Source organism: Zootoca vivipara, chromosome 2, assembly GCF_963506605.1.
Source record: "Zootoca vivipara chromosome 2, rZooViv1.1, whole genome shotgun sequence".
Classification (NCBI taxonomy): domain Eukaryota; kingdom Metazoa; phylum Chordata; class Lepidosauria; order Squamata; family Lacertidae; genus Zootoca; species Zootoca vivipara.
Window position 1 is genome coordinate 90684331 of NC_083277.1, and position 136679 is coordinate 90821009.

The 136679-nt window shown below is 44.7% G+C and overlaps 3 protein-coding genes across 5 annotated transcripts in view; 2 read left to right on the forward strand and 1 right to left on the reverse strand.

Moving 5' to 3' along the window:
- Positions 1-17468, forward strand: part of PRPSAP1 (phosphoribosyl pyrophosphate synthetase associated protein 1) — a 24146-nt gene extending 6678 nt beyond the window's left edge. For all 3 annotated transcript variants that reach the window (XM_035104542.2, XM_035104541.2, XM_035104543.2), the window contains 7 exons: positions 2583-2755; positions 5458-5573; positions 6627-6682; positions 8268-8413; positions 10894-10964; positions 11921-12067; positions 13927-17468. In XM_035104542.2, the coding sequence (XP_034960433.1) occupies positions 2583-2755; positions 5458-5573; positions 6627-6682; positions 8268-8413; positions 10894-10964; positions 11921-12067; positions 13927-14085 (868 nt within the window). In that variant the 3' untranslated portion in view covers positions 14086-17468. The remainder of the gene's footprint in view (positions 1-2582; positions 2756-5457; positions 5574-6626; positions 6683-8267; positions 8414-10893; positions 10965-11920; positions 12068-13926) is intronic.
- Positions 17469-27417: 9949 nt separating this feature from the next.
- QRICH2 (glutamine rich 2) lies at positions 27418-69178 on the forward strand. Its single transcript, XM_035099114.2, has 20 exons — positions 27418-27798; positions 32934-33038; positions 34034-34105; positions 34733-34837; positions 39866-41309; positions 42220-42314; positions 43967-44064; positions 46217-46331; positions 47787-48035; positions 48854-48976; positions 50465-50539; positions 50887-51051; positions 52917-53038; positions 56803-56868; positions 57229-57330; positions 58383-58586; positions 61783-61951; positions 65387-65474; positions 66055-66180; positions 68819-69178. The coding sequence occupies exons 1-20, from the start codon at positions 27457-27459 to the stop codon at positions 68944-68946; spliced, it is 3993 nt and encodes a 1330-aa protein (XP_034955005.2). The 5' UTR covers positions 27418-27456; the 3' UTR covers positions 68947-69178.
- Positions 69179-91044: 21866 nt separating this feature from the next.
- On the reverse strand, positions 91045-120728 carry UBALD2 (UBA like domain containing 2). The gene is made up of 3 exons (XM_035104539.2): positions 120174-120728; positions 118482-118544; positions 91045-92961 (listed from the first exon to the last, which is right to left on the reverse strand). The coding sequence occupies exons 1-3, from the start codon at positions 120291-120293 to the stop codon at positions 92641-92643; spliced, it is 504 nt and encodes a 167-aa protein (XP_034960430.1). The 5' UTR covers positions 120294-120728; the 3' UTR covers positions 91045-92640.
- Between the last annotated feature and the right edge of the window lie 15951 nt (positions 120729-136679).

The following is a 136679-nucleotide window of genomic DNA, read 5'->3' on the forward strand; positions in this document are numbered from 1 at the left end:
CTTTTTCTTAACTGCCATAGCTTCTGTCGGCGAGGTCCACAGAGGTATTTTTGGTTCCAATATTTCTTTATATTTTATCCAGATCTTATATAATGATTTCTTTATTAGATGATTCAGGAAACCCCTGTGGACCTTCAACTTCTAACGAATTAGATAGCATGCCACCCATATCGATTATCATATCCCTTTAGTGCTGTTTAGTTACAACGTATCTGCCCAGGAGCTCCCTGCCTTTCTGGCTGTGTGCTTTAGCTTCAAAAAATGATTCCTATGTTGCCTGGGATTTAGTTTTATCCTTTCCCCATGTGGAGTGCATCAGCTGCCACTCTTTATCTGCCGTGCAGACAACCTGCCCTGGTCAACTTTGGGAGAAAGGGCAGGATAGAAATTTAATCAATAATAATATCCAAGGAGCAGCAAGGGCAGTTCATCGGTGCTGTTTAAGTTTGTGGTGTTGGGAAGGTCTGAATTGCAGCAAAGCTGCGACTCAACAGTTCTGATGTATATGTATAAGGCACCCTTTCAAATCAGTTTATAAAAGCAGTTTTCCTTCTTCCTGCCTCCCAAATATGGTGTAGCTTGCTTGCCTGCACATATCTAGGTTAGTAGCTTGGGGTGCAGAAATAGCCTTAAAGAATTAAAAAAAGAACCATTCTGTTCTAGTTCGCACAAACTTCTCTGTCTGGTAAGAGCTTAATGCCCCAGATGATGAGGCGAGTTATGGGGCTGGGATGATGGCTCTTGAACCAGCACTGCAGTAGATGTGAATGGTGAGAAAGAATAGATAGGAGTAACATAGTTGGTATCCTACCATGTACCATATTTACTCAAACATAATGGGCACCTTTTTTTGGCCAAATTACATCACAAAAATTAGGGTGCTCATTAGATTTGATGGCAGATTTACATTCCCCAGCAAATACTGTTTTTATTTCAAAGTTTTGAAAATCGAGTCACGCTTTAGATTCAGTGGTGCATTAGATTCGTGTAAGTACAGTATATCTATGATGCAGGAAAGACCTTGTGTTCTTTCTCTCTCCCGCTCCCCATTTTTTCTGCCTTGAGACTTCTGAACAATTTTAACCTAGACCTATTTCCTTAACATGTAAATGTGCCTGAAGCATTGGGGCTGTTGTTTTCATACTTGGTCATTATGAATCTTAGTTCAAAATCATAAGCATAGGTTGATAGCTTGTGAAATGCATAGTCCTAGTAAACAATGACTGTCCTTCCTTAGCCTCTGCCACCTTAAGCCACAGAAGGGGGAAATTGTGCACTGTTAACTTTTTGTCTTAATTGCTTGGGGGATGGAGTGGTTTTATGTAATTCTTGGCTACTTCCTTGATGGTGAACAAAGCTTTTTTTGTGTATATAAACAGTGCAGTTTGGTGGAGATAGGAGGCAGAACAAACCAATTTGGAGAACGTTGGCAAATGTGTGAAGATAAATGGGGGTTTAATTTTCCAAGGGAAAGCTTACAGTGGAAGAAATGAGAGCAGCTGGCTAAAACACAGACTTAATCACTCACATGTCTTGGAGAGCCAAAAGACTCCTAAGGGTATCATCACAGATGATCAGGAAAGACTGTGGTCCAAATCTGGTGGAACGCCAAGTGCAGATGAAAGAAGGGTTGCAGTTTGAATGTTCACTGTGCTTCACAGCGTGTGCTTCTAGAGTGCTTCCAGGTCCAGGTCCCTAATACCTTCAGCAAGTGATTAGGCATGTTTAGGCCTTTTCACCTTCTGCCAATACTGTTTAGCTCCCTGTTGCAAAAGGCTATTGCTAACACCCCCACACCCCCACACACAAACACATTCTTTTTGAAATTGGTGATCAATGGGTCTGTCAGGCACTATGTATAAAGGAAAAAGGTATAGCTCGTGCAAAAGAACTTTTGATACATGTTGACATGGGTGAACATTAACACTGCCACAGATGCCACAATACCCTGTATTTGGAAGGAACTGATCTTTTAGTGCAGTGGTTTTCAACCAGTGTGCCGTGACACCCTGGGGTGCCTTGAATGATGGTCAGCTCCCTCCTCTGATGCCCTCTCACACCTTTGCCTTACAAAGGCTTCCACAGCTGTTTGTTGCAGCAACCCTGGCTACAGGCTCTGCAGGAGACATGCATTTTAATCTGACTTTCAGTTTATCATTGATTTTAATTATTTGGTTAAATGTTAAAATAGTTGCGTTTAACTGAGTTTTTATGGATCATGTCATTTTTGTAAACTGCTCTGAGGTTGTTTGCAAAGAAATTCAAGCTGTATTTTATGGAATAAAGAAATAAGATTAGTAACGGTGCACAAGCTGTTGACTGGGCAGTGTCTCCGCCATTTCTGATATTTGCATTCAGAAACCCCTGGCAAGTTTCTGCAAAACCCCAGAGATTCTGTGAATACTACTTTGAAAACTTTTAGGTTAGGTTAAAAAAATGAATTTGTTTGCTGTGGTCTAAGAAATGATTTTTAAAAATCTGGTCACATTATTTTGGCTGACACGGTTTTCTTCTTAGAAGAAGCTGTTTCTAGAATTTGATTGGCAGATGGATTACTAATTAATATTTTTGAACAATTTCAGAGATGTGAACACTGCGGTGATGGAACTATTAATCATGGCTTATGCACTGAGGACATCCTGTGCCAAAAATATCATTGGGGTAATTCCCTACTTCCCCTACAGCAAACAAAGCAAGATGAGGAAGAGAGGCTCTATAGTCTGCAAACTCCTTGCTTCCATGTTGGCCAAAGCAGGTGAGTGAGCTGACCAGAAGCAGCAAGATTTTACCTCCCACAGTAGATCTGATCCTGAAGAAGTGAGTGGCTGTTTTTGCAGAGAGACCTTCCTGCTATAAGAATACATTTCTTTTTTGCAGAAAGAACAGCCAAAAATAATCCTAAAACAAGCCACATATTTGGGATAGCATTTGTAATACAGTGGTACCTCGGTTTACGAACACCTCGGTTTACGAACTTTCGGTTTACGAACTATCCTAACCCGGAAGTTAGTAAACCGAGGTGCCGGAGGTCTACTGAGCGTCCGATGCCTTCGGGGAGGCCGGGCCTTCGCTCCGATGCCTCCTGGAGGCCCGCAGCGAAGGCCCGGCCTCCCCGAAGGCATCGGAGCGAAGGCCAAACCTCCCCAAAGGCATCGGAGCGTCGGATACCTTCGGGGAGGCTGGGCTTCGCTCCGATGCCTCTGCGGAGGCCGGAGAGCGTTTCCGCGACTGGGCTGCAGCCGCGAAAGCGGTCCCCGGCCTCCGCAAAGGCATCAGAGCAAAGCCCCAGCCTCCGGAAGGCATTGGAGCCGGGACTTCGCTCCGATGCCTTTGCAGAGGCCGGTGACCGCTTTCGTGGCTCCCCGGCCTCCGGAAGGCATCGGAGCGGCTTCGCTACGATGCCTCTGCGGAGGCCGGGGAGCACTTTCGCGACTCTCCCCGGCCTCCGCAAAGGCATCGGAGCGAAGTCCCGGCTCCGATGCCTTCCGGAGGCCGGGGAGCGTTTCCGCGACTGGGCTGTACAGCCGCGAAAGCGGTCCCCGGCAACCGGAAGCCAGGGACCGCTTTCGCAGCTGCACAGCCCAGTCGCGAAAGTGCTCCCCGGCCTCCGCAAAGGCATCGGAGCGACTTCGCTCCGATGTCTTTGCGGAGGCCGGGGAGCACTTTCGCGACGCTCCCCAGCCTCCGGAAGGCATCTGAGCCGGGACTTCGCTCCGATGCCTTCCAGAGGCCGGGGAGCGTTTCCGCGACTGGGCTGTGCAGCCGCGAAAGCGGCCCCGGCTTCCGGTAGCTGGGGACTGCTTTCGCGGCTGCACAGCCCAGTCGCAGAAACGCTCCCCGGCCTCCGGAAGGCATCGGAGCCGGGACTTCGCTCCGATGCCTTTGCGGAGGCCGGGGACCGCCTCCGCAAAGGCATCGGAGCGAAGTCCCAGCTCCGATGCCTTCCGGAGGCTGGGGCTTTGCTCCGATATCTTTGCGGAGGCCGGGGACCGCTTTCGCGGCTGCAGCCCAGTCGCGGAAACGCTCCCCAGCCTCCGCGAAGGCATCGGAGCAAAGCGGTTAATCCGTTCTAGGGGGTGTTTTTCCTCGTCTAGAACGGATTAATCAACTTCCCATTACTTTCAATGGGAAAGTTCACTTCGGTTTACGAACACTTCGGTTTATGAACAGACTTCTGGAACCAATTGTGTTCGTAAACCGAGGTTCCACTGTACTAAGAGTGATTTCTATTCAGAAGAAAGTAGAAATAGCTACCCTCAAACTAGTAGTTTGATTTTATATAATAGAACTATATAATAGAACAAGAAACTCATTTGGTGCCCTTGAAACAGTGGTTGAATTTCACCACACCTTTCTCACAGGGTATTTGTTAGGATAAAATAGAGGGTAAAAACATATATGTGTGTGTTTTTTCTTAGACGAAGGGTGAAATAGAAATGGTATCCTTAAAATTCCTGGCTTTGCTCACTGTGGATAGGAAACCAGACCTCTGAGAGACATAAGTTTGCAAAGGCTGGAGCAGCAAAGGTGACTACTAAAGTAACAAAGTTCACAGGAGGACTCTTGTCTGGGGCCTACTGAACCTTGGATGAAACCCTGTCTGGCTCTCTTTTTTTAATGCCTTGTTCTAAATATTGCACAAAAACGTTGGCATAAAGCTGTGGTTTTTTAGTCTTGTATTTGCTCTACGTGTTACTACTGTTCCAGTGCCAAAGTCTATTGTGAGTCAACATCCGGTACATCTAAGGTTCAATGGTCGCTGTAACCTATAATGCAGAAACGTGTGCAGCAATCATCATGATGGGTTACCCAAACCCAAGAGATCAGTTACCTGTTAGGAGTAAAATTTGTGAATGAGATTCTTTAAACCAGTGTTTGTCAAATTATGTGATGTGGTGGACTGGCAAGCCCTGTCCTCCTCACCATGTGCCAGGGACTGGTGCCATATTTAGTTCCTGAAGCATCCTGCCCAACCTTGGCTGTGATGGAGCCACCATGGACTGGCAGCCAATGACTAGTGAGGCAGCACTGGTCTGCAGACTACCTCCATGCTACCTGGTACTTCAATGTGACTGATACCTTACCACATTTCTTCAGTGAGTTTAATGGACTAACCTTTTTTGTGTGTGCCTGTGGGTCACATTCAACCTTTGCTAAACCCCAGGGTGGAAGTGGCCAAAAGGGAGCTGGTTACCTCGCATACACACAGACATTGCACATGTTCCCTCTCTTCAGCTGATCCATTCATCTGCATTAGGCCACTGGGCAGTGGGGTGGGGAAGGAAAGAAGTTTACACCATTTCACCCACCTCAGCACCATGTCCGCTTTATTTTCTTTCCCCCATCAGCTATTGCTATCAGATTTAGTGAGGTCTTGCTAGGGTGGGTGGGTGTGCATCAGGCCCCTAGGCTGGCAGTTAGCACACTGGTGTAATATATGTTCTTTCTTTTTTCTAGGCTTAACACACATCATCACTATGGATCTTCATCAAAAAGAAATCCAGGGATTTTTTAGCTTTCCTGTTGATAACCTGAGGGCTTCCCCTTTCTTGCTTCAGTATATACAAGAAGAGGTGAAGTTATTTTGATCCATCAATAGTTATAATCTCAGCTTGATTAGAACTCTGTTTAGTATTGGTCATTTTTAGACTTGTATATTGCTTATGCTTGCTATAGGCAACTAATCGTACCTACGGGACCGCCTCTCCCGGTATGACCCACAGAGGACATTACGGTCCACAAATAATAACATATTGGAGATCCCGAGTCACAAGGTGGCTAGGCTGGCCTCGACCAGGACCAGGGCCTTCTCAGTACTGGCCCCGACCTGGTGGAACGCTCTGTCCCAGGAGACTAGGGCCCTGCGGGATTTGTCATCTTTTCGTAGGGCCTGCAAGACAGAGCTGTTTCGTTTGGCCTTCGGACTGACGCAGTCTGACCCCACGGTTACCCTCCCCTAAGGTTTTATTTATAATGGTTTTATCTTATTCGTAGATTTTTAATTTTAAAATTGAATTTTAACATTGTATTATTCTGTTGTTTTAACTGAATTGTTTCTTTTATATTTGTGTTGATATTATTTGTTGTTAGCCGCCCTGAGCCCGGTCTTGACTGGGAAGGGCGGGGTATAAATAAAAATTATTATTATTTATTATTATATAATCTTTGCTGTTAAAGGGGATCCCACTAATGTATCTTAGCAGCCTCCTTGCTAAAAGTGCAAGTTGCTTGGCATGTTGGGAAGCGTTTGCTGATAGCTTGGTTAATGCTGGAGGTAATTTTCTTCATAGATTTTCTTCTGACTTTGCCTCTGCTTGTGGTGGTTGTTAATGAATCCATGGCTTCATGTTTTAGTGTGCCTCTGAGCTAAGGCTAGTCAAAAATATATATGGATGGGGTCTAGTTACTTAAACATCCTGCAGCAATGAAAGTAAAAACTGTGTAGAACTATTTAAAAGCCAATTTTAGTTGAATGTCTCCCAGTGTTTTGAGAATGATGATAGCATTGCTCTCAGCTGTCACCCTATGTAACAAAAGAGCAATTTTATTTATTTTAAAAAACCTAATTCATTCTGTGTCAGAGCTTAACTGCTTTAAAGTCTCACCATGGTTTCAATGTGCTCCAGATTCCTGATTACAGAAATGCAGTAATTGTAGCAAAGAGTCCTGATGCTGCTAAGAGGTAAATACAGTTTAATTTTGACGTGAATAAACCCTACAAAATCAGCTTGTACAGGCAATGTTTCAGGATGCCTTAGTGCTAGAGATTAAGTGGTTGATATGTGAGGAATTGGGAAAAGAGAATCAAAAGGTGATTGGTTTTTGTTTTCTCTCTTGCTGGAGAAAGTGACAGGCTCTGCTAAGAAACAGTTTCTTTTTATCAGAAGTATAGCAAGGAGATGCACCAAGAACTTTTGGGAGATGCTGAAATGCTCATCTTCATATTCTTCTACTGCACACCTTAAAACACCAGCAAGAAACCCTAAAATAGATTTTAAATATATATGATAAATTCATCCACCTCTGTGCTGTGAAACGTTCATCTGTGGAAGGGTGGTGTGGGAAGAGATCTTCTGAATACAATTTAATAGGCATGAACCTGGGACAATTTTTTAATAATAGGATGGCCACTGGAAAACTGCATCAATGTGGCAGATACAGTGTTTAAAAGATGCATAGCCCAATGCATTTCTGGTCCACCACCTATATATGGAGAGCTTTATTCAGTGTCTAGCTCAAGAGCAACTGACATGTCTCCCTTGGTTTTCCTGAATTGAAGTGGTAATTCTCTCTTTATAAAAATCCGAAAGGAGTGACAGTTGATGCAACTGCAGCATCTTCAACCTGTTTGGACCTGGTCCATGCACAGTCTTCACCCCTTCCCATATTTGTTTACCATTTGATAACTTAGCTGTATTACTCTATCAGAATCAGAATTCTGGTGTGGCCCTATAGACCATCTGAAGGAAATCAAGAATGTATGCGAACTGCTTAGGGGTTTTTCTTAACTTTTTTTTTAAGGCTTCGGATCAGTCCATCCATGCCAATAGAAAAAACAGTTTGTGTGTACTGATTCTTGTTCAATTACATCAGCTTCCAGTGAATACCAATACAAATATTTTTGAACCTTTGGAGACACTGTTTTTGAAATTCTTTTGAACAGTTAATCACTTTGAGACATTTTCCTCTTTTCCCTTTTGAGTGGAATGCAAAGTAATGCTAAGGAGATCACTCCCATCACCACAAGAATTTCTGCTTTCCAGATGGAATGGTCTCCCCTCTCCTCCTGCATGCTGTTCTGGAGGGATTTTCCAACCTTCCAGGGCTGATCGGGGGGGGGGGGGCGACCCTCATTATGTTAGCGGTACTGTACTTGTTGCCCTGGCTTCCGCCAGCACAACTATTTAGATTAATCCAGACCTAGGTTATATCTTCAGTTCAACATTTGAAGTTATTACAGAGACAGAGGAGAGGAGCATCATGTTTTGGAAGTGTTTGACACACTTCCAAAATAAATAGCATCTGCTTTTCATATTAAAGTGGCAGAAGATGGTTGTGCATGAAGTCTATTTTGTTAAAAGGAAATTGAAAAACAATAGTGAAAAGCAACATTCTTAAGCATAAACTACGTATAGTTAGTTGAAAAAGCAAACTCCTTTTCCAGGCTGAATCCTGTTTAAATGAAGCACATGGAAGTGAGCTAAAGCAGGGGACTTTTCAAAGGTTAATGTATTTCACCCCACTAAAATCTTGTTGCTTTTATGTAGGGCCCAGTCTTATGCGGAGCGACTACGGCTAGGACTAGCGGTCATCCATGGGGAGGCTCAGTGCACAGAGCAAGACATGGATGATGGACGCCACTCTCCTCCAACAGTAAAAAATACTACTCTGCACACTGGTCTGGAGCTACCCTGTATGTTGTTGCATTTTTCTTTACTTTTATTTTTCTTTGTTTTGATGTGCAAGGCATTTCAATGTAAGAGCCATCTGAGTTCTCTGCTGAGGAAACAAACTCTGCACACATAATAAATTGTAGCTATCTAAAGGGAGATAAGGAACCAAGCAAAATTAAGTTGTTTTTAAATCAGAGGTCATGCACACATTCAGGAATAATCTGCAATCAGATTTTTAACGGCAACACCAGAAGTCTCCCCCCTTAAAAAAAAAAAGCATTCTAAAATGAAAACTGGGTGATTTGTGATTTGTGTGTGAAAGGACTGGTCCTGAAAACCTGGGCTGAGCATGTGCTCAAATAGGGTTGCCATATTTCAAAAAGTGAAACCCTTAATAAGTTTCACCACCACCCCTCCTCCTCCCCTCTTCTTCCCCAACCTTATACTGAATACAAGACTAATGTCTCATATAACATGTAACTGATCTGTAGAAAAGACTTTACAACCTGAAAAAAGAGACAATGCACCTACTTTTGTAAACCAAGAAAATCTTAAATAAAAATTATTTTTTTAAAAAGTAGATATGTAAATGTATGGGCATCTGGGACAGAGCCCATGGGCTGTGTATTGTTAGGTACAACCTTGCCTCTCGCCTCTATTGGATGTATGCATGGAGGGGGGCATTTGAACAACCCTCTTGCAGCCTGCGCTCAGTCACCTGCAACACTTTCTGGCCAAGCAAAGTTCTGAATCCTTGTGCCCAACGTTCATACTAGATGCTTCTCCCACCTACAATTATGCCCCCCCAATACTTCATCAAGGCAGCCCCTATCAAGCTTTTCCTGACTTTTCTTTAATAACTAGCACATTGTTGCTTGATCAAAGAAAAATGGCAACACCTTGGCAATAGAGGCAGAATTTCATTGGTTGCATCACATGATGTATTTGAATGAGCTCTTACTACTGTAGACCTGCTGTTTGCATTTTGAAAAAGCTACAAAGAGCTTTCTTTATACCAGTGGTTGCAATCTTTTCACTCGGAACCCTGGCATTTTTAAAAAACAGCAATGTTGAGTTCACTCCATTCATATGAAGCCAGCATGGCTGGGCTTTTAAACTAAAGTCAGTCGATTTCTACATTCAACAAAAATATTTACTTACTATTTTGAGACAAGCCAGGGGAAAGGAAAGTAGCCATGTTGATTCTGGGATTTATCCTACCTCCTATTAGAGCAATGTGAGCCCCACCACCGCCTTAAACATTAGGTGAACAAAGGCCTGTTTTTTCTCCTTCAGAGATAATTGTCAAGTAAAAGAGAATATTTCTCAAAACTGTCTGCACGCTTGACTACTGTTCCATTAATTTAAAACAAAGTGCACAGTTTAATACTTCAGAAGAAATGGGTGAACTGCTACCATTACTGGTCTCATGACTTCCATTACAATAAAGAGCTGAAATAAATTGCAAATGCTTCTTTCTGTTCACCTGATAATCTGATACTGTTGTGAAATGGCATTTATCAGTAAATAGTGCTGAATTTCTATTTAGCTTAGCTCAGTGTCCTCCTGAGTGGCAATATCTGCCTGGTTCCCTTCATGTAACCAAATCTCTATTCTTAGATGTCGATTTAAGCTGGAAGCCACAAATAACCCTTTGAGTATTAGCATAGTTTTTCTACCAAGAGACTTTTATTATTACCTGAACAAAATTAATTCTAAATTTGCACTAAAATTAAAATGCTTAATTCTTAAACAGAGTTAGTTTTTGAAAAAATAAAAACACTGAGTAAGTCCCAGTGAACACTTACTGTACTTGACACAGCAAATACGATTATTCTTTTCCTCCTGCCTTCAACATAGGAAAGCCATTTCCTTAACACCTCAGTGTAATGTTAAGGACTGCCATTGAAGGACTACCATCAAGATTACATTACTGCAAAAATACAGGGTATGATAGTATGCAATGCTGAATTGTTGGACATTACAAAATCGGTTCATTTACCAAATGCCAGGATTACTTTGGTCAACTTCTTCATACTATTTGGCACCTACTCCTAAATGCCTTAGTCTATGTATTTTATTCCCCTCCCTGAATTTCCCCCCTATCATTACAATAGTTTCTCTTCATTTTTAGACAACCAGGTTAGCTTGTGTTGAACACATTTTAGATTTTAAATACAAAGATACCTACTGACATATATGCTGACACTTGCAAATAATTTGAGGGGTATCTAAAGATGATCCTTTAAAGGGTGGCTGAAATCAGTGCTGTGAGACATAATTTTTGTGCATCAACACAGTTCATTCAGAATTGCTTAAATGTGACAAGGTATGTTTGTGTTCAATAATAATAACAGCTGCTATTTGAACTGTCTTTCATTTAAGTGAAACAAAATGTCCAGTATGAGGTCTCTGCAGTATCAGATTTACAAAGCATGAAAGAGGAATATGCATATTACAATGAAGCTGTGATTCTGATGTTGGGTTTTTTATTCCTTAGTTATGATGGCCAAAGAGAAACCACCAATAACAGTAGTTGGAGATGTTGGAGGTAGAATCGCCATCATTGTGGTAAGGAACTAAAAGGCCATGAAGACGAATGGGATTTTTTCCTAGGTTTCATTACATCTCAAATATTTATGCATGGATGCAGGAACACTAAACAGTCACATTGTATTGTCTAGTTTCACTTTTTTCTACCTAATTAAATGAGGATGCTGTCCTCCAATATTAAATGCCCTTATGAGGCTGTGGTATAGATTCCTGTTAGTTTTCTATCTGGAAAGAAAATCCAACTCTGATAGACAGTGACATCTCGCTGCGCGAAGCTTTCGGGTTCATTGCTAACCTCCTGGACAAAAGTCTGGGTACAGTAGCCTTTCCATTTGGAGGGATGATTGTTTTAAGATGCAAGACTAGACATCCTGAATATCCAAGCTTGCATAGTGTGCATGTTGCCACTGTGTCATAGAACCCCATATGAACAAGCTTTTCGGAACCTCCTACCCAAAGGTCCCTATTCTGATTTCTCAAACAGTCAACAAATTGTGCCAAACCAGTACATTTTGTGTAGTCTGTGTGACTAGCTTCCTAGTGCCTGCCTTTTCACAAGACACTTCTTGAGTTTGTAACGAGCAGCATGGACAGCTGCATTCTGAGAGAGAGCTAACTAAAGCCATTTTTATATTTTCAAATATATCTTTGCCAAAAGAAGCATTTTTCATGTATATTTTCAAAACAGCACTCCTTCATAAATCTTTGGAAAGTTTGTGCCTGGCATGTGCTCATCATAGGAACTCAGCCCTGTCCAGGAAGCAGACTCATTCCATGCTGGTATAAATACCTGCTACTGAAATACTTATTGACAATGTACCAAAAGTTCATATGTAACTTTAGGTTAGACACTGAAGCATCTTCAAATTATTCCAGATTTGCCAAAGTGGTTATGTACGGCTTGTGGGACTGTGGAGCAGTGTGTGCTTGCTAATAACCTCCAGATTTTAACTGGGATTTGTTTTGCTTCTCAGGATGACATCATTGATGATGTGGAAAGCTTCGTGGCAGCTGCAGAAATCCTGAAAGAGCGTGGTGCTTATAAGATCTTCATCATGGCAACTCATGGGCTTTTGTCTGCTGATGCTCCACGTCTAATTGAAGAGTCATCAATTGATGAGGCAAGTCTTGGTATATTGCTCTATGGGCAAGATCCCCTCTTATTTGTGTATTAGTGTTGTTTTAAATAGCAAATGATGGATTTAGCTTGATCAATAAGTTGACAGATTTGTATACAGAGTAGAAGAGTGTTGCACACATTGAATATATAAACACACAACATTAGTTGGCTTCTGCTTGAATCTAGCTGTTGCTGGACTAGGATTCCCATCAGCCCCACGCAGAATGATCCATTTTCAGGAATGACAGGAATTGTAGTACAACAACATCTTGAGGACCACAGGTTACCCCACTGCCCTGCTGCAGCATATTTTTTTTAGCAGATGGTATGGTAAACTAACTTGAGTTAGAGTTTTGCTGAGATTGAGACCAAATGCTACTGGTTCATTACTCCAGGAAAAAGAATGGCTGGCTTAAACAAGAACCTCATAAACAGGGATTCCCATTCTCCCACTGCTATAGTTCAGCACTTAAAAGTTTTCTGACTACGGAAACACAGAGCTGTGCTGCCTGTCTCAGTAATCTCATACTTCAGACCGAAACATTTTTCCCACCATGAGGAATGCTGTGCTGTAGTGCCTCCTTGTCTTATCGCTTAAGAAAGGATGAAGCATTGTGGAAACTTGAAGCTGCAACGATGTGGCTGCATTTTTCCAAGCAGCAAAATGCAGCAGATTGCTACAGTGGCAATGCTTGTGCATTTTGTCTTCTGGCCTAGAGGTTTACAGTCGAGAGCCATTAACACAGTGCCCATCTATGCAAAACATAGTTAAGTTGTACTCAGATTACACCTACTGAAATTAATGGACCTAACTTAGCCACTCATTTCAGTGGGTCTACTCTGAGTAAAACTTAGTTGAACACCACTCAAGATGCTTTCCCCATGATCAGATATCATGGGAAATTGTAGGTCTAAGTGTCTTTATAGGATTTTAGCACTATTTAAATAAAACTGCAGCTGTACTGCTAGATTTGTCTTAAATCCTAAGTCCATGGGTAGGCAAACTAAGGCCCAGGGGCCGGATCCGGCCCAATCGCCTTCTAAATCTGGCCCGCAGATGGTCCAGGAATCAGTGTGTTTTTACATGAGAAGAATGTGTCCTTGTAAAATGCATCTCTGGGTTATTTGTGGGGCCTGTTTGGTGTTTTTACATGAGTAGAATATGTGATTTTATTTAAAATGCATCTCTGGGTTATTTGTGAGGCATAGGAATTTGTTCATTTCCCCCAAAAAAATCTAGTCTGGGCCCCCCACAAGGTCTGAGGGGCAGTGGACCGACCCCCTGCTGAAAAAGTTTGCTGACCCCTTAGGCAGACAAGCATTGAATGCCCCAGCCACCTTTGGTCCAGGTGAAGTGTTGCTTTTTCAGTGAGTGGGTGCTGCTGAGCTTATTACTTGACACTTCATACTAGGACTAGTGGTTCAGCTTGCTTGCTCAGTCACAACTCACTCCTTTCTCCGGCCCATCTGTTTATCTCAAGCATTTCAGGCAGCAGCAGCTGCTTCTGAGGAGCAGAGGTGCCAGGTGTTGCTTTCAGCCGCCTCTCCTGTGCTCCTTACTACCAGCTGCCCTCTTTCTCTTGCAGCTTTATAGTTTTCTTTGTGGTTCTTGCAATAATTATATTAATGGCACCTCCAACTATTGTGGGACATCAAATGCAAATACCTTACACAATCTCAAAACTTTGGCTGCAACCTCTATTTCCATTAAGGAATCTAAATGCAAATGCACACTGTGTGTGTTTGGTGACCCATCAAGGAACTTCTGGTTTGATTTTATTTTTTAAAAGTTAGATTCTGTGAATTATGTTTCAGACACATTTCTAAATTTAATCTTTTTACTTCCCTGTGCACTGCTAGGTGGTGGTAACCAATACAGTTCCTCATGAAGTGCAGAAACTGCAGTGTCCCAAGATAAAGACTGTGGATATCAGTTTGATCCTCTCTGAAGCCATCCGCCGAATCCACAATGGGGAATCCATGGCTTACCTCTTCCGCAACATTACCATGGATGATTAGATTTCTCTTTATCATTCCCACATCTTCATTCCTTAAATAGAAGGGAGAAAAGGAAATATGCATGAAACGGCAGTGCCATAAAGTTGATGCTATTTGGGGGGGGGCATTATTATGGGTCTGGGTGTCAAGGGACTGGTGCCATGTGACCCAGGTATTTGAATTTCACTGGCCAACAGTCCTCAGAGCCAGCTAGATCAGGGTGCAAATAGGCATTGCAGTCTGTTTAAAAAACTGATACTAGTGGTGGCCTTCTGTTCTTGTTCAGCAAATCTTGTGTATTCAAAGAGGGCAATTGCTTACAGAGATTTGACTTCATAAATTCTCTAGTCATGCATGTCTTCAAGCTGTTTGGAAGGAGGTATGATTCTTCTTGCACTGCTGGAATGTGCAATGCCCTCTTACTGCCTTTGGAGTCATTCTTAATATCATGGATGCAGCAGAGCTTCCTCTTGTGAAATCATCTACACATAGATACATTTTATTGCAGTCTAGGTAATTTGATCAGCAATAACATAGCTATCTATTAACATATAGGATGATTCTGCCTGCTGCCCAGTGCAGTGTTTCTTAAAACATTTTACTGAGAAGGTATGCAAATTCAAATCTGTTTGAGACAGTCCCATTATATGGCAGCCTCCAGCTAACAGTGAAATTGCCTACCCCTTGTGCTGTGTTGTTCTAGGGCGCTAGTGTTTGATCTGTAAGACTCCTGCAACTGTCTAGCATAACCTTTTCTAACTTTGTACCTTTCAGTTGTTGAGGTCCAATGACTCCCAGCCTCCCTGATCATTGAGCCATGCTGGTTGGGGCTGATGAAGCTGTAGTCCAGAAACATCTGGAGGGCCATAAGTTCCCCATTCCTGATCTAAGCAATAAAACTCTTGGTCATTAGTAAGAATGAATAGCATACTTATATGACAAATTAACAACCTCTTTAAGGTCTGCCAAGTAACAAAACTCTCCCTTCAAGACAGTTCACAAAATCAGCTAGTGTTAATGGTATTTACTCCGATAACTGATTAAAAGCAGGAATGTTGCATTTGCCAACTACTGGAGGCTGTCGTTCCACTCTGACTGGGCAATTGGGGTGAGAGATGACTAGGTGCAAGCCGGAGTCACTGCTTGCCTGCCTGGTGGTTGCTACTCAAAAGCCCACTCAGTGTTACTAGCTATCATAGAGATGGAGAAAAGGGAAGCAAGCCTGATGCTGTACTGATCTGGCAGTTCCCTTTGAGGGAGCCCCTGGAACATGACCCAGACCTTTGCAGTGGCTCTGACTGATCCAATCCATCTAGCCCTACTTCCCTGCTTTGGGCCCAGTTGTTCCCTTACATTTTCTAGGACCAGACCCAAATTTTTTTAACAGCTCAGCTGAAGGAAGATTTAGATCAAGGTAGCTTTTTCCTTATCACGGGTGGTAATGTAACAGGAGAAAAACTGCACCTGGTGAAATATTTATTCCTGAGAGTGGACTTAAAGGGATTGAAGGTCTAAGAAACTACACCTCTGGCCATTGTTCTTCTCAGCTTCCAACCCTCCCACCCTCCCCAGCCACCTTGTTATTTTAACAACTCAAATCACCATGTGAGGGGTTTTCCCCAAGTCCCACTTTATCAACTCCACCAGCTCTTTGCTTTATTCTACGATTGAACCTGTAGTAAACCTTCCTCTCGGCTCACTGCCCCTCAGCTTCCTACTGAGAGTGGCTCTAACCATTACAGGCTCCTTCTACAGTGTAATGACTAAAGCAGTGGAGGTGTGTGAATTCCAGATACTCACTGCCACTGTGGACATGAGGCACCAGAAGCTTAGAAAGAGGATGTGCGACTCATCCTTTTAGTACGCTTTGTAGCAGCCAAACCACCTAGGTCCTTGGCTCATAACAGCTCTTCTTATCTCAGCCTCTTGCATAGGACCTTTTCCCAGTCAAACCGAAGACAGATACTATATACTATGTTCTGTTCTGGAAATTTCATGTCTCAAGCTGTTGCCTGGCCTGCGCATTGGGCTTGCTTTCAATAAGTCAGCTTTCATTACCTCAGCAGTTAGAACACAAATTAACACTCCATGGTGTCATAGCAGCTCAGCCAATTGCTGTCAGAGGTTTTACTACCATGGAGTATGTTTTTATTTGTTTACTGCATTACAATATAGATTATACAGGAGCAGCCAACAGATGTTGCTAGAATAGCTGCAATGGGTGGGGGTTGGTGTCCAGCAACTTATTGAGTGTATCCCGTTGGCTACACCTGGATTATAATATCTTGAGAGTGTGGTCAAATACTTGCATTGAAAGATGAGAAAACAAAAACCTGCTATGGACTAAACAATCCATTTGTTAACTAATTATCAACAGCTACATTCTAAGAGTTACAATTCTAAGAGTTGTTGCGCCAAACCATAAACGGTCCCAATAGCCATGGCAGCAGGATGCTAAAACAGAAACATTTCACCAAACATACAAGCAGATATTCTGGCACACCCAGGCACGGTTTAAGTGCCTTAAGGGTGAAATGGCAATTCTAATCCACACTAGAGGTTGTAAGAACAGAGCCCAAGCATACAGTATCTTCCAGACTGATAAAAATGGAAACAACTTGTAATGTTGAAACTCTCCCTTAATAGCCTGAGTTATCAAAAACACAGGCGAGGCTTTCAAAAGTACCATGCAGAGTGTCTTCTCTACTTATCTTTGGGGGGGGGGTGTTGTCCTTCACCTTTCCCCGACATATTTTCCCTCCAACTCAAGCACATTTTAAAATGTATATCATCCCATATTAAATTACAGACAAGAAGACTGCAAGTCCAAGACAGGCTTTTAACTGTTCAGCAAGTAATGTTTCCTCCACTTATGTATGCAAAAATGCACACAACTACCTTACTACCTAGGTATGTACATCTTGTTGAGATGCTGTCTTTTAAAAGCCCTCCCAGATGGCTTTAAACATAAGCAATACCTTGGGATAGGCTTACTATGAATGCTGAGCATTAGAGCAAAGTTACTATCGTCCATTGCTGTGATTTTTATGAACTTGGATTCAAAATTGTCTGAGAAACTTCTAATGTTAACAGAACATAGTTTTAAAGTATTAGCAGCATTGTGTAAAGTTGTGGGTAAAGTCCCAAACATCATGAGGTCTCCTTTGCTCTCAAGCGGTTCAAATATTCATGATGGATTTCTGTTACCAGTTTTACAACGATGAAAACCACCTATATTCATGTTGGAGGGTTAAAATGTTCATCTGTGCATTATCATACTGCTTTGTTTGAACACTATATTGGTCCTTAATGTTCTAAGCAATTTGGCAGAGACAATCGATATGTCAAGACCCTGGACTGCAACAAGAGGGATGGTGGATGAGGATTAAAGTGATGTAAAAGTGTTACACGTGGCATTTGAATTTTGTTTCTGTCCACACTAATCCTAGAGGTTTTTCTTTACATATTCCAGTTGTTGTAGCATTTTCCTTTTAGTCTTGTAGGTTTTAGAAAGAAAGCCCATAACCTCTCCTGTTCCATCACCTCCAGCTCCTGGGGAAGACTTGAAGAGGTTATTTTTGCTAATTAAGTTAGAGCTTTTGGAGGGAGCCGGCTTTTGGTTTTTAATGGGAAATCACTTCTTTTTCAGATATTTAGAATATTTTTTCCATATGCATTACTTAGGTTTTTTAACTGCTTTGACATTTCAACATTTATCCCCCTCATTCTCATTTTGCTCTGTTTTGCTTTTTTTCATGCTTCTTTTTAATTAGGGTGACAGGGTGATGCAACAAACCCACTTACTAGTGAAGACAGTTGCAACCTCCATCTCAAGTGAATTGCCCGCCTCCTCAAGCTGAAGCTATTGGAGAAGGGGGTATAATTTATACCTCAGCTTTCTGAAATTCTAAGACAAAAGAAGTTCTGTCATGCCATACCATGCAATTGGTCACAAAACAGCACACAGAACATGATCCAAATTTCACAGAGGAGGCAAACCATGGGGCCACACACAACTGAGAAATGGGCAAATGTCTGGTAGCCTTCTTGCGTGATCAGAAAAAACATGCTTCCATTGCATTTTATCTATTTCAAATTTGATTATGTTTACAACCATGAAGAGTCTTATCTTAACCTGTTTAGAGGATAAATATGCTGTGATTGTCGCTCTGTTTCCCTTGAAACAACAACCACACAACAGAATCGGTGTATAGTTTAGCACATAGTCTCCAACACAGGGAAGATGTGTCAATTATACAAAGCAAGTCAGTGCAAGTTATTTTAAGTGCGGTTCAGAGCTGTCAAAATAAGAGTAGAATTTTGCCACTTGCTGTGGACTGCATCTCTGATGCAAAACAAAAAGAAACCCTAGATACTTCAGAAAGAACCTTGGTGTACTTCGGTCCAGTATACCTGAAGGAGCACCTCCACCCCCATCATTCTGCCTGGACACTGAGGTCCAGTGCCGAGGGCCTTCTGGCGGTTCCCTCGCTTCAAGAAGCCAAGTTACAGGGAACCAGACAGAGGGCCTTCTTGGTAGTGGCACCTGCCCTGTGGAACGCCCTCCCACCAGATGTCAAAGAGAAAAACAACCACCAGACTCTTAGGAGACATCTGAAGGGAAGTGTTTAATGTTTAATAGATTATTGTATTTTAATGTTCTGTTGGAAGCCGCCCAGAGTGGCTGGGGAAACCCAGCCAGATGGGCGGGGTATAAAAAGAAGAAGAAGAAGAAGAAGAAGAAGAAGAAGAAGAAGAAGAAGAAGAAGAAGAAGAAGAAGAAGAAGAAGAAGAAGAAGAAGAAGAAGAAGAAGAAGAAGAAGAAGAAGAAGAAGAAGAAGAAGAAGAAGAAGAAGAAAGAAGAAACAGGGCTGAAACTGGTTCTGATCTGATGCACTGCCTAATAGATCCTGGTCTCTTCCTTGTTTGATCAAGGCTTATATGCAAAAAAGAAACACCTTAGCCTGCACACCATGGTAGCATCTCTGGCCTCTGTTTTGAACATTCTAGGTGTACTATTCCTTTGTGCAAGCTGTGAAGATTGCATTCTTAAGCAGAAATTTTATAATGTGTCCAAAGAAGAGGTGATTTATTCAGAATATTCCTGTAGTGTTTAACATCTATGAAGCTATGAAGCCTTCGTGCATTTCTCAGAGCTACTGATGGTGCATTGGGTAGTATGAAAAGCCTGTTGTCATGCACATGCAGTCAGTTGTTTTTAGTCTTCCAATTCAGGGTGAAAGGGGGTGTGTCTAAGCATCTACTTTTTGTCAAGCCTGCTTGCTAGAGCCTGTTCTCAACTGCTATGATTGCTGCTAGGAATCCCAAACAAAAATCCTTTTCAACCATTGGAATGGGAACTTTGTTATCTTTAAACCTCTATTTCTTGACTTCCATACTAACCTGAGAAAGGAACTTACCATGATGGAGCTTTGTGGGTTGGCAGCCACAGTAACACCTTAAATTAATCTTGCAGTGACTGTCACTTCTTGACAACAGTGTGCTTTGCACCTTGTTTTTCTTTTCTGTTTTCCTTTCTGTTTGGGAACCCACAATTGATTTTTAATCTTTTTTGCTTTGTCATGAGCAAAACCGCAGGCAAAGCCTAGAGGAAAATATACGTACATGCCCTTGCCTTTGGGTATCTCACAGGACACAGCCTTCCACTTGCATGTATTTTTATGATAACCTGGAAAGCTCTTCCACACCAAGGGCTCATCCAGACTGCCTTTTGTGCTGTGTTTCTAGACCCGGGTCGGGGCTTTAAAGCTCTGTGTCCAAGTGTTGTTTTTTTGCCAAAGCATTTTCCCCAGGGAAATCCGTGTTTTACTGCTGAATCGGAGAAAATGGCAATTGGATTCTCTGCAGATTTGCTCAGATTCAGCAATAAAACATGCGTTTCCCTGAGGAAAGTGCTGGGACCAAAAACAAAACAAAACAAAGCCCACAATACTCAGACACAGAGCTTTAAAGTGTGTGCCCGTGTCTGGAAAGCATAGCTCAAAAGGAAATCTAGATGAGCCTTAAGAGACCAAGGTTCCTTTTCAGTGTATGAACAATGCCAATCAAATGATAAACATGCCCTGGGAATAATTTCCCATAACAGAAGGCTTAAAGGGGGTTAAAGGCCTAAAAGGCCTAAAAGGTGCAATATTACACATTTCCCTGCATAAATTTCTCCTGGGACATGAGATGTTTTTGAATATGTCATATGATCAGCAGGACTCGTGAGATTTTAATTTTGCTCCTGAAATGTAGATGTAGAAATGCCTGAGGTTTTATAGAATATAAATGGTTACAGGTAGGTAGCCGTGTTGGTCTGGGTCGAAGTAAAATAAAAAAATTCCTTCAGTAGCACCTTAAAGACCAACTAAGTTTTTATTTTGGTATGAGCTTTCGTGTGCATGCACACTTCTTCAGATACCTGAAGAAGTATCTGAAGAAGTGTGCATGCACACGAAAGCTCATACCAAAATAAAAACTTAGTTGGTCTTTAAGGTGCTACTGAAGGAATTTTTTTATTTTAGAATATAAATATAAGGTTTAGAAGGGATACCTGCGTTTTGTAGTGATAGAAAATAACTGAACTAGGCTTGAACATCAGTAACAGCTTCAACAAGACATGGAGAATTCCACATGATCCACTATTTTACAGGCAGAAAATCTGTTGCGGAGTTTCAGATCCATGCTTATGATAGAATTGATGCTGCTACCTTGTGAAGGATGCAGTGGGTTAATCATTCTGATAAAACCAAAAGCAAATCAAAATATCATTCCAGAGAATCTTTAATTCTTGTAATTTGAAGGTCCTTGTTTAATAACTCAGTATTTGGATTTAGCAATGCCAGGGCTTAATAGAGCTTTGAATGCCAGCAACTGAAAGAGAATGTGACATTTCTTCCCCTACATACCTGGAATTGTTTATACAACCAATGGGGCAAACTGTGATTGGAGTTATGAATGAAGGCTTGTTGTAACAATGAGATCAGAAAAAATGTTCACAGATTCCCTGTCCAGCTGTTGTCTTCAAAATATCCAAAGAGCTGCTGGTACTTATCTCTAAACTGGAAACAGCAATTAAGTTGTGCCAGCAATTATGAGGAGTCAATTGCAGATTATGTATAAACAGTGCACACACATCAGCTGCGGCCCTCTGACTTGTTATATACATCATTAGTGAGCAGAGATCTCCAGTGTAAGCAAAGCTGACCACCCGCTTTCCTGATAAGAGTTAAGGAACACAAAAAGGATGCCATGGCTGAATTAAACACAGGATGCTGTACTGTAACCCACAGCTTTGAAGCTGTTATCAGGTGGCTCCACTTACAACAGTAAAGTGCATGCACACTTCACATGAAACCTCATACCAATGACAAACTTAGTTGGTCTCTAAGGTGCTACTGGAATGAATTCTTTTATTTTGTTTTCACTACGGCAGACCAACATGGCTACCTACCTGTAACTAGTAAGTAAGACAGTTGTGCTTCTTCCAAATATATGCCAAGAATTGTCTGCATCCGAGTAAGTGCTCGTGGAAGCTTATAAGCACATTATTTTAAATCCACAGCTATATCTCTTAAGAGTTTCTAGTGTGAGTATTTATGCACTGACTAAAATGAAAACTGCGAGAATTGCTTTTCTGAATGAGGCCAAGGTGCATCTAGTCTAGCATTCTGACTTGCAGCCAACCAGGAGCCTCTAGAACAGGCATCCCAAAACTTTGGCCCTCCAGATGTTTTGGACTACAGTTCCCATCTTCCCCGACCACTGGTCCTGTTAGCTAGGGATCATGGGAGTTGTAGGCCAAAACATCTGGAGGGCCGCAGTTTGGGGATGCCTGCTCTAGAAGCTTATGAGCAGAGCAAGTCATGCTGGGAATGGTCACCTCCCTGTTTGTCCCCAGCATCTGGTCACCAAAGGCAAGTGGGAATGCCTCTGAACGTACTGGTTCCAATTAGCTGTGCTTGCTCAACACTCAATAGCCTCACTTCCCTGAGGCTGGTATTTTGATCACAGGACATCTGATAAGCAGGTACCTTCCACCTTTGCAGACTTTTTTGCAATGCCCCTTTTGTGCAAGGCATCAAGACTGGCACAGTTGGGGAGTGGATATTGAACAGCTGAAATGCGAAGAGAACTTCTCTCATAGGCGGAGGGTGCAAGGGTGAGGCATAACCTATCAAGGAGTTAAATCACCCCTGGGATGCATTGAAGTGAAGGGTGGGTTATAAATATTATTCTTAACAAAATAGAATAAAATATGAGGGGAAAATGTGAAGGATGTTTCTGGACAAAACTCAAATTTAATTTGTGATTCTTTAGTTAGACCAGATTTGCTTGTGGTCAAAAGAAAAGCAAAAGAGTCATGTGTACTGCTTTCTGGTGCTTATCTGATCTGGGTGATATAGGCGTACTTGAAGACTGTGATATGGGTCACATCCACAACACAGCAAGTGTGCAGTGTGTAAACGGAATCCTTTCTCAATACAGTACAAGGCTTTGTCAATAGCTGCCTATGTCCTATTTCATGTGATATGCTGCCACCTGCAGGATGCTTGCACACATCTGTCTTATTATTGGTTGTATACTGTATTTAAGGGTCAGGGTACGGCCAGAGACTCGTGCGGCTTGGTAGTTGCTTCATGGAATGTCAACATTAGCTTGCAGGTGAAGCCAGTGCATGTCAGAAGGGTAGAGAAATCTTATTGAACTCTGTGGAACTTACATCAGAGTAGACACATATAGGATCCTCCTGCTGTTCTTGCTAGGCTGCCTATTGTCCCCCCCCCTCCTTCGTTCTTTCACTATTCCCAGCCTATGGGAAACTGGGGATGCACTAGAATGGATCGATAGCTATGAATTCCATGTGAAAATGCCAAGAACAGCTTGGAGACGTAAGACGGTAAGATGCTGCCTTATACTGCAGTGGTGCTCCAGGGTTTAAGGCAGGGGACATTCCCAGCTCTACCTAGAGACATTGGCCATTGAACCTGGGACCTTCTGCATGTAAAACACCACTGAGCTGTGGCCCATAAACTAGATGGACTGGAGGAGGTTTAGGCAGGGAGATGCAGACTAGGATTTGAGGATAAATTACTGTTTAAATGATCGTACATTATAAGTAGTTGCATTGGCTTGTCAATTACACGGAACAGCTTGTATAGTTCAAGGAACTAAGTATTTGTGCAGTTATTTGGACTTACAACATTTACTGCTATTATTGTTCAACAAACCAGTTAGTTTGTTTCATTTACAGTCGTGAGTCTGTGATTCTTGTCCTGGATTTGGTTTTACCTACTGGGGTTCACATATGGACCAAAATTAATCCTGATTTTTCTGTCTTGCTTCACTCACATATACAAAACAATATAGCTGCAGCATCCTACCATATCTAATGTACCCTGGTTTCATTGCACAGTAGGTTGGTCTTGAAATTTTCTACTTTGTTTAGAGAAGGGGACAAACCACTTGGGCACTATCCAGAACACCTCCCTCCCTCCCTCCTCTCTCTCACTCACACACACACACACAACCAACATGGACACACACTCCCTTAACCATATGTTTCATGTTCTGTTTGCATCTCAGATCTGAGAGTATTACAGTGCCCATCTGTGCAGTGCACCTTTAAAAGTGGTCCCTGAGTATATTACAAACTATATATAGAATATCATTTCACCTCCACTGCAATGCAGTCAGGCCAGAAGTAGAACACTGCTATCTAGCCCAACACTTAGGAGAAGCAGAAAATACTGCAAAGATATATTCTTGATCATGGTTTTAGAGAAGCTGTCTTTGTCATAGCTGCCAAGTTTTCCCTTTTCTCGTGAGGAAGCCTATTGAGCATAAGGGAATTCCCTTTAAAAAGGGAGAACTTGGCAGCTATGGTCTTTGTTGCTGTTGCTGCTACATATTTCTTACTTGGCCTTCAACAGCCAGTCTTAGGATGGGTTGCAATTTGTAAAGACACAATTAAAACAGCGATAAAAAAAACAACCCCATGCAAAACCTTAAAACAGTAATTCCATGGTTATCTGTATTAGAATTCAGCCAGGATTCCTTACACTTATGAATCAAATGTTGAGCATTAATTTCATATGCTTAAGACCTGCGGGAACTGCTGCCCTTAATGTGCATTTGCTGTGCAGACGGTAAAGCAGGGGTAGCCAATGTGGGTGCCTTTCCGATGTTTTGTTGTGCCCATCACCCCCAGCCATCAGGTCCAAAGCTAGAACTGGAGCTGTGGTCACTAATGTGTTGGCGACCCCTGCTCTACAGTAGGTCCTTAAGGGCATTTTCTCATCTGTAAATACAATTGGCTTGGATGAGAGGAACTGAGCACAGCCACCAGCTCTCATCACATGATCAGGGCATCTAATCATAGATAAGAGACTCTGCAAAGAATCTGCTATTTGTTTCCCAGATTCAAGGTGCTAGTCCTCATGGTAATATAGACTGCACTCTATAAATGGAGAAGTTGTCTTTTCAGTACACACAGAAAGCTGTTCTGAAGTGATTTTACACACACACATACATACATCATTTTATTTGTATGCCACCTTTCCATAGCTAAATCCATGCTCAAGTGGCTTACACATGAAAAAAAAATGCATAGTTACAAATATAACCATAGTCAAAAACTACTGTATGAAGGTATTTGTTCACTAGTCAGCATACTGTGAAAACATGATTAGGTCCTGCAAAGTCAATTCACATTGTTCTAGAGTAGCTGGCATGAGTAGGCTGATCCTATGCATTTCACTCAGAGATACATCCAACTACCTTCTGTGGTGGTTTACTCCCAAGGGTCTGCCACAGAAATTTTGGCTCTATTGAGAGGGAAATTGCTAACACTGTTAAGAATATAGAAATTCATCATTTCTGGCCCTCAGCCAAGCTGCCTGGGACTAATGAGAGCCAGAGTTCCCCATCCCGGCCCTACATCTGTTTCACTTTTGCCCCTTTTTTCACTCCATCCCAGTTATGGGAAAGCAAGGACCAGTTGCTCTTTTGTGCTACTGTGAGAAGACAGGAGCAAAGGAACTCAAACTGCAATTACCGTAAACTGAGAGAGAGGCAAAGCATTGGGATATTTCAGTTGAGCAGACAGCTGCTGCTTGTTGGAAGTCAATGTGTAGGTGAAAGTTTGAGATTTGGGAGAGAGCAAAAGAGAGAGCAGGGCGGGCTCACATCTGTCTGTAAATAAAACCTTCCAATATGGAAATCCTACCTCTGCTCCAGGGATGAGGACCCTGTGGTCTTCCCGATGGTGTTGGACTGCAACTCTCTTCCTGTGCTGGCTTGGCACTGATGGGAGTCCAACTGCACTTGGAAGGCCACAAAGTCCTCCTGCCTGCTGTACTCGCTGTCGCATAGGAACTTTGTAGTTGTTGGAGGAAACATGCTTTGGAGTAGAGAGCATCCCTACATATTTAAAAGACCTGGGCCACAAGCCCATTGGACATAAATCTGCATGAAATGTGCAAAGGTTTTCATATCTGTATCTATAGATTTTTTTAAAAAATAGAATGACTATAGAAATTTAATTAATAATAATAATAATTCGATTTCACAAATCAATGCAAAACTAACCGTTAAATAGAGTGCATGGAGTATAGCAAGATGAACCTCGGGATCCCTTCCAACTCTACGATTCTATGATACGCAGAGCCTGTTTTTCTCACCACTGAGCAATTTCCCCTACTTGCCGCTGTCCACAGTTCATCTGTTCCCAGTATCTTGAACACTGAAAGCAACGCTGGTACAAACTAAGCCGTGCCTGAGACAGGTCGCTTTCCACCATCCAAGGCCTTAGGTTGCAAGGAGAGCTTTTTCAGGAGTCTTGCTTCTGGCAAACGGTTGGACCAGATGACCTTAGGGCTAAATCACACTTACGTGGTTCTGGGCAGTATTTCAGCACTTTTCCCTTTTTTCCTGGAAAACCTACGGGGCAATTTAAATGTTTAATGTAAACAGATCTACGAATGCCACCAACAGATATAGGGGGGCAGCCCCCTCTTTAAAAATGTGTGTGTGTGGCGTCTAAATTTTATTTTATACTTTTGGAATCTGCTGCTCGGAAACTCTTGGGAAAGAAATAGAGCAATTAAACTGGAAATATATTAAACTGGCTAACAAACCTCCCCTATTCCTTTGGTTCCCGCCCATTCCTCTCTGTTTAGCAAGGGCGGGGGGAGCGCGCGGAGTCATAATTCGCGCGGCGCCGCGAGTCCCGGAACGGCGGAGGGCGGTCACCCCCGTCGCGTAGCAACCACAAACGCCGGCTCGCAATCAGCCGGCAGCCGGCGAAGTAAACAAAAGCACATGAGCAGCTCTCGAAGCCAATCCCGGAACGAGAAGGTTTGTGAGGCAACCAATGGAACGCAAGGATTCGAACGGGGCCGGATTGTCCGCGGCAGAGGCGGCTTCTGTTCCGAGCTTCGGCGGGGAGCTGCTCGTCAGTCGGTCGCTCGCCCGAGCTGCGAGCTGCGCTGGGGGCGGGTGCTGCTTAGCCCTTTAAATAGGGGTGGTCGTTTGGGGGGTGGGGGTGGGGTGGAGAGAAGGATAGGCAAATAGAGCAAAAAGATAAAGCGAGATAGAGGCGCTGCTCGCCCGTTTATGGCGCGAGCCTGCTCACTTTTAGGAATGGGTTTACAATAAATTGGGCTTAAAACAACAACAACCCCAAACAGATATTCCTTGTAAAAAAGGGGGGGGGGAAAGAGCTTTTATTTATTGAACTGCCTTCCATCCCAGCGTTATATTTTCCTAGGGGTTAATAAAAGATTAGGACAGGTGGTTTTTTTGTTATTTCGTAAAAGAAGATTTTATTTTATTTTTTCTAAATAAGGCAGCTGGCAGTTGTCGCAAAGCGAAGGGTGGGTCGAAAGGGGTGCAGACATGTCTCTGAAAGTCACATTGTACGAGTTGGCGGACATCTCCATAGGGACTCCGGAGGTTGGCCATGTCAATTTCAATGCCCTCCACACCCTCCTCCATGCCATCCTCAGGTACCTCAAAATTCAGGATACCATGACGGAGGTCAAGATGGATCGGGGGCCGCCACCAAAGCCAGACATGGCGGAGGCTATTGAGAAGGGGGTTGGGGAAATACTGTCCGATGAAGAGTTACTGAAGGATGGTAGGGCAGGCAAGGATGGTAGGACAGGCAAGGCAGGCCGGGAAGGTAGGGAAGGGAAGGAAGGAAAGGAAGGCCTGGAAGGTCTGGAGGGTCTGGAGGGCCTGGAAGGTCTGGAGGGCAAGGAAGGCAAGGAAGGCATTGAAGGCAAGGGAGGCAAAGAAGGGAAGGGAGGCAAGGATGGCAAGGGAGGCAAGGAAGGCAAAGAAGGCAAGGAAGGCAAGGAAGGCAAAGAAGGCAAGGAAGGCAGGCCCATGAAGGAAAAGGAGGTTTCAGACAAAGACATAGAATCTCGCCTTAACAACTTGGAAAGGAAAATGTCCGTGCTGCAGGCTAACCTCCAAGGGATGGCAAATCAGGTGCAAGGGGTGGAAGATCAGGTCCAAGGAATGCAAGATCAAGTACAGGGAGTCCAGGGGAAAGTGCAGGGGATGGGAAAGCGGCTCAAAGGGTTTGAAAATCAAATGTCTGGCCTAGAGAAGCTGCCTTCTGGTACCGACTTGATGGATAAAACCAGGAGTGGCTCTGTGGCCGATCTATGGCAAGCGATGCAGTTGCAGAAGAAAGTTGAAGGCAACGAAGAGGGCATCAACAAGGTATGTGAACAGTAATAAAAAAACCACCTGGATTGTTGGAATTTCAGGGGCATGCAAAGGTTACAGCGAAAATGAGTTAAGAGTGCCCTTTATAGTGATTGCGAACAATATTAATTTTAGACTAGTTTTTGAAGGAGGCATGATGGGCATGTGGACTGTTTTGTTTCCTTTAAAGGCCTAGCTCGCTGCAGGGATACAGTACATTCCTTTCTGAAAGTTCCATCCCTGCCCCCAAAGATGTTTAACTGTCAACTTGTGTTGGAGTGAAGAGACAAAGAGAACTATTATGAATTGTTATGTTGTGTTGGCAAACACCATAATCTGCTGCACCGTAATTCTAGATCTGTTGTGTAGATCTCGGCAGTACCTGAAGCTTCACTCGTATTCCTCCTTGGAGGTGATACCTCCTGGAATAATGAACAGAAGCATAAATAAATGTTTCCCCATGGAATCACTTAGTAGCCCTTAAGAAAATGCATCAGATATGCACTTTGGTATTTACATCTAGGTACGTTGTCAATACAAGCTTCACCTCCAAATTTCCAGAATTAGTATTAATTCCTGTTTTACGTTTTTGACTTAGGAGTTTGAATACTCTTTCAATCACCTGATTATTCAAATGTTGCTTCACACATTTCAAAAACAGTGCATGCCAAAGCTTTCATTACTTGTAGTGCTTCGTAAAGTCATTGGCAACAGAGAAATCATTGTTTTGCTAAAGTTCTGAGAAATACAGAGGATTTGCTAAGTTAGACCAGACAGGCATTGATTTACCTGTTAAAGGATCCCTTGGACTGGCTAAAGTGGAAAGCTGGATGGATGCCAATAACACTGTGTGCCGCCACCCTCTGCCCTTAACATCTTTCCCTGCATTAGAATTGGTGAACCAAAGGCAGCTCAGTTTGTAAACTGTGAGGTATGCTATGCCAAGAATGGCTCCCAGCAGAGCTAAGCTTTGCAACAGGCAACTGCAGGAGCAGTTGAAATATCTTGCATTCCTTAAGTTTCCATTATTTCTAGATGCTCCAGTGAGCTGGACATGTAGAGACTCATCTCTTGCTATTTAGAAGTTGGCTTATTCTGGCTTGTGCTGAGACCCCAGCTGGGTGGGCAGGAGAACGTTCCCTGCATTCCGTATATAGGAATAACATTAAATACAGCAGAGACATGGAATGTTTTTCAGCCCGAGGGCCACATTCCTATCTAGGCATTCCAGGCAGGGGCCACATGCCACTAGTGGGCGGGGCCAGTCCAGAACAAAATGTTGGTGGAGCAATAAATGTAAATCTTACCTTTGTACAGTAGACTAGTTTCTACACATGCTCCCACACTCTTCTCTATCCTCGCTATCCAGACAAGCAAGAGGCATTATCAGAGTTCAAGGACACAGACCAGCAAGGCAAAAACAGTCAAGGAAGGAGCACAGCAGGGACAGGGAGGGTTGTGGCCTAGGGTGTGGCATGGAGAGAGTCCTGAGGACCAGACAGTGAATTCTAGAAGGCCACATTTGGTCCCTGAGCCTGAGCTTTTCCACCTCTGTGGCAGAGTGAGGGAGCTGTTGGAGGCAGTAACAGCACCCCCCCCCAGTCCTGCCATGCAGTCTGCCCAGTGCCCCCTAAGCTAACCTGCTGCTCTCAGGATGCTGCCGCTGTCTCTGTCAACCAGCACTGGAGTAAGTTTCAGCTGCCAGTTGAATGGCCTTTTGTATGTGAAAAAGGGGAGCACCATCTTCTCCTTCACGTCAGGCAACAAAATGACTTGGCCTGGCTTTGGCCTGTTAGTTCTAGCCATTTCTTGATGCACACCAGAATGTCTTAAATCAGGCAGCCTTCCAGTTAGTTAGGTCTGGTTATCGTCTTTATAGTGTTGATAACAAATTAATATGAATGCCGTTTTGGTAGGAGAGGTGGTGTGTGTGTGTGTGTGAGAGAGAGAGAGAGAGCACTGAAGGCTCCACTTTCTGTTTTTGCCATTTGGGACTGAATTCCAGTCCTTCGAGACACAGACATACACTCACATACAGACATTTGAGAGTGAGTGAAGTGGTTTCCATCTCTACCATCCACCACTATGGGGCCTTCTGAGGACCATCTTGCCCTGAAGGGAGGAGAGACTAAAGACAAACTGGCATGGAGAGCTGCCTACAACCTCGTTCCCAGTACAGTATTGGAGTTGAGGTGACCTCTCCCTCCCTCAACCGCCACCCCAGGGCTACTCAAATAACCTCTTGACCTGTGGGAAGGGGAGATGTAGCTTTAAAAAAATACCCCTCTTGTAGATTATCTTGGCTGGCTTATTCTATAGATTTATTTGCTGCCTCTTTTAAGATTTTGATGTAAACTGCTTTGTGGGAGTCACCTGAAAAGTGGTATATTAAATTGAATTAATCAGTGTATATAATATTTATCAGGTGTCTATGTGTCATTAGATAAGAGGAACAGGAACATTTTTGCAGTATAGAGTCCCCCCAGACAACATGCCCCTACTAGTCTATGAGGGGAGCTATAGCAATAAGTACATGCTCATAAGTATTCCAGATTTGGAGTGGATAGTGATGACAGAGCAAGCTCTTTGTGAAACTGCCTATGAGTTAATGAGCAGCAAATTGTTATGTCCAGTCCCATCTGGCAAAGGCCTGGGACAAGTCTATACTTGAATTCTTAGTGAGATAGCTGCTGTTCTGATTTTCAACTAGCCTCCTGGTGTCTAGTGCATTGAAGAGGGTGATAGGAAATGTAATCATTTAGTGAATTTGAACTTCTATTTCCTGGTTTCCTATTTGGGGAGGCTTCCACAACAGAGCAAGACAGAGACTTGATTATTTCCTTTAGTAAATGATTCATTGCCTAGGCTTTATCAAGACAACCAATACCAAGACATAAAAGTACCTCGCCATGGACATGTGTGTGAATGAACTTGAGGGACATTAATGACAGCACATATTGCAGGCATATTTTATGGTTGGTTTGTTTTCGTAGCCAACAGGAGAACTAGAAACTTACTTGGCTCCCAGTATGTTTCCGAGCACAGTTCAAAGTGTTGGTGCTGACCTTTAAAGCCCTAAATGGCCTCGGTCCAGTCTCCACCCCCATCATTCTGCCCGGACACTGAGGTCCAGTACCGAGGGCCTTCTGGCGGTTCCCTTGTTGCGAGAAGTCAAGTTGCAGGGAACCAGGCAGAGGGCCTTCTCGGTGGTGGCACCCGTCCAGTGGAACGCCCTCCCATCAGATGTCAAAGAGAAAAACAGCTACCAGATTTTTAGAAGACATCTGAAGGCAGCCCTGTTTAGGGAGGCTTTTAATGTTTAATAGATTTTTTTATTTCATTTTTCTGTTGGAAGCTGCCCAGAGTGGCTGGGGAAACCCAGCCAGATGGGCGGGGTATAAATAATATATTATTATTTTTATTATTATTATTACTTTGATAATGTTGCCTTTATTCTGTTCATGTCCTGGTGAGCAAGCTAGCTGACTAATTCCCCCCCCCCACCATTCACATAATCCTACTGGAATCTTAAAACTGCTCTGTTGGGTTTTCTTCTGGCTCCAAATCAACTTTCTAAGAATCACCATGCATCTCCTGTGGTGCAACTGAAAGCTATGCTGTTTTCCTTATGCATGGCTTTAAGGCTTACATGGAAGTGCATAGGAAATAGCTAAATGTGACTCTTCATAACACCAGAATCAAGAGGCACATACAATTGGAGGCAGGTAAACTATTTAGGGTTGAAGAAAACCAGTATCTTTATTCCCCAACCACCACTTCATCTCCATGAGGCTAATAAGCTGTTTAGGGGAAAGTGTAGCAGTCCTGCTGGAAAGCTGTCCTGGTTCTAGGTTTTATTTCTGGAAGGGCTTGAGCAAGATCTCTGACGGCACCCACTTCCTGCTTACCGCTGCCCATTCACTTGTCTCTTCCTCTGGACCTAATCTGCACCACAAGAGAAAGCTTGTGGAAGTTACTGCTCCTTCTCCTTGCTTTACTCACTTGGAGAGCAAGGCTGAATGGGCAGTAGTAGTCAGGACCAGAAGGCTCCTGAGTATAGTCAGATGTCTGATGCTAATCCTCTGTGTTAATCCTGGAGTACAGATCTAGTCGGGGTGTTTGTGTGCAAATCTGAAGGTTCTGGGATAGGATAAGTGTTATAGATAGGGTTGCCATATTTCAAAAAGTGAGAATCAGGTCCCTCTGAAAGTTGTTTTTCTACAAAAACGCCAAAGTAACACAATCTTCTGGCGGTTCCCTTGTTGCGAGAAGCCAAGTTGCAGGGAACCAGGCAGAGGGTCTTCTCGGTAGTGGCGCCCGCCCTGTGGAACGCCCTCCCATCAGATGTCAAAGAAAAAAAACAGCTACCAGATTTTTAGAAGACATCTGAAGGCAGCCCTGTTTAGGGAGGCTTTTAATCTTTAATCGATGATTTTATTCTTCTGTTAGAAGCCGCCCAGAGTGCCTGGGGAAACCCAGCCAGATGGGCGGGGTATAAATAATAAATTATTATTATCTTTTTTTAATGACTTGCCAGAGCAAAGCGCCGCCTTTCAGAAATCCCCCTGGACGTCAATTCCGCCTTTTAAATCCCAGATGTATGGCAGCCCTATTTTAGATGCCTAAGGTGCTCCTGTGCATCAGCACTCTTTCAAAGGCAATAATATCTAAATTTTAAGATAAAGAGTTGATATCTGCTTGAAGATACTGTAGTTGATTTTCTTATACTGAAGTTTAGAAAAGATTGTTGCCTCTGCAGAAAAGCGAATGGTTAAAACATATTGGGCATCAAAAATTGTTGGAGGTTCCCCCTTGCCCTTGCTCAATATATTCTATCCTACCACCTTGCAGTAGGTGGTGCGCTTTTGGGGGGGGCTATATTGATGCTGATCCCTCTTTTCCTCTTTTGGAAGTAGTTTATCCAGGGAAACAGCTCCTCTTCAGCATAGGCTGCTTAGAGTAAAGTGGGAGGGGGCTCTGTAAGACCTGAAAATAGGTTTCCTACGGCATGTCTTCTGTCTTTGGCAGTCAGAGACATTAGGAAACACATGGTAGCTTCTTGTCATTTGGAAATTATATTTAGGCTGATATTTAGAGGAGTCCATACATTCATTCCCGTCACTGATATTGTATCTCTTTTTGTATTCTAGGCCATGTCTTTGTTGCAGGATGTAATAGATGAGGCTGGCAAAATGAAGGAAGCCACAGCCAATTTAGAGGATGAAGTACAAAAAATCAAGGATCACTTAGCATTGGTAAACTAGTCCATGCCTCATTTCCTTCTATTTAACTACTTTTCCTGTTGGGTCCACCTAACCCCTCAGAGTTCATACTGATATGAAAGAAAGAAAGCTTGAATCACACACACATTATACCTATTTGTTTCTATAAGAGAAGAATGAATTGTATTTTCTTGTATATTTTTGACCAAGTGTTCAATAACTGCGGGTCTGCCACATATAAAGAAGGATGTGATTATGTCTAATTTAAAATGAGAAGGGTGTGAATGGATGCCATGACTCTTGATTTTTCTCCCAGTGAGTCTTACTTCCAGTATCAGAATTTAGCTGGTAGGAAAATTACCTCTGGGGAGAGAGGGCAGGAGGAAAGCAACACTGAGAGGATGAGAGGTTCAGCAGTCTGACCCACATGTTCAATGTGTTTGTCAAAGTGGAGCTTCCCTCCCATTTTTATATATGATTGGGGAGACCGACTGTTAAAGAAATGGGCTGATTGTCATTGTGTATTATTTGCCCCAGGCCTAGCCATAGGTCTGGAAATGTTGGAAGAAGCTGTTCTCAGCCTTGGCAATCCAAAACTCAACCTGGCATGTTCACAACAGGCACTGGGATGCTTTACTTACTATTGTGTATTTTTGAGCAATATTGAATATCCAAATGCATCCCTAGAGGCTATCCCATGAGAGCAATTCAGGTTTCTGGGCTGTGCTGTTGTTTCTTTGCTCTCTTGGAAACGTGATGTTTGCTCCTGTCCCCAAAGGCTTGTTGGGAGGAAAAATTGCCCCCTGAGCTATGCATTTGATGTGTACTGGGCAAGCATAAAGGTGCTTGTGTTTTATTTCCCCTGCAAGGCTTTTCCCCAGGTGCTCACCTCGTGTATTCTAAAAGTGTGGGGGAAACAAGTTCGCTTTTGCAGTGCTTCTTTTACAATATTAGAATGTGTTTGCACTCATACATTATTCCTGAGCAGCCTGGGGAAATCCTAAATTATCTTTTCCTTCATTTCACAGTTGGACCCCCGTGTATTTGACGATCGGCTAAATAGTTGCTTAAGCGATCAGATGAGTTTGGATCACGAAGTGGTATGTTCCCACACAGCTCCTCTACAGAACACCAGTCTCTATGCAGATAGCAATCTCTTCCTGCTGTGTGCTAGTTTTGCAGGGGATCAGATGTAAATTCAGTGTCCTATCTGATTCCCATGGTCAATATGCATCGGCAAATTCCGCCCACACTGGTCCCAAGCCCACTTCCCCACCCTGCCTGTTCCAGCACATCTGCAGTGTCAAACCAGCATACAGTATTCAATTTGTCCATAGAGGGGGGACCCAGCCACTCACTGGCATATGATTTGTTCATTTTCTGTACTCCCAGCTTTGTGCTAATGCATCAGATTCATAGCATCAGAAGCTGCCTTGAAGATGTGTCCTCACTGGTTAGTTCAAGCAGCACCTGCTAATCCCCATGTGTGTGTGTCTTGCAACATTCAGTACCTTCCCATCCTCGCCCTGTTGACACTTCTCCAAAAAGGGTTGTCCCATAGTTTGATGTACCCACTAGCTCTTCGCTGGTATGTATCCTAGTCATCTGATACCTCTCCACAGCCAGGGTTCCTAATGAAGAATAAATGAAGGTGGGTGCAATGGCCTCTTCCATGCTATTCATGGGGAATAAAGTGTGACCTCTTTAATGTTTTTGTTTGTCTGTAGAAAGACTTAGAGAAGAGGCTGAGCCTGTATCCTTCCCCAGAGGAGATGGTGCGGTGGGATGTTCTAGAGGACGTCCTTGTGAAAGGGAAGAGGAGCCCATCTCCCGTGAGTATGATTTGTCAGGCAAAATGGAGATTGGAGGATAAAAGGTTTGCACATGAATGTTTTCTTCATGAAAAATACCAAGACAATGCTTTATATGTTGAATCTCGTGTCCTATTAATCCCCTTCACTAAGACCTATATTATTGTGTTTTCTACGTACAATTTGTGCACCACAAAGCACATTTCTTCATCATCTTATGGCCAGTTCCAGGGGTGGGGGTAACATTTGCTGTTGTTTAGTCGTGTCCAACTCTTCGTGACCCCATGGACCATAGCACGCCAGGCACTCCTGTCTTGCACTGCCTCCCGCAGTTTGGTCAGACTCATGTTGGTAGCTTCGAGAACACTGTCCAACCATCTCGTCCTCTGTCGTCCCCTTCTCCTTGTGCCCTCCATCTTTCCCAACATCAGGGTCTTTTCCAGGAAGTCTTCTCTTCTCATGAGGTAGCCAAAATATTGGAGCCTCAGCTTCACAATCTGTCCTTCCAGTGAGCACTCAGGGCTGATTTCCTTAAGAATGGATAGGTTGATCTTCTTGCAGTCCATGGGACTCTTGAGTCTCCTCCAGCACCATAATTCAAAAGCATCAATTCTTCGGCGATCAGCCTTCTTTATGGTCCAGCTCTCACTTCCATACATCACTACTGGGAAAACCATAGCTTTAACTATATGGACCTTTGTTGGCAAGGTGATGGCCTCTGCTTTTTAAGATGTTGTCTAGGTTTGTCATTGCTTTTCTCTCAAGAAGCAGGCGTCTTTTAATTTCGTGACTGCTGTCACCATCGGCTGTGATCATGGAACCCAAGAAAGTAAAATCTCTCACTGCCTCCATTTCTTCCCCTTCTATTTGCCTGGAGGTGATGGGAGCAGTGGCCATGATCTTAGTTTTTTTGATGTTGAGCTTCAGACCGTATTTTGCGCTCTCCTCTTTCACCCTCATTAAAAGGTTCTTTAATTCCTCCTCACTTTCTGCCATCAAGGTTGTGTCATCAGCATATCTGAGGTTGTTGATATTTCTTCCGGCAATCTTAATTCCGGCTTGGGATTCATCCAGTCCAGCCTTTCACATGATTAATTCTGCATATAAGTTAAATAAGCAGGGAGACAATATACAGCCTTGTCGTACTCCTTTCCCAATTTTGAACCAATCAGTTATTCCATATCCAGTTCTAACTGTAGCTTCTTGTCCCACATAGAGATTTCTCAGGAGACCGGTGAGGTGATCAGGCACTCCCATTTCTTTAAGAGCCTGCCATAGTTTGCTGTGGTCGACACAGTCAAATGCTTTTGCATAGTCAATGAACGAGAAGTAGATGTTTTCTGGAACTCTCTAGCTTTCTCCATAATCCAGCGCATGTTTGCAATTTGGTCTCTAGTTCCTCTGCCCCTTCGAAATCCAGCTTGCACTTCTGGGGGTAACATTTATTTTGTGCTAATTTTCAGTTGCTTCTGATCAGCCCAATATGGGACTTCGTTTTCTGCCTTTTGTATTTAATAAGCATGCAACAAAGTTGATGACAAGCTAGTGTATGGCTCACATAGATTGTTCTGGACCGTTCCATTGACCTCCAGTGCTTGCCATCTGTCTGGTCACTATCTTGGCAGATGCTGGATGAAGATACTACAGGGCTTTATTTGTACTGCCAGGACTCAGCCACAGCATCTGCCAGCAGCTCAGCTGCAGTTTCAAGCCCGGAATACAAAAAGTAAAGCTAAATGAAAGTGCCCTTAAGCCAGATGCAGAATGCATTTCCCTTGCTACTGAATAACTGCAGAGTATTTTCACACATCAGGAATATTGTTGGGCAGGGTGCAAGGAAAGCTTTCAGAACAGAAAGTGATGTTTCCAAACAGACTTGAGCCCCAACTTGAGCCTCTTTTAAAAAAAGAAACGAAGCACTAAATGCATGACATAAAAATGCCACTTTTTAAGCATAAAAATGGGCAGATACAGAGTGCTCTCATGAGGATGGAAATCACAAGGTAATCTAGCTACAAATGTTCAAAGTTTGGTCTTTCTGGACATTACCTGTTTTCCTGACAGGCATCACTAATCCATCCTGGTGACATCATCTCAGCCAGGCAGCCTGTTTGTCCATACATTTGCCCAGCATTCAGAAAGCTAATCGCACTTGCTGAAAAAATGGCAGATATTATACCCCAATATGGGTATTTTCTGTGAAGTTGGTAATTGCCTATTGGAAGGTGGCCATGTCATCGTTTTCTGGTGCATCATGATGAAGCCTGTATGCACATGGTTTTAAATTGCCTCTCAGTTTTTACTTACTTTGGGGGGGACAGTGTGGGAGGTGGAGGGTATCTCTGTTCTGTTTTCTTCGTAGGAGGTTGACTTTGCTTGTACTCTCCAGTGCTTGAGCACATGCCTCCTATACTTCTAAAACCTCAGAAACCAAATCATCTCCTTGAACAATGCTAGTTCTATCCCCTCCCCTTTGACTGCATCCCATGGCTGACATGAATGTGTGACTAAGAGGAGTGCTTTATTCTCCCACTGTCACCAAAGGAAGGGTAAGTGTTTAGAAAGGGTCCTATGTTAGAAGCACAAAGCTGTTTGCACAAGTTCATCTCCAGACATTTTTCTGCCTGAGGCAGAACAACAAACAATGCTTTCCCCCACTAGTCAAGGTCAGTATTTGTCTTTTGTATGTTTTTAGCCTGTAACCTGGAGCAAACAGTGATGGTACCAGGTGTGGGGAGAGCTTTTCTCAAATGGGGAGCCACCATTCTCATGAGGCCCATTCTCATGTTGCCGCCTGACCCTCTGCACCTCTCTTGTTGAAGGCACACAACAAAGTTTTTCTGATGATTGCTGTGTCCGGGTAGGTTCATGTGCAAAGAGGCAGTTCAGGAAGTATTGGAGTCCTTAGCTGCATAAGGCTTCATAGGCCAAAATCAACACTCGGCAAAATCAGAGTTGAGCCCAGAAACTAATTGGTAGCTAGTGTAGTCATGCACTAATTGGTGTTAAATGCTTAGGTCGTCTTGCCCCATGAAGAGTCTGATGAAGCGAACTCTAGTCCGTAAAAGCTTGTGCCATAATATATTTGTTAGTTATTAAGGTGTCACAAGGCTCTTTGTTGTTTTGATTTGCACTTGATTCTCCTGTGCATACTGCATTTCCTGGATGGGTATCTTGAAGAAAAATCTGTGTCCTGAGCATAATCGTGTTGCAGTGTTATAAAGACTATGCGAGTTTGTATTTCTTTCACTTGAGAGCAAAGGCATGCAGGAGTTTGAGAGAAGAAAAAGCAATTTAGCCCCTAAACAATAATGTGAGAACACATCAGGGCAATTGTATAGGCCACTGAAGAACATTTAAAACAGTGCAGCTCCAAAGCACCCATTTAGAATTGTCATAAGCATCATTAATTTCACATTTCCATAGAGTCACAGAGCAGCTAGTGTCCCATAAGGCTAGTTAGGGCAAAACTTGCATACATGTTAAATGCCTTCATTTGGATATATAGCCAGTTTCCACAAAATAATGAACTGTTGTAAAGTGGTATGATAGATTCATCACTGTAGATTATCTGTGCATGTGCAAAGTACAGATCTAAAAAAGATACCACTTCACTGTAGCATCTTTCCATGGCTTAATGATTGGTTTGAGGCCAGGCTTTGGGCTCTGGACTCAGCCGTTTCTGACCTCCAGACTTAAAAGAATTCAGTGAACAGCAAAATGAAATATTTAGGATTCCTGGCAAAGGTGCAATGGCAGTAATTCTAGAAAATCTACTGAGCTACTTGCTATCTTACCATTTGGGAAACTCAGCACTTGTTGGTCTATTCTGAAATGTGCAAAGAAATTGTTTCTGGCCAGTGTAATTCTTTGTTCTACATCAGAATCTCAATAGAAGGAAATCACTGCAGTGAAATATTCCCTCTTGGTTTCTATGTACTCTGATTCCATGAGTGAGTCTTTCCAGTCTCTCAGTCAACTTGGTATAATTGAGTGAAGCAGAGTGTTACTTTTCAGGCTGTTTCTATGTCTAAAAGCAAGCTGGTCTTCATGATGGAGAATTAGCTGTAAACCATGGGCTCCTGTTTTTTCCCCCTTTTTCTTATTAAGTGCAGGATCAGGTGTCAGTTTCTGCTTTTTGATCTGAACAGCAATAATATTTCAGGAACAAAAAGTAGTTCTGACTGAGTGTACGATGGTTATTATGCATTCCTGCATAATTTCCCTGTAAATATTGGACATAGGTAGCATAAGCTAAAGACTACAGAACCAGAGGATACAGGCCAGAGATTCAAGTATTTGAGGGAAAAGGAGTATTTTACTGGTTTATGCCACTCAATTCTGGTCCTTATTTTCAATACCAGCCTAGACCCCTTGGACATGGCAAGTAATAGTAATGAAAGGTTGCCTCTGAGCACATGCAGATTGTCTTCCTCTCATCACTGAGTTAACCACAAATAACTCCCATTGTGGGCAAAAGAGAAGCACTGAAGCTTATGAATGAAATTGCCCAGCTGCTGCTCCTGAACAAAGGAGGGTTTATGAGCTTTCCAGTAGTGACACCAGGGGCGGACTTGGATCATTCGAATTTCAGCAGTGCCTTGTGACACTTAGAATGTCATTTCATATCAAAGGCCTCCTAGATCTAAATCCAGTAATCTTACCTGTTGCACCACACTGTCCTTGGACATTTAGGAAACTTCAAAAGCCGTACCATTTCTTGTGGCCTTACCCAACCAAGGGCAATCCAGTCAACACCTCAAATTGTGCAGCATGTATTGTTAGTTTGAATTAAGGATGATCCAAAACCAGTTGACCTGCTTCCAAAGTGCCAACACCCTTAGATTTGCTGAGGGGTTGTGGCATGAGTGCTGGCCGCCATTTTGGATTTGCTCTGGCGCAGCCCTGAAGTTGAAGGTGGTGGTAGTGTTCCTGATGCACAGTGGGGATGAGTTATTGTGAAGTCAACTGCAAGATGTGAGATGCCTGCAATAATGCCCCGAGCTGAAGCCACCCCTGCTTTTGTCACTCCTCCCTATCTGTTTCTAGGTGACAAGTCCAGTCCAACACTCTCCAACTGATTCTACCACCTCTCCAGAAAGCAGAGTCACTCCTGGATCTCCAGGAACTTTGCCTGGCTCTCACAGAAGAGATGGAACACCGGCTGGTGCACCAGGGGCTCCAAGAAGTGCTCAAGCAGGCATTCCTGGGGCTCAGCCAGGGCAGCCTGGTGTTGCTGGCGCTCCAGGGGCCCAGCCAGGAGCTCCTGGGGCCCAGGGACCCTATCCCGGGGCACCCGGGGCTTATCCCGGAGCACCTGGAGCCCAAGTACCCTACCCTGGGGCACCCGGAGCCTATCCCGGAGCCCCTGGAGCCCAAGCACCCTACCCTGGGGCACCCGGGGCCTATCCCGGAGCACCTGGAGCCCAAGCACCCTACCCTGGGGCACCCGGGGCCTATCCTGGAGCCCCTGGAGCCCAAGCACCCTACCCTGGGGCACCCGGGGCCTATCCTGGAGCCCCTGGAGCCCAAGCACCCTACCCTGGGGCACCCGGGGCCTATCCCGGAGCCCCTGGAGCCCAAGCACCCTATCCCGGAGCACCTGGGGCCTATCCTGGAGCACCTGGGGCTTATCCTGGAGGCCTAGCTCCCTATCCTGGAGCACCCGGGGCCTATCCCGGAGCACCTGGGGCCTATCCTGGTGCACCTGGAGCCCAAGCACCCTATCCTGGAGCTCCTGGGGCTTATCCTGGGGCTCCTGGGGCTTATCCTGGGGCACCTGGAGCCCAGCCTGGGGCACCTGGAGCCCAGCCTGGGGCACCTGGAGCCCAGCCTGGGGCTCCTGGAGCCCAGCCTGGGGCACCTGGGGCCCAGCCTGGGGCACCTGGGGCCCAGCCAGGCGCACCTGGAGGCCAAGCAGCCTATCCTGGGGCACCTGGGGCTCAACCTGGAGCACCTGGGGCCCAGCCTGGCGCGCCTGGAGATGAAACGGCCTATCCTGGAGGCCTGGCGCCCTATGCTGGAGCCTATCCTGGAGTCCTTGGCGCCCAGCCTGGTGTTCCTGGAGTTCAAGAAGCCTTCACTGGAGGCCCCGTCATTCCATGGATACAAGCTGGATACCCCCCTCCATTCTATCCTGGTTCTCCTGATGCCCAAGGTGGATACCCTGGTCAGCCTGGGATTCTCTGGCCCAGTCCTCTTGGTGAGGCGGCTGGTGTGCAGCCTGGAATGCAGCTTGTATTGCCCCCGGGGCCTGTCCTTGGAGCTACACCTCCTGCATCTCCGCTGCTCTCTGCCCCAACCCCGATGCCACTGTCCGAGTCTGGCTCTACTTTGGCCCCAGCCCGCTACTCCGATACTGTGGATGCCCTCCGCTCTCTCGCTCAACTGACGGACATGTACTATGCTCTGCGAGACCAGATCGGTCTCCTAGATCAATTCAAGTGTGGCTACGCCGATCTCCGCAGGCTGCAAGACTTCCTCACAGATGCACGTATGTATCACGTGTGTACCGGTTTTCTGGGTTTCTGTTTTAAATGGCAAATCTCTGGAACCTGCTTCTGCAAATTTCCAACAGGTTGGGCTACTATTTTTTTCTGGGAAGGGAAATCTAAAAATGTAAGCCCACCCGAATGTTTGGAGGGTTGATTTGGGGGGGTAAAAGCTAACCAGGAGCATGCAACCTGTTGGACGTTTCCTGGCAGCATTTCTTGGGCAGTATGGCCAGTGATGATGGGCATAATGTCTGGAGGAATGAGCATGCTCAGTGGGCATACTGCAGGGGAAGCTAAATGGAGAAGCATTGAGTATCCTGGAAGGTAGCTTGGCTGGAATAGGAGCCTTCCATGTTTTAATTCCTACTTGTATACAGTCATACCTTGGTTCTCGAATGTAATCCATTCCAGAAGTCCATTCAACTTCCAAAAATGTTAGAAAACCAAGATGTTCGGCTTCCAAAAAACGTTCGCAAACTGGAACACTTCTGGGTTTGCAGTGTTTGGGAGCCAAAACGGATGAGTACCAAGGCATTCGAGAACCAAGCTACAACTGTATGTACTAACAGCGAACTTTCATTCTGTGAGTGCTGAATCTTATTTAACTAAACTGGCATCATCCACCCAGAAGAGGGAGCTGTAGGCTTGTTTGTGGGGAGAGGGGTGCCCTCCAAAGTTTGCAAAAAACAACAACAAAGAAAACCCACCAAAACACCAAAACAGTGTGCACTCATAATGTTCAGTGCACTTGGAATGGACCATCCCTAAAGAAGCGGGGGGAATGGGATGGACTATCCCTACAGAGGGCATGGCTGGTTGGCTGGAGCCCTGATTTGGGCACTACAGTGTTTTGTCACTTGATGGCTCACTTGTACATATTTATAATTCTACTGTGTTTTTGCTGGATAGTTTATCGGAACCTTGCTCTCATCCCACCTGATCTTCCTGAAAAGCTTGCTGCACTCCAGTCCATGGAAGAAGACATGAAAACCGAGAAAGAGAAGGTAGGGGAGTGTCAGGAAGAGAATATGCTGCCTTATTTGCAGCAATAATGTTTTCAATCAGGTTTTTCATATAAGAGGTAATTTGCCCAGTCCCAAGAAGCATCCTGTTCTTAGAAGCTATCAAAACATATTCAAAACATAAAGTTCATTGTATCAGCACTCAACCTTTAAAACGTTATGAATGGAATATATTTTGACCACCTTCTTAAACACCAAGGTGGGGGCTGGGGGACTTTCTTGAAGTTGCACAGTCAATTGGCCACCATTGACAAGACCCTACTACAGGCATCCCCAAACTCGGCCCTCCAGATGTTTTGGGACTACAACTCCTATCATCCCTAGCTAACAGGACCAGTGGTCAGAGTTGATGGGAATTGTAGTCCCAAAACATCTGGAGGGCCAAGTTTGGGGATGCCTGCCCTCCTACTTGAAACAAACTTCTCAGAAATCCAAGCCACTTAAATTGAAAGCTGAGATTTTGAGAACTGTAAGCTGGTCCGCATGCTATTTTAATGGCAGAACTTGTAGAAATGATTTTATATTTCTGATTTCCTGCAATTCATCATTTCTGAATTACAGTGATATTTGTTAGCTACAGGAGGTATCTGGTGCTCACAATTCCTACCATGGATGAGATCAGTGAGACTCACTTTAGTTGTTATTTTTCTGTGCTTCTGCAAACTGTGCAATTTAAAATAGAATGTGCACTAGCTGCTTGAAGCTCAGTGGAGTATTTGGGTGGTCCAAGTGTAGTTCCCCTGTCTGTCTGGGTCACAGTGACCACCTAACTTCACCAGGCTTAGTTTGATCCTGCATCCTGCTGTTGTCATTTCCTTGAGTCTCCTGCTGACCCTTGGTTAATTGCTCAGGGTCTAGTTTTGTTTGGCTGTAGCAGTAAACATGTGCTGAAAATAAATCTGTCTTCAGGATCGTTAAAGGGGATTGTTATTTAATTATAATTGCTCCCCTCCTTTTTTTCTGAATATGATGACAGTACTCCCAATGTCAAGCTCAAGCTTTCTATCTTTTTTTGTAATTCTTAGTTCCTTTAACAGGGGCATTCATCGCTCTACTATTTTCCCTTTACGTTAATATTGCTCATGATTTCCATTTAACAAACGTATAACCTTTTCAGTATCTTCACAATGTAGTCATATAGTTTACTTTTTGTTGCTGTTGTTGAGGTGTCTTTAAGGATCTTTAAAAGACGTGCTTGCTGTTTTATTTGAGATGCTATGGGTGGTGGTTAATCTTCAGCCTGATTTTGTGACTCTAAACTTGAAACTCAGCCAGTAGAACCCCCAACCATAGCTGCCAAGTTTTCCCTTTTCTCGCGAGGAAGCCTATTCAGCATAAGGGAAAATCCCTTAAAAAAAGGGATAACTTGGCAGCTATGCCCCCAACATGGTGAATCATGATGATGCTCCAGTTACCAATGAATCAGTTTAACATTCCTCATAGGAAGCACTTTCTTAATCTCTAGACTTGAACCTTAGCTCTGGTATATGTGGATGTAAACTATCTATTGTTTACAACATGGGGAGGTGAGGATGTGCCCCTTTATCCTAGGGACTTTCCATAAAAGAAAATTAGTGTTTCATGACCAAAGTTCTTCAAGGCTTTTGATCCCCCTACCCCAATTGTGATTCTAGTTAAACAAGATCCAGAATGTACTTGAAGGAGAGCTGGCAGAAACAGATGACAAACTGGAAGGAGCTGGTCAGATCAACATGCAGATAGGTTTTCTGAGGTAAATAAGTAGCCACTAGACTGCAGGAAGCCACCTAGTACGGTAGGCGAGTCCAGTCTCAGTCTTATCAGCTAAAACATTGGCATGTCAGGTTTGGTCACAACCAACTTAATTGTGGAGTTACGTAATTGTTTGCTGTACAGTGGAAAGCCAAAATGGGATCTTTACCAGTTAATAGTTCCATGGAAGTTGAGGGCTCTTTCTCAAGAGTGCAGCTGAGATAAGATGCCACAAAGAATTGTCCAGTGAAAAGAATTGCTCAGTGAAAATACGCTTTCTAGCATATACCCACTTTTTTTAAAAAAAAGAATTCAATTGACTTTTTTTCAATCATATTTTGGAATGTCATCGGTACTCCTTTCCCCCAGGCAGATTAAATAGAAAACTCTCTCTGTGGAGCAGCTTTCTCTGACCTGGTGCCCTCCAGATGTTTTGGACTATAACTTCCACTAGCCCCAGCTAAAATGGCCAATGATCAACTCCCAACAATGGGAGTCGTAGTCCAGCAACATCTGGAAAGCAGAAGGTTGGCAAAGTGGCTCCTTCGCTTTATAGCACCAATGTACACACAGAATAGATTTCAAACACAACCACCCAAACCCGTTAATTTGTAACATAGTTAGAAATTACTTAAAACATTTTTATGCTGCCATTATATATCAGTATTCTCAAAGCAGCATAGGCAACAGCAAAACAACTATAAAATGTGAGTGTGCAGAAATGAGTTTTGAGAGGTATTGTGACAAAGCCAAACTCTTAAAAGGTGTCAGTACACCATAGAAAGGTCTTGTATCCCCCAAATAAATCATGTGTGGGGAGATAGGGAGGTCTAAGCAGCTGATTAAGACTGGACCCAGTGGATGGAGCGGAGGCTTGGCAGAGGTCAGCATGGGAGCCCCTTTTCCAGTTCTGGCATTCCTCCTGTAAAAGCCGCACCATACATTTAAAGCACCAGTATACCACTTTAACCATCGTGGCAGGCTTCTCCCAAGGTATCATGGGAGTTGTAGTTTGCAAAGAGTGCTGTGAGTTTTGAGCATACCGGTACCCCTCACACAGCCACAGTTCCAGCACTCTCTTAATAAACGCCAGAGACCAGTATATGAGTGCTTGTGAGAAGATCACGGATGCTACTGGCATGCAGTCCCTCCAGTAATATGTCTCTGGGTGTGAGGAAGTGTGATATGATTTCATTGTTTTCGGGGCTTCCTTTGCTTTATTGACTGGCACCTTCTGAGGGCAGGAAGAATGATCACCTCACTTCACTCTGCCCCCACATGTAACTAGGATGACTCAGTTATGGTTTGGCAGTGTCTGCATCTATCCCTTGGGTGCCAGATAGGAAGGACTCAAATGATGGACTTGGTCCATATTGTTCCTCTGGCCAGGGGCTTAATTACAATTGTGTGGGAAATGGCTCCCATGCCTCTAGTTGTAAGTGTGAATGTGCTGAGGAGCCCAGCACTCATGGATCAGAATCTCTGAAAGAAGGAACACTGTGTAGATATATTGTGAGTCTTATAAATGGTGGATTCGCCGCGTTCTGAAATATGGAACATCCTTTATGTTTTATTGTACTCACAGTTTTTTCATGTTAATTTTAAAAAATATTAAAAGTTTTTCACTGCAATAAGATAGCAACTACGAAAACTACAAACAGAACAAGTAGAATATGGAGAGTGAACTCGCAGTTTTCTAAGGGACAATTGCCATAAGAAACACCTGGCATTCCTAGGAGACAGTTGTCATTTGTAAACCTTAGATAGAGATATTTTAAGCTCCACACCCCCAAACTTAAAGTTCTCTAATTCACAGCCGTGAAGGCCCCTGCAAGTGGTCTGTCTTCCTCAAATTGATTCTACATTTCTGGGAAAACGTAGCTATAAGTTGAATTGCCAGGATGATTTCACACATTGCTGGAGCATTTTGCAGTGCAATGTGACTTGTTTACAAATAAATATGCCAAAGCAAACCCCTACCCTGGAAAGCTGGCCAAGGAGGAGCATTTAGCGAGTTGATCTTGGTCTAGTTTCAGTTTACCCCAGAACTGTGTTGTGAGTGTTTCTGATTTCCTAGAGACACACACTCCAAGACTTACTTTTTCCTGTTTGGTGAGTAACTCCTCTTTATTGTTGTTGGCTTTGCGGTACAGAGCAACAGTGCAGGATATAGAGAAAGAGCTAAAGGAGCTCAGAGACAAGCAGGATACGGGGAAAGCCAAGCTGGAGCAGTCAGTGACCGACACTGCCATCTACCTGCAAGAACAGGTCAGCGAGTGAAATGTGAGGTCTTTCTTCCTGGCTGCCAAGAATCAGTCACATGGTTTCCCCTGGCCATTAGTTTGGTTTCAGGTCCCTTGCCTGTCAGATCTCCTCTTGAAACCTCTGCGCTTTGCAAGGGCTCTGTAGAGGTGGCTTTTTCACAGTGAGAAGAAAAGCACAAGACTTAGCTTTCTAAGGCAGGAGTCGGACAGGGCTTGGAAATTCTAGGAAAGAAGATTGGTCCAAGTTCTTCTGCTGACGCCTTAAGCTGACAGCCACCTTGTAGTTAGCCAGGAGGAGTAACAGTAAAGAGGGAGTAAGAATCCCTGCCCAGTGATCAGTTTGCCAGACAGGCTTCTTCAGGTTGCCCTGAAGAAGTACACTCCTAAAATTGTAACTTTCTTGTACCATCGGGTTCAGCTGTGTCATTGGGTTTGCTAATCAGGAGTTTGCAATGATGCTGTCCTTGATTTAATAAGCATGCCCTGCTGTGATGTTGGGAAGCCCACAACCCTAGGAACAGTTTTGATCTGATTTGGGAGGACTAATTCCACTTTTACAAGTAGATAGGTAGCTGAGAGTTCTCTGTGCTGGTTTAGGATATATGTCCCTGCAGGACCCCCACAGTTGGTACATGGACAGCTGCCTGTTTTTATTTTTAATGAAAAGCTCCCTTCCTAATCCTCCAGATAAGGGAGGCTGACTCAAGCTTTGGCCGCTTCTGCTCAATGAAACCTCCATCCCCGCCCCCCTTGGCAACCTGAGAGCTAAACCAGAGATTGCGCTAATTCAGGCATCCCCAAACTGCGGCCCTCCAGATGTTTTGGCCTACAACTCCCATGATCCCTAGCTAACAAGACCAGTGGTCGGGGAAGATGGGAATTGTAGTCCAAAACATCTGGAGGGCCGAAGTTTGGGGGTGCCTGCGCTAAATGCATTGGTTCAAATTGCAAGGGGGCCAGGACCAATTTTCATTGGACTGCAGACCGTGCAGAAGACTGGTTTAACTCTTACAAACTCCCATAGTCCTAACAAAAATCATTTTCACAAATCTTGCTTTAGCTCTGTGTGTGGAGGAGCTCCCACTGGCACCAATGAAAGCTTCCCTTCCGGAGTGAATGGAAACTTTGAGAATTTAGCAGACCATGCTTTCTAAAACTTCCACTCCATCTCTAGTCAGGAGCTCTAGAAACTTTATCTCTTAAGTAGCCACTGGAATTCTTGGCATTATGGTTGTGTTGCCAGACCCTGCTTGCTCCTCTTGCCTCTGCCTGAAAATAATGTAATAAATTGTTGTTGGTGTCCATCTGTCTTGAGAGACAATGGATTGTGCCAATTAGGGCAGCATGATATAGCAGCCGCCACTTGCACTTGACTCCAGTTCTGTGGAAGATAAGAAACATTTTGTCGTCTGACTCCCTTGTCTAAAGCTGGACTCCTCCTTCTCTCCCTTGCCCACAGTTAGACAAGCTTAGAGGTGTCATAGAGAACATGATGGCTTCCTCGTCCACTCTGCTGTCCATGAGCATGCCACCTACCCCGGAGCCTGGGGGGGCTCAGGTCCAGAGCACATGTGCAGCTTGCAGCTTAGATGTCAGTGAGAAGGTTAGCCAGCTGTTCAAGCGCTATGAGCAGCTGCAGGACTTGATTAACAACTTCATGTTAAGGCAGGCAGATGGCAAACTAGCCAAGAAACCCAAGCACCGCCAGGTAAGGCCAGCGCAACAACGTGACCTCAAGTTTCTAGGAGGAGGGCAGAGGGAGGACTTCAGGGGGCTCTGTGTGGATGCTGAGGCCTGATCTGAGACTTCGTGGCAAGGCCTGAAGAAGGCTCATTTTAGGAGTTACATGGTGGGAAGCTGCGGGACACTGAGGCTTAGAAGCAGAAGCTATGGGATCATAGAAGAGCTCTCCAAATTCATGATTCAACCTGCTGTCCTCAGATAGCATTATGTGTGCATCATTTATTATCCTGCCCATCCCTAGAGACCGGATCACTGAATCCCTCTCCCATCCTCCAAAGGGGGATAGATTCTTGTCCTAGGTAACATAAGCAAGGAATTAAGAAAGATTGAACAGGCCACCCTACCATAGATAATGGTTATGTACATGGCTTTTTGTGATTCTGTTTTCCTCATATGGCATCTTTTTGTTCTTTGTGCTCTATAACAAAGTGCCAGGATTTGTGCTTCCTTTTGTATGCTAAAAGTGCATTAATATCAGCACCTAGGGGCAGACTGGAAGTATAGTGCAACATCAATGATAACTAGGGACAGGGGTGAGAACAACACACATGTTTCCATCCAGAGAGGAGACACATGCAAAGGCAGAATCCTCAGGCGTCTGCTCCTAAATACAAAGTTATTGCTTGATGATGTACGGTCATCTTCAGGCTGTAGTTCTGATTCAATGTAGATAAAATATGCATTGCACCAAAACAAAAGGGAATTAACACACTTGGGGAGGGATTTAACTAAGGAGACCCATGTCAATGTTGGCTTTCATTACTTTGTTGCCTTTGCAACCAGGATGAAGAGATGCTCAACCAGATCCAAAGCACCATCCTGCAAGTTCAGGATGACTGTGAGAAGCTGAACGCCACCGCAGGCACTCTTGTAGAAGATCATCGCCAGAAGCAGAAGGAGATCAGTGTAGGTGATCTTGACGCCAGGTTAGAGGGTCAAATGACATGGGACATTCCCAATGTTGTTGCTGAGGCCATGAGACTATAGCGGTGGCAGCAGTACTGGATATCCAGCTGGGTTTGTTGGCATTTTGTCCAAGCAGCTACAAATCAATCATTACCAGCAAATCACCATTTACAGCAAATGTGCCAACATTTGGTACTGGGGGGGGGGCAGCCTGTTCTCCAGGGACCATCATGTTCCCTGCCACCCAGACCCCTCATGGGAGAACAAGCTGTATAATAAACCACCAAGTAGCTGCCAGCCAGATTGTCCAAAGGAGAACTGTGATGCTAAGAAGTGCATTATATTGGCTCCTTGCTGCTGTTGAAAACAACTTCGTTTGTTCATACAAGTGGGTAAAAGTTCTTACCCACTTGTAAGAAAAAACTGGAGAGCCAGTGTGGTGTAGTGGTTAAGAGCGGTAGACTCATAATCTGGGGAACTGGGTTCACGTCTCCGCTCCTCCACATGCAGCTGCTGGGTGACCTTGGGCTAGTCACACTTCTCTGAAGTCTCTCAGCCCCACTCACCTCACAGAGTGTTTGTTGTAGGGGAGGAAGGGAAAGGAGAATGTTAGCCACTTTGAGATTCGTTCGGGTAGTGATAAAGCGGGATATCAAATCCAACCACCACCACCTCCTCCTCTTCTTCTTCTTCTTCTTCTTCTTCTTCTTCTTCTTCTTCTTCTTCTTCTTCTTCTTCTTCTTCTTCTTCCTCTTCTTCCTCTTCTTCTTCTTCTTCTTCTTCTTCTTCTTCTTCTTCTTCTTCTTCTTCTTCTTCTTCTTCTTCTTCTTCTTCTTCTTCTTCTTCTTCTTCTTCTTCTTCTTCTTCTTCCTGATCTTCACTAAACTTTGGTAGGGTTGCCAGGGGCCCCATAAAATCACCCTGTTGCCCTCCTTAGCAAGTTGGCATCCTCCCACCCCCGCTCTGCCCCCAGTATCGATTCCCAAAATGTTGAGCTAGTTGACCTAAAGCATGCTTTGTCAATACACTAGCTTACAGTCTGTTATCAAAACAAAATAAAAAAATTCCTTCCAGTAGCACCTTAGAGACCAACTAAGTTTGTCATTGGTATGAACTTTCATGTGCATGCACACTTCTGTTATCAGTATCACTCATGAGGTAGAAGCACAAGATGCCTCACTCTGGAATGAGAGTTGGGTGATTTGCAGTATTTGGACGCAATGAGATCTTGCAGAACATGTGCTAGTAAATGAATATATATAAAAAATTTTAAATAAAAGTGTAGTGGGAATGAAGAACTCTCTAGCTTTCCAGATGATGTTGGACAAACAACTCCCTTCATCCCTGATCATAGGCGAAGCTGCCTGGGACTGATGGGAGATGAAGTTGGAAACATCTGAAGGGCACCAGATTCCTCTGCCCTGCTGAGTGGGAATGCGAGTCTCTGGGGTAACCACATTTGATTATTTTGCTTTGTGCTCTTTGCAGATGTTGTTCAAGTCCCTGGAGAGACTAGAAAACGTAAAAGCGGACAAAGACAACCTAGCGATGGAAATCGATGTGGTGAGGAGTTGTACTTGATAACACACCACATGGGTTCTCCCATGTGCATCAAGCCATGGTTGGGTGCTCCTACATAAGCTCTGCTTGCAGAGGGAGCTAGGATGTGAAGTAGCTGGGGGCCTGGATTCTGCTCCCAGCTCTGCAGCCAACCTGCAGTGCAGTCATTAGCAGTTTGCATCCTCTTTCTCGAGTTCAACGTGGATTCTGGCGCTTGCCATCCTTATAGATTGGTGGGAGATGCTCTCTGGACATTCACACTCAGAACTACTGACGGGAAGGGCGGGGGTGTTCTTTGCGATACAGATCCGACCAAAGATATGCTCCCATCTTTCCCCCGACTTTTCCAGAAAGCAGATAAGGCTGCCCTTGCTGCGAAGGTCAGCCGTAGCCAGTTCGATGCCACCACGGAGCAGTTGCATAAGATGATGCAGGAGCTGTTGAACAAGATGGCTGGGCAAGAACAAGATTGGCAGAAGATGCTTGACAAACTCTTGATTGAAATGGACTCCAAGGTAAGCAAGGCTCTCACCTTGCCCATGACTCACAGCCAGGCCAATGAGGGCATCCCTAATTGACGAGAGCTTCCCATGTTTGCGGTTCAGTGCTGTGGAATGTGGCTGGGAGTATCCAGTGACTCATGCAGAAGCACATCCCTTTCTGCCCTGTTCCCAACACTTACTGTAAGTGCTCATGCTGGTGAGCCAGCCATGCATGTCTCATTGCTCATGCTAGTCCCTGCCAATCAGGTGAGCCAGGGTAGGCTGAAGGGTAGGAATACACATGATTCCTGCCTTTAAATACTGGCTTCCAGTTTGTTTCTGGACACAATTTGAAATGCCAGCTTCTACCAGTAAATCTCTATGAACAGGATGTCTGAAGTAGGGATGGACAGGCCAGTCTAATTGCCAACCAATGTGTGTTTTACATGTGTTTCCTTGTGGGTCCCATTCTATCCCATTTCTGCATCAATCTTTTTAATGCATATTTTTTAAAATGTTTTCCCCCTGTTTAATGTGTTTGATCAGATAAAATACATATTTGGGTATGAACTTTGTCCTTAAATACACATTTTTAATGCATTTTAGTATTTTTATTCTCTTTTACCTGAGAACTATATTGCAAAAATAATAAGGGTGCAAAAAGTGGAGGATAATTGTGTTCTAATCTGCTGTCCAGGAATGCACATCAGACCAGGTCACTTGAAAATGAAAGGCCAAATGAAATAGTTGGCCATCCCTAGGCCGAAGGCAGGCCTTCTCCTATAGAAACCTGCCTGTTCATACCAATTGTCATCTGAGGCTCTTCTCTGCTAACCTGCCTTCAGAACCTGCACCTTTACCTTCTTTTCCTTTTAAGTTTCTTTTAATTTAAACATACAAAACGTATCAATATTTCCATTTTTTTACACACCATACAATTATCTGAAATGTTCTAACTCACTCCCTCTCTAAAACAATACTGTGTAAGTTAATATGCGTATTTGTATGCTAATATCGCCATCCAGCCATTAATTATTTAATATAGCTTTCATGGTCTTTCATATTGTTTTCAAGGTATCTCATTTCGGCAGGGAGAAAGCATTAAATAGCCCTCAGTTAAATCTTTGCTTCATTTAATTGGTAAAGGGGGAACAAAATATTTCAATTTGTTGTTCTCTCTGTCTCCCCCCCCCCCAATGCCCATCACAGGGTCTACCCTGTGGTGGCACCTCACCTTTTGAAACGCTCCACCGGGGTATCGCCTTCATATCTAAGCCTTTACCACTTAAAGGTAAAGGGACCCCTGACCATTAGGTCCAGTTGTGACCGACTCTGGGATTGCGGCGCTCATCTCACTTTATTGGCCGAGGGAGCCAGCATGCAGCTTCCAGGTCATGTGGCCAGCATGACAAAGCCGCTTCTGGCGAACCAGAGCAGCGCACGGAAACGCTATTTACCTTCCCGCCGGAGCGTTACCTATTTATCTACTTGCACTTTGATGTGCTTTCCAACTGCTAGGTTGGCAGGAGCAGGGACCGAGCAATGGGAGCTCACCCCGTCGCGGGGATTCAAACCGCCGACCTTCGGATCGGCAAGCCCTTGCCTAGGCCCACAGCACCACCCGTGTCCCTCTTTACCACTTAGGCACTGATTAATGGCTGCCATTTTCCCAGCTTGTGCTTAAATGGATGCATGACTTTTCTGCTGTAAGCTGCCTTGAGCACCAGAAAGGTGGGCTGAACAGTATTTTGAATGGCAGTAACTCAATGGGGCGGAGCGTCAGTGCTAGCTTCCCAGCGGTGCCGCTTCCAGGATGGTAGCGTTGCAGCTCTACCCTACCGCGCCAGTGCCTTGAACATGCAGCTCTCTTCAGAACCGCTCTTTCCCTTTCTGTGCAGCTGGACCGCTTGGAACTGGACCCCTTCCGACAGCAGCTGGAGGAGCGCTGGAAGGATATCCGGAAACAGCTGAAGGAGAGGATGCCACAGGAAATAGGAGACGAAGCTGCTGGGATCAGGAGGTAAGAAGGTCTGAAGACAGACAGCTCTTATCTTCCGGTAGATGTATGATAACAGCGGCCAGATGTCAAGCCAAATCTGATGCACGTTGCCACATGTATCTCACGTTTGCGGTGTGGTGTGAAAACGAAAGCCTTCAGCATGCCAATGCACACTGCCTACAACATGCTTCTTGGAACCGTGTGCTGGTTTTATAGTTGGAGGGTCTTAAGTAGGAGGAGCAGAATGCTGAGACACTGTCTGCCAGGATAAGATGTGTTGGGTGGACTATGGCCCTTTGGCCTGGCCTGACCTCAGTGCACTTTGTATATCTAGTATGAGTTCCTGAAAGAAAGGCCTTTGGAGTAGCTTGCACCCTAACCTAGCACTTTGAAGAGAATGGTTATTCTCCAGCAAGCCGGGGTCCATACGTCCTACTTCTCTACTGCACTCTCTGGGCTCCAGGTATTTGTTTTTGACGCTTAGGCTGGGAACAATGAGCCCTGTTCCAACACCAAAAGCCTTGCCGAAGATGCTTTCTCTACTACACCATCCTTGGCTTTTCTTAGTTCTCTCTGCTGAAGCTCTTTTCAGAAGTGTTTGCTGCTTCTAGGCATAGTTAGCAGTTTGTTAAACAATACACTCTTGGCTTGAAGGAGTACACCTTGCCCACCTGCCTATATATCTATTCTCCCATGCCATTAGGTTGCCTAGAAACCTCTGCTTTCAAAGAGTGGAAGTTATGATTGGGGAGAGGGGGGGGGGTGTTGTTAAAAAAAACTGCTTTGGAAGACTGGAAGCCATTTTTCCTTTCACGCTTACTGTTGCAGTATGATTAAAGTAGGCCTGGGGTCAAGTGTAGGCCTCCAAGCCTTTCTGTCTTACTCTCTGTACTCTCCCCAGATTACACTCTCTCTTCTCCCTGGTCCCAGGGAGTGGTGGAATTGATAGCTCAGTTGGTTAGAGTATGGTGCTGATAACACCAAGGTTGCAGGTTCGATCCCCCTATGGGACAGTGGCATATTCCTGCATTGCAGGGGATTGGACTAAATCATGGGGAGGCAAACTAAGGCCCAGGGGCTGGATCCGGCCCAATTGCCTTCTAAATCCGGCCCACGGATGTTCCGGGAATCAGCATGTTTTTACATTAGTAGAATGTGTGCTTTTATTTAAAATGCATCTCTGGGTTATTTGTGGGGCATAGGAATTCGTTCATTCCCCACCCACCCCAAAAAATATAGTCTGGCTCCCCACAAGGTCTGAGGGACAGTGGACTGGCCCCCTGCTGAAAAAGTTTGCTGACCCCTGGACTAAATAATACTCAAGATCCCTTCCTACACTACAGTTCTACGATTCAGCACCCCCCCCCCAAGTCTGCTGATCCTTTTTCTCCATTTAAAAAAATACACACAAAATTGTGTATGTTAAATGCATTGTTATGGAAAATTGCCGGCAGAAATATGTGTGTTAGGTAAAATTACATATAACATGCACAGAGAAATGTACACAAAATTGCAAACAATTTTTTGCCTGGACCTTTACCCCTTCCCCCTTTTTTAATGCAAACTAACGTGGAAAAAGGCCAAACTGAACTTTTAAGACTGGAAAAGTGAGAAACCAAAACTCATTATTTTGTTCATCCCTACTAGATGGGGCTCTGAATCTTGGGTGTTCCCCTGCCTATAGGAATCTCAATCACACTCTGCTGCATAGCTGTGTTTTTTGTTTTAAGTCTTTTGGAAGGAGTGGCCCGGTAGCTGCCACTCTCTCATCCCTCCACGTTGTCGTCAATGGATGTGCTTTCCTTCACTGCTGCAAGCTGCATCACCCATGCGTCACCACCAGAGGGTGGTGGTGCTTGCGACGCGTGGGGACATGGGGCACAGCTCACTCACCTCGAAGGGAGAGCGAATAGCCTCAGTGATGGAAACTGGCAATTAGGAATGCATTCTGCTGGGCGGAGGGTGCTGGCACAGTGAGCAGCCCCCATACGTCATGTTAGAAGATAGAGACTGGGTCCAACAGCCAGGCAGGCCGCCTCCCAGGCCTTGCTCGTTGCTTCCCTCCACATCCTTTGACGGAACGAAACAGTGACTTTACTTCTTTTTCTCTCTTTTTTGAGATTTTAAAAAACTTTATTAGTAAATCGCATAAAATACAATAAAAAAAGAAAACAAATAAGTAGACAAAAGCTAGTAAGCAAAAACAATACAAAAAACATACAAACAATATATCTTGCATTTCAATACTTTACATTAATATTTTAATGCATAGCGCACTTCCGCCGCTTTCCACACAGCATTCATATTATTTTATATCTTTAATCTGTCTCTTAAAAAGTCACTAATTTATGATTTATAAACAGTAAACAATAACCTGGAGAATTTCCACTCTATATATTTCCTGCAGAGTTAGTCCAAACATAACCATGTTTTTGCTCCCAGACCTGATTTCCTTAGGTATTCAGTCAGGCATTCCCATTGTTTTTTGATCTTATCCTTCGGTTTTTGCCGAATTAAATCTGTTAATTTTGCCAATCCTAAATATTTGCAAATCTTATCTAGCCACTCCCCTTTTGTTGGTATATTATTCCCTTTCCAGTTTTTTGCGATTAATACTCTCGCTGCTGTGGATGCATATAGAAATATGTTAATTTTGTCACTAGGAATATCATTGTATAAAATTCCTAATAGGTATAATTCTGCCCTTTTGGGAAAGGATATTTTTATTAATTAACAGTGACGGTACTTCAAAGAGTGGAGAAATAAGGTTCAAGAAAATGCTTTCCGACAAGAAGCATGGTATCCCCAGGCAAAGTTGCATGTCCGCAGTTAATTCCAGCTCTTCCTCCAGGGCGATCTTCAAGGAACAGAGAGGCTTGCAGCTGCTCAAATCCTGCCCCATGCACCAAGTACTCTTTCCTAGCAGTAGCTGGTGGTGCCAATTCCTGACTCATAACCCCGCTCACCTCTGCTTCCTTAACGTCAGTCAGTTGGGATTAGGTAAAGGTGTGTCATGTTTGGGAGGGAAGGATCTCCATAGCTACCTGATCTCAACTGGAGGAATCTGCTTCCCTCGAAGAAGGAAAAGGGGGGGGGGTAGGGAATAGAAGTACAGTACGAGACATGCAGTTTTGAGGAAGGGGGTGCTTGTTTTCTAAAGCAGCTTGTTGACGTTCTTTTTTAAAAAAACAACTCCCCAACGTTGTTTTCACATGCAATTTGACATTTAGATTTTAAAAACGTGTTGTTCTAAAATATCGAGAATGATCTCCTGTTGCTCTCTGGCAGCTCCCCAGGTGGTCAGTTTTAAATAGGAGGCACCCTATTGCTGAGTGTTAGGATGCCCAAGTTAATTCCACACTGCTATGTTGCTACCCAGGCAGTCAGAAACTACATAGGAACAGGGCAAAAAGGCAGCAAGTGAATGTGCTTGGCCTGCTTGTGCTGCAATGTGCGAAAAGTGCCTTCTGCATCTCCTCCTCATCCACAGAGAGATCTGTGAGTGCCTAGTGTTGCCAAGCATGTAAGGAGCTCCCTAGACACAACTTGTGTTGCTTCTTCCTCTGCTGTTGTGAGCCCACAAACCATTCAACTTCAGGACATCTTCCCCGTTCATGAAAACATGTGTACAAACTATCATTTTACTCTCCTTCGCACGGACCGTTCAGGCAAACTTTTGCATATCCTGTATCTCACCTCCCCGCCCCCCCCAAACCAACTGCTCTGTACTCCCGTTGCTGTAATTCCTTCATTTGGCCTAAGCATCTCTTTTTCTACCCAAACAGGAGACTCCTGGCCCATTTCCACTGCATCTCTTGCGACCGACCTTTGGAAATGGTGGTTCCTGGCCCGTAAGTCTATGTGTGGAACACTTGTGGTGCTTGTGTGCTTATGTTGCTGTCCTGGGCTCCTTTGGGAGGAAGGATAGAAAATTAACAATAAATAATTATAGGGGTATGTGGTAGTTTAAAAATAGGTGCAGTACAGGACTTGGAAGCCGGGCAATTTGGATTTGAGTCCTCCTCGCTCAGCCATGATGGGCAAGCCACAGCCTCCGACTGGTAGCTTGGGAAAACACATCCCATGCATGGCCTGCCCTTCCGTGACAAGCAGATGTTAGCAGCTGAACCAGGGACGACTTCCTTGTCCTGCAGCTGTTTTGTTCTCCCACCCCTCCCTTTGCTTAACCTGCCTGCTTTTTGTCTTGGCAGACACATCACAACACTCCCTGCTGTGCCAGGTTTACCTCCTCACCAATCCCTCCGGCCATACATGGTTTATGAATTGGAACAAATCAGGCAGCTGAACCGCAGGTACACAGAGGACAAGGGACTTCTGGGGTTTTGTTTTCTGGTTCCTAGCTTGTGTGTATTTTAAGAGGCAGGTCAGGTGGGAATTGGACGGGGCACAGATTTGGAAATAGGGGGTCTGCTGGGGAGAATGAAACTGAGAAGAAAGCAGATGCAAAGTGCCTCTGGCCTTGGTGATATTGCTATCATTCTGTTGGGGGAGGGCAGGAGTGCTAGGAAAATAGCTTGCAGCCCAATTACTCCTGCCTAGCAAAACAAGATTTTTCACTGACAGGTTGGACAGAGGGAGCTCTGACCAGCATTGCCCCAGCTCCCCCAGCTCCTCTGCCCCATTTGCATGTGACGAGAATGGGGCAATCGTTTCAGCAAATTGGCAGGTAGGGGAGCAGGGCAGGGAATTAGTCTCTGTTGGTGTGGCGAGGCTTTTCCTGGCAGCTAGTGGATGCCATTGTTTGTTTCCTACAGTTCTCTTGCAAACAATATTCTGTCACCGTGTAGCAAAAAATTACAGTGGCATCTGTTAACCGGAGGCTAGAAGGAAGAGCCCCAGTGCCATAGTTAGGAAACTGGTGGTGGAAGGGGGGTGACGTAATGGGGTGGGTGGGGGTGAATCCCTCCCTTTCCTCCAACCATCCCTCTCAAAAATTGGCTGAAAGTTTCCTTTGGGCAATCTCTCAACACATCCTTAGATAGAAGTGTCGCTGGATGGGGCAGTAGTCCTCAGCAGCCCCTCCATTTGTTACACCCAGAGGATCTTCTGCAGAAAATGTGTCCTGTTGAACATGTGTCCTTTGCTTTTTAGATTCTTCATAGTTGTCAGTTTGAGTGAACCTGGTTAGGTCTTCCTGGGTAGCATAGCTCCATGTAAATGTTCCTGCTTTCTCACAAAAGGAGTGAAAAATGCGAGCTAGGCAGGCTGGAAGCAACAGCCCTCCTTAATAGTATGATTTCTCTTTTCCGTTCTCTTTCTGTGGCTGTTTGCCGTCTCCTTGCTCTCTGGCTTGTGCTGCTGCACCCCACCTTTCCCCTTCCCATCCTATTGTACCCCACTCTAGTCTGAAGTTAGGACCTGGTGTTCGTTATGATGCACTGGAGAAGAGTGCGAGTCTCAATAAGCTGCGCCGCATCCATTCCAAGATGCTCATGGATATACAGAAGGTGCAGAGCCATTACAGTGGTGGAGCAGCGAAGGTCAACGCTCAGATGATCAGGGAGATGCTGCAGGCCCAGTGTCTTGGCTCAACCCCGTATGGCAAACGGTAGGAGAAAAGGTCTCGAGCAGTTCATAGCTCCAAAGAAATGAGAAGCAAAGTAGCACTAGCACTCAGTTTGAAGGCATCCAGGACAGATCAACCTCCACGCCCCACCTGCAGCAAGAGTTTCATGCCCTTGTGCAAAATGGGAATTGCCACTTCCTGGCCTCACCCACCATACCCCACTTCTCCCGCCACGCCCCAGTTCTTGCCGAACCTGGTGCAAGCCATGGTGCTCCTCTGAGTGTTGCTCCCCCAGGGGAAAACCAAGCAGCAGCTAGCCAGCCACACAGGAACACCCTGTCTCTTGCCAAATTTGGTAGGAGCCAGGGCACTCCCCCAAATGTTGCCGCTCGCTTGGCTTCTCCACCTAGAGACAGGGAAGACGAGCAGCAGCAATGCTGCATGCTGGAATGCCTCCTCCTCAGTGGCAGAAGTGGTGGAGGGCAGAGGGCTGCCTCTTGCACTTTCGCCACCTGAGGCAGGCTCTGTTCCCTGCATCATGGGTGAGCCAGCTCTGGGTGGTTGCTGCATCAGCCTCCATTTTATTATCCCAGAATGAGTCTGGAGGAATAAATGATGTTGGTAGCCACTTTGCTCAGTGCTTCTTGGATGAGTATGGAGTTGGGCAAGCTACATTTTAAAAAGGAAAAGAAAAGGAAGGGCAACAGGGTCAGCTCCAGTGGGCTTTCTGGGGGTTCTGTGCCCAGACATTCACCCCATCATTTCAGGTGCTGATGCTGGGCTTGAAGTAATGCTTCATTTCGCAGCCATCCTAGGGATTTCAAGGCATGGACACAACAGAATTCCACCACCTGTTCAGAAATCCCTGAAAGTCAGATTTATGAAACAGTCATTAATACTTAGCTAAATCTCTAGGTCAAGCTCCTAGTTAACTCTTTTTAACCAGGTGGATATTCCAAATAGGGTGTGAACAATATCAGCTTTGCAAGAAATCAGCCGTGAGAAGAGCAGGAGCAGCTAACTATTTGCTGAGCCTTCTCACTTACCAATGTGGAACTTCTTCACTTTGTTTCACACATGGGTGAAAATTCCTATACACAGAAGCCACCTTTTGGAAGAAGTTTCTATGTGGTAAGAAGCCACAAACTCTTATCACACTGGATAACTGGCATGCAGGATTGATGCAGATTCTTATGCAGAACCGACTTCAGTGTAGGGATTTCATCATGCCTGAAAGCAACCCCTTAAGGTGCTTCTCCTTAGCATACATATAGCTCTGTGAATGGAAAGAATGCACATATTTAGTGGTCAGACTTGCTGCTGCTGCTGCACGATAATAAAATCTGGAATTCCAAAGCAAACTCAGCTTGAGATATCTGTTGAACAAGTCAGACCTGACTGTTACAGCTTCACAATGTATTTACTGATGTCTGCAGGCCGACTCCTGTACCTGCAGAACCAAAGAGGTAACATGCAAACAAACATTAACCTTGTACTGCAGGTCAGGTATGCCACCTGTGTTCCCAACAGCAAAGTTCAACCAAGACTTCAGAAACCCCTCCCGTCAAAACTGGCAATGTAGCTTGCATTTTTTATTTCTGCTTCATTGTTAGCTTGCTGCTGCTGCTAGTTGCTGCTCCACCTATTGCTTCCATGCCTGAAATTCTATTTTCTGTCTAGGAAGCTTCCTCCTTGTCTACATGCTGACTTGTGACAAGATTGACTCTTTCAGTCTGTGGGGTGTGTGTGTGTGTGTGTTGCTGCCTGATGAAGTGCAGGCCAGGGAGACAGCCAGGAGCAGGTTGTTGTTGTGCACTGAGTATACCCCATATATTTCAGTTTTACCTTTCATCAGGACCTCTCTGGAGCGGCTCAGTGTTTTCTGCTTTATTTGGGAAATGAATCAGACATGCCAAGTTTTGACATTCTGAGAATGTTGAGTGTTATTGCGAGTGGAGTTTTGTGGGACAATTAAGGACAGCGGTGCTAAATTGTGACAAAGAAATGTAAATTCCCACCCCCTCCCCCCAAAAAAGTGCTTTCTGAAGTTAGCATTTCAAAATATCCTTGGGCAGGGCTTGACCCTAGACAGCTTGGCAGTGGCATTTGGCTTGCTCTCTCATAATTATCTTATTTACCTGTCTGTTCCCACCGTTCTCACTCCAAAAGGAGACTCAAGGTAGCTGCTAAAGTGTACCATGAAAAATCAAGCACAGCATTACTGTGCCATATTACACATGTACACTCAAAGCAAGCCCCACTGAGTTCAATGGGGCTTACTGTGAAGTAAGCAAGTATAGGATTGCAACCTAATTTTTTTTTAACATTCGGCACCAAAACCAAATTACTATTGCACCTGTTCCTTTTAACCTCTCTGCAGCCACAACAGAAGGTGGTGCCGCAGTCCTTCCACCTTGCTCATTTCCTGTTCCCCTCTTGACCACCTTCTCCCCAGTTATAGCATCCAAAAGGAAAGTCCTGCCTGGTCTAGCTCAAGGGTAGCCTCCAGAAGAAGCTGGACTCCAGCTCCCTTCAGCCCCAGCCAACATGGCCAACGGTCTTTAATGGAGCTGCAGTCCAACAGCATCATGTTGGTTATCACTGGTCTAGCTAGTAAGCCGTGAATGTGACTGATGGGTGGGATTCCCAGTTGGGTAAGAGGACTGGGTGGGTGGGTGCTGTACTTTTATAAGCTGCTTAGAAGACGGGATTTCCACATGCAAGGCTTACCGGCTGAGATTCTCATCTTCTGCACAGTTTAAAGATGTGGTAGCCCACCCTGGTCCCCCCTTTTCACCTGGCGACTGTAGTGAAGTGAGAAAATAAAGAATAAGGCAGGAGGAGTTGTGGCTGTGTGTTGGTACAGCTGGTCTGTTAAAGAATTGGTGCAGCATGGAGAAGCAAAGCCAGCACTAGCAGTTGGATGAGTATACAGATTTTTGTCACGATCCCTCAGGTACCTATGTATGGTTTGGGGTGTTGTCCTCCAGAAACCAGGTTAGTGTAGTCAGTTCGGTTTCAGACTCACTGGTAGTGGGGAGCCAGGGGAGCAAGAAGACAGAGCACCCGTGCCTTTGACAGTTGTGTAAAAGATGCTGCAGTTTGTGTCACAAGCTATACTTGCTGAAGCCCCACCTTCTACAAACCATTCAAGGTTCAAGAGCCTGCTCTTTTGCATTCGGGCCCCTTACACACTGGGTTCTCCCAGTTTGACCTGTTGACCCTTGATTCCTAACAGCGACAGGCTTGCCGATATGTCAGACTTCAGCTACATAAGCGTTCCTCGGCACTGCGGAGGCAGCCACACCCTCACTTACCCATACCGGCGTTACGGACGGCTGCAGCAGTTTGCACAGCCTATGGCGCCAGTCCAACCGGAAGAAAACGCCATGTTGGCGGTGATGAAGGTAATAAGAACTGGGGGTGGGGAGGAAGACGGAAGGTGGGGCGTGGAAGTCGGGCTGGACTCATAGCTGACCTGTAGGTTTTGGAGCCTACAAGGGATACACAGGCCTGCACTTGCTTTGCATGATCCACTTCACATAAGAGGGAGAAATACAGTCTGGATTGCACCGGGTATTTGCTCATCCTCTGTCCATTTGCTTTCTTCACATGTAACTTTGAACCTCATCAAATTTATTTGATTTTTTTTTAAATAACACAGAGAAAAACTTCCCTCAATCAGTTTTGGCAATGCTACGCTTAATTTTATAAACCTCAGGCATGTTTGTCCTGGTCTGCTCCCCACCCCCCACCCCAAAAGCTCCAGTGCTTTCTTTTGTCTCAAGGGAAGTGCTGCAGCCCCTTGGCTTCCTGCACCTTTTCCACCTCTGCAATATCCTTTTGGAGATGTGGCAGCCATAATTCTACACAGCATTCCAACCAAATTTGATATGAAGGCCCTGTGATATCTGCAGGTTTGTTTTCAGTCTCTTCCCTATTAATCCCTGGTAAGGGATTTGCCTCCTTCACAGCTGCCACATACTGGGTTGACCTTGAGTTTTTTTCCACCAAGATCCAGAGACCTCTTCCGTGTCACCACCAGTTCAGGCTGATCAAACTTTACTTTTGCCCCAATGTATGTACACTGAGCTTCCCCTTCCCATTTTGCTGCCTACCTACCCCGTTTGGAAAGATCCTTTTGCCTCAGCCAATAAGGAGGTTGCCACCTGCGCACACAGTACCTGCATGCTTCAGTGCCTGTGGAGAGCCAGTGTCTGAATGTGTGACTAGACAGTGTCTGAATGTGTGACTAGAGGGCGAGGGAGCATTTCCTTCCTGCGTGCTGTCAGCAGCAGACATGGCTGTGGTGGTTGTCAATGGAAAGGGCCCCACAACCCCATTCCCTTGTCCTTTTTAACAGGGGGGGGGCTTATATGAGCTTCCCTACTGAACTTAATAGTCAGGCAGGTTTATATGGGAGATTGAAGAGGAACAAATTTTACTGCTCTTGGTCTTAAGAGAAACCACATACTGTATATTCCTGCGTATCAGACTACTTTTTAACCCAGGAAAATCTTCTCAAATGTCGGGGGTCGTCTTATACGCTGGGTCGTATTTTTTATACAGTGAGTATATCACAAACTCTATATTTTAACTGGAAAAGTTGGGGGTCGTCTTATACGCCCAGTCACCTTATACACTGGAATATACGGGTACTTTCTTTTTCCTGACCATGATCTAACTCTTCTTTCAGTATTAGAGACTTTCCTTTCCTTTCCTTCATAAATTTGCACTTGTTCACATAGGCTCTTTGCTACTACAGTATCTTCTGCTATTTTTTTTTAGTAGAAACTGAAATGGGGCTATTTTAGGTTCCCATTTCAAGGCTTTTCTACTCTTGCATGTGGGTGGGGGACACACATTTTCAGAAATGCAAATGTTATAAAACCCAAGCCCACAATTCCGAGTGCTGTGTAAAGGCTGAGTACTGGAACGGCAACATTAGATGGAGGGCAACACAATTATTGGACTGGACACACTTGTTGACCTTGAGGAAGTTGCCGCCTAGGCTTATTTCAGACCCTGCAAAAAGGGAATAATGTATTATCTAAATGAGAATGAGAACAAGATCACCGTGTGTAGAAAAGACTCCTTTCTAGCTGACATTACAATTTTCTCTTAATGGCAGGACTAATGGCTTGGTATTGTTCCTGTGATACACATTTCACCTGCCACCAGCTTATCTCTCTCTGAATTATGTAACATAAAGATAACTGAAAAACAAATTTCCTTTTGACCACACTCTCCCGATTTCTTTTTTTATTATCTTTTGTTAGCAAAAAGTTAATTTAGATTGCAAAATGTTTTGTTCATCCTTACTAGCTCAAACCAGTGCTAGTTCTAGGCCAGTATTCCTACTCTCATAGTGCTTGTTGCAGCCATGCAAGAAATACAATGACTAAAAGGTTTGGAGGCTTCTTGTGCACCAGGATACATGTCCTGATTGTGGGGGCTCAAAAGGCCATGTATTTGTTTAGTTCCTTTTTTTTATCTCAAATGTTCTTCTCCCCCAGATACCCAATGAGATGCCCACCATCCATAGTGCAGCCTCTATCTTGATCTCCACAGCCTTGGCCTCCTTTCCTTACCTTCCATATTTCCCTGACATTAAACATGCATCCCACCTCTCTCCCATGAATGGCACTCAAGATAGTTAACCACAAGAAATTAAAACAACTAGAAAGTAAAAATATTGGAACAGCAGAATTCTCCCTTCTCCAGCTTTCAATTATCTCCCACCCCCACCCCCACCCAAAATTGCTCAAGCTCCTCCTACTGGTTGGAAATTTAAATGTCACACATGAGCAATATTGAAGTAGTCGTCCTGCCTGTAATCCAAACCTGCATGATGGACCTGCTTTTAATTTAAGACATACTTGTTCATCTTTTATTCTCTCTGCTTAGAAAAATGTAAACATATAGCTCTCTTGGTCTGGCCTTATCATGGTACAGAGCCCAGTACAGTTGTGGATTACAGGCCATTAGTTCCTGTTCTTCTCCCTTTTCTGGGGGCAAAGTATAGATTTCCTCACCAGTGGCTGGAACTGGGCTCTTTCATTAACTTTTCTAATTATTGAGGTTTTTAAGACATTATTATATTGTTGCATTTTTAAGTTGACAACCATGGCATGTTGGATTTACATGAAAGCTGCCAGTCTAGAAGATGAGAGCTTATCTTCCACTTGGGCTGAAATCTTACAAATATATGCACTGGGAAACTATGGTACTTCTGATGTCAGAGTTTTAAACCAGTAGATGGAAACCAAATGTGATAAAGGGTTGGGACAAATTCAGCTTAAAATCCAACTTGCCTGTTACATCATTGACAGTCTGTATCTGTTCACTGCAGAGCAGGGATTCCAACGTTTCCCACACTTTCTCAGTCAATGGAACCACCAACAGATTGCAACCTAGAGATGAAGTTTCTACCTTTGTAAACTCCTTGGTAGCGTAGGGCAGCCTCCTGCAACAATGTATGCCCTCCAGATGTTTTTGGACTCCCATCTCCCATCAGCTGCAGTCAGAATGGCCAGTGGTTAGGGATGATGGGAGTTGTAGTCTGACAAAATCTGGAGGTTGGCGGTAACATGCAAACAGGTGTGACTGGACAACAGGATTAAGGCAGAGATGGGCAGGGAAGTTGTCACAGGATCAGGGAATGTAAAAGGCAAAGCAGGGATCACTAGGTTCCAGCCTGGCCCACCCTACTGTCAAAATGAGAAAGCTTTTCACCATTGAGACTGGTGGAGTGAAACTGCAGGACTGGTTTGTAATCGATTTTTTAATGTCTGCCCTTGGGGCGAAATTGAAATCTGCCCTGTGCTTGCATTGATTCTTAGCATGAAGAGGTAGATATACTGGGTCTTGATGGTCATATCTACAAAGGACGGATGGACGCGCAGCTCCCATCAATAACTGGAAAGGACGGTAAGTGTTACAGTCCATGTGCGGACACTTTGGGTAGATTTTGTTAACCCTTTCATGAACACTGTTCAAGTTACTAAGTGTTAATATGCAGAGCTGGCTTTACCTTGCATGGAACAATGTGAAACATTTGCCTTGGGTTGCAGAATGCAAAACCAGCACCCCGCTGTTGGTTTCTATGGCTAGGGGTGATTAAGAGAAAAAAAAAGAGAGAGCTCTAGTTCATCTCTTGATTGACCCTTACTCCAGTCTCAGAGCTGGGAGATGTACAGCAATTGCCAAATGGTTTACTGCAGGGATGGGGAACCTGTGGCCCTTCAGATGTTACTGGACTACCATCTCTATCACCTCTGATCATTGGCAGGCTGACTTTGGTTGATGGGAGTTGCAGTCGAGCAACATCTTGGCAGATCAGATCGCAGGATCCTCGCCCCTGGTTTACTGAATAAGCACATCTGTAAGAGACCCGATGCATGTAAAAGGATGACTCTTGTTTGGCTTCTTTAAATCACTGCATCACTATTTATATGTGTGTAGCAGAAATACTGAAGTGTCCTTCCACCCTCTGTGCTTCTCCCACCAGGTACTTTAAGACCGAGAAACAAGCTCATTCGGTCGTCCTCACAAAGGCATCATCCCACGCTCAGTGACATTGCCAATCTCCCAATTCGTCCCCACACTGCCAAAGTGTCTTTGCGCAGCATGTCAGGTAAGTTCCGAACCAGGTCAGGATCCAGAAAAGATGAGATGAGACCCACTCGGATAAGATAGTGAGGTTTCTTCAATTTATAGACTCACTCTGGGATTAATATAGGACAGTCCACACAAATGGAGAGTCTGTGAGACAAACTCTGTTTTTATATTGGTTTTATACTATACCTAGGGCCCCTGCAGACATCCTTTTTATGCATTCATGATTATTTGTGCGAATGGTGACATTAGCACTGTTATATGTGATTTCTGTTATCATTGGTGTCTACATTGGACATGCAGTTTTGTTTCCAAACGTTGCATGTCCTATAATGTCCTGCTGAAATCTGGTAACTTTTCATGCCCATAATGTTTGGGGTGGTGATGGATGATCAAATTTAAATCCACTACTAATGCATTGTTAATTGCATCAATGACATGTTGCAGAATACACCTGCAAAAAAAAATAAACACCCACTAGTCTGGTCGGCCTTAAAACTGTTGTGGCTTTCCCCAAATAACCCTGGAATTGTAGTTTATAGAGGGAATCTTGTTAAGAGAGCTGTAGTTTGTGCACACTCTTCACTGAACTATGTTTCCCATAATCCCTTGAGCAGGGGAGATTTCAGTTAAGCCAGTTTTAAGGCTTTAGAGTGGGTATTTCCTCTGTACAGTCTATAGGCCAGTTCCATTGTACATCTTTGCAGATTTTGTGCTCGGGGAAGTAGCTTCAAGTCAGAATCATGCAGGTTCTTTAATTATTATTATTTTTTTTTTAAAAAAAAGGGGGCCAGCAAATGCTCCTAGTGAGGACTATCACTGGTTCACTGGTTCTAGGTCTGCTTGCAATCTCCGCGCCTGCCAATCCATCTGTCCATTATAGAGAGCTTCCTTCTGGTAGCACCGTGGTGCTGAACGCTCACATCTGAGATGTAATTGCAAACACAGTCAGTTAGAACAATTGGACTGTGTGCCAGACTGATTGAAGAGCACTGCAGGAAATCATGGGGCTGCTTAGCATAGCCCAAGAGCACTGTTTACTTAGCAGCAGCGCACCTAACCTGTGGAAATGTACAGAACCTGTCGGTGAACTTTGCCTGCCCTGTGCGGCGAATGTGGGGGAAGAGTGGAAGGAGCAAGGTTGAGGGTGAAAGGGAAAGTAAAGAGCCAGTGGCTGCGGGAGAAATTCTAACCACCAGGATAAAATTATCTCTCTGCTCAAAGCCGGCAGTCATTTTGCATATAGGAATGACAAGAAGGGCTTTTGATGCTCAACCCCATTACACCTCGGCTTGAGGGCTGCTTTACATGTTACAAAATTGGCAGTACACTAAGTGTACCCGTGAAGTATTCTGTAACACATGAAAGGCAAATATACTTTTTAAAACTGAATGTGGGAAAACAAGTATACATTGTGAGAAGACTGGACCAATAAAGGCCTTAAAGGTGTTAGGGGTGGGTGAGAGATGGGGGGGTGATGTGTTTCCTTGGGTGGAGTACATATGATGCAGCAGGTATATTCTGTTCTGTGCATAACAGTAGAAAAGTTGCCAACAGGATCTGGACGATCATTCCTCTTCTCTTTAGCAGGAGATATAGAATTGCAAATGCAATACTTCATTTTCCATAGTGATTTCTAGCACTGAAAACAAATCCTGGGGTTAAATGCTTCAGCCAAATTAACCCTGCCTCCATTCAGCTACTGACTGAGATGCTGCTTCCTTTTAAAAACCTAGATCAGTCGTCACAACCCCCCCCCCCCCGAGTCTAAAATGTTTGTCACAGTAAATGGGCCAGTGCACATAATATGCCAATTTTGTGCATCACTTTTCACTTGCAAAATAATTTTTAGAAATAAAATTGGAAGCCTTCAAACTCCATGTAAGGAGGCATGGGTCTTGAGCCTTCTGTTGGTGAAAATTCATGCCTCTAGCAGTCCAAGTCTGGCTAGGTGAAGCATCAGGCTTTCTGCATGGGACCTACATCTTTACTTTTCTAGCAGAACCAAAGCCATCTAAAAAACTAATAAATTTGCCTTCAAGGTCATAGTGCTGGGCAGACCTCTTATCCTCCTGCCCTGTTGCTGTGCAAGACAACAAGTGGGAGAGTGCTGCTGCACTCAGCTCCTACTTTTGGGCTTCCCACAGGTATCTGGTTGGTTACTGTGAGAGCAGGATGCTGGATGAGATAGGCTATTGGCCTGATCCAACAACCTCTTCTTCCATTCTTAACAAGGTGATTGTAAGCTCTCAAGGCTACTTCCCACATTATAAAATAAGCTGGCACAACCATAAATGTAAGGAATTGTGAACCTGGTGCCTGCTAGACGTTGTTGGAATACAAACATCATTATCCTCGATGATGTTAGCTGGGGCGGATGGTAGCTGTAGTCCAGGCATAGGCAAACCTGGCCCTCCTGATGTTTTGAGACTACATTTCCCATCATCCCTGACCACTGGTCCTGTTAGCTAGGGATGATGGGAGTTGTAGTCCCAAAAATGTCTGGAGGGCCAAGTTTGCCTATGCCTGCTGTAGTCCAATGGATAAAATATTGGCTAATCAGTTTCTTACACTCATAATAATTAGGTCTGGGCTCGTAGTCCAATCCAGTTCTACAATTCTATGATTCTGTCTATTGCTGCTGTTCTATGTTGCAGCTAAGTCTACAGGGGACAAATCCACAACCCATTTGCGGATCACAGAAGAGCCCGGATTGCAGGACAGAGAAACCATTGAGGTACGAATGACGGTTCCCTCAAGACACTCGGATGAGCAGTCAACATAAGCACAGACCCACCAGCCTTGTGCCCCAATGAAAGCATGGTTCTTACAGATGAAAGCAAGACAATAAAGAGTGAACAAAATATGAAGAAGATCATGCAGACATACTGCTGCCACAGGAACACAGCCTTCTTGCTGTGCTTTGCCTACAGCAGGTGCAGTCTCTCTTGGTTCTTCCATACAGTGATGTTCCCAAGGGAAGGGCTGGGCTGGGCTGGGCTTGGGACCAAATGTGTTTGGAGGGGGGTAGCAACATTTCCTTCTGTAGAAACCAGTTTTGCTGGGTCTGCGGCCATTCATTTTATTTGTCCAAGGAAATTGGTTCGTCAAGACAAATTATTCTGTTCAAACCAGTTAAAAGAGACAGCTGATTTAAAGTCTCAACATCTTCAACGTCCTCCTTTTCCTCTTGTTGTTTCTTATTCCAGAGCCAGGCACACATTGGCCACTGAAATAAAAAAGGTTGCTGTGACATAAAGAGAAATCCGGTTTAGGGTCCAGCAAATTGCTGCCCCTGTTGACTTTAGGGAAGGTGGGGGGGGGGGGAGATACAAGACTGCAGTGGCTGAGTGGAGCACTGCATGTCGGGCTATGTATTCTTTATAGTTGTTGCAGTTTTATCTTAGGAAGTTAATAGAGTTGCTTTTGGGTTCGGCACGTTTAACTCATGACAAAATTTATCACTCCTACGTTCATTAATAAATATGGAATTCATAGCTTTCACCAGAGTCAGTAATTCAGATCTGTTTCCAGAGTGGAACTATTTACTGTTCAAAATTTAGATGGCCATTTATGTTTGTTTTGATGAAATGCACACCAGTAAGGATACCTGTAAGCAAAAAACTAGTTCTCATTAGGGATTGAACATGCTCAGCAGGTTCCTGCTAAAATGTCTACCTCTTAAACCAATCAGGCCATGCTCATTGGAATGTATGCAGTGTGAAAAGATGATATGTGTTCAGTTATTTGGCAACCAATGTAACATTTAAATGGGTTTATGTTGTTGGCTGGCATGCCGTGGTCATCTTAGTCCTGTGATATGACTGGGCAAGTAAAATAGAAACCTCATACAACCCAAAAATAGCAGAGGAACTGTGGGGAAATACACGTGGGTTTCACAAGGTGAACATTTATTTTCCTCGTCTCAAGTATGGGTTTGAACTGATCAGTGAGTTGAGCAAGCTGCAAACTAAATTCCACTTCTGTGTGGCCAAAACTTTCACCCCCTTGCAAATCTTAAATCATCACTTTGGAATTCCAAAAGCTTTCCAAGCCAAATAAGCGTTGGGTGGAAAACATAACATTTGGTTCCCCAGTATGGCTGCGGATCTTTCAGTGCCTAGTTACATCATGCAGAATGCAAGCAGACTGGGAAAATATCACAGGCTGTCTCTTAAGACAACAGAAGGGCGATATCGAACTGTTCACGCGGAGGTGCTATCACACAGTAGAATGAGAGGGATATTGGCCGAATTGTTCTTGGAGGTCAGCATGGGTAAGTTACCAAGAACTGTGTTTTAGCAACAGTTCTGTGCACCTATTCAGTCTTCCCCTGACGGCACGGCTGGCACCAGAGAATGAAAGTGTCAGGCATTTGCAAGGGCTGAGAGAACAGTAGCAGAGCCACTACATCAATGCTCTTGCTGTCTTTTATTTTATGCAGGACACTCAAGAAGCTTAAGTAGCAGTGAGAGAGAAAAAACTTCCCACCACTCTCCTGCCTAAACACACCACACAAAGCAAGAGGCTTTACCTACCCTTGCTCCAGAGTTACCTGAAGGACCCGGAGGAGATAGGATTGATCTCTTAAGTCACACCAAGGCCTGCAATGTCACCATATTTTCTGCCCACTGTAGATCACAGGTGTCTCCCCCCCCCCCCCGTAAATTACTGGGAAATGCTTCATAGGGGCTGAGTGCTTGTGAGAGTCACACCTTGGAACTCTTGGTGACCATGGCAGGTAGGTTATCAGCCCATGTGCCAGCTCCCTCAAAATGGGCAGAATATAATAGAAGTAGAATCCTTACAGAGGGGAGAATCATTAATCCAGAGGTGGGGAACTTGTGACCCTCCAGATGTTGCTGGAATACAATTCCCTTCTTCCCTGGCCACTTGCTATGCTATGCTGACTAAGGATAATTCGAGTCTAGTAACCTCATGGTTACTACCCCCTGCTTTTTCCCACCATCATGTGGGGGGGGGGTGTTTAACTTAAGAATTTGTGAATAAATGTGACAAAATTACATTAGTTTGCACAAGAACCACCCATAGGGCTGAAATTAGGACTCGTCAAATATAGGCTACACCTGAAGCTGTGGATGAATCTGACTTAAAATACCATGATGCGGTCAACGAACCAAAGAAAGGAGTGTGAGACAAACATTCCTCAATGTCAAGCTGTTTCAAAGCAATCCATCTAACATACAGCATACTTGGGAGGGGTTTAGTGTTCAAGCAACAAGACCTGCACAGTGCCTGTACTTGGCTCCATCATCGTACATCCTCCCCAAACCAGAACGGTCAGGCTTTTGACAAAAGTCTCAAAAACATTGCCAGTTTATTTTAATTTTATTTAATAAAATTTATACGTGGCTTGACTGTAGAAAAATCTCTAAACAGTTTACATTATGTAAAGTATCAATAAAGTTTCTTCCATGTATGTACAGGAAGCATGTAGGAGATGCACACCAAGAAATGTTTGACATAATAGTCCTCAAGCTTTTTTGCTGCAGTCCATCCTATTGTGCTTGTGATTCAGGAAAACTTTTACATTTGGTGAAAAACATGCTGCTACTCCCCAGACACATTCCTGGGCCCAAAGAACTCTGCCCACTTCAACTGCTCCTGCCAATACCATTTGTATCAAGTAGTCAGAGATCCAAAAACTGTAGGTATACGTGATCCTTCAAGTATGAGACTAGATTTAGTATTTGGTCAAGATAGCCTTCAAAATTCACTGGAGAAAGTCTACTATGCATTTCCCCCCAGAAGCAAACATGGGCTATTGTATTTTATGCGTGCTCCTTTTTATTTGTAGCACTTTCTCCATCCTTAACATGCATTCGGGCAGCACACACATCCCCTCATCTCTACATCCCCCCCAAAATGCCTCCTGCACTTCTCCCTACACCCCCCCCAAACCAAAACCATAAGGCTTCCTTTCCCTCCAATGCTGCATCCTGCCTGCTTTCTCTATACTCTCTCAAATGGTTCTTTCTTAATGTGCTGTTCTCACAAGGGTGGGCATGAGGACCCTCTATTCTCCCTCCACAGTTTGGGCTCCATCATATCGCAAGTCAAACAGAACAGATGCCCACATCCAAACGAAAGGGATCCACCCCCTTCTAGCATAGCACAGTCTAGCTTAAAACTACACCCTGGTCCGACAGAAATGCAACAAGTGAGGCAGAATGCCCAGGGCACTATTCACACCCCAGGATCACACCCTTTACACTCAGAACATGTCCCCACTGCAACCCTATCTCCATTTCTTTGTACTGTGGGCAGAACCTAAGCCAGTAGTTTGCACGCTTGGATCGTCGAAGTGAGGTAACAGCCAAGCTGTGGATAACCACATTTATTTATTTTATTCCATGTGATGAAAGTGGAGGAGGAAAATGCATTTCTTCACCACTTCCTACTGCGCTTGGCTCCTCAAAAGGCACTTCCAGTGAATTTAGTGGGGCCCACTCCCAGGTGTGTACAGGATTGTGGTCAAAGTGTGACGACGAATACTGTGACAAGGAAGAGGTGTTAGTGTCCACCATCATACCAGAGGTAATATGATAGTTTAGGGCAGGCATGTCAAACCTGCGGCCCTCCAGATGTTTTGGACTACAATTCCCATCTTCCCCAACCACTGGTCCTGCTAGCTAGGGATCATGGGAGTTGTAGGCCAAAACATCTGGAGGGCCGCAGGTTTGACATGCCTGGTTTAGGGGATCCCGCACAAGTAGTATGGCATACAGAGCTCTGCCTTCCAACAGAGAGGAATGGTTACCCCCACCCAGCAGCTACTGCCTGAGGCAGTCACCTCCGCCCTGTCTAACAGTAGGGCCAGCCCAGCATGTTAAGGAGCCAGAAATTACAAGCTCTCTCATCCTCCTCCCTCCTTACTGTGGCATCTCTAAGCAGAAGCTCCTTTGGTTTCAAAAGCGGGTTATCTATCTTCTCAGAATGACCAGAGCTGTGGGCATGTGGCCTACAAAGTCATCTGCCTTTCACAATACGGTATTCTGTCTCCGGAAGCAGAAGCATCATTCATAACCCCTTCCTTGGTCTGTTCTCTGGGACTGGAGATAGAACAGCAAGAGCTGGAGACACTTTCACTTCCATATACCCTCCTCCTCGCCTCTTATTTGCCCTCACAAGCTGCCTCCCATTCACCAACGGCCCCTTCCACTCATTGCAAAAGAACTCTTGAGGAGCTGTTGCAACACTCAAGACTGGAACACCGTGTCACTGAGGGGAAACCACAGAGACCTTTCTTTTTTCTTTTTTGCACATTAAAAAGGAAGTTGCAACAGCAGCTTGTGCTTTCTTTTAGACATTGTGAAGGGGGAAACTCCCATGTTTGCACCACCCTGCACAGAGAGGCGTAGGGGCCTAGAGCCAGGCATCCCCAAACTGCGGCCCTCCAGATGTTTTGGCCTACAACTCCCATGAGCCCTAGCTAACAGGACCAGTGGTCGGGGAAGATGGGAATTGTAGTCCAAAACATCTGGAGGGCCGAGGTTTGGGGATGCCTAGGCTAGGCCCACATCTGGAACTGGGGGGGGAGAGACCCATAAATTCCCCCTTTCCGTGTTGTTAGGAAATACATCTTTCTTTCAAGGACTTCAGGCCAACATACATAAATATGGGCTACAAATGGAAATGGGACTTGTTTTCAATTATGTTGTTTTGTCTTGTCGCGTAAAGAGCCATAATATAAAGTGCAAATGGTGCCTGCTCTTGTGTCTGCATGGAAAATGTAAGATAGAAGGGAAAAGCTACATGGGTTTATCTCACTATCCTCACAATATAGCTCTGAATGGAAGTTAGGCTAGACTCGAGAGAGAATGACCTAAGGCCAACCCCAGTGAACTTCATGGCTCAACAAGGATTTGAACCTAGGTCTCCCTGGGTCAACTACACTACACAATATAATAATGCATGTGATGCGTCATCTTTCATCACATCGTGTAATGCGCAACACGAGTTTGAGGAACATGGTGACGGCAGTTCTCTGTCCAGCCAACTGCCCAGCCTCCCACAAAACAGAAAGCCAGTGAAGATGCTTCAGCTGTACCTTCTAACGTTGGACTAAAGAAAAGCCACGTACCCTTGTACAGTAAGCCCCCAGCTTACAATGGAGGTTACGTTCCGGAGATCACACCTAAAACCACATATAGTCCATACACACTGGGTGCAATGGTGCCCAGATTTTTTCCCCCTGGACTTTCTGCCCCTTAAATTTTTTTACATCTTTTTTTTTTTTTTGCAAAGCACATAAAGTTGAATGTGCACAAGTTAAATGTATGTAAGTTGTGGGCTTACTGTACTGCATACCGCACACAAAAGAGCTTCCTAGCATGTAGTGAGCTACTTGCATAAAAAAGTAGCTTTAAAAAAGACTGTAGATTGGATTGAAAGGGACCTGGTCCATTTTCTGCTCTGATCCAGTTTGTATAAAACCCTAAGCCTAAGAAAAAGATGAATAACTGAGTGCACACTATTCCCTCCTGCACTTAGCACTCTGAGGATAACGTTTCGGTGGAAAGAGACATCAAGGCGGCATTCTAAAGAGAAAATGTTTCAATAAGCGATTTTAGCTACTCTCACATCGACTTGAGTGTTCATGTTGAGGATACAAAATTTACCGATGTGATAAATTACTGTGACCCAGAGAAGCTAACTAGAGGGGAGGCAACCCCTGACTTAATCATGAAGGTGCTCAGATCTGGGGCATGTTATTTGCTCCTTTACGTGGTAAAGGTAAAGGTAAAAGGACCCCTGACCATTAGGGCCAGTCGTGACCGACTCTGGGGTTGCGGCGCTCATCTCGCGTTATTGGCCGAGGGAGCCGGCGTACAGCTTCCAGGTCATGTGGCCAGCATGACAAAGCCGCTTCTGGCGAACCAGAGCAGCGCACCGAAATGCCGTTTACCTTCCCGCTGTAGCGGTACCTATTTATCTACTTGCACTCTGACTTGCTTTCAAACTGCTAGGTGGGCAGGAGCAGGGACCAAGCAACGGGAGCTCACCCCGTCACAGGGATTTGAACCGCCGACCTTCTGATCAGTAAGTCCTAGGCTCTGTGGTTTAACCCACAGCGCCACCCGTGTCCCTTGCGCCACCCGCGTCATGTGCACAAAGAGGACTTTATGAGAAGGTGGAGCAGGGGTGCACCCTTGTGTGCCTCCGCCTTTCAAGCCCCTAATATCTACACGCAGGGTGTGGTTGTCAGGCCAGGGGGTCATGCAACAACAATCGCAGTGCCAGTGGCAAGGTTTTGCTTCCCCTTATACTCACAGATACCTATTAATGTGTGTCATGAAGTAGTGATCCTGTGAGCAAGTATTGATTAGTAGTTTGGACGGAAGACTCGGGACAGCGACTCCCTCCGTGACAATGTGTACAATGGTAAGGGAGACATTTATATGGGTGGTAAGATGTTCCCAAAATTCAATACATTCAACAATGAAAAATGAACTCTGTAATATAAGATTACTTGCTGTCGAGTCAAAGGTAGATTCAAAAACGGTCAGATATATTGAAGATGCTCAAAGGTTAGTTAAAACCGTTATATCAGGAACTCGAAAGTAGAAAGATTATCTTAAAATTGGAAAGTTACAACAAAATCCAAAGAAGGCACCACCGTGGTAGACGAGTTGAGTCAAAGAAACTATAAAAGGAAACACCACGAGACAACTTCCTTTAAAAAGTGGAAGTCCTGCCCAAACGAGATAAAACATGAAAGAGCGCAGATACTGACAAAATAAATATAAGCTGATAAGACAAGCAAAACGATGTCAAGAAACACAATGCAGTGAAGATGTTGGAAAGCATAATAAAAGCCAGAATTAAGAAGACCAAGCCTTGCTGAGGAAGTGTCATAAGGACTTCTGCCAAGTCCTGATTCTCCAACCTTTTAGAATTCTTTTGGTGGGCTCAACATGTTGGGGTTGCCATATTTCAAATAGTAAAAACCAGGACACCCTGGAAGTTGTTGAGCCTTTTTTAGACAAACCCCAAAGTTTTTGAGGCTGATTTCCCAGGTATGTGGTTGCGCTTTGCTAGCAAACTAGCCCAATAAAACAATCAGCACATAAATGTAACTGATATAATATTGCAAAAAAAAGTCATTTGCACTTCACATATGATCCACACAGACTCTCAAGGAAGGTTTGCAGGACGGTTGTGCACACTGTAAAGTTGGTGTTACCGCGGCAAAGAAATGTTTCAGAAACCTTTTAAAAACACAACTTGATCACAACTGGCCAGCTCACTGTTGTAAAGGTAAAGGTACTGACCATTAGGTCCAGTTGCGGACGACTCTGGGGTTGTGGCGCTTATCTCGCTCTATAGGCCGAATGAGTCATGTGGCCAGCATGACTAAGCCACTTCTGGCGAACCAGAGCAATGCACAAAAAATACCTTTTACCTTCCCGCCGGAGCGGTACCTATTTATATACTGTTATAGAAAATTATAAGGGGGTTGCAGAACACCATTACTAATGAACAGAGAGGGGTGACCGAACCTGACAGCTGCAGTTACCCAGAATCTCTCTCAACACCACCTTCTTTGCCTCTGCTCCACTCCAGAGACCCTCACCCCTCCCACTTGGACTCAACCCTGCCTTAAGGAAGGCTTAAGGATCAGCATATGCGCACATTTCCACATGACTAGCAACTTGGGAGCCATAATTCCCTGTCAGTGGTATCTCATTCACAATGGAAGACTCCTCTGAACAAAAGACAGTGATCAACTCTTATAAAAATGTTAATTTCTCTTTGTGTTTAGGAATTCACACCTGGGAGGGGTGATAGGAGGACTAGGAGAGGTGTCAAAAGTGCTCAGATTTCTACCTTGAACCCTCCTTTTTTGTGAGGTATTGATTACATAGCTGTGATGTAGGAATGATGTATTGGGGGCGTTTCTTGGTGATGGGAAAACTGATAAAAGTGGAGGTTCTCTTTTGTTCTGGGTTCCTTCCTTGTTCTCCTGCGTGAGGGGAAGGACCCTGTTGCAACAGCAAATAAAGGCTTTGCTTCTCAAACTTCTCTGGTTGGCCTCTGTTATATATTCTCCGACCGATGGAGAACCCAATAAGGCTCTTGTGTACCCCATAAGGGAATAAGAGCAGATTTTTGCTTAGAACAATACCGTACTTGCACTTTGATTGCAAAAGAATGATTTTGTATACATACATAGGGGGCCTTTAAGGGAAGTCCTGAATACGCTTGCACTCCTAGAACAGGAATTGTTTTGAGCAGCCAGCGGGTACAGTTATCAGTAACAAAACCAGTCTTTAGCCTCTGTTTTGCAGCCTTGGTTTGCCATGAATTAATCGAGGAACCCAGTCTCCTGTTTCACCTGTAAGGGGTGGAAGGGAAAGGACGCAGAACTGTGAAATGCTACCAGTGCTTTTCTTCTAGGAAGAAAAGGTGCTGGTAAAAAAAAACTTTTTTGCAGCTCAACAACTTTGGCCAAAAACATAACTTTTGTGTCTGGATTTTCACTTTTTGAAATATGGCAACCCTAGCTAAAAGTGCCTTCTTTTTATGGTTGTGGGTTGTTTTAAATTGTTTCTAATGGTTTAAACCCACCCTGGGACCACACTGTGAAAGATGGCTAATAAATTTAACAACAACAACAACAATATAAAAGAGGCAGTGTTCAAAAACATATGAGATAAAGCTCCTGGCTGGCTGCCGGAACACACAGGAAAGAAGTACAGCTTTTCTTGCATATTGGGGGACAGGGGGGGGGGAGAAATACAGCTCCTATGCACAACATGAAGAAGCACTTGAGAAACCTGCATTTGGAGTCCCTGAAGTATTTTGTGTTGTTGAGTTTGCGGTGTTTGCTGCGTTTTCCTTGGTCGCAATGCCAAAAATGCAGCTTGAACCAGTTGAGAAGTCAGGTGTTCCTCAGGTTCAGGGAGCCACAGCGTCCAGGACTAGATTGATTTTCAATTTGTCATGAGGAACTTTTCCTCATACAACTCACTTAAGGCTTTAGAGCTGGCCCTCTGACAGAGCAATCAGACAATTTGCCCCGCAGCCAGCTTTAATGCACACCCTGGTTTTGTGATTGAAATATCAGCAGACTTAAAAAAACTAATTCAGAATTCCTGTCATCCATGAGGAAGCACAAAAAACTGCCAGGGTGTGCGTGGTGGAGGCAGGGAGATCCAGTTTAACCACCCTGAAAGAATACTGCAGGGTTATTAATGGACAGTTAACTCATAAATAGAATCGTAAATTTGAAAGGGACCCAAGGGTCATCTAGTCCAACCCCCTGCCATGCAGGAATCTCAGCTCATAGCATCCATGACAGGTGGCCATCCAACCTCTGCTTAAAAACCTCTAAGGAAGGAGAGTCCACCACCTCTTGTGGGAGTCTGTTCCACTGCTGAACAGCTGGTTGCCGTTTAAGGACCGCTTAAACTAATTTATTATAGCATAAGCTTTTGTGGTCTAGAGTTCACTTCATCAGAGCCATGAAATGTAGAAGTTGCTTGACTGACCTAATATACCTGCCAACTAAGGTAACCCTTCATGAATCTGATAGCCTCTAGACTATGAAAGTTTTGAGTCATTAAAAAAAATGCATTCATCTTTAATAAACTGTACCAGGACTCTTTTGAGAGACCAGAGGTGGGCACAATCTTCCCTTTGCAACACCTTTTATTCAGCTTTCCGGTACTTTAATTTACATTACTGTGTAAACCCTACTGCCCCCTCTGGTGGTCTGAGAGAAGGCATTCTTGGCTTCTTACAGGTATTACCATTTCAACTCCCTTTAATTCAGGAGTATGATTGCAAACCAGCGCCGTCTTAAGCGCTCCCGGCGCCGTGGTGTGCTGGATCCTCCGGTGCCCACCGGATCCCTTCAGCGCCCTCCCGCCCCGTTCCGGCGCCCTCCCACCCCGTTTCCCAGCGGCCAGTGGGTGGGCGCAGCTCGCGGCGCCCTCCTGGTGGGCCGGCGCCATGGTGCCCTGCGCCACCCAGCCTGCACGTAGGGCCGGGCCTGTTGCAAACCATAGGTAGCTGCCTATGATATTTGACCTAACTAGCCTCTAAAGAGAAAGCAAGGAATAAAAGTCCTAGGGGTGTGCGTTTTGTTTTAGTGACATAACTCGGTCTATATAAAGTACTGCCATTTCCCGTTGGCAGTCGCACGAGAGCCTCAGTCTAGCTAAAAGGTCTGCACAGGACAACTAAAAAATGGTGATATAAATCAACCCTAATTGAATATAAAGGGGTACAGCTTCGCTACCCACCCCAGACAGCTTTTATATCCAAGAAGACCTGCACTGCACAGCAAGGCCGAAGATACGCCTCATTCCTGCTCTAAGGCCCCTTAATGCTATGAACAAGACAGGCCCAATAAAATGGCCGTTGCGGAGGAGTGGTGTGGAGTCGACTGCATATGGGTTAATCTGTTGTCAACACACACAGCGCTTATGAATGAGCACAGCGCTCTGGCCCTTCCTGCTGTCAGCCTCCATTGCTCCCCGAACAGAGCAAGCATTCAGTATGTTGCGGGTGGAAAGGGGGCAAAGGAGCCCTGTGAACTAGCCTATTCATTGCAGCTCTCCATATTTCCCACAGTGTCGGTACATTAAATACATGAGCACATTCAGTCCTGAAGCGAGAGAAAAGAATAGGCCTGGTGGAGTCAAAACAAATGCTAGCCAATGAAAGGCCAACCAAGCAGCCTGGAGCTGTTGGGCCTCCCTGCTAGGATGAGAGCAGCAAATGCTTTCCATACGCGCGTTTGTAAAAATAATTTCTTAGCAATGTGGATGAATGGCCGCAGTTCATCCACGCTACTGCTGCTGCTGCATGTCCAAGGATCTTAGGTTTATTCTGGGGGCGTATCCAAAGTACCAGTGAATACATGCGCCGCCCAAAGAAATTCCAGCATTCATGCAATAGACCTCCTCTATTGAAAGATGAGAACCTATTTCGGAAGGGTGGGCGGGCAAATAGTACAGCTTTTGAAAAGACTGAAACACAAACTTAAAAAAGCAAAAGTTTGTGAGATGGCAAGGTGTCGATGCATGGGGAAAGGGGGTTGCTACTTAGGAATAGGAGTCCTTCCAGGCTCCAGTGGGTACAGAGAATGGCCTAGTCCGCATGCCGTATTAAACTAGAGTTTGTTTTGAAATGTGGTTGAATGTGAACAAGCAGTGTGCTCCTACTCCTGTTGCTTCTACGCTGTCAACAAAACAAGCTGGCGCCTACTTTGTTGTGATGTTCGAATCCGGGCTTGTGGGTTTGTTTCCGCTAAACATGCAACAAGCAGCAAGTCAAGAATAAAGCATGGTTACTGCTTGTGGTTGATTTGAAGAACAATGAACCACAAGCCTGAGTACAGATACCACAATAAGCCAGGCTCTACCTAGTTTCCCAGTGGTGCGACAATATCAAGAGCAGAGCTTCTGGGTGGGGAGCAAGAACTTGCTGCAAATTCACTTTAAACCAGGCATCCCCAAACTTCAGCCCTCCAGATGTTTTGGACTACAATTCCCATCCTCTCCAACCACTGGTCCTGTTAGCTAGGGATCATGGGAGTTGTAGGCCAAAACATCTGGAGGGCTGCAGTTTGGGGGTGCCTGCTTTAAACCATAGTTTGTTTCAAAACTTAGGTTTAATGTGACGTAAGAACCAGGGCCAATGCATGTAACCCTGCTTCTACAGTAGGAAAAAACAACAACTTGGGGTGGTATTCATCCAAGCTTTACTCACAGCAATCACACTGAAATTAGAGATCATGACTAAGTTAGGCCCATTAATTTCAATGGGTCTAATGAATAAAACAGTTGACCACCACCCTTTATGTCACGCACATAAAGAGGAAGAAAGCGGTTAGTACTGGAGATGACACAGGGCCTCCCATAAATGGGGCCGTGATTCTTAACCACATTCTACAGAGCAGTCCCTTGTGCTTGCTCAGATTCATGTGTTAGTTGCAAGTCCCATCCATTATGTATCCCAGTTTGCTACAGTAATAGCTGGTGTGCCTGAAATTTTACAAGTGGGAATCCAGAACAGAATACCAGGCGACTGGATTATTGCACAATTTACATGCCAACTGCCAGAATGCTAAGACATTTAAGGAGCAAAAAGCTTTGCTGCTGCCATTGCATGAAACTGGAGGTGGTGTGTGTGTGTGTGTGTGCGTGTGTGTGTGTGTGTGTCCGACTATGGCAAGTTTTGACTAATGCAAAGTACACAGCGGAACATAGGAAGAGGCCTTATATCAGTTTAGACCCATGGTTCATCTAGCTCAGTACTCAGATAATCTGCCTGTTCAGATTTAAGGTGCTACTGAAGGAATTTTTTTGTTCAGATTTCAGTTAATCAAAGGAAAGATGTACACTTGATTCACTGATAACTCGCAGCTGAATGTATATGGATTTCATTGCCCGGCATCGTGTTTGAGGAGAATCAGGCTCTGTAGTGTTTAGTTTCAAATGCCTCATTCAACACCTGCAAGATGCCAAGTTTCAAACTTGCACGTGTGAACCAATACTAATGAGAGATATTTGATTGGAGGGTCAAGGGGGTGGGCAGGGAGAAGAAGCAACAATTGTAGCTTAGAGCCTAATGAGTAGTTCCCATAAATGTAGACAGAGGGGAACAACCATTGTTTAGAGCTTTGGGCATTCTAAACCTTCAGAGTCACACTGTGCAAAATACACAGGACCAGTGGTCAGGGATGATGGGAATTGTAGCCCAAAACATCTGGGGGGCCGAAGTTTGGGGATGCCTGATTTAGAAGAACCGGCACCTATCTAACATAGGAATGGGGAACTTGTTGGGGCCATGTTAACCGGGGCTGATGGGAGTTGGAGTCCAGCAACATCTGGAGAGCCACAGGTTGCCCTTACAACTGCGAAGAAAACAACAAAACAGGCAGGAAGACTGAATCCTTTTGCAATGCTCAGGGAGGGTAAGATTCTGTGCACAGCATAGTCTTTTTGTCCATGTTCGTAACTAGAAGCAGCAGGCAAACTAACGCAAAACAGGCATGTACAGTCAAAGCATTAATGATACTGGTAGCAGCAAACTTAAAAAGCACAGTAAACGTGCCTGACAAGACTGTCTGTTTAGTCCAACGTTTTGTTTCTAGTAGTTAGATGCCCCTGGGGAGTTCACAAACAGGGCATGGAATCTTCCTCTTTTGCTTTCCCCCTAGTATACTGCCTCTGGTCAGAGTTTTCATTTACCGGTAGTTACCATGGCTGATTCTTATGGGTTCCTTCCTGCATTTGTCTAATCCCCAGCTTTTAAAAGCCACTTCATGGAGGTTTGTTCCTCCTGGAGCTTCACTAGAGCATCTTTCTGCAGAAAGGAAACACTATACAGTACATCGATAAGACATTTTTGATGTAATTAGGGATGGGTGTGGATTTTTTAAAATGCTCTTTTTTAATCAGCATTGTTACTGACTTTAAATCTCTGATAGAGGATAAGATATACACTCGAAGCACTGAACCCTTTTGCCTGGTGCAAGGAAGCGAATTCATGCGATTTCCAGGAATCTGCCACGTGTTGCAAGAAGAGAAGAGTAGACACAACCCGGTGGGGAGGCTTACGCAAGAGGGCAACTCTCACTCATAAAAGGCCACAGACAGCAGCACCTGCCAAGCAACTCTCAAGCAGGGATGACACTAGATCCCTAAGCTACCCCAGCCAACTAGGACTGGGTTTCTGAGGTCCTTTGGTGACAAGGGTCAACGGTGTCACTGGCTCCATCACTTAAGTCACTGGTTGCTTCACCCTTCTCCAACTTCCCATTGGTTGACATTCTGCAAGGCTATTTTCGGATTTGTTCCCAAAGCACAGCCAAGACACTGGCTTGTTATTGTTCAGCTTCTCTCTCTGCCTTTGTGCAAGAGTTATAGTAAGTGTGACACAGCCAAGGTTTTTTAACAGCATTACAGCATTCAAGGCAGCTTCAGTTACTACTGGGAGAAAAACAGCAAGCTTTTCTCCAAACCACAAAGCTATCAAGCTAATTGCGACTACGGCCAGGCATTCTGGGGGGAAACCCCCGATAGCCTACTTCTGAAGCAACCCTTTCACAGTTGTGGCATGCAAAAAAACCCACACAAATTGGTGGTCTGTCCCAGTCCCAGACGATGAAAGCAACAATCGAAACACATGTGTGCTTTGTAGCACTTTAGAAGTAGAAACACTTCTCTTATTTTCTCAGAATCCCCTATATAAGAATCTTGAAAAAGGTGAGTCAATAGCACCACCATCCTTGCACAACAAGGCACCTACTGAGGTCGGGTCAGATAGATTTGAGTAGAGAACTTCCTGGCTCGCTGCTCAGTTGCTTAACCGCTACATGGCACCACCTCTTAGCTTTGGACTACGTTTCTCTGTGCCCGAACAGTGCTCCTCCTACAGCATGAGTCAACAAATCTAAAAGTCTAGAAGCACTTTTTTGGTGTGTTGCAAGATCTAGATGCCAACAACTTTTACTTCAAATTAACATACAGAATCAATCCTGATTAGGGCACCCAAAGCACTATGTCTGCACACTTTATCCCTGCCAGTCTATAACGTCAGCCAGGTCAAGCTGCATAACGTGCCTGATCCTTATCTGTATTGACAATGCCTGCGACTGTGGCGCCATCAGCAAACTTAATTAAAAACCCTCCTACTGCCATTACCCAGGTTACTACCCAAAGTATTTCCTAACATGGGTCCCATGACTAACCCTTGAGGAATGCCACTTGGTACTTATCTCTAGCATGGAAGTGCTTTGTTCTCGCCACGAATTCCTTACCCACTGCATGATACCAGCACAAAACATTAAGTTAAAGGGGGATAATATGAGCTTTCTGTCCCTTATCGTATCAATGGTTTGCTGAACTAGAGAGACATAGGTTTTATTTGACCAACTACTGATGTTCGCATTGCTGAACCCGAATTTTGATTTACTGAAATCCAGAGAATGTGGTTGGGTCCACATTTCCCTAATTAAGGAAAATCAGCAGCAATTTTAAAAATATATCAGATTAGGGTGCACCGATCCATTCTACATTGCGTTACCTACCAAAAGCATTCTAACACTCACATAAAATCTACTCCATCACCTTTAGAATTCTTGCTTTTACAGTTTGGTCCGGGCCTTGTTTCCCTCTGAAATTAAACTAACAGGTCTGCGGTTACCTAGGCAACTTATTCCCTCTTGTTACATATAGGCAATATATATAACCATCAAGCGGCAGCCACCAGGTTCCGTGTCAATCTTCTATTTTACAACACCAGCTCCTTTGACACTCTCAGTGGTAGATCAGTGTAGGAGTTCACATATATTGAACATAAACTTAACCGGAAATAAGTCTCATTAAAAGCAATGTGACTTATAACAGCCCAATACTTCTGAAGAGGCATGGTTTAAGAGTTTCAAGGTGTGCTTCCAACAAACGGAGCAAATCTTTCTCTATGATCATTACTGTGACTAATAAGAGTATTCCCTGTATATTTATACTACACTGTACCTGATCTCTCTCTCGCACACAGCAACTGAAGCACACGTGTAGTAGCAGCAGTAAGTTGACGCAGCAAATCCTATACGTCAATAGCGAACTCATTCTCTTAAGTGTGGCTCCTTCGGAAGCTAGAAAGGACTCCATCCATGCCTAGTAGGAAAGAACTCTCCTGACAGGTTTGCAAAAGTATGAAAAACAAGGGTTAGGAAAAACCTAAAAGGAGAACCCCAGAACAAACCAATGAAGACTTTAGCATGTTGAAATGAAGCGAAGCGTCCCGGAAAAGGGAATGGCCGGCTTGTATTATGGGGCAGGAGCATTTCACACTGCAATATTTCATTGTAGGCCCCGTGTTTTCTATATTTCTTATGTTTACAAAGCTTCAAGTGTAGCTACACCGTTTGTAATGCCCCTATTAAAAATTTTAAAAATACATAACTCTAGTTGCCCACATTTTTGCAACCTAAGACTCGATTGAAGCTGTTCTCCCACTCCCACCCCAGAGTTAAACAAAAGCAGTCTGATGAACGGCAAAGGCCAGAAGACTTCCCAAAACAGAAGAGCAGACTCCATTCCCCTCCTGAAACAATTTCCCCCACAGCTGCCAAGTTGCTCATTTGCTGCTTTCAGGAAACAGTTAAGTAGTGCATCAGCAGCAGCTGCCTGGAGTTTAACCTCTTTTATATGTAATGCTCCACTATAATTTCTCAGCTGAACGTGGACACAGTGTGAGTCAGCCTGACTAAAGCACAGGAGGGAGAGGACTTCTTTGAAGAAATGAGACCATCAGTGGCCAAAGCATTCTGATCTATTGGCAGAACTACTGCATGAGTGTCAATGCCCCTAAGGCAACAGCTGTCACACCCATATTATGCACACACAATATCTAAGCCACTCTTTTATAAATTTACTTTTGACTCAATTCATTCTAATAGCAATTTTGGGTCTTTGCAACATTCAAGCCTTTGGGTCAATGATACTGACAATGAGGACTACACACACGACCATTTAAAGTAAGAGAAATGATGCTATGGTTTCCCCTGTAGCCTAAAGCCAGATTCCAGATTTTATATGCCACGCTAGGCATGTGGCACACACAGCAGCTTCGCTACAAGCCAGACTTCGAACATGCTTTTTAAAAAACAACAGTAGTGATGAAAACCGAAAAACAGAGGAAGAAATCCTCATGTGTTATACCAAATTTCTCTCTGCCAAAGCTCACATCACTTGAAGCACACAGACAGCAGATGCTGCAAAGACATTTTCAGAAGCCAGCCAGGCTGTAACTTTCAGCTCCCCTCGCCTCCCATTTCAAGCTCGGGTTGTTGGTGGGAACTCATCACAGGCAATAGTAGAAAAAGACATCTCTCAGAAACTTCCGATTGGTTCAAAATGCAGCAGCCAGATTACTGGCTGGGGTTCCATTTAGAATTTATGCAACCCCTTTTTCAAACAGTTGCACTGGCTGACAGTTCTTTTCCGGGCCCAGCTCAGGGTGTTTTCACACATTTGTGTTTAAAAAGCCTTCAACAACTTAGGCTCCAAATATCTGAAAGACCCTCTCCATCCCTTCCTGACCTTCTCTTGACAGTTCCACTTGCCTCCAAAAGCGCAGGGATTTTTGGGCTGAGAAAGGGCTCTCTCTGTGCCAACCCTTAGATGTAAAACTCCCTGATCACATAGGTGTGTCTTGCATCTTCATTGTATAGCTTTCCCCATATGCTGAAGACACACCTCTCCCCTGCCCCAACTTTGGCAGCTAGAGTATTTTGTTTTATGGGGTCCACCTCTTTTGCTGACTTTACACTGTTACGTTTCATTTGAAATGGATAGATTGTGGAAGGTTGAACAAGAGGGTGAAAGGTTGTTTTCTGCTGCTCCAGAGAAGCGGACACGGAGCAATGGATTCAAGCTACAAGAAAGAAGATTCCACCTAAACATTAGGAAGAACTTCCTGACAGTAAGAGCTGTTCGACAGTGGAATTTGCTGCCAAGGAGTGTGGTGGAGTCTCCTTCTTTGGAGGTCTTTAAGCGGAGGCTTGACAGCCATCTGTCAGGAACGCTTTGATGGTGTTTCCTGCTTGGCAGGGGGTTGGACTGGATGGCCCTTGTGGTGTCTTCCAACTCTATGATTCTATGGATGTGTTTGATTTTTTCTTAGTTGTAGAGTTCATTGCTGTGAAGTCAGTATGTAAGAAATTGTATGAACAAACCCTGAGAATGATGAGCTGCAGAACTCTGCACCTACTCCCACAATTTTCATTGCTTGTGGAAAATGCAATGCCATCGGCATAAGTCCAGTAGCAACATTAAATTTGAGGCGGAGCTAGGGGGCTTGAAAACAAACACACACAAAGCAAGTTCTTTAGAATCCAGCCCATCCAGTGTACTTCAAAGAAGCCCAAAATAACACCAGCTTGGTGCTTGTGGACGCAGGGAGTCAAAAGAATTGTAGCTTAACTATGCTGCATATGAAAAAGTAAGGATCTAATTTCTCAAAGAGGGGTTCTTGGAGAAGGTATTCAAGAGCATCAAGAGCCATTTCCACACAAGGGCTAAAACCAGAGAGGGAGATTGTAATTCTCCATGGCAACAAGGACATGAGAAGTGGCACCTCTAGAAGTTTTTTTAAACAGAGAAGCAACCCAGAGGCATTTAGGAAGTCGGATACAGCAGCACATGGGCAAGCTTGGGGAAGGGGGAGGGGAGAAGACAGTGTGGGGCCAGGTGCACTACCTCTACCCCCTGAATCTCATCACCTGCTACAAATTGGGAGAGGACAGCATCATGCAGAAACCTGAAAAAGTAGGGACAGAAGTAGCATGCTCAACCCCCAACAAAAGCCTGGATAATATGTTAAGCCTATAGCCTCTTCAGTGGCAGAGCTTCATGCTCCAGCACGGGGGGGGGGGCAAAGAGCAGACGGGGGCAGATCTGGTGCACGTCCCAGGGGCATTTTGCGCCGCCTGCGTGGGCGTGGTGCCCAGTGCGGGCAGGGGGGGCAGCCACGATGGCCCCCCACCGGAATTGCACTGCAGGGGGTGGTGCGCTCCCCCCCCCCCGCACTCCTCTTCCTCCTGCTAGTGAGCCTCTTAAAGGTATGCATAATTCAGGAGTCTTCTACCCAGAATTTTACTTCCTTTCTATGTATGCTGTTATCTGTTTTGATAGTCTACATGTTGGGGGGGGGGTTAGAATTCTAGGCTGCTTCTGCCATGCCCTCATGCTATTAGAAACAAAGCTCAGCTATTACCGACTGTAACAGAATGGTGTATTTTACTCACTAAAGAGTATTTTTGTTTACCTAATACTGAGATGAAAAGATGGAACAAACAGTCTCCAATCTTGGTAAGGATGGTTGACTCAACTCAGCCTATAGGCTTTGTCCCTCAAATGTGTAAGGCTGGTTGCGAACACAGTACTACCACTCTTTACAAATATATGCAAAGCAGGTCCTGCCCAACAATGTATATTTGGGTTGACGGTGGGGCTTCTGGGTCAGAAAAAGTTGAGGACTACTGGTTTGGAATGAGCTCAGCGGCTGCTAATATACCTGATCAGGTACGTGAGGGGCACAGGTGCTGCTGCACTGAATATAAGGAACCTTCCAGTAGCACCTTAGAGGCCAACTAAGTTTGTCTGAAGAGGTGTGCATGCACACGTAAGCTCATACCTATGACAAACTTAGTTGGTCTCTAAGGTGCTACTGGAAGGATTTTTTATTTTTATTTTGACTGCGTCAGACCAACACAGCTACCTACCTGTAATGAATATAAGGAAGATTTTTTTTAAATGGTCCATTGGTAGATCACTAGAATGACAGACATTATTTGGCTGAATAGAAGGCAGTCGTGCAAGAGGGCCTAAAATGAATTCACCAACACCAATGTGGTCCAATAGTGCAAAGCTGGCCTAAAGAACAGTGGCAGTAGCACACCTCTGCCTGCAGGAAAATCTTTAGCAATGAAGTGTTGCTGACAGCCCCACTTTTGTTCTTACACCAAGTTGACAAAAGGGAGGGGGGAAAGATTTGAGCAAGTGTTAAAATTCACACTTATAAAGTACACTTATTAACAAAGCCAATAGTGTGAAGGAAGGGCTTACAGCAGACTTTAATCTGGGCTGTAGAAGAAAAGATGGGACTGAGAAGCAAAATGGATCTCCTTCACCAAGTTCTTCTCATTGCAAACAAGGTCTCCCAGACTTCTTTTTTTATGACAGCAGGCTTTCCCTCTCTCTTCAGAAATATCCATAGCAGTGCTCTTTTGGGTTACACTATCCCAACTGAAAGCAATAATGGTAGTGACAAGATTCCACAATGTAGAGATGAACCCCCGACTCATATTTAATAATTATCCCTCAGGTGATGTTAAACTCTACTTTCCTTGCCCATAATTTTCCACCCACCTTCCATTATATATTGAGCTGCTGAAGACACCCCCCATAGTAAAAACAAACAAATGCACATTCAAATATCCACCACAATTTGGACTTAAATCCACACCTTTATATACATGCGCATACCTACCTCTGTGTGCCCGAGAGACAAGACAGTTTCACACTGCTTGCATGAAACTGGAACTGAGGGATCTTGTGTTTTTCTGGGTGTTGGCCTGGCCCTAATCCTGGTAGGAAATGGGTTCAATATCCAGATCTTGCATTCAAATCAATGTGTGGCCCCTCTGTTCACTTCTCCATGTAGTGAGGGGAAGGATGGCAGAGAGGAAGTGTGTAACACCAGCTTTTAGTGACACAACAGTGTGTGTGTGTGTGTGTGTGTGTGTGTTTGCACACACACACACACACACAATGGAAAAAGATGCCTCAACACCCACTTCAATGTGTTTTTGTTCTGGCCAGAGCCTACTCAAAAACTTCTATTTTTTTTTAAAAAAACCCACTTCTTCCAAAGCAATAATGCCGACAACCGAGATAAACTTGAATGCAGCCGGATATACTGTAGAGGCTCCACACAGAAGTCAAAGCAGCCAAATGTTCACTACAATGCAATTAAGTTGAGAACACATGAGTACTCTTCTTCAGGGGGTCTGGGGAAGAGGCGGAACTGACGTGAGGAGGTGGTGTGGGAACAAGGCTGCAAAGGCTGCATTCACACTGCTGTTTATTCCGTTTTCCTGACATCTCCCTAAATGTTATTTTGCACATTATATTTAAGCTTTCGCACAACGCAAAAGCTACCTCGGGAAAACGAATGGAATGGAATATCGTTCAAGTTTAGCACTCATTTTCATGTTATTTGACTCCAGCAGAAACTGTTTGTGGCCCTCTCAACCTGGAAAATCACGGGACCTTTAGTGTGGCATTCCCCCGTTTTCACGCCGCAGCTGCTCACATGATGAGCTGCGAGGTGGCATACCAGCAGGCACTGCACTTCCTGCCCATTTTGAGGCTCATGCCCTCCTTTTTTTTGCCTGGTGATGTCAAGGGATGGCGTGTTGACATCTGTGCGAATGACATTTCCCGCACCGCGTTGGTGCAGAGGTAGAGATGTGGTGGAACAGGCTTATGCAGCGTGAAAGGAAAGTTAGGAAAACCGGGCAGAAGCACTAGCCTTATAATAAATGAATGCAATACGCCCACCATCCGAATGCAACCCAAGTCTGCCCCCTGCCCCATCATCTCCCTCTGCAAATTAGAGGGCAGCAGCCTGAAAGGGAGGGCCTGCTCCTAAACATGTAGGTTTCCCATGTGATGTAAATCCCGGTTTTCCAGGGGTCTACACTGCATGGGGGAGTATACATGAGTAGAAGCTGGCTCCCCCAATTCACAAAGTCGGACCCTCCAACCCAGGCACCCCCAAACTGCGGCCCTCCAGATGTTTTGGCCTACAACTCCCATGGTCCCTAGCTAAGAGGACCAGTGGTCAGGGATGATGGGAATTGTAGTCCAAAACATCTGGAGGGCCAAAGTTTGGGGGTGCCTGCTCCAACCTCTGGAAAGAGAAATGGGGATGGGAGTACAGCTAGCACTCTCTTTCCTCATCTGGCACTGAAGTGTGTATGTGTGCTTTTTTCCTTTAACCTGCATTACGAAGCAATTCCAAATGAATGCTAATATTAACACCGACGACCTAGTTTCGATTTTGCTTTTCACATAAGCCAACGAGTGACGTGCAAGAGGGACAGCACGGAAGAGGAGAGTAGGTTTCTAGATAAAGGAGGGGAGGGGGGAGGGGGGAGGAAGAGGAGAGCAAGCTGTGTGCCTTTGCAATGTCGCGTATGTAAAGAGGGAGCATTGGTTTTTGGTTTCCGTTCAGTTCTAACGTCTATCATTCATACCCAGCAGATTTCTTTGAACTAAAAAAGAAGAGGTGTAAGGCAACAGGGTGGGGGACAAAGAGACAAGTGCCACTCTGGTTAAAAAAGTGATTTTTTATTTTTAAATTAATATAAAACCTTCAACCTGTTTAAGCAAGATTCTGATTTTAAAACCTAAAAAACAAAACAAAAAACAAAAAGAGCCTCAGCATCTCCCCTTGCCACCGGATGTCAGGGAGCACTCTCTTGAGTCCTCCTTCGTATTATCCACCTTCTGGGGAGGTTGACGTTTGTGTTTTTATACACCTTTAAGAACTTCAGCAACTTCCCTTCCAGCTTATCCTCCCAAATGCTTAAACTTTGTCCTTTTAAAAAGGGAAACAGCTTGAGAGCTGAAGGGGAAAACCATTCCCCCCAAAAAACCAAGAAGGGGGCGGGTGGGGGTGGGAGAGCAAGAAAGAGTCTGTGGTAAGGTACCAAAAAACAAAACCCCAACCCATTTCTAGTTTCTCCTACTTGGAGCACACCTGCTGCAGCCGTTGAAGAAAAGGGGTTTCAATAGGCCAAAGTTGGGGCGATGGAGAAAGGGTTTAAACCCAAATGACAGCACGGACTCAAGCCCACGAAACCCCATAAATTTGCCAACCCATGTATAGGCAAGAAGAAGAAGAGCTGGCTGATTTTGCCAGACTGCACGTCTCGGCACCTCTAAAAAAATGGCAAGATTTGCCTCCTTGAATATACAAAATCTTGAGTAGGACTCAACATGGTCTCAAAGATTACAGCCCCGATAACGTGACATGTTGCACAATTTCATTTTTTCTTTTCTTTTCAGGCTCCTTCTGTGGCCTACAGGAGAGCCCTGTGGAGCAGAGCCCGCCATGGAAAATTACCTCCCCAACTATTCACGCTCAGTCACAACATGGGGCAGGGGGTGGAAGCTCAATTCCTTTAGGAGGTGACACCCCACCCAGCCCAGGAGGCTCTCTGAACCGCACGGGCACACAGACAGCCACAGAACCTGAGGCCTGTGCTTTCCCTTCAAGCAAGGAGGGTTTCTCCTTCAAGGCCCCTCAACCATCTCAGCTGCTACAGGCAACTCCCGACAACCAGGAGCCAAAGGAAAAATCAAGAGGAAGGGCAACAAAATTGGGAAAGGGTGGAAAGGAGAGGCAACTTTCTGAGCTCTCCCGGCCACCCCCAATCACATACATACGCGCGCGCAGGGAGACACCTTGACACCCCCCCTGACCCCCCCGGGATCCAACACATCCACCCTTCTTTTTTCCAGGCAGCTTTCGCAGAATGCTACCTGGATCTTTGCAATTCCGTTGCTTTCATTCGTGATGTATATACATTAGATATATTTATATATTTATATATTATAGTTATATAATTTTTTTTTCTTTTAAAAAAGAGAAAAAGATCAGTTATTAACTCTCCTGAAGAGTGGATAAGGGAAGAGAAGGTAGGTGGGTGCAGGGGAAAGGACCATCGGGGTTTGGGCTGATGACGACATCTCATCAGTTTTTTCTTTAAAAAAAAAACCACTATAAAATATTCCAGTGCGATCTTCAGGGGGGAAAAAATACCCCCACCCCATTTCCCTGTGCCCCCTCGGATTTGCCACACCCTCTTTACCACCCCCACCACCCAATCAACTTCTTTCCCCCCCCATTCCAAAAACATTAAGTCTTATCTCTGGCCATCCATTGCCGCCATGGCTTTCTGCTGGGGGGGCCCTTGCTGAGACACAGGAGGCCACATGGGCTGCTGGTGATGGAGGTGGTGGTGGAGGTTGTGACTGGTGGGTGACGAAGGAGGGATCCAGGCAGGCTGGTGGTTTGGAGGTGAAGAAGCCCAGTAGGGGCTGAAGCTACCCGGAGGAGAGCAAGCCATGGATGTGATAGGGCTGTTGCTGCTCTGAAGGTTCTCTGAAGTCCGCAGCTTGGAAAACATGGCAAGGGCGTCTGGGAAGTTGGGAGGCGTGGCTGGAGTATTGCTGGGTGTGCACATCTGGAGGGCAGAGAAAGAGAGAAACAGGGTTATAATTGCGGCTCCCTTCACCTGGTCCGTGCAAGGATTCACCTAATGACTTCCCAAGTCTAAAAAAGAAAATAGAAGGATATCCAGCTCCCACGTGCAACACAAGGAACCAGCCCCAACAATAACACATGGCATCCTCTGCTTCCCCCAACTAAGCAGCACAATGTTTAAGAGTTTAGGTCGTTTCCAAAGCATGTGCCACACCCTTGAGCTCCCTCCTTAAAAATTAACTACCCTGCTCTGCTAAATATTGGCAGAGAGGGGTACCATATTCACAGCTAAAACCATTGGCTGGATCAGCATTTTCACCAGACTGACTGAATGCACCAAGTGGAAGGTCTGAGAGGAAGGGGAACTCCATTTTCCACATGGATTAATCAACTGGATGTGCAGCGGATCAATAGGAGCTTGGTGTAAACTATTTTGAGCTCATGGGAGAATGAAATAGAATACAACAAAATGTATACATAAAACCAACTGATTTTTAAGAAAGGGTTTACAGCTGGTTAAACAGATTCGATGACCTTGACTATTCAACCTGTAGACTGGCCTGGGTCCCACTCAATGCTACATTGCCCCTACACCCAAACCTGCCGGCAAGCTTCTCTCTCTCAGTGAAACGACGTGTCAATAAAAATTATTGGTGAAGGAGAATGGGGCAAAAGGGGCAGACTGTTGCTTGGGGTGAGCTCCTCCTACCCAGAAGTGGACAAAGTGGACAACCTTTTGCTGACAGTAGTTACAAAATGTTGCTGGAGGAAACCAAAGGCAGGAACTGTTGTCAAGATTCTGGCCAAATCTGACTCCAGAGGGTGCCCTGCTTTAGGTTGGGGTGGGGGAGAGAAAGGGGTAAAGTGATGAGGAGGCGGGGAGAGGATGCAAGCTTCACAGAAGCTTCCCTCACCACTGGATAGCTGGCTTGGAGTGATGGGAGTTGTAGCTCCAACAACTGGGAACCCAACGTTGAATAACACTGGTTTAGCCCATCCTCCAAGTTTTCCAGCCCCCAACCAACTTTTTCTGCCCTTCCCTCCAAAGATAACTCTGATTTTGGCAACAATGGCACAAAGGAAACTCCAAGTAGACTCAGCACTGGGGGTGGGGGCAGAGAGATCTGTGTGTGTGGCCTAAAAATGTTCGCTCCAAAATCTTTCACAACAGTATCTAGTTGCTGATCAAGGTATTAAAAAATTCCTGCACAATAATAGTAGGAAACAAAGTGATTTCCCTTTTCACAAACCTGCAGGAAGCAGACTTTGGGCTGGCACCAACCTGTGGGCTAGTAGTTGGAAAACACACATAACCCCCTTTTTGGTCTTTGGTGACAATATAAAACCGAAGCAGGAGGGTTTAAAGGACCAGACCATGTATAATCCAGGATGCTACACGCCAGGAAAATACGGTAGCTGGTCCTACAATTCAGAGAAATGGATACAAAATCTAAAAGCTTCTAAACACTGGTACACACTGACCAAAGAAAGGCAGGATGTGTAACTGATGCCTGTTTGTCATGTAGTTTGCAAAGTTATGTTTCATTTTGCTTACACAAAGACAGAGGATGGATTGCACAATCCCAAAACGTACAAAAAGCTTTCTATGTTATGCCGTCAAAATGAAGCAGGTGAACAAAGAGAACTGAGTGTGTTTTGCATAATTCCAGCACATTTCAGAATGGGGAACCTTTTTAGTTCAATGAGCATTGGCAATGAGCAATGTTGCCTCACCCAGACAAATGCATTTCCCACTGTGCAGGACTGCCTCTTTCGGAGTCTTGACACCTGATGTTTGGACCTGCATCATTAATCAAGCGCCAACCTCAATCTTCTGGGGCACTCTTAGACTCAGGGCTGCCCCTTTATCTCAGCAGCATCTCACAAACCACACCCACACAATTCCTTATTAAACATCTTCTCCCTCCTAAAGCCTGAGAAGGAAGCACGGCATCTTGAGAGTTGAGAACCTGGCAGAAATTAGCTGCACCAATAGAGGCCAAGTTGCAGAACGTGCCATCTATGATGAAACAATGCATATTAATTGCCCCAAGCACTTTGTCTGTCTATACCTTTTGTCTGGCTCCGTCACCATGTAAATCGACGTGCTCCCAAATGCTCTCTGAAGCGGTTCCCTCATCTGCAAGAGGACCTCTTTTACCAGATCAAACACGGCCAGGTACGCAAATTGCACTTTAAGAAAGCATCTGTGCCAGCCTCAATCTTCTGCAGCCATTCAACTTCCTATGGGTCCACCCTGCAGTCAAATTCTACTCATGACATGCTCTGGAGTGCTCCAACAATCCATGCTGGCCTGGTCTGGCACTCCACTTAAATGGGGGCAAGGGACTGCGTTTGGGAAGCCCATCCACAGAAAGGCACCCAAGAAAACGCACACATAAAAGAAACTAGTTACACTTTAACTGACCTTTTCCTCACACATGGCTCGGCATTTAAAGCAGGGGTGGCTAACCCTTTTCTGGCCAGAGGGTCGTGTTCACCCTTGGCCAACCTTCTGGGAGCTGCATGACAGTGGTGAGCATGGCCAGTACACACAGGGACACAGAAAGGTGCTTATACAGAGCCAGGCCATCTACCTCAGTGCTGTCTGTAGTGACAGGCAGCAGCTCTCCAGGGTTTCAGACTGGCTGTCTCTCACAGACCACCTGGAGGTGCCAGGAGCCCAATCTCTCACAAGCAAGGCAGATGGTCTGCCACTGAGCATCTTCCCCACATGTGCCACACATGCCCATAAAAGAGACAATCATGTGCAGCCTTCCCTCCCAAACTAATCTATGCAGATCAGCTGGGGGAAAGGGGTTATCATCATCTCTCTGCATGCCAAAGGGTTGATCAGATTACTGGGGAAGGGGTGATTTGCATTCCAATAGGGGAGGTGGGCTCTGCATCCCAGCACTGTCTCTACTTTCTTTTAATTTTGCCAGAGCCAAAATCAATAGAGACTTTGAGGGGTGGGCAGAAAAAAATTGCTGGGGGGGGGGGGCAAAACTAGAGTTGCCATTTCGTCACCTCATTATAAAGAGTAGGGACTTTCCTGCCTTTCCAAATGTTATCTATAGGTAAATCAGATTCAATTTGCATTAATACCTGACCATTCCCCAGCTAATTACCCTACAATAAATACACAGACACACTGCAAAATTTGTATTTGCAAATGAAAGAGTTGAGCACATTAACAGGTAGACTAGACAATATCCCCATGTTATGGAACCGCAAGTTTCCATCTGTGTTAATGCTTGAAAACAGAAGCCGGGGGATCTATGCTTTTTTCTGGCTCAGACATTTCCAAATGAGAGCACGTGATGAATATTTCCCGTCCCGGTTGCCCATGCATCAGGAAGTTTCAGCCAAAATGCCCCCATCTCAAATATTAGGTACTTGATCTTAGACAGCTTTAAGAGAGGGAATTTTGGGGGCGGGGGTTCCTCGTTCTTCAGGTAATCAAAATTGGGTGGTTTCAAATTGCTTGAGGAAAAAATTTGTTCATTCTAGCACAGTCTGGGCCCCGCCCTGCAAATAAGTATACTCCTTTTTTTCGGGTCAAAGCTATATTCAAAGTCGTCTGAAAAGAGGTGCAGCTACCTCAAGCACCAAGCACTCTGTCCATCCTACACACCTACATGTAATGTAAAGCCCTGAAGTACTCTCCGCATTTGCATACAACTTTCCCTTGGGGTGGAATTCGAACACGCCACCTTTCCGCTCAACCTACTGGCATGTTTGTTTTGACGACTGAGCTCCTTTTTATTATGTGTACGCAGACTCTCCTGCCTTCCATTTCCCCAGTTCTAAGACTCTGTTTTGTATCTATCACAAGGTGCCCTTTTTAAAAAAGGAAGGAAGAACGAAGATAAAACACCAAAAGCTAATCAATTTGTCTAGGCTAGCTCAGACACCAGGTTAACAAAAACAAGACTTTCTTTTTGTGCAGTCAACTGCGTAAAGGTGCAACTGAAGGGTTGAGTGAGAACAGCAGCAATTTAGCTAGCGCACTACAGTAACTTTACTCTAAAATAAGACAAGTTTAAAAGGTTTGCTAGACATCTAGCAACCACGTATATCCAGTGGGGCATAGGCTGCGGGTATGTTCATGTTCCTCTCCCTTGTGTGCCACAGTTGATCTCCCAAACCTCCCCCTCATAAAAAGGAGCCTGGAAGATTGCCTATATTAACGTATACCTTGCATCACCTATCTGCACAGTGAGGTGCCCAAATCATGTATGTAAATAAGCCGGGCTGACAGTATTTCCCAATCAATCAAGATGTCAGCCAGCCCTAACACCCTGATGCCAAATGCATTATGTGGAACTAATTGAAACAATGGGATTTGGCTGCCAAGTAAGTAAGAGTGTCTCAACCTACATAATTTATTCAAATTTACTTTTTTACACAACTGCTTGCATGTAGGGAAAAACCCATGAACGTCATCAGACATGTGCCTAATTTTGCCTTGCATCCAAGTGATGAGGATTAAGATTCCCACTGCATGGAAACGTGACAAAAGAAGACACACAGCAGCCTACTTACTGTTTTACCTTCAAGGAAGTGATATCTCTGTAGGAAACTCAAGCCAAGCAGCCCTTACCAGAGGCAACTTAGGAACAACATGTTGAAAGAAATAAATCCCACAGATTTATGGTGCTCACTTGCATCTCGAATATTTAAAACATCAGAAGCAATGGTATTTCTTAACTACAGGTGTACACACACCCCTTTCCTCCAAAGAGCTCAACGGGCAGCATACGTTGTTCCACCCACCCTTTATTTTCACAACAACCCTGTGAGGTAGGCGAGACAGAGATGATGACTGGGCCAAAGGTCACCATTGAGCTTAATGGCCAAGTGAGGCTTTGAACCTGCATGTCCCCAGTCGCAATCCAACAGCTTAACCAGTGTGCCACACCAGCTCTCTTGTTACCCTGACATATGTTGCTTCTTTATTTAGCAAATTTATAAACCACTTGCTCAAAAAGTACTCTGAACGGTGTACAGGTTCACATATACACGGCAAAAAAAAAAAAGCACCACAGAAAAGTACACAGCTACCACCAGTCTTCATCCAACTCCTGGACTGGAAGATTAGAACCACACTAGAAATATGCCTTAAACAGATGAACACAACTAGTTTCTTCTATTTTGCAGCCTATGTAACACCAAGCATAGCTTTTTCTTTGATGGCCTTACAGTCTAGAATTACTCTCAAATGAGAAAAATTAATCATTATTCAAAAGTTGCTAAGTGAAACCTGCCACAAAGTTTTGAAGTGTGGAGTGGCTCCTATTTATGATTCTAGCCTGCCACCCATTTTCAACTCTGGTTTTCCCTCTCTCCCACCTGTGTTGAACCAAAAGTGAACTTCTTCTGAAAGCTTTGGTGGACGCCATCTTGGTAGTCAAGATTTACCCCACAACTAATTGGTAGTTGTTGTAGCAATGAGCTTTGATATACGTGAATTGGCTTGCTTTGATGTTACCCTTATCTGTGGGGCTTGGGGTGCTGGGCTCTGAGCCCAGAAAAGGGGAGCTATCTGAAAGGTGTGGGTATTTGCCACCTATGCCCTTGTCTGGCCAGGTGGAGTGATGGGAAGTCCTGGCCAAAGTGACATATGCTGCAATTTTCTCAGGCAATGTTTATAGTAAGTGTAATATAATTCCAGGGCAGGGAAACTGAGTTGATGTAGTTCAGTGCATCAAGAAGTTAGTCAGAATAACCCACCTCAGGCAATGAGGTCAAATACATAAAGCCAAGATCCAGTTGGCCTACAGTCATTATCCATGCCCACCTTAGGCGATGTTGTGAAGATGCCTCACACCATATAAACACTGGCCTATAGGGCTGCTTTGTTATATTGTGCGTGTTTTTTTAAAAGCAAGCTTCTAGTCCTCGTAAGTAGAAGCAAAACATCCGCAAGCGTCATGTGCTAAAGGTTCAAACAGCAGGGGCAGTCAAGGGGCCTTCCTTGCCCCTACCTGCTTCCCACACCTTCCTTTTGAGGCCTGTTCCCTTCCACCATTTCAATCCTTAAAAATATTGTGAATTCTGAGGGGAGAAAACCCACCCAATTGGAGTCAAAATGGTCTAACAATGCAATGTCAAAATCAAGCCTGAAGTTTTGTCCAGCTCTGAAGCCTGTGCAAAATACTAGCTAGACCCCACGCACTTTTGACCTCTGGCCCTGAGCAAACTACTTCTGAGGGAATGTGGCCCTCAGAATGTGGCCCTCACCTGGGAGTGGAGGTTCCCAGCCCCTTTAATCCTGCAGTCTCCTCACTTGTTCATTTTCAATTCTTTTTTATTTTTTAAAAAACCCCACCCATATCTGCATTAATTCTGAGGAGATCCAGAACATTTTTGGCATGAAGCATTGTTGTGGCATGTTGCTTTGCTTTGTTTCTCCAACGCCAACAGAATAGGTGTCATGTGAGTCCAATAAGTCACTGTAAAAACACACACACACACAAAACTACCAGAGCCTTGCTTTATTGGAAGGTGTGTTCTGGGGGTCATGTTTACTAGAGGGCAAGTTTCCTGTGTCACAAACAAGCCGAATCAAAAGAACTATAGTCCACAACATATATGGCAAAAACATTGCCAGCGAACACCATTGTCCTGAGGAGAAATGAACATTTCCCTCCAAGTAGCGCGTGCCAGATTAAACAATCCCAGAATAGACCAAAGGGGTGGGGGAAGAGAGAGAGAGAGAGAGAGAGAGAGAGAGAGAGAGAGAGAGAAACCCCACATCAGATTTAGTCTATTTAGACTCGGTGAACATGGCTGCCCTCTCTAAAAGGCAGGGCCCCATGTTAGCAGCCTCACAGTGATCAGCAGCGTTACCACAACAAACAGAGAAGCTACAAAACTAGCAAGGAGGGGGCTTCTTGCTATCTCACCGAAGAACTCTGCTCGGGTTACAAGAGACCTCCAATTCCCCACCCTCCACACACCTGCAGGGACATCCATGCTAGGGTCATATAACGCAACTTGGTGAAATCCAATACCAACCTAAAATCCAATGGATCTTTCAAAAGGAGAAAAATAGGTGTGAAAAATAACTTAAAATTGACAACACCTCTTATAATATAACAAGGGCAGGGGGGCTACATGTGTACACACACAGAGAGAGATGTGTTTTTTCCTATAACTCAATGTATAAGTAGTTTTTAAGATTAGGAATAATAGGGAGCTGCCTGGCACTGTCAATCTATTGGTCCATGTAGCTCAGTTCCTAAACCAGTGTTTCTCAAACTTGAGTCCCCCAGCTGCTGTTGGACTACAGCTCCCATTATCACTGACCACTGGTCTTGCTCACTAGGGATGATGGGAACTGTAGTCCAACAACAAGTCAACCCAAGCTTGAGAAACACTGTCCTAGATATTGCTGAACTACAACTCCCAAGCTGCTTGGTCAGGGATTATGAGAATTGTAGCCCAGAAACATCTAGAGCAGGAATCCCCAAACTGCGGCCCTCCAGATGTTTTGGCCTACAACTCCCATGATCCCTAGCTAACAGGAACAATGGTCAGGGAAGATGGGAATTGTAGTCCAAAACATCTGAAGTTTGGGGATGTCTGATCTAGAGCACTAGTCTACAATGCTGACAGTAGCTCTCTAGGGTTGAAGACAAGAGTCTTCCAACCCATTTTGAGATGACAGGGATTGGACTGGAGACCTTTTACATGCAAACCACACGCTCTGCATTGAAGCTAAAGCCCTTCCCTGTGTTTTGGATTGGAACAATAAAATACACAGTCATGTCAAGTAATATTCTTTGCTGATAGTGAATGATGGGCAATTTTTATATAGGGGTTGTGTTTTTTTAATTAAAAAAATGGGGACACAAATGGAAAGATCAGGGTTAATTTGCAATCCAGAGCAAACACACAGAACAGCCATTCACAAACAAAGGTAGTTCCTGGTCTCTAGGCGAACCAGTTCAAAGATGAGCATATGCATAAGCGCCGCATCCAGCTAAATCAGTGTGCGTGGGGAACAATTTCTGCGAAGGCCATAATGGATTGTCTGTGAACACCCCGCCAAATCAGCTCAGGGGATTCCCCCGGAGCAAATTTGAGGTGGTGTACCCAAGGAGGAGCAGTTCCACTGTGCTTGAGCAAGTTGTTCCATGCACACAATTTTTAAAATTGGATTCAGTCCAAAGACTCAAAATCCAGGAGAGGCCTGCTGGCCCTAGGAACAACTCAGGACACTGTGAGACCTGCAAAATTCAAGTACTGTAGAGAAATAAAATCTAAAGAACACATACGCATCTTCAGAAGAAGCAAGTGGCCAGAGAGTGTAACTTACTTTACTTTTTTGAATGATTTGCAGCAGCAAAGAGATTGTTCCATTCACGCAACAAATCAAAAGCTACGTGGGCTATGAAAAATGTGGACAGGCCCAAGCACAAAGGTCTTTTTACACCTCAGTCTCAGTTCTACTATGTCTACTTTATAAATGGCAAATTGCCTGTGGCAAGCAAACTTGAGGAAGATGACGTGGGTGGAGCTACGGCAGAATATAACCTCCATTATAGTAACTCGATGTTAAAAGGGTGGAATTTGCAACCAGGGTGAAAAAAAACCAAGGAACAGGTTCAACTATAACAATGTAGATTTATCCCTATCAGCAAGAGCCAGGCTGCTTTTCCTTCTCATCTACAGACTAATTTAGCTAGCAGCTCGTGACACCCTAGAAACCTCTGGAGAGGTCCAACACAAAAGAGTTCAGCAGAAAAGCCTCTCCATCCTCAGTTTTTTGTAATCATTCTAATTTTAGCATCTTAACACACACACACACACACACACACACACACACACACACAAAACCCTTCTCAGGTCTCCCCCCCCGCCCCATTCGTCACCCCAAATGCCTGCTGTCAACACCCATTTTGCAGCTGAAGGTGGGGGGAAACTTAAAATGGTGAGGGCCAGCCCACAGAAGGAAGAATTAGATCACTGTGTTCGGTGTGTACAAAAAAAGAAAGGGGGGAAAAAAGCCTGCCGAACTTCAGAAAGGAAGAGGAGAACATGACTAACAGAAAAATGGGTGTGTGTTATGAAACAGCTGCCTGGGAAAAAGTGTGCAGCAGCCCAAAAAAAGGAGTGGGGAGGAGGAGAGAGAAACAGCAGCAGGGAAGGGTTCCTTTACCAATGGCCCAGTTTTAAAGGAGCAACAGGCCATTACTCCTCAAAAGCTTAAGGTATAGAAATACTACTAAGCAGAGACTTGACAGTCATATGTCAGGAATGCTTTGATGGTGTTTCCTGCTTGGCAGGGGGGTTGGGCTGGATGGCCCTTGTGATTCTATACTGGACCACACAGCCTAGGCACCCCTTTGTAAATGAAGGTTATTCAACGGAACAGTAACACCCAAACATACTGCCCATAAAATCCACCCTCCCTCTTGTTGCTTTTGTTATTAGATGCAGCAGAGGGACGGTGTTACCTATACTAGCTGCAGCAGTCTCTTCCTCTCACCACCAAGCAGCACAGCCTGGCAGGAGCAAGCCCGGAACAGGCAGAAAGCAGGACCTATATAATTATAAACAGGGTTCAGCAGAGTCAGGAAATCATTGCATAATGCTCCCTTATACATGACTCAACCTTCCTGCCTGTCAAATTAAACAAAAAACAAAAAAACTCAACAACAACAAAATCCTAACAGAAGCTCTGCAAACTAAGGATTGGCAAGCGGAAGCACAGAAGGTAACCTTGACCTTCCTGGCATAAAACAAGCCCAGCTTGCCACGTGGGGCAAACACTCTTTTGCAATCCCAAGCAATTCAACCTTAACGCTCAATGCAGCCTAATAAGGAGGGGAATAGACATTTCTGAGCTTCGTATGCTGATTTATAGAAAACTATACTCTCTCGGCTACCACAAAAATCTCATCCTTAGCCTTGCACTGGAAGCCCCATGTTTCATATGGCCACAATTTAGTGTGGGGTGGTTGTGCGTGTATGTTTTTAAAACAGAGAAGGCATTCACATGTGCCACAACAGCAGCATTAATTCCAACTGATTCGCTGCAAGTCAGAATCACACTTTCCGCTGCTGTGTGTGTGGGAAAACGGCACCATTTGTGCCTGCAGCAAGCTGTGAAAAATTAATATAATTAAAACAGTTAAGCTGTCAGAGATCTTTTTTATTAAAGGCAAAGTCAAAGCAGTGGTGTGAACTGACCCCAAATGGCATCATTGAACACATCCATTGGCAAAGTAAGCAGTCTGGGTCATGGTCTATTTAGGGGTGAAGGCGTCAGTTAAACAGGGTGCCCACTCCCAGGATAAAGCAAAATGGTTTGCTGTAAGCAATACTCTGACAGCCAAATCAACAGTGTTGCTAAACGGAAACCCACCAACAGCCACAGCTGGACTGCTGTGAGAAGGAAGTCTTAGGAAAAAGCCGATTCATGCGCTGGGCACATGACTGTGAGTTTGTCACTTGTGTACTTTGTGCCTCCTGGTGAACTCCTTTAATGTTTGAAGATTCATGTCTATAAACACGTGGGGGCAAACCATCCCTTTGTGACACAAGTTCATCAAGCACCTTCAAAGACATGCATTTACCTTTCAAACACTCTAGCAACTACAGTCGTACCTCAGGTTACGACCACCTCGGTTTGCGAACAGTTCGGGTTACGAACTGCGCAAACCCGGAAGTGTTTTCGCCCCGCGCGCGTGCGCAGAAGTGGCGCGCGCGCGATCTGCGCATGCGCAAAATGGCGGCGCCCATCGCGTTCGGGTTACGAACTGCGATCCGGAACAGATTGCGTTCGTAACCCGAGGTATTACTGTACTCAAGTGTACCTGAGAGGCAAATTTGTCTGCTGTGTAGGAGAAATGTGAACTTTCCATGCTGAGAAAACACACAGGCACAGCGGTGTTTTCACTGTCAAGCTACATTCATATATATCCCAGGCCACATCCACAGCATACATTTAAAGCACCACTATACCACGTCAACAGCCATAGCTTCTTCCCCCCAAGAATCATGGGAGCTGTAGTTTAAGGGTGCTGAGAAGAGAGCCCTATTCCCATCACTTGAGCTACAATTCCCAGAGTTCCCTGGGAAGATGGATTGGTTGTTTAAGCACTCTGAGAATTGTAGCAGAAGTCTCCTAACTCTCAGCTTCCCTTAAATGACGGTTCCCAGGATTCTCTGTGGGAAGTCGAAGCTGTTCAAAGTGCTATAACAGTGCTTTAAATGTATGGTGTATCGGCAGTCTTTGAATCGCAGAGATCTGCTTTGCAGTGACATTGCCACTAAACACAAGGCCAAAGTTAGAGCATATCCAACAGCCGGTTGCCTGGGACAACTGCAATTCTCAGAAAGTATTATCAATGCCATTTTGTCTTGAGATGTTCCTATACAAACATGCCAGTTTCAAACTAGGTTTACTGTGTTGAACAATTTATTTTGTTTTTGCCAGTCATGGGAAGGGACAACTAGCTAAGCAGGATCCCAAAGCCTCGCCTCTGGCCCTCACCCCCCACTTAAGATTTTATGTAGGTCCATGGGGTGCTCAGCGCTCTGTCAAGCACCAAGTTCTAGCCTTTTGCTTGGGGAATCTCATAATATACATAGCTCTGTAAAAAATAAAATAAAATTCCAATGTTGCTCAACACATCTCAACAGCACTCCTACATATTAAATTCAATTATTCCTCGTAGCCTAAACCACTTTCCATTTATCATTCCAAAGGCCTCTGGTCACAATCCCTGAGCCTCTGAAGCTGCTTCAGCCCCTCAGACATCACAAGACGCTACTATTTTCTACATGATTTGTGAGTTGCCCTGAAGGAGAGTAACTCCACTACACTGTTAACAACCAAAGCCTGCTATACCTGCAACACAGAATGAGAGATCAAAAATATTTTTTTAAAAAACCAAACCTTTAAAATTGCATTTATTTGGGAAATGGAGCATTTGTCCATATTTGCTTTATACTAGCCTAGAAATTGAGCTTTTGTTGGTGTCAACGCTGCAGCTGGACAAAGAGAAAAAGGAGGAAGGTTGGATGTCTCTCTCTGTGTGTAAGACAATCATTTCATTTTTTAGTTTCCATTTTTTCCTTAATATAAAAATGTTTATCCTACCCTGTTGCTGCTCATGCAGCATTCAGGGCAGTTCACAACAATGTAAAATTGCATTACACTAGCACATAGTCAAATAGAAAAATAAAACAACAGTAGAGACAAAATAAACTACATTAGCATCCATTTGAAAGCAGCAACAGCAGAGATCACAGGTAAAACTGACCAAGTTTTTTGAAGTGTTTAGGCTACTTGCATTCTAACACATTTTTTCCCCTTCATATCATATGCTCACCACCTGACCAAAGACTGATCTTGGAGAAGGAAAGTGACATCAAGTCTGGTTTCACTAGTTCTGAAATAAACCCTGAAATAGCTCCACTAACAGCACACCAATTGTAGCAGAAATAGTGACGATTTACACATTATGAATGAGTGTTCATGCAAGCATTGACTAGAGCATTATGGCCACATGACCAGTACAGTGCAAAGAACTTATGACAGCATGTAAATCGTCCCACCTAACACCTTGCTGTTCACCTGAGCAGCATGTGTGTGTGTGTGTGTGTGTGTGTGTGTGTGTGCGCGCGCACGCGCACACGAAGAACTTTGAACCAAAAGTGAACACTGCATGATCCTGATGTATTAAAACAATGCTCAGTGAGGGGGCACTTCTAGGAGGAAGTCTGGACCTTTTATTACCGTTGACTGTGGCCAATGCTACAAGCGCTACGGTAACGCACATGCTTACACAAAATGCTACGAAAAGCCTCTGATTTCAGCTGGTCATTTATATAGCACTGACAATGTGCACAGTACAGTACAGAGCAAAGCAAAGCAAGCAACACACCCACAGGTTCCTGCCCCAAGGAGATTACAATGTACAGTTCAACATTGGGGAGACAAAGGCCGGGGGGGGGGGGGGAGAAGAAAAGGGTGAGGCAAGAACAAAAGAAAGCAATCAAGATGCAAACTTAGGAACATGTTGTAGCACTGACACAGCCAGGGGAAAAATCTTATATTGTCCCAGCACAAAGCAGTCATGGCATCTTCACAACAGACAAAACTAAAGTGCCTAGAGACATACAAAGCCACAAGCAAGCATCCTACACCAGTGCTCCGTAAACATCCAGTGCACTTGATAACCTTAAATATTTAATACTAAGCTGTAGTAGGAAGAAGATCCACAAGCCACCTTTACAATCAAATGCGCATGTGCGCACACACCAATTTCTTTTGTCCACATCCAATTATGCAGTTGGCCTTGACATATATTCAAATGGAGCTTGGCTGTGTTTTTCAGAACTCAATAAACTAAGCAAACAGACATTCATCCTGGGTGCTAGAGGAACTACAGAAAACAACAGAATACTTTGATGTAGCTACTGCTTGCCTTTACTCAAGTCTGCGTTGCTCATTCACTTTAGTAGCACAACTATTCTCCAACAGACAAGGCTACTCGTGTTACCCAATAGCTGCCGAGTCTCCCGTATTCTCCGGGAAACCCGGATTCTTTCCCAGTTTATTCTAGCGCAGCGGCCATTTTGGAACTGGACGGAGCAGGCTCAGAAGAGACTTTTGATGCTGCTCTGCCCAGTTCCAAAATGGCTGCAGCGCAACTTCTGGTGCGGCGGCCATTTTGGAACTGGTCAGAGCAGCATCAAAAGTCACTTCTTCGTGCCATTTGGGTGTCCAGAAAGCAGGAGTATAACCTCAGATGAAACTCCAACCCTTGGATCAACCCATTAGCAGCACCTCCATCATGTGCAGGCAAAGTCTCAGTTTAGCCCTCGTCCAGTTTATTACCGACCCCAAGACATAAGACCGCCACTTTACTACCATCATTTTCGCAGGTGGAAAACTGCAGCAGAGAGGCAGTAACTGAAGCTAAGCCAGGAGGAACACCTAATTCTTCCCAATACAGACAAATTGCTAAATGCATCTGCAGACAAAATGCCAGATATTCCTTACTGCACAGGTTATTTTCTTCCTTTCAGCAATTTAATGAACCCAGTCTGTACCTTCTGCACTTTTTCTAAATTATCTGCCTTTGAGGGGGGAAGTGGGTGGGTTTTGTTTTTGTTTTTTAACTATTCGTGACAAGTATATTTCATTCAAAATACTCTAGGCCAGCACTGGGCTGCCTCTTTTAGCAAAAAGTGCTGCAGTGTTGCACATTAAAATTGTCATACGTACATCAGCATGCAGATTAAGTGCAATTAAAGCATTCTGCATGTTATTTTCAAAACTGTGGCAGACACAAAGATGCGATTTAAATGTATGCCAGCATGTTGTTACACCGTGGCAATAACACAGAATCAGTTATTTTGTGCAGAATTTAGGACTTGGAACCTCATATTTATTTCAAGCAAGTTGCTAAATAGATATGCTTGAAATTGTTTGTAGACAATGCCTGACAGTGGTTCAGAAACTGGTGAAATGGGAGGGGGTGGTTATCACCGAGCCGAACTTACGGAGAAGAAGAGCTCACTGCCTCCCTTCCTGGGGCTACCAAAACAGTACAAAAGAAATACAATCAAATGGGCTTCGTTACACAAGTCACAGAATACAGATTTTCTTGTGGCTGTGTTTTAAAACAGAGATTGTGAGGAAAGACGTACACCAGGCTTCAGGAATATGTTTTGTCAGAGCAGAAGACACTTGGAAACCAGTGGGACAATTACTGTATTGCTACAAGCAACTGCTTGTATAAAGCTGCCCTGAATCCCCTCAAACACCCCCCTATCCTCTTGCTGCAGTCAGGAGGGAAAACCAGAAGTGATTACCAACTGAGTGACTGCAGGACTGCACACCCACTTTTAACACCCTCCCCAGCTGCTTTGGAAAACCTGCCTCCATGGTCCAAGAGTCTAGGACAGAGATCGACAACCTCTGGCCCATGGGCTGGATGCAGCCCACGAAGGCCATTTATCCGCCCCACAGGCCACCTGTGAACCGAGCCGCCCACTTGGTGAGTCCCCTGCGCACTGTGCTAAACCGGTGCAGTGCGGTGCGGGGACTTACCAAGTGGCGCCGGAAATGGCGCCTGCACAGACGCCGGAAATCGCTTCTGCGCAGGCGCGATTTCCAGCGCTGCAGACATGCGCAGACGCTATTTCCTGTGTCGCGCTGCACCCGTCCGACCCACGGACAACGTCCATGGGAATGATCCGGCCCATGGCCACATAACCTTGCCGATGCCTGGTCTAGGAAAATGGACAGAACTATGCATTTATTTTTGGAGACTGTTAAGATGCTGTTGGATTCCCCAGTGCCATGATTTGGAGGGCCACACATTCCCAGTCCCCATTTTAAAGGAAAACAAGGGTTATTGGCAATGTTGCCCCACCAGCATTGGAGAATTCTATTTCCGAAGGTACCCCCAAACCTCAAAGAGGTGGTGAATGTAAAAAAGACTGGCAGGCGAGGGGAGCACAAGAGCCAATAACAACTATTTCAAGCCCCCCTGATTAGCATAATTTCAGCCTCAACATGCTTACTTGCTTTGAGGTTCCCTCTCTCTCTCTCTCTCTCTCTCTCTTTTTAAAGAAACTCGTTTATATAAGAAAATCACAAGCATCAAAAATATACAAAAACAGAAGTGTCCATCCATTCTTACCACAACATTGAAAACACTTGAATCTTCAGCTTTTAAAATTACTGATCCAAACTGCTATAAGATCATAGAATTCTAGAGTTGAAAAGGACCATGAGGGTCATCTAGGCGAACCCCCTGCAATGCAGGAATCTTTTTGCCCAACGTGGGGCTCGAGCCCTATATTTTTATATTTAATAAATTGCATTACTTTTACATTGGTCAATCAATTTTCAGTGAATTTAACCCATCTTTGATTTTCTTCTTTCCTTATAATGTATCATTATTCAAGGGTTTGATGAAGCAAGAGGATGGGAGGGAGTGGAATCTCTGCAATGACAGCTAAGTACCTCCCCAAATAATTGTCCATGTGGACTAGGCAAGTGTTATATCCATGTGGTGCTCTAAAGAGTGCGCGCTGGGAAGGGGGTGCCAGGGAGTGCAGACAAGTGTGTGAAAAGGGGAGAAGAGAGAAGAGGGGCAGATGACTGTAACCACGCTTGCTTGTGACACAACAGGGGGACAGTCCCCGCAGATTCTAGAAACAGAATGAAGAGCAGCCCAGCAAGAAGCCAAGTTTGCTTCCAGGTACTGCCTCGTCTACATGTTAGGGCCCTGTCCTTTTAGGCTGCGTATACAGCATACATTTAAAACACAATGAAGGCACATGGCTTCCGCCAAATAATCCTTGGAAATGGTAGTTTGTTAAAAGCACTGGAAACTGAAGCTCTGGCAAAGGATAAGCTACAATTCGTAGGGTTCCTTGGGGGAAGCCATGTGTTTGCAGCCTTCGATCACTTTCTGCTACCCTTGATTTCCAAGTAGCTGAAAAATGGTAGGACTGAAGAGGGCAGGATGGGGAGATTGTTCACTGAACAGCATTCACTAAAGGTCAAAAGGTTGTGGCCTTCGCTGCAGGAAAGCGCGGGGTGTGTGTGTGTGTGCAGATTTTATTGTAGTTTTCAGACTAGAGTTTGCCTTTTCAGGCCATCTTAAAATAATTCCTCCATTCCCCTGCAACTCTCTGTGCCACTACACTGTTATGGAAGGTCTGATACTCTGGGGTAGGTTCTTAGGATCAAAGAAGGCGTCAGGTGTTTTTTTTTTGGGGGGGGGAATGGGTTAAAGATTACCTTCCCTCCTTTCTCCAACTGGAGATCTTCCAGGATCAAAGTTCTTCTGATGGCAACAAGTTAGTCATGCCCACTAATTTCAATGGGTCAATTCAGAGAATGACTAACCCTAGAAACAGTCCTCTTGATCCAGGCAGTAACATCTTAACACTGATATTGGGTCACTGAGTCACACACTATACATGGTTAGTTTTAAGTTATGCAGCCTCACTCTAGAGACCATTCACTGCAATGGGGAAAAAACCTTTAAATACTCACAACCAAGCAATTACTTCCTTCTTTTCAGATGAAGTACCTAAACTACAATTAGGAGATTTAATTCAACGTCGTTTTGGGGGGAGTTTCCAAATGGCTAGCAGTTCAAAGGCAATGAAAGCACGCCCAAGGCAGCTTTATGCCTAAAACACATGCAAGTATACATGGAATTTTGCCTCTGTAACCCCCACATACATGACCTGGTACACTGGTTGGATCAAGGGAACAGCTGTGCTGGTTTCCCCCTTCATTTATTGCCTATCTACAATGTCCTAAAGGCAGAGTCAGAAGGTCTCTCCCCACATGCTTACTGGCTTACAGCTCTTACATCCCTAACACAAAAACCTTCCACAAATACTATGCAAAGATTGAAAGATCATTAACCCCCATCTCTCTCTCTCTCTCCTCCCCAACTGCATAATGTCTATGGCAACACTGTCTCATACTGAATGTAAACAAACTGTGAAAATGACTAGGAATTGAAAGTAGTGTTATAAAATAATATTGGGAGGGTTGCAGGACACCATTACTAATGAACAGAGAGGGGTGACCGAACCTGACAGCTGCAGTTACCCAGAATCCCTCGCAACACCACCTTCTTCGCCTCTGCTCCACTCCAGAGACCCGCACCCCTCCCCGCTTGGACTCAACCCTGCCTTAAGGAAGGCTTAAGGATCAGCATATGCGCACATTTCCACATGACTAGCAACTTGGGAGCCATAATTCGCTGTCAGTGGTATCTCATTCACAATGGAAGACTCCTCTGAACAAAAGACAGTGATCAACTCTTAAAAAATGTTAATTTCTCTTTGTGTTTAGGAATTCACACCTGGGAGGGGTGATAGGAGGACTAGGAGAGGTGTCAAAAGTGCTCAGATTTCTACCTTGAACCCTCCTTTTTTGAGAGGTATTGATTACATAGCTGTGATGTAGGAATGATGTATTGGGGGTGTTTCTTGGTGATGGGGAAACTGATAAAAGTGGAGGTTCTCTTTTGTTCTGGGTTCCTTCCTTGTTCTCCTGCGTGAGGGGAAGGACCCTGTTGCAACAGCAAATAAAGGCTTTGCTTCTCAAACTTCTCTGGTTGGCCTCTGTTATATATTCTCCAACCGATGGAGAACCCAATAAGGCTCTTGTGTACCCCATAAGGGAATAAGAACAGATTTTGCTTAGAACAGTAGAGAAGCTGCATGTACACTTTTGTTACACAAGAAATGTTTAAACAAAAATTCTTCTTCAGCATCATCTCTTAGATCCGTAACCACTGGCCATGCTATCTGCAGCTAATGGGAGCACATCTGGAGAGCCTGGGTCTAGAGAACAGGCAGTAGTCACATCGCTGAAGCTAAGCAGAGCTACTTCTGGATGCAACAAGGGCATCTGGTTTTAAAGATGCCCCTCCCCCCCCCGGAAGATGATGTGGGGTCTGAGTACCATTAAGTCAGTAACTGGCCCAGGCAAGCACCCACCGAACTCTAGAAGCCAAATGCTGATACTAACTGCAAAGAGAGGTGTGTGTGTGTGTGTAATTGCAGGATCAACTTTTTTTTCCTTTTCACTAGAACCCTAAGGTTTACCAGTTGATTCTAAGTACAAAACCATGGGATGGGAAGCAGGCAAGCATTTGGAATTAAAAGAACAGCATACTGTGAAGTTCCTGTTCAGGACAGGAACTTGTGTTTGGTACTAGAACCCAAGCTTGCAATCCTTCCACCCAAAATACCACCCCTGAGCTTTTCCTGAGCTTTCTTCATTTTGGCAGCCTAATGTAAAGCGGGTTGGGAGAGGCATTTTTCAATCACTAAGAGATCTGGAACTACTTTCTGCTCATCCAAAGAAAGTAAAAAAAAAGTAGTTGTGTTGCACAAAGTTGTGAGCAAGCTTTTGAGTTCCCCAAAGCTCTTCACCCGGGGAAGAGAAGAAGAGAAAAGTCTGCACTGGCTTCAGTCTTAACAGAGGATGTGGGAAGAGACAGCAGACTTAATTGGATTAGCCTATCCCAGGTGCTATGAAAGGTTTCAGGTAACACCCAAGAGTGCTAAGATAAAGAAACACACAATTCCTTATTTTGGAGAAGATAAAATCCAGTCCCTGCCCATTCTGCTGATCTTTCTAAGACAGGGGTGGGGAACCTCTTTTCTTTTTCCCCCAGTGGTGGGCAGAGCAGTGGGTGTTACTTTTAGCAATACAAAAGGCAGAGAGATTTTTTTTTTTTACATATTCACACCTCTGTCCTCCTTCCAAGCAAGCAAGAGGCATTATGATCACAGATCAAAGACACATTCCAGACAGGCAAAAGTATTCCCAGGAACTATCTATGGCCTCAGGGACTGGGTGAGGCTAGGGGAGAGTTCCTGGTCAAATAGAGAGGCCCTTCCTTGAGGAGGAAGGAGAGAGGAAGCGAAACAGCAGACTACCGTAGCATGGTGGCAGGACACCAGTTGGGAAGACATGGATAGGGAGAATCTTTGTTTCGGTGGCAGGGTAGTGCTGGTGTCAAGCAAACCAAGGGATTGGCTTGTAGACCACAATGAGGAGGGAGGTGATGTCGGCAACCCAAGACTCTTTAAGCAGAACTAGATGCCCCTTAACTGAACTGCCACAAGAACAAATTAAAAATACACCAAGTTTCTCTCCACTCCACCCCCCACCCCTGAATTTTTGTTTTCTCTGGGGAGCCAGGGATTTTCCACTGGGCTTAAGCAGAAACACTGCTTCATATGCCCCACATGCTAGTGTTTCAACCAGAGAGGGGCTGGAAGCAAAGCAAAACGCCACCCTCTAAAATCCAACATTAAGTTCCTGAAATGCCTCTGGGAAACATAGATTACAAAAGGGGTTTCTGGGAAGGAATAGACTCACACAGAACATCATGACTTGAGCACTAGTTTCCTGATTAATGTGTCACCGGTTATAGAGACTGGGGGAGGGAGGGAATTGAAGATAGCCTTCCAAAGGAGACAGGATATCCTTTGTTTGCAATCTCTATTAAACTGCCCCTAGCGAATGCAGGAACTGTAAACTCCTTAATGCTTGGCAGTTGGGAGAAACATTCCAGGCCATGTAAAAATGGGCCCAGCTCATGTCTCTTTAACACAGCTATGATACAGCGACGCCGTGGCTTAAATCTCCTTCTCAGAAACAGTTTTTATGAATAAATGGAGCCCTGACAAATCTGCAGTATGCATGCTAATGAGAGAAATAAGGAATTTTAGAATGCCAGACAAGGAGAGCATGAAGGAGGTTTTCCTCCGACTGCTGAATCTGTTTACTTCCATTGTTTTGGTTTGGTGCCGCTTTTCAAGGTGGCGTCTACCTGTCAGCGAACACTGGTGACTTGCTTTAAACACACACACACACAAACACACCCCACAACATACAAATATGAGGATCAAAGAAAGGAGGCCAGAAGTGGATTTGCTGGCAATATGTGCAGAAGGGCACACAGCACCAAGAACTGGATATAAAACAGATTAAACAGGCTAAGCTCCCTGTAGCAGTCAGGCACTGAACTAGGCTCCCCCGCTGTGTGCTAAGCATTTCAAACACCTTGAATCAAATCTGAAATCCTACTTGCTTCTTTCAGACCGCTAGCTGAGCTGCAGAAGAGACTGCACAAGATGAAAGGGGTCCGCCAAGATTCCAGCTTGGCTCCGGGTATGGACATGATTAGCCGAGACTCCTGGTGATCCCTGAAATGTTGTCCAGCTCCATGGTGCAAAAAGGGCATCATCACCTTTCCCTTACTTACCCTTACTTACCCTTATCAATGTCTCACCAATGTCTCACACACCCAAATGACAAACCCTCAATGCTGCTTGGCTCCATTCGATGTGCTGCAAACCCCAGCTGCCAATCACAGGTAGCTGCCTTCTCCCAAGTCAGACTCTGGAGTCCCGTCTAATTCAGTATTGTCTCTATGTGCTAAGCTGGTTCTCCAGTATTTCAGACTGGAGCCTCTCTCAGCTGTATTTGGAAATGGCAGCACTTGGAACTCTTGCATGCAACACACATACCAGGGTTTGTCGTTTCCTATATGTATCATACCCACTCACCCGCCATGGTTCGAAACCTCACAATAAGATGACATCATGCAGATTAAGGTAATCAGGAGCCAGATTTCTGGCGGCAGACATATAATGCCATCCAGCAAAGATGGGACTTTTTAAAGCCATTTATTGGGACAGATGCATGGTGGTGGGCGGGCTGTGCCCATGTTAAACATCCTAGCTATATAATAAAAAGGCTGCTACTACTGGACCCAATAAACTGGATCAAGATGGCATCTCCAGCGACTCTAATCCAGGTGTGAGGAATCTTTGAACCTCCAAATGTTGCAGAACTACATCTCCCATCATGCCTGGTGATTCTTACCTAGGCTAATGGGAGCTGTAGTTCAACAACATCTGGACAAATAAATAAAAAAATTGCCCAGTAGCACCTTAGAGACCAACTACCAGTAAGTTTGTTCTGGGTATAAGCTTTCGTGTGCATGCACACTTCTTCAGATACGCACGAAGGTTTATGCACCCAGAACAAACTTAAGTTGGTCTCCAAGATGCTACTGGACATTTTGTTTTGTTTTATTTTTTATTTCGACTGTGCCGGACCAACACGGCTACCTACCTGAATCTACATCTGGACAGTGTTAGCTCAGATATATAAACTAGGTGCCAAATGGCACCTTAAATCTGGGTTACAGTAGCCACAACAGAATGTCTATTTGCCAGGAGGTTGGACTATGATCTCAACTACTGTACATTGCTTGACTGTAGCTTGCTCTTACAACAATTCACTTGCCCCAGCATGCAAGTAGGAGAACCACACTCAGTGGAAGTGGAATTAACTGTGGACTAAGGCAGAGGTTTTTAAACTGTGGGCGCCAACCTGGCGCCCAGAAATCTCCACATAGTCACAATTGGACCCACACCAGTAGGAAAACATGCCTGGCTAATTTCTAACACTGCATCTGGAGGGACAAAAGTCCCCCATAGTTGCCTAACCGAAGGGTCAAGAGGTCTGCTTTATTTCCCCCTTTCCTGGAGAACTCAGCAAACTTTTTGTACACATTTTAACACTGCAACATAGGATCCCATTCCGCAGCCCCAAGTGCAGAATATCTAGGGTTAGCTGATTTACGATTTAGAGGTTTAATGTTACCAGGAGACAGGAAAGTCAACAAGGTCTCAGAGAACTTAGTAGGCCTCACCACTTGGGATGGGCTTGAATTCCTTGCAAGTCACATGTGAAGCGACTCAAGGACACTGTATGCAAGTTTTCAAGCAAACCTCTAAACACAAGAGATCTACTTTCACATTCAGGATTAAAAGAGCAAGCTTAAATTAGCTCGCTGGCCACAGGGAACGTGTTCCAACAAACCTGGCAGTGGAATATGAATCAGGATTCCAGCTCTTGCCACCTCATACAGGCCATTCCTCTTATACCACAGTTTATTTCCCCACATCTTGAATTTACTTGTCTATACTGTATTGCACAGCAAACCCCTGACAAAAAGAGGGAGGACTCTGCTAAAGGGCAAGAAAGAACCTAACACATAAACTTTGATAAGGCATTCATAAAATACTAGTGATAAGGCAAAACCAGAGCAATGATAAACAAAACCAGAGAGATGAGGATATCGTGAAGCCATATGGAGAGGGGGTGGGAGAAAAGATCCTTTAAACAGACTAAAGATACTTTAGAGCAGGGAGCTGTTAAATTGCAGTTCGAATAGAAAATGCTGATTCAATATTTTAATAAAATCTTGAATTGTTCCAGGAATCAAAACAAGAGAGATATTTAACCCCCAAGTTGTAACCTTGGCATGCCAAATGGAAATTATCTTCTAAAAGCACGAGAATTCTCCATCTTTGAGAACTCAGCTTTCCTTTGCTAAACTAATACAGACATTTCCTGATTATCACTAATACTTCTGTTAAACTGTGAAAGGGCTTTACACCCCCCAAAGCTTTGTTTACTCCTGAAAGCATTATTTGCATGCAAACCTCAGCTTCACTACCTGAAGAATCATGGAGCAGATGAGGTGACAAGACCCTTCTCTGCCTGATATACTAAAGTCAGAGTAGGCTATATGTGGGGCTAGGTGAACAAATAATCCAATCTGCTGCAAGACAGCTTCCTATGCTTGTGGAAAGGAGCATTTGCTAAAGTTAACCTATCTCCAAGAAAACTGGGCCACACTGCTCATTGCAAAATATATACAGAAGCAGACCAACAGAGTTTTCTTATTTAATTTTTTTTTCGGTCATCTGGAGAATAGCAAACAGTGTCCTCAAATTTCAGTCACTTACCATTTACAATTTTGTTTTGTACACAAAATACACCTGGGACAAAAACATAGCCCCCAAAATCTACTAATTTTTGACATTGGGATGTGTCTCCCCCACCCCGGCCAATGTTAATCTATTGTGGTAAAATAAAAAGTACTATTCCATTTTTTTCTCAAAGAAAAATCAACCCCCCCCCCCAAAAAAATAATCAGTTAGGTGCCCTTCTTCTGATACCACACATCATGGCTTTTATTCTAGGACATTTTACCATCCCAAAACACATTTTAATCAGCTTGGAGTAAAAAAAAACTACCCCATAAAACTTTCAATGTCCAATTATTAGTTTTCTTAACTCAACAAGCTCATGGGTGGGGGCCACTGTGCGTGTGATGTTCATTTCCAATGTCAATAAAAGGTGTAAATGTGTGGAGTTGCATACCTATGCAGTCATGTTCAAAACTTTCGTATTTTGGTATGTGCAATTGTGACAAAACATACATTTTCATGGGTTTCACAAGTGAAAGTGTGCACGTTTCCCCAACTCTTACACTCACATTGGAAAGGTACCTAAAACAGCCTTAATTCTATGCCCAGAATGTATTATGGTTTAAAAGTCTTCTCTTCGAACAGGCTCAGAATCTGTTGACATGAAAACTTAATGTTTAAGTACAGGGCTTATTTGGCAGTGGCCCCAAAGTTGCTAAACATCCTTTCCAGCTATGTCTAACCCTGTAGAACTTGAAAATGCACAAGAGTCTTTAACTGAGAGTGTAAATATCCTAATTTACTTTTTTTAAAGGAATGTTGCAATTATTTTCCATAAATCACTTTGTTAAGTTCTCTTGAAAAGCAGTACAAAAATGCCTTAAAATGAGCAAGACATGCACACAAATATACATTTCAGGAAATTTTATGATACAGACCCTCTAATGTTCTCCGCTGGATGTTTCCTATTAATTTGTCTCTTTTTGTTCTTTTTACATTCTCATAACTTTATCATATGATTCACTTTAATCTATTTTGAGGCCAGCCTGAGGAAGATAACTAAGAATCTAATGAGCATGTCTAAAGGTGGAACACTACATAACTCAATTTGTGGCTATTTGAATAAACAGGATCGCTCTTACATAGCTACACATTCCTATTGCAGCTAAAGCTTTACAGATATGGGCATGCAATAGCAAAAACAAAACAAAACGCTTTGAAAATGTTCCCTAAATTCAAATGGGAAACTAGTAGGTTCTCAGGGTAATAAAATCTACGCTGACCAAGTAGCAAGCCTACAGCATTAAAATTCCATGAGATATTTCTTCCCCAGTCTCCCCCCCCACTCTTTTAACAATGGCCAAGTATGGGGGGGAGGGGGAGCTGCAACTTAAGTCTCTATCTTCTATTATCCTAGCACACAGCACTGGTTTAGTTTCCTTTTAAAAAAACCACTTCCTTTGCTTGCCAAAGAAACTTGCCCTCAGTCAAGGTCATGTAAAGTTTTGCTCAAGTTTAGATGAAATGTGCAGAGGCAGGGGGAACAAAAACCCAACTTTGTCTGAATTTGCTCCTTCCCTCCAACTCCGAAGGCTTTCCAGTTATTCAAGAGCACAAACATAAGTAAGATAGATTTATGTGAGCACAAAGGTTGGGGGCGGAGGGAGGAGAAGAGAGAAACAGAAGTCCATGTTTCCTGGCAGACATTTTGGCTCTTGTTTACATTTGCAGTCTGTGTGTTTCTCTTGTTGCAGAGCAATATGGCTGTCTGAAGAGCTGACAGCTTTGAATGCACAACCAGTGCTGGCTGCAGGCTCAAGTTCCCCTCCCAGTATCAAAGGTTGTGTAAAATTATGCAGATGTTGCACATACAAGGCAAAAGAGTTCCTCCTCATATTTACATGGTTCGACAAGTCAACTGCTGTTAAGGAGAGGGGTGGTCTTTGATTTGTCGTTTAGAAGATGCTTTCTAACTAAGCTTATGGGAAAAGGGCTAAGGCAGTTCTGTTTGGGGTTTATGTGTCCACAGAAGCAAATAATATGCAAAGTGTTTCTTTTTTATATATAAAAAAAATGCACGCACTCAAACACAAACACATACTCCCAATTGCAAAATTTCACTTCAGCCCACAAGAAACAAAGATACTGTGAAGAACAGCGTGAACCTGAGAAGTTTGAGCTACTTACCATTTGATGGTGGTGGTGGGTGTTAGGAATGTTGGTTTCTTGAAAAAAAGCACTCAAAGCAGTCTATATTTAAAAAAAAAACAAGCCTACAATTAGAACAAGGGGGTATAGCCTGAACAAAGTAAGTGGAGGGCAAGGATTAGCAGCAAGATTTTTGCAGCAAAAGGAGAAGACCTCCTGACATGCTTCTTTTCCCCCCTCCCCAAATACTTCACGTGTCAGCAAATAATCTAAGGCCCGGTTTGGGCCCTTGCATTCTTCAGCATTGGCTTGGGACACCTTTGAAATGTTAATTTGCCTTCCCTCTCCCTTTTGGGAAGGGAGAGAAGAACAGGAGGAACAACAACAAAAGAGACAGAAAAAAAATCCAAAACAAACATAGCTCCCCCTGCCCTGTCTTCACAAGACAAGAGGTGTCCACACACACACACACACACACACCCCAAAAGGCAGGAGCCTAGAAGAAGAGGCTGAGGAATGTAATACACACCCACCCCAATTGCAATTGGGGGTGGTTTCCTCTTTTTTTAAAAAAAAAGATAATCAAGTCAGAAATACAAGTGTTTGTTTAGATTTAAAACAACAAGAGGGGCAGGTAGAAGTATTGGCGTAAGTATTGGGCAGAGGGGACGAAATTTACCAAGTATAAACACTATATCTAGGGAAAGTGAACAAAGAGCCTTATTGCATCTGTGGTCAAGATGCTGGCTCAAACCAATCTTTTCCTGCTCCAGCCTTATTAACCAAAACAAAGAGCACACCTTTAAAGCAGTTCGGCTAGGCTGGGCAGAATTTGACCACGTTCCTCTTTAAAACAACGATGTTGCTATGTTTCACCATGCAAACCCGCTTCTGTGTTTGTGTGTGTAGGAACACACACAGGGCGCGAGAGATTACTAAACACAGGCCAAGCTTCGAAACAGATCCGACATCCCCACACCGCCCCCTTCCCCGGTCGAGGAAAAAAAATGCCGTCGTCTCCTTGACACTTCTTTTCCGCAAGGGCCTGGTGGCCTAGTCAAGAAATAAATTACTATTAGGGGGATGGAGGCTAGATAAGCAGAAACAAACCGGTCGTCTTTTTCTCCACCCGCCCCCCCTCCTAACTACCGCATGGCCTACTGGAGGTTTCAATTCTTAAGAGCTTCAACTCGAAGCTTCGTGGGTTTTGGAAATAGTTATTCCAACGATTGTTCCGACCACCCCCCTCCCCAAATGTGATGCAGCGGCCGTTCTCTCCCGGCCTAACAATTACAATAACATAAATGTGCGTCCAGCCCCCCCCCCTTTTCCCCACGACCAGCTGCAACAAGAGATTAGTCAACACGCAAAAGGCCCAGCGCATTCCCAGCCCCGGAAGGCACTTACTACTCCGGGAGGAGGCAGTCGTTCTTTAAATGCCTTTGATGGGTTGTTTATTTATCTGTTGCCAGCAGAATTCCGCGCCCCCCCCCACTCCCGCGTTACACAAAAGGGTGCAGGATCTTTTTGTACGTCTGTGTGGTGCGGAGGAGGGGGGCTATTGCTGAACGCAAATCCACCACCACAGGCAACTGTTTCCGTCACCCACCACCCTACTAAGAATTGGAGGTGGGGGGTTCGCATTAATTCCCACCACCTTTCGCTCGTCGGCATTGCGGGTGGGTGGGGGGAGGGGTGCCGCGTGGGTAAAAAGAAGGGGTCTCAACGCACCTCGAACTGCCAGTGTGCCGCCTGCAGCAGCTGCTTTGCTTGATCCGCCGCACAGCCCGCAGCCAGCACGAACTGGTTGATCATGACCTGATGCCGAAGCTCCTCCATATTCACCGACATGGCGAGAGAAACGAAACCACAACAAGGGAGGGAGGGAGGAGGAGGAGAGCCAAACACGGCGCCGGCGGTATGCGTGAGTGTTCCGGGGAGGGGAAAATCCACAAAGGATCCCTTCTTCTCTTCCTCCCCAAAACTCCCAAGCCGCTTCTGTGTATCCGAAGCTTCAGAGCCGATGAATCGCCCCTCGGCCTCCCCCTCCTGCTTCAATCGGCACGAACAAGGGTATGTTGATGTCCCCCTCCCGCCCCTCTCGTAGCTCCTCGGCAGCTAAAACACCACAAACAACAGCATCCAGAGGAGGAGCATGTGGAGAAAATCGGGGTGGGCAGGGGGGGAAGCCGGCGGTGTCTCAACGTTCTATTCCACGCTTCCCGAGGCCGCTGATTGGCCGCTGCAGCGTTCTCTGCGTGTATGAACGTTCGGTCCGAATCTTCCAGGCGCTGGATGTTTCTCTTTCTTTGTCCCGCCCCCTTCAAACCCATTGCTTGCATTTGATTGGAGAAAAGGAGCCACTGGGCTCCTTGTTTATTGGTTAGCTGCTATATTTTGGCTGAGATGAATGCTGCTATTGGTTAGGATTTTTATCGTAAGGGGGAGGGTAAAACTATGCTCTTGTTTGAACTGAACTGGAAATTCTACTCCTTTTGTTGATTGGCTGCTCTGCTCCCCCTCCCATTCTTTTTTCCACTGTTGTAAAAAAGAAGAAGTAGAAGAAGGAAGAAGAAGAAGAAAAAAAGTGTAGTTTGTAAAAGCCAAGTTCATTGACGAGCTTCACTGTAACCAGCATGCTCAGCTGGAAAAACAAGAAAGCACAGCAGTGATTCATTTCCTTTGAAAAGGCTGGTCATCCTGAAAACTAAAGTTATCACACAATAGAAAAAGATATAGATAAGACTTATAACCACAGCAGGAAACACAGTTTAGAACTTCCGGAGCAAAAATTGGAAATGTTATTTCTTGTAATTTTATGCTAGCAAAATGCTGGTGACAACTTCCCCTTGGGGGGAAAAACATGAATTTGAAGAAATCTGAAATGCAGTTTTTTTTCTTTCTGCCTTCTTTTTATGAATTAACTTCTCTAGGGCCTTGAATGAAAGGGTGTAAATTTTCTAAGGGCTTCCGGACTCCCCAATGGCTAAAGGAAAATGCAGTCGATCCCTGATTACCTTTAGCTCTACTGCCAAGTGCTGGTTGCTGGGCAGAGCCATTCCTACGCGATGCGATAGGGACAGCAAATTTGGAGTTGCCATTAAAAGACAGCATGTTGGCAACTATTGTTTGATTGCCATATTTTTTGTTACCACCAAGGGAGTGGTCCTTTAGGCATATTGCCTCCATTTGTCCAGGGCCATCTGTGCTGCTGAAACTGTTGTGTGCATGCTGTTGTCAAATGTAAACCTGCTTGGGTTTATTTGCACACACCTTCCCCTCTCTATGAGGTCCTGCAAAAGGCTATTCTCACACTGGTATTCCAAAATGCAATCCGCAGGGAGTACTGACATGCAGGCTATCACCTCAGTAGATGGTAGGTGCATCTGGAAATCTGTGTGGCTTGACTGAAACTGCAGCTTGCTGTGGGCTAAAAGCTCTTTGAGAATCACACTTCTGACATTGGTGGGTTCATGGTGGGTTTCAGAACGATCTGAGGGTGTTATATGTGCATCTTACAGAGCAACCCCACTGAGTTCACTCCTAGGTAAGTTGTGTACAGTATAGGACTGCAGCCTTCAATATATTGTGAACCTCTCTTTCCCCAACGTTGTCAATATGGGATAGAAACATAAGAATTGCTCTGTCTCCATCAGACTGATCAGCTATAGCCAGCCAAGTGCTACTGAGTTTGCATTTTCATTGCTGCAGCCCACTGGGATATTGACAGGGAACTTTCCATGCAACCACAAGATCTCTTTGCCATTTCAGGCCCCATCAGTGTAATGCAGGGGTCGGCAAGGTTTACCTCGCCTGGGCCGGTTCACTCCAGCGGAGATCCCTCCATGGGTCAGATTGTGCGCATGTGTGAGCGTGCGCACGATTTCCGGCATCTGTGCCTGCACAGATGTGATTTCTGACGTTTGCATCTGCGCAGACGCGATTTTTGGTGCCACAGAAGCGAGTCCCCGCGCCGCGCTGCACTGATTTAGCGCAGCGTGTGGGGACTCACCGAGCGGGCAGCTCAGTTCGGGGGCGGCTCCTGAGCCAATTAAATGACCCCTGTGGGCCGCTTGTGGCCCACAGGCCTTAGTTTGCCTACTCCTGCTGTAATGCAAAATGTTTTTGTGTGTATGTCACCTCCTCCCTCCCACTCAACAGTGGGTCACTTTGCACTGGCTTAGACTTACACTGAACATCATCTACTGCTTTTGTTCCCATGATCACTCAGTTATAGGAGCTCTTCACAATTTGTCTTTGTTTTCACCATCCTGAATAGCTTAGTAGCATTCACCTCACCACACTCTGGGCTAATGTTATTCATGCCTCCAAATCACAAATGACTTAATTAAAGGGAATGGGGAAGAGAAACCAGATGTACGTTATAGCCAATAAATACGGACAGATTTGTGCCAGAGTTGATTTAAGCCTCATGTGTCAAAATGCCCCTCTTTACTGAAGCATTTTAGCTGCAAGGATCCAGCTGCCACAAATGGTGTTAATCTCTGAAATCAAGGCATTCTAGGATGGCTGGTCCTTTGGAAGTGCTCATGTACAGTACTCTGTAGCCTGATCTTAGGCATGCTTATTCAGAATGAATTCCCACCAAGTCTCATTTAACAGCCCGATCCAATAGCCCAGGTATAGCCAATATGGTTCCCTCCATAACTGGGGATGATGGGTGTTGCAGTCCAACTGAATTTGGAAGCCACCACTTTGGCTAACTCTGCAGCAGCACATCATAGCTGCAATACTATATCCAACCAGCAGCAGAGACAACAATACCGCAATAGCCGTAGAAACAGAAGCTATTAGAGCAACGTTGACAGACACTTCTGCAGCATTCCTGGAAACTCTTATCCCGCCCGCCCACTTATCGCAGTGTCACTCATTGACAACACTCTCTTGTGTTGGTCATATATGGGAAGCGCCAATTAACACAGAGTGTCTAGAGGAATGTGACAGTTTGTCATGCTACGGAAAGCCTCCTCTTTTCATTGGCTTGCTGTAGACTGACAGCTGGGTGGCATGCATGCAGGATTCCCAGGAGAAGGGTTTGAGTCCCACTGGAGCATCAGTGATTACAAAAATAAAATGCTAGCAACAACACAACCGATTCGTGTTGCTATCATCAGTAGGAAAGGAACAAGCATTTTGCAAGGGAGAAGAATGGAATATGTAAGAGCATGCTTGCAGGAAATAGAACCATGAATTGGATGTTAGCTCAGTGGGAAAGAGTAATGCAATGGGAAACAGGAAATGGGGGTTCAAAGTTCTACCTTGAGGAAATACAAACATGGCTGCCACTCCCAGAAGGCAAAGTTCCCCTTTTGGCAGCAACAATAATTGCAAGTGTTGAAGGGATGAGGCAATAGAACTAGAGGCAGGGCATCTCATTCTGGAGAAGAACACCCCATCAGATTAGAAAGAAGTAAGATCCACGATGGAGTATTACTGTAGTTATTTCCTGTGATTCTAGCCCATTAACATTTCCCTTCATCATATATCGGACTCGGATCTCGGCTCCGGAGGGGTTGTACCTCTTTCTTAACTTCACTACACATCACTTAGAAACTATGGGGTTAACAGGCCCTCCAAGTGTCCCTATTGTCCCGGGAGGGGCTGTAGGTGGAAGCATAACTCAATGGGAAAACACAGACTGCATGAATTCCCGCTCCAGTCTCTCCATTTCCCAACTGGTTTCACACTGAACTGCAGGAAATGGAAGAGAGTGTCTCACACACAACTGAAAGAACAGTGCAGGACCCCATCAGAGTGACTTACATAGAGATGACGGAGCCATAGCTGCCAAGTTATCCCTTTTTTACAGGGATTTTCCCTTATGCTGAATAGGCTTCCTCGCGAGAAAAGTGAAAACTTGGCAGCTATGGAAGGAGCTTCAGGGGGTCAAATCTGCCCTCCCCCAAGACTCCCTATATGGCCCTCCCCAAACCACACCCCTCGCTGACCCTGCTCAACCCCCTCCTCCAGTTTTGTTTTGGGCTGGTTGGAAACTTTCTGCCTTGGAGAGTCCTAGCATTTCATCAGACCCCCTTCATACTATTACAGAACACTCACTTACGGTATGTTCATTATGATTTATTTGCCAAGCTAAGGAGGTTAATGGCTTATGTGCCTGGAGACCTGAGGAAGGGCACCTGCGAAGGTTCTGAGAAGACAGGTCTTATCCATCTGCCCTTGTTTTTGTTCTTCCTAGCTTCCTTTGTGAGAAGTGCTCTGTCAATAAAGTCCCTGAATGCATGCTCCTTGTTTTCTAGATGTGGCAGGAGGGGAAATGATGTGGAAGTCAAGGCCCACATGTTTTCATATGTATGTGAATTGGGGTTCCCTGGCCACATGCAGAGGCGGATATTAGGCAGTGCTACCAGTTTTGCCGCACCGGGTGTCAAGCCGCAGGGCACTGCAACTCTGACGTAGTGAGTTAAGCAAAATGGAAGGTGGGAGCCGAATTTTGACTATGCTGAATTTTTTTAAAAAACAACAGTTCACTGTCACAGCACTGTCAGGCAAGGAATGTCCAGAGTGAGGAATTAACTATTGTCAAAAGTACACTTACAAGTTAGAGAAAGGCATGTCCATCACTCCTACATTTCTCAAGCTACTCCAAGCTGTGCACCCAATGAGGCAGTTTCAGCAACAGGGAGGTCCTGCCCCAGACCTCAGACCCTCCAAGTGTTCCTATTCTCCAGGTACAGGTAGGTAGCCGTGTTGGTCTGATGTAGATAAATAAATTCATTCCAGTAGCACCTTAGAGACCAACTAAGTTTGTCATTGGACGTCCCTGATTTAGAGAAGCCGTCCCGGTTTCTGATTCGATCCCGGAATGTCCCGCTTTTCCTTAGGGCATCCCTATTTTCATTGGAGTAATGTGGAGCGTATGGAGTTCTCAGACCCCCCCCCCCCGAGGCATCTGAAGGCAATCTGGTATAGGGAAGGTTTTTTAAAAAAATGTTTGTTTTATTTTGTTTTTATATGTGTTAGAAGCCACCCAGAGTGGTTGGGGCAACCCAATAAGATGTGTGGGGGGGTATAAATAGTAAATATATCAGTATGGAATGGGATATCCCTATTTTCTTTGGAGAAATGATGGAAGGAATGCAACTTTGGCTCATGTATCTCCCCCACCGGAGCTGTGCACAAGCAGGCAAAGACTACACCTGCGTGTAACCTCCTGTTCCTCCCACTTCAATCCTCTTCTGGTCCTGGGAGACAGTGGAGCAGGAGAGGTGGGGGCAGGAGGAGGAGGAGGTATGGAAGCCCTTGACTCTAAACCAGCCTGACCTCTCTCTCCCTCCCCCTGCACCTGTTCTCCACTCTCCAATCCTGCAGCTTCTCCTGCCTCTGACTCTCATCTTGTGGCTGTTACAGGCTCCCAGTGCCCACATCAATATCCAGCCACTCCCTCTGCTCTGCCACATGTGACTTATTTATCCCTCAGAGATGAGCTGGTGAGGGGGGGGAATTCCTTCCATGGTGGGAGGAGCTATGGCGAGAATGGCAATAGGAAGATTTACATATGCAAATATGTGCAAACTGTCGGGCCTTTGGAAGTGCAGGGATTTTTCCACTTGCTTTACTGAATTGGACTTCTGTTGTTGTATTTTGTACTGTTTTAATTACAGTAGGTTGTCTATTTTAAAAGTTATTGTGACTTTTTTGTATTGGATCAGATTGTTACTATTAATGTTTGATGTTTTATTATGTTTCTTTATGTGTTGGAAGCTGCCCAGAATGGCTGGGGCAACCCAGCCAAATGGGCAGGGTATAAATAAATTATTATTATTATTATTATTATTATTATTATTATTATTATTATCCCCCCCAAAAGGTCTCCAAGAGGCTTATAACTTAACATAAGCATAGGTAAAAATATAATAAAAACACACTTATACAAAAACACATGCAATTAGAAAACCCACAGTTAATTACTATCATTGCAAAGCCCTAGTTATATGTTGAGGTCATGAAGAAGATACGTGTTATGAAGATCAAACCATGCAGTTTGAAACCACTGCTCAGATGGGTACGGGAGGCCTTTATCCACAAGACCCTGACACACACACACATTGCAGCCACAGCTCCCAGTACCCTTCCAAAAGCAACAGCAAAGGAGGCTCTCCCTCTAATTCAGGTGGTGCCAGAGGAGGCATTTATTTTATTTATTTATTTGATTTATATACCGCCCCTAAGATCCCAGGGCAGTTCACAGAATAGGACAGCACAACCCATTCCTTCCCCTCCACTGGGCTCCAAGCCAAGGGCTGCTGCTGCTGCTGCTGCTGCAGGGCATCACAACTATGATGTAGTAGTGCATGTGCAAGAACGGAAGGTGAGAGGCTTGGAGGGGCGGATTTTGGCCTTGTGCAAGGCGCCGTTGACATTTGAAATGCCAAAGTGCGCCCCCCCCCCCGGGTAGTGCCACCTGTTCTCATATAGGAACAAAGGAGCCTGCCTTGTACCAAGACAGACTGTTGGTCCTTTTAACTTAACATTGTTTACACTGACCGGCAGCAGCCCTCCTGAGTACAGGCAAGGAGTCTTTCCAAGCCCTGTTCAGCGATTCAACCTGGAGCAGCTCCTGCCACTACACACATCTTTGTTAAGAGAGGCCCTTTTTGGAAGCCCCCGACTATCTGAATGCTGTTCTAACCATTTTATTGATTGTTTGCTACAGTTTTTATTATTATTATTATTATCATCGACCTCCTCTTAATCTATTATAGGCTGCAATCCTAGCCTCCCTTACCTGGGACTAAGTCCCATGGATTTACTTCTAAGTACACATGGGGAAGATTGCATTCTTAGTTGTTTTAAGGCAGGCATCCCCAAACTGCGGCCCTCCAGATGTTTTGGCCTACAACTCCCATGATCCCTAGCTAACAGGACCAGTGGTCAGGGATGATGGGGATTGTAGTCCAAAACATCTGGAGGGCCAAAGTTTGGGGATGCCTGTTTTAAGGGATGTTTTTATTTTAAATGGATTTTTTCCAAGTGTTTTCTTTTAACTGCCTAGGAAGTTGTTTTATTGAATTGGGCCGGGTGGAGGCGGGGCGGGGGGGGGAATATGATATAAACAAATGGCATAATGAATTTGCTCAGTGACAGCTTCCTATAGATTTTAAGACACAAGTCTTGCCCCATTGAAGGATGCCTGAGATTTGAGCCCGTATCCGACAAATTTGTGGAATTCACTGCATTTGAAGTTCGCTTCTGAGATGAAGCTCACGCCACATAATAACAAAATCTGTATCTGTCTGCCTAGATCCTTGCATGGCTTTCATCTTCGCAGAATCTGAGTGCCTTGGGGTTCCTCTAAATCAATTATCTTTACACTGTTTGCAAACGCCGTGTAAGTCTTAATATAGGGCTGGTTTCTCTTTTCATGTGGTTTTAAAAGACGTAAAGCGGCAGCCAAGACAGCCTGTGACTGTAGAATGAGAGCAGAGGGAAAGGACTGGGCGAGGGAAAGTGGGTCGTTTCTGTTTCTTGCCGATTTTAGGACAGCAAATCAATTGGATTCAAAATGTGTCCCCCCTCCCTCAAAAAGCAAAATGGAGCCTGGCCACATGAGCAGAGGCAACATCCTTCATAAACAACCTTGTTCTGCCGCCATCACCACAATAATAATATTATTCAATATACAGGGCCTTTCTTTTTTCTTTTTGGCTTCACGGCTTTGCTGACCTGGTTTTGTAGTAAGCATGCACAATGTCACAAATTGGATTGTGACATCACTTGGAGAATTAGGGATGAAAGCAGGCAGATTAGACCTATATTAGTGGCACCAGGCAAGTACATGTATACTGTTATAAAATAATATTGGGGGGGGGGTTGCAGGACACCATTACTAATGAACAGAGAGGGGTGACCGAACCTGACAGCTGCAGTTACCCAGAATCCCTCGCAACACCACCTTCTTCGCCTCTGCTCCACTCCAGAGACCCGCACCCCTCCCGCTTGGACTCAACCCTGCCTTAAGGAAGGCTTAAGGATCAGCATATGCGCACATTTCCACATGACTAGCAACTTGGGAGCCATAATTCGCTGTCAGTGGTATCTCATTCACAATGGAAGACTCCTCTGAACAAAAGACAGTGATCAACTCTTATAAAAATGTTAATTTCTCTTTGTGTTTAGGAATTCACACCTGGGAGGGGTGATAGGAGGACTAGGAGAGGTGTCAAAAGTGCTCAGATTTCTACCTTGAACCCTCCTTTTTTGTGAGGTATTGATTACATACGTTAGCTGTGATGTATTGGGGGCGTTTCTTGGTGATGGGGAAACTGATAAAAGTGGAGGTTCTCTTTTGTTCTGGGTTCCTTCCTTGTTCTCCTGTGTGAGGGGAAGGACCCTGTTGCAACAGCAAATAAAGGCTTTGCTTCTCAAACTTCTCTGGTTGGCCTCTGTTATATATTCTCCGACCGATGGAGAACCCAATAAGGCTCTTGTGTACCCCATAAGGGAATAAGAGCAGATTTTGCTTTCAACAATATAAAATAAGGTAAAGGTAAAGGAACCCCTGACCATTAGGTCCAGTCATGACCGACTCTGGGGTTGCAGCGCTCATCTCGCTCTATTGGCCGAGGGAGCCGGCATACAGCTTCCAGGTCATGTGGCCAGCATGACAGAGCCGCTTCTGGCTAACCAGAACAGCACACGGAAACTGCGTTTACCTTCCTGCTGTAGGCCAAATAGGCCAATAACCTATTTACCTACTTGCACTTTGATGTGCTTTCGAACTGCTAGGTTGGCAGGAGCTGGGACCGAGCAATGGGAGCTCACCCCGTTGCGGGGATTTGAACCGCCGACCTTCTGATCGGCAAGCCCTAGGCTCTGTGGTTTAACCCACAGCGCCACCCGTGTCCCTATATAAAATAAAGCAATATTCAATAATCCCTTAAGAGTGAGCAGCAAATTCTAATAATCATTATAAGAGCAGCTCTTTCTCGTTCGTTCAGACTTCTCTTGCTCAAGTATACCAGATTCTCCCCCCCCCATTCTCCCCCCTCCCCCGGGGGGTCCCATATCAGTATCATATTTAATGGCCTGGAAGTAACTCTTGCCATCCTGCTGGCTGAAATCAGAGCTGCCAACATTCCTTTCTGCCAGAGCTCCTGTGTGTATCCTCTGACGGAAGAAAACCAACCCGTGTCATCTGTTCCCGCAAGGAGGCACAGCGACAGAAATATGCAGCACTACATAAGAGTATTGCCAAGAAAAATGACAGCAGCAATCACAACCATCACTCGTCTTCATTATTTTTTGAGTGTGTATTGGGGGGGGGAGCCTGCCTCACTTACTTCTCTCTTCAGTCCAACTGAGTAGTTTGGCACAATGGAACATCCACTGCTTTCTAAGCCACTAAAATCACTAAAATTCTGGAAAAGATTTAGAAAGCTCCGCAGGCCCTTCCGTAGTGGCCATACCCTCTCACAAGTGAAATTAGCACCTGCCCAAAGAGGGGCTGATAGCAATTCGAATTGGTTTTCCCTTTCCCTTTTAAATTCCCCACCATCTGGCTCCTCCTGCTGGCAAAAAGTTTAAATGCAACGAATGGCTCTTCACAGCGCTGTGTGGATTCTGCAATTGTCTACAGGAGACCCTGGAAATAAATAAGGCCTCTGGGAAATTGTCCACTTCTGGGCCTTGCGAGCACAATGAGGCACGCACCCCAGGCAGCTGGTTTTGCATGTCACAAAGGGCAGCAAATTATTAGCTTATTTAAGTTGTAATTATTGTGCCTTTCCTCTCCCAAGGAGAGGCAATTGTTGGATTTCCTGCCAAAATAAAGCAGCCAGTCTTAAGAAGTATTTTTCTCTCTCCCCATTTTGATTCAGCCAGGGCAGGATGACCTTTACTGTTCTGCCTCAGGCAGTAAGTATCTCAGGTAGGTCATAATGCTAACAGCTGCCTGTATCTCAAAACACGGGTAGCAAAGCCACACATTGTGACGCTGCGGCTTAGCCAACAGGGAACGGAATTATCAGTATGTTCGTTGTGTAGCTCTTCCTGCCCCCATACACCCACTCAGCAACTGCCTTCAAGCAAGTCTGGTCATTGGTCCATTTAGCTTAGTGTTGCCTACACGGACTGGCAGCAGTTCTGGAAATGGAGACATTCCCAGCCCTACTTAAGAGATACCTTACCAGGGACCGAACCTTCTGTGTGCTCTCTACCACGATGCTACTGGCCCATCTTCAATGAAAATGTCTGAAGACGTTGCCTTCTAGTTCCCAGTTTGAACTAGGAGCACAGCAAGCTGTCTCATACCAAGTCGAACCACTGCCAGTTACCATGCAATATTTGTGTCTTGGTGTGTTTGTGTAATCAGCAAAAGTGCTAAATAAACCTGGAGGCTTGAAGCTCTGTGTCTGATAGCACTGGCACAGGTGAGCGGAAAGGGAGTGACCTGCCTGTGCCAACAGATGTTATCCGAGTGCCACTCAGGTACTCCTCTGGCCCTTTTGTTTGTTTTTGTAGAATGGATGTTGCCGCAGCAGAATTATTACTGTTAGAAAAGTGGCATCATCTGCAGGCAAGGTCCTTTGCGAAGCCTAAGAGTCCAGGTCTCTTCCCCGAGGAACCCACTGACTCCAGTTCAATGCAGGGGAAACAACTAAGGGAGGGGAGGCAGGGATAAAACAGGGAAGCAATATGGGGCTCTTTCAGGTGCACATGCTTACAGCACGGCAGAGAGCTTGAAGATTGGAGGAGTTGAGCTGAAGGATGAATGGGGAAAGTGGGCTTGAAGGAAGAGGCATCATCACACAGGTGATCTGATTTCTGGAAGGTGATTTGGCGTTTGGGGCTCAGTCGCTTCCTCCTCCCTTGTATTCAGATGTACAGTCTTGGGCAGACCATTTGTACCCACCTAGCCCAGCACGCTGCTTCCAAAAGTGGTCAGTCAAACACTTCTGGGAAGCTTGGAGGCAGGACATAATGAAGGCAACAGCCATCTCATCGACAGCAGCTGGTATTCAGGGGGGGTTGCTTAATAGGAAGGCTTGTGGGTAGATGGAGATGGTCAAGTAGAGTAGATTTAGCCTGGTAGGTGTGATCTGTAAAATTCCCACTTCTTGGGGTTGCTAGCTTCCTCTGGAAAATTTTGTGGTTGAGCTGGCACAATAATTTAAAAATTATTTATTTATTTATTTATTTATTTATTTATTTATTTATTTATACCCTGCCCATATGGCTGGGTCTCTCCAGCGTCTTTACTACTTTCAAAATCAAATAATCCAGTCTACAAAATCCTGTGCATGGCCTGTATTTGAGTAGAATTGCAGAGCTATTAAAATTATGCTGTGTTGTGGCTTTGTTTGACCTAAGAGAGAAAACAGCAACTAGGCTCCTGATTTTTGCATTAAAAAAAAAATCCTGGTAGGATCTTCTCTTGCAGTCTTATTGTCATTTTGCACCACTCCACTGCAGTATAGCAGCATAAAATACTCTGCTGCAGCTGCAGCAACAGCAAGTGCACCGTAAAACACTGGCGTTGCACATAATGGCTTGTGCTTTATGGATATTTGCAAGCATAACATTGAATTATTGCCTGCTCCAGAAGGGTTCCGCAGCCTGTTTCATGAGGTTATAACAGACTCTAACCAAAGTGACTGGCTTTGTTACTCCCTCGATTCACCATTTTGCATTTAGCTGGGGATTTTATCAACTAGCTGTGTTCCCAGATGATACGACGAGATATATTCTGCCCACCTCAGTGTTTCAGAATAAATTATGCAGAATGTTGTATTCGATTTGCGTAATTTATTCTGATTGCAGTTTGCAAAATTTGCAAGCGCAACCGGGAGTGGTGGTTAGGAGGGAGTGTGAAAGGCACAGCCTGCAGTTAAAGAACTAAGATTTATCAAGAGAAAATCTCTGCATAGGCTGCACTCCTACATAGTTAGGTACACTGATGCTTATTGATTTCCAGTAGTCTGAGACACACCAACAGAGCAGTCCTTGCCTGTCTGCTCAGAAGGAACTCCACTGAACTCAGTGGGACCTACACCCAGGAAAATGTGTATGGGATTAGAGGCTAAGGCTTCACATACCTGTACTCAAGAGAATTACTAGAATTTTGGTCACACCCACTTTTAATTTCTAAAGTACACCGTTTGTACTTTTCTGCATTTTCACCCTATGCGAACTAGAAAATTGGTTTCGAAAACTGACTGAACACTGACATTGTTAAACCCTACCAAGATCTGGAGTGACTGGATGCCACAGAAAACAGAACCACTGTACCTACAATAATTGCAAAGGAGGAGGATTTTGTCAGGTGCATCTTGCCATGTCAGAGAGCCGTATGTTTGCATGTGTACTGAAATGTAATGTTCTTCTACCATTTTAGTGTACAGTTACATCACATCATTTCACCTTACTCTGAGACTATAGTAGACTCTAGGCTCTAAATGCAGCAGCTGCCACCTCTTGAGCAGCCATTTAATACTTATAAGGCTGCCTGGGAAAGGATGTAATTTTATTTTCTCTTGTGGGAAAACTCCCTGCCCTTCCTCTCTCTCCCCCCCGCCCCAAGCCCTTTGATGTTCCATATGCACAGTCCTCCACACCAGGTAATATAAGGCTGGGAAGTTTCAAGATGCTCAAAATTCACCAGACATTTCTGTTGTAAAATGCAAGGAAATAGGACCCTGTGTGCCTTGAGGCCGAGCAGCTCAGCCGTCAGCCAGCCCCAAGCTTTGTAAAGTATATCCAAACAGCCTCATGGAGCTTTCTGCATAGATATCAGGTTTCCAACTGAATGTTTAGCACTGCCCAAAGAGTAAGTGTGTGTTTATATCACCGAGTTTCCTATTCAGGGGAGGATTGGTGAGGTGGGGGGAGCTGAGTTGGCAGGGAGGAAGAAATACACATCAGTAATGCTATCAGCACAAATCTATATATGTCTATTCAAAAGTAAGTCCTACAGAGTTCAATAGGGGTTTCTCCCAGGCCACTGTGTATAACTGCACCCTGAATAAATAAACACAGGACTAAAAATGATCAGCTGGTACTATGCTGGTACCCTGCCTGTGTTTTTTCCTTCTTCATAGCACCGACTTCGGATTATCTTAAAAAAAAAACCAAACACAACCAAGTTGTATTTATTGTTTTCTTCAAAATCATTTTTTCTTGTCTCCTTAGGTGATCTTTCATTGCTTAGAATCCCACTGCCTGTATTAGCAAAATGAATTAGAGTATCTACATCTTTTTTGACATACTGCAAAGGTGTTACTAAAGGCTGCAATCCTAAGACCACTTACCTGGAAGTAAAGGTAAAGGGATCCCTGACCATTAGGTCCAGTCGTGGATGACTCTGGGGTTGTGGCGCTCATCTCGCTTTCCTGGCCGAGGGAGCCGGTGTACAGCTTCCGGGTCATGTGGCCAGCATGACTAAGTCACTTCTGGCGAAACCAGAGCAGCACACGGAAACGCCGTTTACATTCCCGCTGTAGCGGTACCTATTTATCTACTTGCACTTTGACGTGCTTTCGAACTGCTAGGTTGGCAGGAGCAGGGACCGAGCAACGGGAGCTCACCCCATCGCGGGGTTTCAAACCTTCGACCTTTTTTATTATTATTATTTAAAAAAACCCCTTTATTTCATTCTTTAAAAGAGTTACATAAACCATAAACTGATGAATAATACAAAAAAAAATAAGCAAGTAAACAAATAGGCAAATTATAAGCAAATTATAAAAGTATAATCAAAAATAAACATCATTCTAATCAAATAACTGGGATAGAAATAGGAAGAAACACACGAACAGGGTAGTCTGGAGAACATATCAAGTACTTCAAACAACCTATTCTGTGTTGAACATATATAAATAATATATTAATATTCATAATGATAGAAAGATAAGGCAGACGAAGGAAAGAGAAGAAAAAGAAAAGGATAGAGGGCGGGAAGGGAGGGGGGAGAGGGAGAGAAGAAGGGGGGGAAAGAGGGGGGAAAGAAAAAGAAAGAGAGAGAAAAAAAACACAAATAGTAAAATCTAAAATACTTCCTGTTATTTGGATACCGCTTTCCTTTGCATAATTTCTTTTGTCTCGCTTTACCTCAGCTGTTATTTAAATATATTTTCAAAATTTCCCTTTTATATCTTTCAATCTAGACAAATCACCAAATCTACGTTTATTCCTTCTTTCCTAAAAAAGTCCTCAACATACTTCCATTCTTTTTTACAAATTTGTTTGGGGGTGTTTCGAATTGCTGCCGTCATTTTTGAGAGGTTCATAAATTCCACTACCTTCTCCTGCCATTCTAGGATGGTTGGCACTCTCTCCCCTTTCCAATGTTGAGTAATGAGAAGTCTTGCTGCTGCGGCTGCGTAGAGGAGGATGTTTTTCCTGTCCTCTGAGATGTTCTCTGGTACCATACTTAATAAGAATAATTCTGGCTTTTTATCAAATGTTATTTTTAGCATCTTTTTTAGTTTTTCATATACCAAATTAAAAAATTCCCTAACTTTCTTACACTGCCACCAACAATGATAATAATTTACTGTTTTTTCTTTGCATTTTCAAACCGCCGACCTTCTGATCGGCAAGCCCTAGGCTCTGTGGTTTAACCCACAGCGCCACCCGCGTCCCTTACCTGGAAGTAAAAGGTAAAGGGACCCCTGACCATTAGGTCCAGCCGTGACCGACTCTGGGGTTGCGCGCTCATCTCGCATTATTGGCCGAGGGAGCCGGCGTATAGCTTCCAGGTCATGTGGCCAGCATGACAAAGCCGCTTCTGGCGAACCAGAGCAGCACACGGAAACGCCGTTTACCTTCCCGCTGTAGCGGTTCCTATTTATCTACTTGCATTTTGACGTGCTTTTGAACTGCTAGGTTGGCAGGAGAACTGCTAGGTTGGCAGGACCTGGAAGTAAGCCCCATTAATTCAGCGGGAATTACTCCAAGTAGACATGTTTACAATTGTGCTGTAAGGCCCAGTATGAATCAAGCAGGCATGGGGTAAAGACATTGCTGCCTCTCCAACAACCCCTGGTATGAAGGCAAGCAGAATTTAACCTCACACTAATGCAGCAGTGCTGATGTGAACAGCTGGTGTGTGTGTGTAAGTGCTGTGAAATGCACTGGAAAACACACAACTCTGCAATCTAAAGTGGTAACATCAACACACCCTTAAACTGTCACTTAAAGAATACTATGCAGCTCAAAAGGCCTGCGTGCCTAACCTTTATCAATGATGTTGAACTAATAAAATATATCATGTTGGATATTCTGTGTTTCTGGGAGCTTTGCCAGTGCATCTTACAGCACCATTCTTTGCATGTTTATAACGTGGAGGCAAGTCCCAGGTAAATGTGCTTAGGATTTTAGCCTCAAGCTAGTATAGCTGAGATATTCAAATTGTGCTGTAAGCTTGTCTCTAAACTACATTACAACCGATTCCTCTGTTTAAGCCAACTCTGCAAGGCCCTGGGCATCATCTGTTCCCAGCTTGGCAGCACAGGATGCAACAGACACAAATTCTTAAATGTTTTTAATGTGCAATTCCTGTTTCTTTTAGGCAGCATCTGTTGCTTGCTGAGCGCTCACAGCAAGGAAAATGAGGGGGGAAAAATGGTTGCTGAAGGATTTGATATATTTCAAACATTTGAATCCCATTTTGTTCCAGAGCTGTTTGAGTAACTTTTGTTGTGTACTTGAATCCTAATAGATAGATTAAAAAAGGGGGGGAAGCATCATTAATTATACAGCTTTGGGTGCTAGTTTAAGAAACCTTTGTGGAGCTGCTGGATATAATTGCATTTAGCACTGGTGGGAAGTGTTCCAGTGCTGCCTGGGAAATAGAAGGGGAAGAAAAGAAAAATTGTAATTTTTAAATGGATAATGTAATGTGTGAGTTGTAGGGCCTTCCGAACATTGATGAAGACTGCTGCCTCTGTACTGGGAGACTTTGTGCCAAATTTGGCTATGGTATCTTGAACAACAGCTGGACCAATGCCAAAAAACAGCCAGTCTTTTGGTTTACCATCTTGATTCAAAATGGCTGGTGGTCAAATGTTGATGAAGACTGATTATTACAAGAGGCAGCTGTAGCTATACATAACAGACAAACCAAACCAAACCAAACAAACCTTTCCAAACTATATAGTAGATCCTACATGGAATGCTCTTTACTGCCTCATACAGGTATAGGATGTGTACACATTACTATTTTGAAATGCAGATAGATTGTACTTTTTCTCAGTCTGA

Bases quoted from the DNA above. Each gene is read 5' to 3' on its own strand.
- UBALD2 (XM_035104539.2), bottom strand. From the start codon at position 120,293: ATGTCGGTGAATATGGAGGAGCTTCGGCATCAGGTCATGATCAACCAG. The intron at 118,545-120,173 runs GTGCGTTGAGAC...TTTTAAATATAG, and splicing joins CGGCACACTGGCAGTTCGAG to ACTGCTTTGAGTGCTTTTTT. The intron at 92,962-118,481 runs GTAAGTAGCTCA...TCTGCCCTCCAG, and splicing joins CCCACCACCACCATCAAATG to ATGTGCACACCCAGCAATAC.
- QRICH2 (XM_035099114.2), top strand. From the start codon at position 27,457: ATGAAGGAAAAGGAGGTTTCAGACAAAGACATAGAATCTCGCCTTAAC. The intron at 41,310-42,219 runs GTATGTATCACG...TTTGCTGGATAG, and splicing joins AGACTTCCTCACAGATGCAC to TTTATCGGAACCTTGCTCTC. The intron at 56,869-57,228 runs GTAAGTCTATGT...TTGTCTTGGCAG, and splicing joins GAAATGGTGGTTCCTGGCCC to ACACATCACAACACTCCCTG.